This window comes from Manis javanica, chromosome 3 (assembly GCF_040802235.1).
Source record: "Manis javanica isolate MJ-LG chromosome 3, MJ_LKY, whole genome shotgun sequence".
Taxonomy (NCBI): Eukaryota; Metazoa; Chordata; class Mammalia; order Pholidota; family Manidae; genus Manis; species Manis javanica.
In genome coordinates, this window is record NC_133158.1 from 192,853,287 (window position 1) to 192,982,922 (window position 129,636).

The window sequence follows — 129,636 nt, forward strand, 5'->3', positions numbered from 1 at the left end:
CCCCCACCTCCAAGACTGCATCTCCTTGGAAATTTTAACTCTCAAATATGTCCACACTCAGCTTTCTGCAATTCCTCACTTAGAGTTCAGGATTTCTTACCCCAATACTTTTTTACCCCAATGTTTCTGCAGCATCCACGTGTCTCTTCTTGGTAAGTGGTGGTTCCCACTATTGGCCTGTCTGTCTCTTGAGTCTTATTGGCAGTGGTTTGCTCTTTGTTTTCCTCTCAAAGAGTTGATTTTTCAATCTGTTAAGCTTTTTGCTTGTCATTAGGATGAAATGGCAACTTCCAAGCTATTCACATATGGAACCAGAAACCTTGGTGTAGTTTTCTTCATGTGTCATCGCTTAGTCTTTGTTGAGCTTCTTAAATGTGTGGGTTTATGTTTTCCACCAAATTTTGTCAAGTTTTTTTCAAATACATTTTTATACATTCCTCTCCTTTACTTTTGTCACTTTAGTTACATATATGTTAAGCCAATAGAATTTATCCAACAACTCACTGATGCTTGGTTCTTTTCTTATTTTCCTTAATTCTTCTGTGTGTTTCCTTTTGAATAGTTTCTATTGCTTTGTTCATCTTTACTCATTTTCATAGGCCTAATGATACTGTAGTATATTAAAAATGAGGAACATCTAGAACACCAGATATGGGTTCCTATGAGGAATGACTTTAATAGTTGTGCTTCCAAGAAATTAACAAGATTGAATATCAACCAGAGGTATCTAAAAGCAATCCTAACGTGATGTCTGCTATAAAATTCTGATAACATTGGCAATATTAGATATATCTCCATTTTTATGCATTATAAAGAACCCAGTAGGGAGGAGGATATCCTAATGAATCCCTGCTATAAGCTAGGGACCAGACAATCACAGGATCGCTCATGTGGTTCTGGGAAAGGATTCATGCTTCCCTTCCTCTTTGAAGATGATGAACCTGCCTAGTAGAACAGGATGGAGAGGGTGGTGTTGGTAGTATTGATGACAGTATCGTGATACAGGACGGAGGCCATGAGATTTCTAATCGTTAGACAAAGCACTAATGAGAAGCATCCCCACACTTCTGACATGTTTGCCCAAAAGTAAACGGAGAGGGTGGTCTAATGGGTAACTACTCTACTGGCAGATTTGTTTCAGTGAAGAGCTGGGCCCACTGAATTACGATTTGGCCCACAATGCCACCCAATGTTTCTAAATCTCCAGGGGTATTCTTAGGGAGTTTTAGAGAATGCAATATACAGTTACAACCTGGAGGGATGTTTTTAAAAAGCATTTTTGGACTCCTTCAATTCATGCAGTGTTTGCAGATAAAGCTATAAGAAGGTCAGCTAGCACTCTATGCAACAGACAAGAGTGATTATGGAATTAGGATCCTCTAGTTGTGACCAATACCATTGTGATCACCGCTGTCACTACTCATATTTTTACCATCAATGTCTTCAGGTTTCTATGCTTCATGTTGCAGATTTAGCCATAACGTCACATTTCAATTTCAGATAATTGGAAGAAAGCACAACTCTTTTAATTGCCAGTTTACTTGGTGAGTGAGTGGTGTTCCCATACACCACCAAATTTTACTTCTCATCAAAGAGCTAGAGTACAATGAACTCAGCCCTGTGGACCCTGTTTTAAGAAGGCTTCAAGGATAGTCTATATAATGATTAACTGCTTGTATTCTCCTTCCTGTTCTACCTCTTGCAAAACATGTACTGTTGCTCGGTGAGCATATATTTTAAGTTCTCATAAATTGTTTTAAGATACACTTTTCACCCTGATTCTTAATTTTTCTAAGTCTATTTTTACCATCTGTGCATGTTGCTATAGGAAAATCTAGCTTCATACTGCTACATAGTAGTTCCTAGCGGACATTCCCCCTGTTTAATTACCCATCTGCTCCTCACGAATGGATTACTTCCAGGTCCCCACTGTCATAAATGCTGCTACGGTGAACATCTGGGAACATGTTTCTTTATGGACCTAAGTGAGAACTTTTCTTCTGGGTCTCATTTTCTGTTAATTGCCTGTTCACTTTCTGTTCTTTCATTCTCAGTGATTTGCAGAAGTCCCTTGTTTAATTTAAATATTATTTCATTTTTGTTTAGATTTTGTAAATAATTTTACCCAATTTGTCCTTTCTCTGTTGCTCTAACCATGCTGTCATGATTCAGAACCAAATGCAGGTCACAAGAAAATCTGGGAAACTTTCATACCTCTTAACCACAGATGGAAAAGGAATTTTTAGCATGTCTTAAATTGTTCCCAAGAAAGCTAGTTCCATCAAGATATTGGGTTGAATGGTTTTACTTAAACCTACAACTACAACCTGAAATGGAAAGGGGGGCCTTAACGGTGTTCACAGAGGCAAGAACATAGGGTGTTCTTAGAGGTGCCTTTACTCTAAACATACCTTGACTTCATTGCCCTTTAAAAAGCTATTCAACCATCATCCCTTGATAATACGTTTATTTAGGAACGTAACCAAGCCATGTGTTATGAGTCATTAAACAACAGAATAAGGTCAGAGTGAAGAAACAAGAATGCCTCAGAGAATGCATTCTCTAAGGCAGGTGTCCAGGGAGTCATTAAGGTGGACATCCAGAGAAAAAACATACAGCTCTTGCTTTCAAGAAATCAAAATACTGCAAAATAATAAAAAATAGTGTCAGTAAATTTCTTAATGCTAAAAAGATCCTAATTCTTTTGAATACTGATTAAAGTGCAGCTTAATGGAAGAATTTTACCTGGGAATGTTGAAACATAGATTCAGTTCCAGATATTTCTTTCATATGAAACCAAAGGAATCATTAAAATCCCTTTTCAAATGGGTTATTCCAAATGCATAAGAAGAACCACTAATTCAGCCATGACCTTGGTCTTTGCCTGTATTATCTTTGATTGAATTAAATTTTAGTGATTGGTCATTCCTCTTGTTTTGTTACACTCCTCACCAAAGAAGTACATATAGTCCTGAAAAACTTAACACTAGCTCAGACTTGTTCTTAATATAATTCTCTGCTAACATTTCCATTTACTGAAATGTACTATGTCATAGCTCACATGTTAAATGGCAGTATGCTATTAATGCTACTTATATATGGAAGATAAGTATAATAGGAAGATCTAGACATAGATACAGGGAAATGGACGTGGAGATAGGATAAAGATAGAGATGAAGATGCAGAGATTTGTTTCTAACTGCAAAGATCTAAAAGCATTTTGGAAGTCTGTATCTAATCTGTACATTGAGACTCAAATAATCAAGAGAAAACTTATTGTTCCTGGACAATAAGCATTCTATCAGTCTGTGAGAATGACTTCTATCATTGTGAGACAGAATCAGTTGAACTAGATTATCATAATAGATAGATCAGAGTTAGGCTATTTTTAGTTTAAAAAATGGGACTTAATTCAATATTAAGCAAATTACTAGAAGTTTTTTTTCTCCCTACCATGACTTCTAAAGATCCCAGTTGAGTGAATTATTAAGACTCTTTTTCCAATTTGGAATTAATTTTAAGTCTGTCTTCAGGATTAAAGTCAGAGCTATTAGCATGTATTTTTAAATGAATAATAATTTTTCAGTGGACATTATTAGTAAAGAACACTGGAAAGTAGTTTTTAAAATTAAGGACTTAGGAAAAGCAAAAAACAATTGTGAAAGAAATGGGAAAAAAAAATATGTCTATTGATACCCTACAATGTGCTGGGCTCTGTACTAAGAAGTTCCACATGCTTACATTACCACAAAGTCCTACGTGTCATATGCTGTCATTTTTACAGAGACAGATAATTTAAGATAGGTGTCACTGATTCCAAAGCCCATGCATGCTAACTAGTTTTCTCCTCAGTAATAGTTGTTGTACACATTTTGGGAAAATAGAGTGGAAATCTCTGGAAACCTCTCTCTGCCTTTTAATCTCCCTTCCACCCTTCCTCTTTCTTGTCCAAATCGACAGTAGTGTGTTACAGTCATTCTTTTTCTTATGTTCTAAATGTCTGGAAATAAAAGAACAGCTTCTACTATCCATATTTCAAAATATGTAAAGTAAAACACTAGAGATAAATACAAATTCTCCTAAATCCAGAGTTAGCCCCAAAATATATTACCTTTAAATAAAAACATAAAACAAAAAGTCACTGTAGTTAGGAAGAAATATAGCTTTAAAATGTATTTGTGACTCACAGCAACTCTTATTTGGTCAGAAAAAGAAGCAGGGAAAAATGTATTTGTTCATGTTTGAATGAGTCAGAAAGAAACTAAAGAATTGTAAATATTGTAAAATTTACCTTTCTGCTAATGTGAAAGCTGAGAGGTCTCAAAAATTCATTAGGAGCTATCAACAGAAATTGTACAGGTAATTATACCTTTTCAAGAATGTGGCTTTCTGTCTTTCTCTTTTTCTCTCAAAAAATTGATCCCATTCTTCAACCAGTAATTCCTTCTCCCTGACTAACAAATATGCCCAAGTATCCCCTCCCCAAATGAATTCTCAGTAGTCTTTTCCATGAAGATGCTTCTCCCTGTGTATCATTTGCTTCATTGCCAAACTTCTCAGAGCAGTGGTCTCATCCATATAAGAAGAGATTCTCATCCCTCTGGGAAGTGACATATTTTCCTAACTCTCCCCCCTTGTCTCCTGACATGCTTCCCCTTTTTGGTGTATTTCTTATCTCTCTGTTCCTTCCCCTACTCCTTGGATCTGTCTTCCTAATTTTCTAAACCCTAAATGTAGACTTTCAAGTTTTTGTCCTTGAAAACTTCTATGGCAGTTTGTTTACATTTCCCAAAATTTCACATACTGAAACTCTACTGTCCAATGTCAGGGTATTAGGAAGTGGGACCTTTGGGAGGTGCTTAGGTCATGAACGGGAATAGTTCCCTTATAAAAGGGACCCCACAGATCTCCCTTGTCCCTTCTACCAGGTGAGGACACAATGAGAAGTCTGTGACATGGAAGGCAGACTCACTCAATAATACTGGCAAGATGAGCTCAGACTTCCAACCTCCAGAACTGTAAGCAATACATTTCTGCTGTTTATAAGTCACTCAGTCTGTGAGTTCTGTTGTAGCAGCCTGAAAGAACTATACAGACACTTTTTCATTTTGTTTGTTCTTCCTGGTCTGAATTTCCAACTGCCTATTGACATCAGAAACATTGAACCAGTAATTTCCCTCAAAAAAACTGTCTCTTTTTTCCCCCATGTTATCTAGTGACCTTTCTTTTATATTAAATAGAATCATGCCAACTGCTTAAATAAATAACCTCTCAAAACATTAGCTTGGCACAGTAAAACTTATTTCCTGCACATATATAGTCATTTTGCACAAAGTAAGTGTTCCTGAATACTAGGCCACTCTCAGCCGTCAGAGATTCAGGCACTCAGGCACCTGCCATATTATAGACTTTGCCATTTTTAACACTTGGTTTTCAAAGTATTTGAGTATGTCTTCATTGAGCCATTAGAAGGAAAAAGAGCAAAAGTGATTTTGTGGCCATTTCTGAAAATGATGCACATCACTTCTGTTCACATTCCATTAGCTAGAACTCATCATAAGACCACGTCTAAGGGGGATGCATTAATCTGCTTTGGCTGCCATAACAAAATACCATAGGCAGGGAGGTTTAAACAGCAGAAATTTTCTTCTCACAGTTCTGAAGGCTGGGAGTCCAAGATCAAGATGTCTGGTGAGCACTGCCTTCCTAGCTTACGGATGGCTACCTTCTTACCATGTCTTCACACAGTAAAGAAAGAGAGAAAGAGGAGAAAGGAGGGAGAGATCCTTTTCGCATAAGGCCACAAAATCAGTCTTGTCAGAATAAAGCCCAATCATTATGACCTCATTTAACCTTAAGTATCTCCTAAAGACACTCTCTTCAGATATAGTCATGCTGAGGGTTAAGGTTTCAACGTATGAATTTGAGAAGGTCACAATACGATCCATAGCAGGAGGCCAGAAAATATAATCTATCTGCATTCCCAGGAAGAGGAAATCAATTTGGAAAATGGTTAGTCAGACTCTACCACAGTCTATCCTTCTGTTTATCAAATATCCTTCCCATCTTTCTACACAAAGGATACATTTACCCCTTCCTAAGGGATAGAAGCCAAATTCCCATCCAGTCACTGTAACCAGCTCAAAGTTCAGGGACTCTGGGTGAAGCATCTTCCTTTCTAAGTGAATTTACAATTACCTCAATTAAAGAAAAGAAAAAAAAAGTTACATTAAAAAAAAATGTTTCTCATTGCAAATCACTGTTGCTGGGGAGGAAAAAGTTTCCTTTAGCCCTCAAGGTTCTTTTAATTGGTCTAAGAATCAAATTTACCTGAGACAGATTAACTGGAGGGAAAATCACCAGGAGACTCAATAATCAAATTGAGACCCAAAGAAATGGCCAAGACAGGCAATTTTCATACATTTTAGGAAAAAAGACCATACATCTGTGAGGAATTGACAGGACAAAGAAAATTTCTGTTTGGTAGCTTCAATTAGTAAGGAATTCTAATCAGCATTTGGGCTGGGGTAGTCGTTTAGTAAAAAATTAACAAAATTTGTTTATAAGGCCTTCTGGGTTCTGTATTTCCTATCTCTGGTGACAAGGATGCCCACTTTTCACATGGGAAATGTATTTCCTGGCATCAGGGTGGGGCAGAGGAGGGTCAGTGTGTCCCTCGTGCTGTCTCTCCAGTTGCTTTAACTCAGAGTGATCAACATGTCGTTGTGGTTTATCTTAGGGCAGCCTGCCCAGAGCCACCACACTGTGCTAGAAGTGTTAGGGGGTGACAGCTCTCAAAGATTAATGTGATTCAGTCCTTATTTTCAAGAAATTTATAATATATTACACATGGTGAAAGGGAAAACAGCTAGATTCATTCCACATAAATAAATTCTTAGCACTGCATGCAAGGTTCTCCAAACCTGATTCCAAAACACTTTCCTATTCTCTTATTTCCTCCCTTTTCCCATGTCTCTTAAACTCCAGCCGTGTCCACTTCCTAAACATTCCAAGCATTCTCAAGACTCCATGAATTTGTTCATGTGGTTCTGTGAAGCTGAAATTAAGTACTCTTTCACATTCTCCACTGAAATGATTTTTACTGTTTAATCCCAATTCAGCTGCCACTGCTTCACTGGAAGCTCTTGTTGGCCTGCCTAATCTGATTCACTAATTCCTTATTCTACATTCTCATAGCAGTTCAGTTGGGGCAAGGGGTGAGATTCTGGGAATTCTGTCATTTACCCCACAAGTATCTCCATAAGTTATGAATTTGATACACAGAAAGTTTAAATGTTAGGTAGAAAGATAAACATGAGCAGCCAGGGACGAAGAAGATAAGGCTCAAAGAAGCCACCCAGATAGGGTTCAAGGAAATAAACTGCCCCAACTGCCCAGGGAGGCGCCCTATGTGAAGACACCAGAGGCTTTGCAGGAAGATAACTTCTTGCCTATCAGAACCAGATCAAATGGTCTTGACCAGGTCAAATGTGAGCACAATCAAACAAAACTAAGGACTGCCTAAGTCACACCTCCTCATAATCTCATTAAAATAAAATTGTGGTTTTGCTCTCCCCCACTGCATGGGCTTTCCTTTGTGCATTCTGGGAAAAGACATGCTCACCAAGAGGAATGGGTGTATAACTAGAGCTGTCAATCAAATGACCTCCCTGTCAATCAGAAGTGCCTCCCAGATTGGACATGATAAATAGACCCACCCATAAACTGTCTACTTTGACCCTGGCCTGCTCCTCTCTTGGAGTGTATTCAAATGAAACTTTCAGTCTGCTTTGCTATTGTGTCTATGCCTTTCAATTCTTTGTTGCAGTGGACACAAGAATGGAGGAGAACAAACTCAATCTGTTACATAAGTACTTTGCCCAAGGTCATAGGTACTACTGTGTGCAGGTGATCAAGCTCAAATTCCTCATCTTGTAAAGCTGCCTCTAATTAGCATACAATCATACAATAATTGATTGTCTGATATAATTTAACAAAAGCTGTTGGAATAAATTATTTCAGCTTGTTTCCCAGAAGATGAGTATTGTTGACTGCTAGTTATGTGCTAGGAACAGTGCTGGCTGCTTTTACATGTATTAGCACATGGACTAAGGGTGTCCCCATTTTATAAATGTGGAAAGTGAAACCTGGACATATTAAGTAATTTAGCCTACACGGCCCAGCTGGTAAGTATTAGGGCTATGTTTGTTTGTTCATTTTTCATTAGATCAAGCTACAAGTACAAACAACAGAATCATTTATCAAATTAGGTAAAATAAATTAAATCTCTGAAAAAGCAATTGAACCCCCAGTAACTACTTCTTGAAAAACCTGCCCTCCCTTTGTGTTTTTTAGAAATTCTATTGTACGAATCTATTTTTTGACCTGGCTCTATTTTTATAGCTCTAGGCCAGAGGAGGTTCTGAGCTCTGGGAAAGTTCACTCATTTGGATTTGGTGAGAGCAAAAAATGGCCACAGAATGTTTAGGGGAGTATAAAGGTCTTATGCCAAGCTTTATTCTTGTGATGGCAGGTTGAGCACTAAAACCACAGCCGCCTCAGGGCAAGTCTGCATGCAGCACGTCTGTCTCCTTCTCTGCCTCCACTCTAGCCTCTGCACCAAACACTGGGTGGAGTTCTTTTTATAGCAACCCAGACAATAATGGCTTATAGCCAGTATGTGTGCAAGCATGCATTTTCACAGTAGGCCAAGTATTACATCATTGCATGTGCACAGTGGTTGAACCGATTAGGATCAGGTGAGGATCCTGGCCATGGAACTTAACATTTTCTCTACACTCCATCCCTCGAGGATTCTCACCTTACAGTCTGTGGGTCCTTAATCTTTCACAATGGTCCCTGTACAAGAAAGCAGGAACACTGTAAACAGATTCTACAACAGCAATAGAGGCTACAATGAATAACAACATAAACTGTGATGATGATATACAAATAACAACAGATAATATTTTACCTCAAGCCTGAGGCAATTCATTGCCACCAAGTAGTCATTCCAGCCACATTCAAACCAGGTCTCAGATGAATTCATGACTAGCACTTTCCACAGGAGGCCAATAGCAGAACTGCTAGGGAAGCCCACATACACCCAGAAATTAGCAGTTTTTGCTGGGGTGTGTCCCCAATCCAAGAAAGAGATTAGAAGAGATTAATCTTAAGGGTGATAAGACACATTTTAATGACACCAACATAGGCAAATCTTGTCCATCACATAGGATGCATGCAAGAGAATGGTCCTGTTATAGGACTGTGGCAGGAAGGGGTTCCTGTCTGGGTCTAGTACACCATACCTTTACTCCTCATCTTGTGGAGGGTTCTGAGGGTTCTATGTATAGTGCTACTGGATTTGCATGCACTGGCCATAAAGATAAATAAAACTCCCCAGTAAGATGCTCTTATCTTCCAGCCATTGAGAGTACAGTATCATGATACATGGGGACCACTCTGCATTACTCCAGGAATACATAGGAAGCCAGCCTCCAGCTGGTCCATGTGTCAAAATGTCCAAGGCCATGCCTCCAGGGATTGGAGTCTCCAGATATTATTGCAGTCAGTGCTGGAAGCAAGATATTATTCTGGTGACCAAACTGCAACTGTAACAATTCCTTCTTGGTTTGTACCTGAAGTTGTATAGTGGAGGCAGTAATGTGTGCTAGCTATCATCCCAGACTGTTGTGGGACTCAGTATACATCCCTTTTAGAGCACATAGAGGACTTCTACTGGGCTCTGTTCATTCCTCAAAAGATGAAGACATGTCCTACCAAAGGGCAGTAGCACACAGTGTCCCTCCTGATGCCCTTTCATATCAAATGGTACAAGGGCTTCAGAATTTGTGCCAAGTGTGGGATAAACACCTTCAGTAGCCTAAAAGACCCCATGCAACAAACATTGATATAACCATTGCACTGCATCAGAGACAGGCTTTCCTTCTAGCCAAATACCTGGGCCAGTTCATCTGCTTCATCATTTCCTGCACATGACAAAAGCAAATGGCCTGTCACATGATATACAGTAACTGTTTTAGTCTGACCAGAGGCCTATAAGTTCCTACAACTCTTGCCCCCAAAAAGGTTGATGACCAATGTTGCCATGTCAGTAGCCACAGAATAAAGCCTTGATGGATGGCTGGACTCTCAGGGCAAACAAGTGGGGAGGGCTCCTGGGTGATCATGAGCCACACTGCCTGCAACTCTGTGCACTGACTGCTCTTCCCCTCTCCATCCTTCATCCATATTGTCTCAGTTTTAGGATGGAGAGCTACAGCCATCCATTTTTGGGGCTACCCATGGCTGGAGCCATCTGTATACCATGCATCTTCAGGAAGAGATGCTCTTCCCTCCCAAGAAGGGCTCTCTACTACTAATGACTTTAAAGCAAATTATTCCTGCCTTTCACTGGTATATGTCACTGGCCCAAGTATTCGAGCTCTTTAATAGGGGCTAGTGGAGAGATCACTCTGCTCCTATAGGTATGTGTCCCATTTGACCAGTGCAAACACCTGTGCCACACCACTCCACAGCTTTTGGGTCCAGTCTCATACCCACCCAATGATGGGATAGGTGATTCTAACCTGTATCGGGGCCATTCCCATGATGGACTCCATAGCCATCAATGCATGTTACATGGCAGCCAATTGTTTCTCTATTAAGGTGTACTGTACTTCTGCTCCTTTCCAGAATTGCAACCAGAATCTAACAGGTTGGTAGTTTGTTCAAGCTGCTGCCAGAGGCTATAACCATCTTTGGTCACATGGACATCCAGCTCACAGGGCCTTAACGGGTCTATCATACTCAAGGCCAACACAGCCTTGACTGCCTGATTAGGAGCTGAAAAAACTAGATGCCCATATCTCATCCCTGTCCCTCCTGATGCCCTTACATATCAAATGGTATAACAGCTTCAGAATTTGTGCCAAATGTGGGATAAACACCTTCAGTAGCTTAAAAGACCCCAAAACTCTTGCAGTAGTGTTACAGTTGTCTGTCAGGAATAAGCATAACATCATACACAGTATTAGACACCCTATTACCAACAGGATTTGGTCTTGTTTCACTCTGATAGCCTTACGTCCATATCCATCTATAACAGCAAGGGTCCCAGGAAACTGTTCAGGGTTGCCACAAATCAGTGAGCATTCAGCTTCTGTGTCTACCAAAGCCAAGACATGTTGTACATTCACTGGGACAAATGAACTGATATTTCAACACGTGGCCTCTGGTCACCACCTGGTCCCTTAAGTCAGGTTCCTTGACCTTCCCCTCATTCAAACCATATAGCCCAATCATCTTCCCTTGAGGGTTGGTGGGGTTGGCTCACTCTCCAGCAGAAAGTCCTGCAAGCACACAGGCTGGACTTGTGGCTTTGTCTCCAGCTTCAATTTCTTGGTCCTCACCTTAGCCAACAGCCTGAACTGCTGTTCCAGCTTCAGTTGTTGCCACAGCCCCAGTAATATTCTATTCAACTTCCCATCCACTTTCTCTTTGTCTGCTCCTGCCTTTATCAAATCAACCCATATCTGGGTCCTTATGACCTTCATGAGGCCTTTTAAACTCTTCCTCTGAGTAGGAGACTGCACTTCCTTCCATGCCCATATTGCTTCAGCCTTCCCCAAATCTGTCATAGTACAGGTAAACTTATTTATGGGCTGCCCTAAGTGAGGGGCAAGAATTGCCACTAAGGGCCCAAAATGGGACAGGGTTGCTGTTTGCAAGATGGTGTCCCTCATCCACACCATATACAACTCCTCATCCAGGTCCTTATTTACTGTGTTATAAATGGCCTTTTTCATGCCCAACTCCTGTAACACCTGTTGGAGTTTGTCATACATCTTCCATCTAGTACAGAAAGGTGGTAAATCACCATGACTGGGCCATAGAGTGCAAAGTATGGCCATAAACCACTAGAGAAAGGAGTGGTTTCATGGAGTCTGGTATGCATTTTTGTAATTGCTGATGCTACTATAAACAATTAGTATACATAACTAGTCTTCTAAATATTTTGTAAACCTGATCATTCATGGAAAGAAACTTCACAGCAACCCACTGAAATTAAAAACTTGAGAATATACAGAAAGAAAACTTTCTGTAAGATTATAGGGAAAATGGAAGTCCCATGGCCAGGAACCTCACCTTATCCTAATCTATTCAATTCTGCAAGCCCATTATTTATACTAATTACATACACCCCTGGCACCACTTCTGCCCCGTGTCCTTGTCTGGTGTACCCGCTGTTTCTATCGCTGATGGCACCACTACGTCTTTTGCCTCCTCCACAGTACCTCACAGCATTCTCATTCTGCCTATTTCTGTGCTACCATTACAGCCTTTACCCCTTCCACAGTATCTCACGTGACGCTATCTCAGTCATCAATAAATCTTTTACCTCCTCCTCAGCACCTTGCAGCTTGAATTCTCATGCTGCCTTTTCTAATCTTTCTCACAGGAGTATGTCTTTCTCATATATAGCCTTTTCTAACACTGAGAAATAGCCAACCCATGGTTCCCACTGCCACATGGGCACTCTGTTTATCCAGACAATTCCCTATTTCTCAGAGGGCCTCCGCTACAGCCGTAGGTATCACCTTCACCTGCCCCTAGTCCTGGGGAGGGGCCCAGTCCTTTAGGAGGATCACCACCTGTGACAATATGACCACTGGGGGATAATCAAATGTCTCCCTATCCATAGGGGCAGGCCACTGAACTACCCCTCCCATGAAGGCAGCTTGTTCCATTTTGCAGTCTGTAGTGAATACTGCCAACTATGCCAAAATGTACCTCTGAGCCAGATGGGGTTCCCAGCTCCAGGCAAGTTCATTCTTGACTCGGTGATACTGAAAAATGAAGATGGAATGTTTGGGGGGATAAAAGGTCTTATACCAAGCTTTTATTCTAGTGATGTCAGGTTGAGTGTTAGACACACATCCGTATCTGGGAAGTCTGCATGCAGCAGGTCTGTCTCTATCTCTGCCTCCACTACAAGCTCTGCACAGAGCACTGGGAAGACCTCTTTATATAGCAACATAGGCAAGAATGGCTTATTGCCAACATGTGTGCAAGCATGCGCTTGCACAGTAGGCCAAATATTACATAATTGCATGTATATAGTGAAAGAGTAGATTAGGATCAGGTGAGAATTCTGGCCATGGAACTTCCATTTTCCCTACAATCTTACAGAAAGTTTTCTTTCTGTATATTCTCAAGTTCTTAATTTCAATGAGTTGCTGTGAAGTTTCTTTCCATGAATGATCAGGTTTACAAAATGTTTAGAAGCATAATTACATATACTAAGTTGATTTCCCATGTCAGTGTATTTACTTAAAATGCTAGATGGACTTTTAAGTCAATGAACACTTGATACCAGATCCCTCCCCCCTCGTAATCCCTCCTGCCTCCTCCCAGTGGGTACCTAGCATTGTGTTAGGCATAAGGAAAATCCACAGTGCACAGCAGCTTCCTATCCTTTAAGGACTTTTTAATCCCACTGAATAAATATTATTTTAACCATTAAACAATTAAATACTTCATCACAATGATATGTGGTCTTTTCTAATGCCATTATATATATGATTTTATACAGTCTTTAGGGCAGAAAACTCTGTAAGTGCATGATGTTATGGCAAGTTAAAAATGATAAATTGGTGGATTGAAACTGGAAAAAACAGATGTAAAATATTCCTCCTAAGATATTCAACCCACATATTCAGTAACCTTTTTTTTTCTATCACTTTTAGCCTTTATATCATAATTTTGCTCCTATCAACATTCAAAATATCCAAATATAAACAAGAGAACAAAAGAACAAGGATAAACAAAGCAGATGAAAGGGCAGAGGTGTCCTAGAGCAAAAGCTCAACACAGCCTACTCATTTGCAAAGGAATGACCCCCGATTGTGACTGGCATTATCACCAACTGGGACCCACTTAATTCAGATCTTGCTCTCAATTAAGTTGTATATAAATCACATAATGAAGCTGTCAGAGAAATGCAGGTATAATAAAAAGATTTTTCATATGTGCCATACATAAGTACCTTAGGAGTCCATCTCGGTGACCAAAGTCATCAAATGAAAGAATCATTAAAGGCTTCATAAGAATGTGAAATTTTGAGCTGGCAATGAAATAAAAAGATGAAATGTTCTGTGAAACATACAGATGACAAGAACAGTATCTCAGCAGGAAACAATACTTATGAGAAGAACTTAAACAGGGGAAATGTGCCTGGAATGGGTGTAGCAACAAACTGATTCAGCCAGTGTGGCTATTAATAATTATCAAAATTTTATAATAGATTCAGTAGCCACCAATAGGTAGCAGCTATTAAATTAAGTAAGGTGCTAGGGAACCTCTCTGCATCTCACTAGCAGTGTCTAGTAAAAATAACTCTCAGAATGAATTTGTGTATGCCTGGAAACATTTATTACTAAGCAGACAAATAAATGAATAAATAGAAACCATTTTATGACATCAACTACCACCTCTCTGTCTTTTTAGGTGCTCTAAACATAACTGACACGAAAAGTTCACAAGAGATAAAACCAGTGTGAAAATAAGACAAAAACCAAGCAAGTTTCATATCCCACAATATCCAACTATGCCAGAGAACAAAATGCATTATGTCAGGCTGTGTGATCTCCAGTGCACTCACACCCTCCAGTGGGCAAGTTGTGATAGGAAAGTGCTCCAGAGGCCAAACAAAATATCTGGAGACATGTGAAACATGAAAGTTTATTGAGGCTTATGTATAGGGAGTAAAGGAGCAGCTGGCTGGGGGAGGTTATGTACCACTACTGCAGACAGGAGGGAACTGCTTATATGGAGTGAGGGGACAGAGATTACATGCTTCGCTAGAAAGGAACATTCATATGTGACCAGTGCCTCAAGTAACAAAACCTTGATCAGAAGGGCCTACCTCCCAGTAACATGTTTCCATAACTAAGGGGGCCTGGAATTGGGCAGCCTCAGGACATCAACATACCACATACCTAGAATACTGCCTGATGGTAAGTGATGTGGAGCACCTTTTCATGGGCCTGTTGGTCATCTGCATTTTTTCTTTGGAGAAATGTCTGTTCAAATCCTTTGCCTATTTTTAAGTCAGGTTATTTGTTTTATCAGTGTTGAGGCATATGAGTTCTTTATATATTTTAGATGTCAACTCCTTATCAGATAAATCATTTACAAATATCTTGTACCATACTGTAGGTTGCCTTTTTATTCTGCTGATGGTGTCCTTTGCTGTACAGAAGTTTTTGGTTTAGTGTAATCCTATTTGTTCATTTTTTATTTTGTTTCCTTTGTCCAAGGAGATGTGACCAGGAGAATGCTCATACTCATGTTCAAGAGAGTTTTGCCTATGTTTTCGGCTTTGTGTCTTACATTCAGGTCTTTGATCCATTTTGAGTATGTAGTCAGGCAGTAACCCAGTTTCATTCTCTTGAATGTAGCTGTCCAGTTTTGCCAACAGCAGTTATTGAAGAGACTGTCTTTTTCCCGTTGTATATTCATGGCTCCTTTATCTTATATTAATTGACCATATATGCATGGATTTATATCTGGGCTCTTTATTCTGATCCATTGATCTCTGGGTCTGTTCTTGTGCTAGTACCATACTGTTTTAATTACCATAGCTTTGTAGTATAGCTTGAAGTCAGGTAGTATAGTACCCCCAACTTTGTTCTTTTTTCTGAGGATTGCTTTGATTATTTGGAGTCTTTTGTGGTTCCACAGGAATTTTTGGATTATTTGCTCTAGTTCACTGAAAAATGTTGGTATTTTAATAGGGATTGCATTGACTCTGTAAATTGCTTTGGGCTGGATGGCCATTTTGACAATATCTATTCTTCTTATCCATGACCATGGGATAGATTTCCATTTATTTGTATCTTCTTTAATTTCTCTCATGAGTGTCTTATAGTTTTCAGAATATACGTAGGTCTTTTACCTCCTTGGTTAGGTTTATCCCCAGATATTTTATTCTTTTTTCTGCAATTATAAATGGAATTGTTTTCTGATTTCTCTTTCTGCTAGCTTGTTGTTAGTATATATGAACACAACTGATTTCTGTGTGATTAATTTTGTATCCTGCAACTTTGCTGAATCAAGCTATTAGTTCTAATAGTTTTTTGGTGGAGTCTTTAGGGTTTTCTATGTATAATATGGTGTTATCTGCAAATAGTGACATTTTATCTTCTTCCTTAGCAATCTGGATGCCTTTCATCTCTTTATCTTGTCTGATTGCCATGGCTAGGGCCTCCAGTACTGAATAAAAGTGGTGAGAGTGGACATCCTTTTCTTTCCTGATCTCAGAGAAAAAAGTTTTTAGCCTTTCACTATTGAGTATGATGTTGCCTGAAGATTTGTCATATACGGCCTTTATTATGTTTAGGTACACACCCTCTATACCCATTTTGTTGAGTTTTTATCTGGAATGGATGCTAGATTTTGCCAAATGCTTTTTCAGCATTTATTGAGATTATTATTGGTTTTTATCCTTCTTTTTGTTTAATGTGGTATATGATATTGATTGATTGATGAATATTATACCATCCTTGCACCTGTGGAATAAATCCCACTTGGTAATGATGGATGACCCTTTTGATGTATTTTTGAATTCAGTTTGCTAATATTTTGTTGAGTATTTTTGCATCTATGGTCATCAGGGGTCTTGGTCTGTAATTTTCCTTTTTTGTAGTATCTCTGTCTCATGTTGGTATTCAAGTCTTGCTGGCCTTATAGAATGTGTTTGGAAGTATTCCCTCCTTTTCTAATTTTGGAATACTTTAAGAAGGATGGGCATTAGCTATTCTTTAAATGTTTGGTTATTCAGCTGTGAAGCCTTCTGGTAGTGGACTTTTGTTTGTTGGGAGTTTTTGATTACCAGTTCAATTTCATTGCTAGTGATTGGTCTGTTCAGATTTTCTTTATCTTCTTGGGTCAGTTTTGGAAGATTGTATTTTTCTAGGAATTTGTCCACTTCTTCTAGGTTGCCTAGTTTATTGGCATATAATTTTTCATAGAATTCTCTAATAATTCTTCATATCTCTTTGGTGTCAGTTGTGACTATTCCTTTTTCATTTCTGATTTTATTTGTGTACTCTCTCTTTTTTGCTGGATAAGTCTGGCTAGGGGTTTGCCCATTTATCATTTTTAATCAAAGAATGTTTATTGAGCTTTTACAATATCCCTGTCCTTGTTTGTAAAGATACACTATGAAAAGCAATTCACACTGACTAAGGGAATAGAAGATTAAGAAATTCTGTAAAATCTAGGACCTTGGAAAAACTTCCAAGTATAAGGATTTGGATTTCCTCATTTTAAAATGAACTCAGGAAGTAAAGGGTTGCAGATAAATTTATCATGTGGTAAAATAACTATATTGCTTTAAATCACATTCATTGTAAGTATTTACCAATGATTATAATTTTATTATGATACCTCAAAGAAACTCCAGCATATAATAGCTTAAATAAGGTAGATTACTATGACCCTATCACATTATACTCTAGCTATTCCAGACTGGCAGGACCTCACAGATATTCTGAGATCCGTATGTTTGCCATGTTGGGCTTTGCCGTGCCCAAAGGCATTGCCCTTGTCTTCATGGACACAGGCAGGTCTCTGGCATGTCTGTTTCCCAGTTCCTGAAAGGGGTAAAGAACCAATGTCTGGAAAAAGTGATTAGTTCCTAAGTTGGAGAAGAGATTTAAGTTGAATACATCAATTCCTCTCATATCTTTGGTCCAATGCTAGTCACATGGCCATACCCACCTCAAAGAAGACTGGGAAATATAGCTTTACATGGATTAACATATATCCAGGAAGAAAGAGACTATTGCAGCCTGTTATAATCTGCCCCTCTGTCCACCCAGATATCCTACACACCATTGTACCCACAGAAGCAAGACACCACTTTTTTCCCAAAGGAAAATATACAAAGTCCCAACCAGTTATGGCAGTCAGCTCAAAATTTAGGACTCCTGAGTAATGAGCAGCTGCTCTACCTGGTTCAGAGTGGTTCCTCATGGTCTGGTAATGTATAAACTAGAAAGTAAGTTATATACATTATCTACATCCTTCCCAATATACATATAAAACACAATGGGGACTAAATTCTAGCCTGAGTGTATCTCTTCCTTATAATACTTTTCTAACAGCATCAGAACATTATGTGAATGCACATATTCAAATTAACCAGTTTTGGTGCTCTAGGCATTGGAGATCACCAGCAGGGGCTTCCTGAGATGCTGCAGGCTGATGGGGTGGTCTTGGAGGTTCCTGAGATCACAGCTACCTACAGATGAGCTCCTGAGCACTGCTGGGTAAGATCAGCAATGACAACTTCCCTGCTCTGCACTTACTCTGGCCTGTTATTGGTGGTGGGAGCCTCTAACTCCCTGTATTGCTATGTTATTCTTAGAATACACAGATTGCTTTTATTTTTCTGACCAAGCCCAAACTCTTTTACCATATTTCATCAAACCTAAGTCATCATCAAATATATGACCCAGTATTAATTTATTCAACACAAAAAATAAAAATTATTGCTAACTAAATTATGACATGTCAGTCATCCTGAGAACATTCTGATTTCAGAGCTATTTGATGATTAAAATGTGCTTCTTAGAATCAATAAAATATGGGAAGAGTTTTATCCACTTGGAATTGTTTTTTGAGTATGAGATGAAGTAGAATCAAGTTTCATATTTTTTCACATGGATACCAAATTATCTCAGCATCATTTATTATAAACTGTGTTCCTTCTCCACTCACTTGCAGTGCTGCCTCTGTTAAATATTAAGCATCTGTATGAGTATGGACATGATTCTGGGCTCTCTAGTCCATTCCACTGGCTTGTCTATCTTCATACAAATAGGATGTTGCCTTAGATACTATAATGCTGAAAAAAGTTTTAATAGCTAATAAACAAATCTTCCCAAATTATTCTTAGACTGTAGTATATTATATAAATTTTAGACTCAGCTTGCCAAATTTACACACAAAGCTCTCTGGGGATTTGTTTCAGATGGCATTGACTCTCTAAAGGAATTGGCATGTAGAAATAGCACCTTGTCTTCCAATTTATGAACATAGTACATTTTATATTTGGTACTATTTTATAATTTGGATAAAGAATTTGGTAATTCTATCAAAAAAGTCTTTTATGATTATTCATAGAAGTCTAGCACATATATTATTGGATTTATTTCAAAATGCTCCACATTTTTTATGCTTTGTAAAATTGCAAATGGCATCTTTGTAAAATTCAATTTATGTATGTTGTTTTTGCAAACTCTCACAAAACTCTGTGAATAATGACAGTTTTATTCCATCCTTCTAACGCTTATAACTTTTATTTCTTTTTCTAGCCCTATTGAACTCACTGGAACCTCAAAGTGTTGAATGGAAGTGGTGATAGCAGACATGCTTGTCCTCTTCTTGATCACAAGAGAAAGAATTCAGCATCGCACCAAGTTAGCTGGTTAGCTATAGTTACTCTGATGAGTAAGAATGTTACCTTCTCTTCTACTTCTAGTTTGCTCAAAGATTTTATGAAAAAAATAGACATTTTACCAAATATTTTATTATGTGATAAGAAGTGGTCAATGGCATTTCAGACTGCAGTATTTTTCTCTTCACCTGCCACTTGGCTGCTAATATACAACATATCACCATTTTTTGTTATGACAGTATACCATTCCCAGATACCTGTTTCTGATTTAAGACAAATGATAAACTAACCTAACAAAGATAATCCAAAACACAGGAGTTTAAGTGAGTTTTACTTCTTTCTTGCACAGCAGTCTGACCATCCACTCTTCCAGAAAGTCTGTTCGGTGTCATCATTCACTTGAGATTATGTAGTACTAATTATGTTCTAATTATTGTAAATATAGTAAATGATTCAATCTTCACACAAAAGCTCCTTGAGGTAGATATTACTAATGTCCTCATTTTATAGGTAAGAAAGCAAAGGATCAGAGGGGTTAAATAAATTTCTCAATTGATGAAGTACTAGGCTTAGATTATTAGTATATGATCCTTGTTTGTAGTCATTGTCTTAATTTTATTTGGCTTCCTTTTCAAGGTCTTATCTTCCTTTTGTCTCATTTTTTTTATCTACTTAAAATGTATTTCATGCGTTGCATGTATCAGTAAGTACTACCTTAAACTTCTACAATTACAAGTTAAACTTTTTGAAGAGTGAGCTGTTCACTGAAGCAAATTTTACAAAAAGAAACAAACCATAAAATTAATTGATTTTTGAAATTGTGCATGCACAAACATGGGTTGGCTAAAACACCCCTTTCACTGAGGCAAGCCATCTGCTTGTATTGACATAGTTATTAATTATCATTAGATAACTAAAGCTTCACTCACATCTATGAAAAATGGCTGTTGGCTTGAAATTTCAGAAAAACTATCAGGATTTCTTTTGCTTTCTTGGTGAAAAAAACTCAACTTATTAAGATATATAAAAAAACATGTTAATCAAATGTTAAATCAATGGATTTTTTACTTACCTGCCTACTGCCACCCAATAATACTGCTGAATTTTTATGCAAACTTGAGCCTCTTTAACTATCTATTATTTTGCTTAGATTGACTTTAATTTTACTTATGGAAATCAATTGAGTTTAATTCCTTCATTGCTCACCTGAATTAGATTCATAGGCTTCTGTCCCATCCGTAGTTCTAATAACCAGTCTCAGGATGACATGTTCAGAAACTTCACCAGCATAAACATGAAAGAAGAGTTCTGCAAAATTTGCTGGAACCATTGTTGCAAGTACCCAACCCATACACAGCAGTCCTCCTTTTCTGAGTGTTTCTCCAGACACATTCTGAATACTAAGAGCCTCCTGGAGCTACAACTTGGGAGAATCTAATCCCAATCATTTTCCCTTATAATGACCCATTTTCACAGTGCTCCGTATTCAATAGAAAAGTTGTGCATATTCATTATTTATTGTAACTTTTTTTTTCAAAATTTATGTGTATTCTGTCTCATTTCACAAATGGGAAGACTTTACAAAAATCAATTTACTACAATCATCTACAATAAAAATAAAATAGAAAATCAAGGCCATGAGGAAAAAGCCATCATGCAGACTACAATGACACATTAACAAGAACTCTCCCAAAGTACAGGGGCCTTGCACCTATTCCCAAGCCTACTGCTAATGACACCAGTCCTTCAGCTTGGGAGTTAAGTCATTTCCAATTAAATTAATAAATCTTGAGCACTTTCTACGTGTTAGTGGTTGTGCTCAGTAATGTAATATGCAAAACATTACGGTTGCTGTTTACAGTCTAGCAAAAAAGATAGGCATGTTCACAGCTGGCTCCATGCCAACTAGAAAGAGTTAAATAGTAAAGTCCATATGCAAACAATGAATTGAGAAGAGAAACCAATTCCAGCTTGGAATCAGGAAGGTCTCTTTTTTTTTTTAGCCAGAAGAAATTGTCACATGGAAAAAACTTGTAAAATAATCTAGTTTATAATCTAGTTTAACATCCCATTTTTAAACAGGAAAAAAATGAGAGATTAATCAAATTGTTCTCCTTCCCATAGCTAATAAGTGTCTGAGAGGGTGGAACCCTTATCTTTTTTTTTATTAAACTATCATTAATATGCAACCTTATGTTGGTTTCAGATGTACATCACAGTTGTTCAGTAGTCTCCATGATCAACTTATATTGTGACTGCAAATTATTGTGCCCTTTCCCATCCCCCACCCCCATACTTAACCCAACCCCTCCCCCTTGGTAACCACTAGTCACTTATCAGTGTCTAAGAGTCTACTGCTGTTTTGTTCCTTCTGCTTTGCTTTGTTTTTATACTCCACAAATAAGTGAAATCATATGATATTTGTCTTCACCTGGCTTATTTCACTGAGCATAATACCTTCTAGATGGATCCAAGTTGTTGCAAATGGCAGGATTTATTTTCTTCTTATGGCTGAATAATACTCCATTGTGTATATGTACCACATCTTCTTTATCCATTCATCTACTGATAGACACTTAGGTTGCTCCCATATCTTGGCTATTGCAAATAGTGCTGTGATAGACATAGGGGTGCATATATTTTTTCTAATAAGGGATTTTATTTTCTTTGGATAAATTCATAGGAGTGGCATTACTCTGTCAAATGCTATTTCTATTTCTAGTTTTTTGAGGACCCTCCATACTGCTTTCCACAGCAGCTGTGCCAATTTACATTCCCACCAAGAGTGTAGGAGGTCTTTGGAAGAGGTGATATCTGAGCTGAGCTTTAAAAGATAGATAGAATTTAGACAACAGGGTGAGAAAGGAAAAAGGCACTTCAGGCTGAGGAGACAGCTGACCCTCTCCTTGCCCGCAGTGCCGCCGTGAAACACCACGGCTGCTCTGCTACCAGCTACAAGCATGTGCTGAAGATGCTTGTTGCTCCTCCTGCCCGTTCCCAACGCCAAGAACCTTCCATGCATGGTCCTTACATCACTGTGAATCCTTCAGCTCTTCTAGTTCATCTTTTGATCTTTGTGACCTACAGGTCATTAAGCCTTTTGCCATCTTCGTTTTGTTAGCTAAAAACAGAGGCTGATGTTCAGCTTTAACAATGGCCTCACTGGAGCCACAAAGCCATCTTAACATGGAGGGAAGGGACCTGGTCTGACTTTTCAACACTCTCTACCACCAAGTCTAAACACATGCTTTCCATTAAAAAGCCATCTAATTGAGAAATGGTATGGCTTTTTATTTATAGAAATATAATTTAGTAACTATTAAGCATATACTATTTATATCATGTATTTCTAATTTTTAAATGTTTACTTATATAAATATGTATGTTGAATAAACATTAAATATTTAATTCATGTTAAATAAAATAATAAATAAAAGATATTTAATAAAATGTCCCCTTTCAAATCATTCTCCAGACCCGGTATAGTTTGATGATTTTGCAACCCACATAAAGCCCACCTTTGTGTTTCACTGCTCTTAGGTTGCGGCCCAAACTTCTTACCGGTTTACAATGTCCTGCATGATCAGTCTCTGTTTAGCTCTCCTGCAGCTCATCGTTCCTATCATCACAATCTATGCTATAGCTACAGAGTTCCTCAAACCTTATCTTTTATTTGTAGACCCTTTCTTATACTGCCGGAGATTGTTCACATTGTCTGAATCTCCTACCAAATGATCTTCCAGCCTTAAACCTTCTTCCATTCTCTTACTAAAAAATATATAAAGAGGCTAAGTTTTAGAATAATCATTTGAGGGTAAGCTGATATAGGAAAAGGAGACAATAGAATAAGATTTTTGTGACAATCTTTTGATGCTCAGATCTGAATTCCTACCAGGACATCTACTTAGAGGGACCCACAGGGAAATCAATCTTAAGAGACACCTGGCAAGCAAGCCCACAGCAGATTCATATTGATTTCTGTCCCATTCTAATAAATCAAGGATGAGCTTTCTTTAGGCTCTTAGAAGCTCAAAGGCTGTGCTTGGTGAGTGGAAGTTTGAGAAGCAGAGTCTCTTGAGGGGCACAGAAGGTCTGCAGCAATGGGTCAGCAAAGGTGTCAGCAGAGCAACAGCAGTGAGACCAGCTCCGCAGCCCAGGAGGGGCCTCCTAACACTGCCCTCTCCTGATTCCTCCCACCTCACAACCTCCCTGGGCGTGGCTGCCTGCCACTCCTTCACATTTCAGCGTGAGCATTAGTGCCCTGGCATCTAGGGGCCATCCTATAACAAGTACACACTGTCTTCTGGGATAACCACCAGGGTGTTAAATCAGTCACCCAAGAGCACTATAGACCAATACAGTCCCCATTAGTCAATTTTATGTAGTGGCCTCCTTGACCAGGCACCCTCAGCGTCTGGTCCCATTCCTACCCCACTGAATCGTGCTAGTTTGTGTTGTCTGTCTACACATTTGAGGAATATTCCCTTTCCTCCCTTATAAGGCCTAGCACAGGCAGTTGGGTTATGCTGAGACTTAATCCTGGTTGTAGGCCTCATGGCCATGAGGAGAGATAGGCGGAATCACTTAGACTCTGTGTCAGGGTCCTATTCTTTCTCAACTAGGCTGCTAACCAGGGCTTTCCTGCCTTTGTTGGCAGTTAACCCTCTCTGGAGCTGAGCTACTCTGACAATTCAGTGCTAGCAGGTCTCCAGTGCCCAGGCTTTCTCTGATTTCCCTCTTCAGCAGATGAAAGCCTCGGTAATAATCTAGGCCCTCCGGTTTTCACTGCCCATTAGATGCTTTCAGCCTTTCATTATCATTTTTTAGAACATCAATCAAATGTTCTTACCTGAGGGCATCAAATCCCACTGTTATTAAAGTTACTATTTCCTGCCTACTTTTCAGTGATACATTGTACCAGCCAGTGTATCCTTTTCTACTACCACACTGTCCCAATTTCAACACTAGCCTAAGTTTTACCAATAGGAGCATCCATGGGAGCTATCTGCACCTGACCTACCAGAGATGGGGTCTTTGGTTGCCAGCCCCTTGGTGAATGATCAAGTTCCAAACTCATCTTTATTTTTTAGACACATTTTTTTTACCCAGTTTTATTGAGAAATAATCAACATATATCACTGTGTTAGTTTAAGACATACAGCATGGTGGTTTGATTTAAATATACTGTGAAATGATCACCACAGTGGGTTCAGCTATGGTCCATGTATACTTGAGAAGAATGTGTATTCTACTGTGTTGGATAGAATTTCTGCATATGCCTGTTAGGTTCATTTGGTCTATAGTGCTGTTTAAATCTGCTGTTTTCTTATTGATTCACTGTCTGGGTGATTTATCCATTGATGAGAGTGGAGTATTAAATTCTCCAACTATTACTGAATTACTGTTTATTTCTCCTTTTAGTTCTGTTGGTTTTTGTTGTATAAATTTAGGTGTTGCAATGCTGAGCATATAAATATTTCTAATTGTTATATCTTCTTGGTGTTTTGCCTCCATTTTCATCACATAATGACCTTTTATTTATTTATTTATTTTTACCATTTTTACTTTGTGTATTTTGTCTAACAGAAGTATAGCTACCACTGCTTTTTTTGGGTAACCATTTGCTTGAAATGTCTTTTGCCAACCCTTCACTCTCAGTCTATGTTTGCTCTAAAGCTAAAGTGAGTCTCTTGTAGACAGAATATTGTTGTATCTTTTTTTTATCCATTCAGCTATTCTATATCTTTTAATTGGAAAATTTAATCTGCTTGCATTTAAAGTATTTATTGATAGGCAAAAACTATATTACTCATTGTTTTATGGTTGTTTTGTAGATTAATCGTTCCTTGTTCCATGTTTCTTATTCTGCTTTTTTGTGCATGTGTTTTGATGTTATTTGATATTGGTATGCTTAACTTCTTGATTGTGTTATGGTGCTTAACTACTACAGGATTTTCCCTTGTGGCTACCATGAAGACTACATAAAATGTCTCAAACATATAATTCCCAATTTTGAATGACTTCAATAAAATTAATAAATTTTACATTTTTTTCTCCCTCTTGCATTTTAGATTATTGCTGTTAAAACTGACATGCTTTTTATATTGTATAACTGATAATTACTGTGATATGGTTATTTTTATTACATTCTTTTTTAACTTTTAAGCTAGAGTTGTAAGTGAATAATATACCACTATTAGCATATTTCAGAATCTAACTAAGACTATATATTTACCATTACCAGTGAGATTTACCTTTTTATATCTTTTATGTTATAAATTAGTATTCTTTAACTTCCTCTTAAAAAACTCACTTAGCATTTATTGTAAGGTAAGTCTGGAGTAATGAACTCCCTTGGCATTTTGCTGTTGTTATTGGGCAGCAGTCTTTATCCCTCCCTCCTTCATTCTGAAAGTGAGTGGGTATAGAATTCTTAGTTGGCAGTTATTTTCTCTCAATATTTTTTTGTCTTGCTTTTCTTAAATTTTGTTATCATTAATATACAATTACATGAGCAACATTGTAGTTACAAGATTCCCCCCATTATCAAGTCCCCACCACATACCCCATTACAGTCATTGTCCATCAGCATAGTAAGATGCTATAGAATCACTACTTGTCTTCTCTGTGCTATACTGTCTTCCCCATGCCCCCACCCCCGCTACATTATGTGTGCTAATCATAATGTCCCTTATTCCCCTTCTCACTCCCTTCCCACCCACCCTCCCTAGTCCCTTTCCCTTTGGCAACTGTTAGTCCATTCTTGGGTTCTGTGAGTCTGCTGCTGTTTTGTTCCTTCAGTTTTTGTTTTGTTCTTATGCTCCACAGATGAGGGAAATTATTTGGTACTTGTCTTTCCCCGCCTGGCTTATTTCACTGAGCATAATACCCTCTAGCTCCATCCATGTTGTTGAAAATGGTAGGATTTGTTTTCTTCTTATGGCTGAATAATACTCCATTGTGCATATGTACCACATCTTTTTCATCCATTCATCTACTAATGGACACTTAGGTTGCTTCCATTTTTTGGGTATTGTAAATAGTGCTGCGATAAACATAGGGGTACATATGTCTTTTTGAGACTGAGAAACTGCATTCTTAAGGTAAATTCCTAGGAGTGGAATTCCCAGGTCAAATGGTTTTTCTATTTTGAGTTTTTTGAGGAACCTCCATACTGCTTTCCACAATGGTTGAACTAATTTACATTCCCACCAGCAGTGTAGGAGGGTTCCCCTTTCTCTGTATTCTCACCAGCATTTGTTTTTCCTATTCTTTTATAAATTGGCTATACTAACTGGCATGAGGTGATATCTCACTGTGGTTTTAATTTGTATTTCCCTGATAATTAGTGATGTGGAGCATCTTTTCATGTGCCCGTTGGCCATCTGAATTTCTTCTTTGGAGAAGTGTCTGTTCAGATCATCTGCTCATTTTTTTAATCAGTTTATTTGCTTTTTGGGTGTTGAGGCATGTGAGTTCTTTATATATTTTGGATGTTAACCCCTTATCAGATATGTCATTTACAAATACATTCTCCCATTCTATAGATTGCCTTTTTGTTCTACTGATGGTGTCCTTTGCTCTACAGAAGCTTTTTGGTTTGATGTATTCCCCTTTGTTCATTTTTGCTTTTGTTTTCCTTGCCTGAGGAGATGTGTTCAGGAAAAAGTTGCTCATTTTTGTATTCAAGGGATTTTTGCCTATGTTTTCTTCTAAAAGTTTTATGGTTTCATGACTTATATTCACTTCTTTGATCCATTTTGAGTTTACTTTTGTGTATGGAGTTAGACAATGATCCAGTTTCATTCTCTTACATGTAGTTGTCCAGTTTTGCCAACACCAGTTGTTGAAGAGGCTGTCATTTCCCCATTGTATATCCATGGCTCCTTTACCATATATTAATCAGCCATATATATGTGAATTTATATCTGGGCTCTTCTATTCCATTGATTGATGGATCTATTCTTGTGCCAGTACCAAATTATCATGATTATTGTGGCTTTGTAGTAGAGCTTGAAGTTGGGGAGTGTCATCCCCCCAGCTTTATTCTGCCTCCTCAGGATTGCTTTGGATATTCTGGGTATTTTGTGGTTCCATATGAATTTTAGAACTATTTGTTCTAGTTCATTGAAGAATGGTGTTGGTAATTTGATAGGGATTGCACTGAATCTGTAGATTGCTTTAGGCAGGATGGCCATTTTGACAATATTAATTCTTCCTTTCCATGTGCACAGGTTGTATTTTGATTTATTGGTGTCTTCTTTAATTTCTCCTCATAAGTGTCTTGTAGTTTTCAGGGTATATAGGTCTTTCACGTCATTGGTTAGTTTTATTGCTAGGTATTTTATTTTTTTTCATGCAATTATAAATGGAATTGTTTTCTTGATTCCTCTTTCTGCTACTTCATCATTAATACATAGGAATGCAACAGATTTCTGTGTATTAATTTTGTATCCTGAAACTTTGCTGAATTCAGATATTAGTTCTAGTAGTTTTGGAGTGGATCCTTTAGGGTTTCTTATGTACAGTATCATGTCAACTTCAAACAGTGACACTTTAACTTCTTCCTTACCAATTTGGATGCTTTTATTTCTTTGTGTAGTCTGATAGCTGTAGCTAGGACCTCTAGTACTATGTTGAATAAAAGTGGTGAGAGGGGGCATCCTTGTCTTGTCCTGATCTGAGAGGAAAGCTTTCAACTTTCTGCTGTTCAGAATTATGTTCGCTGTGGGTTTGTCATATATGGCCTTTATTACATTGAGATACTTGCTTTCTATACCTATTTTGTTGAGAGTCTTAATCATGAATGGTGTGTTGAATTTTGTCAAATGCTTTTTCAGCATCTATTGAGATGATTATATGATTTTTGTCCTTTTTGTTGATGTGGAGTATAATGTTGATGGATTTTTTTAATATTGTACCATCTTGGCACCCTGGAATAAACCCCACTTGATCATGATGGATGATATTTTTTATGTATTCTTTAATTTGGTTTGCTAATATTTTGTTGAGTATTTTTGCATCTATGTTCATCAGGAATATTCATCTGTAATTTTCTTGTTTTATGTGTCTTTGCCTGGTTTTGTTATTAGAGTGATGCTAGCTTCATAGAATGGGTTTGCAAGTATTCCCTCCTCTTCTACTTTTTGGAAAACTATAAGGAGGACGGGTATTAAGTCTACTCCACATGCTTGATAAAATTCAGAGGAGAAGCCATCTGGTCCAGGGGTTTTGTTCTTAGGTAGTTTATTGATTACCAATTAAAGTTCATTGCTGGTAATTGGTCCATTCAGATTTTCTGTTTCTTCCTGGGTCAGCCTTGGAAGGTTGTATTTTCCAAGAAAGTTGTCCATGTCTTCTAGGTTATCCAATTTTTAACATGTAATTTTTCATAGTATTCTCTAATAATTCTTTGTCTTTCTGTGGTGTCTGTAGTGATTTTTCCTTTATCATTTCTGGTTCTGGTTATGTGTGTAGACTCTCTTTTTTTCTTGATAAGATTGGCTAGGCTTTTATCTATTTGTTAATTTTCTCAAAGAACCAGCTCCTGGTTTCATTGTTTCTTTCTATTTTATTCTTCTCAATTTTATTTATTTATGATATGATCTTCATTATGTCCCTCCTTCTACTGACTTTGGGCTTCATTTGTTCTTCTTTTCCTAGTTTCATGAATTGTGAATTTAGACAGTTCATTTGGGATTGTTCTTCTTTCTTGAGGTAAGGCTGTACTGCAATGTACTTTCCTCTCAGAATTGCCTTCACTGCTTCCCACAGGTTTTGGGGTGTTGAGTTGTTGTTTTCATTTTTCTCCACACCTTGCTTGATCTCTGTTTTTATTTGGTCATTGATCCATTGATTATTTAGGAGAATGTTGTTAAGCCTCCATGTGTTTGTGGGCTTTTTTTTTCTTTGCACAATTTATTTCTAGTTTTATACCTTTGAGGTCTGAGAAGCTGGTTGCTACAATTTCAGTCCTTCTGAATTTACTGAGGCTCTTTTCATGGTCTAGTATGCGATCTAATTTGGAAAATGTTCCATTTGCACATGAGAAGATTGTGTATCCTGCTGCTTTGGGGTTGAGTGTTCTGTAGATGTCTGTTAGGTCCATCTGTTCTAATATGTTCAGCGCCTCTGCCTCCTTACTTATTTTCTGTCTGGTGGATCTGTCTTTTGGAATCAGTGGTATGTTGAAGTCTCCTAAAATGACTGCACTGCATTCTACTTCCAGTTTTAAATCTGTTCATATTTGTCTCACATGTGTGGGTGCTCCTATATTTGTGCATAGACATTTATAATGCTTGTATCCTCTTTTTGGACTGACTCCTTTATCATTAGGTAGTGTCCTTCTTTGTCTCTTGTTACTTTCTTTGTTTTGAAATATCTTTTGTCTGACACAAGAACTGCAACTCCTGCTTTTTTCTCCCTATAATTTGCATGAAATATCTTTTTCCATCCCTCCACTTTTAGTCTGTGTATGTCCTTGTGTTTGAAGTGAGTCTCTTGTAGGCCACACAGAGATGGGTCTTGTTTTTTATCCATTCTGTGACTCTATGTCTTTTGATTGGTGTATTCAGTCCATTTACATTTAGGGTAATTATCACTAGATATGTATGTATTGCCCTTGCAGGCTTTAGATTCACAGTTTCCAAAGGTTCAAGGGCATCCTCTTTACTATCTAACAGTCTAACTTAACTTTCTTATTATACTCTTTCAAACACAATTTAAAGGTTCTTTTTTTCTCTCCCCTCTTTTTCTTCCTCCTCCACTCTTTATATATTTTAGGTGTCATATTCTGTGCTCTTTGTGTATTCTTTGACTGACTTTGTGGGTAGTTGATTTAATTTTGCATTTGCTTAGGAATTAATTTGTCTACTTCCTTTAGTGTGGTTTTATTTTCTCTGGTAACACCTATTTAGCCTGAGGAGCACTTCCATCTATATCATTCCCTTTAAAATACACTGTAAAGATGGTTTGTGGGAGGTAAAATTCCCTCAACTTTTGCCTATCTGGAAATTGTTTAATCCCTCCTTCAAATTTAAATGATATTCTTGCTGGGTAGAATATTCTTGTTTGGACCTTTCTGTTTCATTGCATTAAATATATCATGCCACTCCCTTCTGTAAGGTTTCTGCTGAGAAGTCTGATGATAGGCTGATGGGCTTTCCTTGGTGTGTGATCCTTTTTCTCTTTTTGGCTGCTTTTAATAGTTTGTCCTTATCCTTGATCTTTGGCATTTTAATTATTATATGTCTGGGTGTTGTCTTCCTGTGTTGGGAGATCTGTGCACTTCCATGTCTTGAGAGACTATTTTCTTCCCCAGGTTGGCAAAATTTTCAGCAGTTATTTCCCTAAAGAAACTTTCTACTTCTTTTTCTCTCTTCTTCTTTTTCTGGTACCCCTATAATGCTAATATTGTTCTGCTTGAATTGGTTGCACTGTTCTCTTAATATTCTTTCATTTTTATAGGTCCATTTTTCTCTCTGTGCCTCAGCTTCTTTGTATTCCTGTTCTCTGATTTCTATTTCACTTACTGTCTCCTCTACCTCATCTAATCTGCTTTTAAACCCCTCCATTATATGTTTCTTTTCAGATACTGTATTTTTCAAAGATTCTATATCATTCTTGAGGTCCTCCCTGACATCTTGAATATTTTTCTATAGCTCCATGAGCATGTTTATGATTTTTATTTTGAAATATTTATCAAGAAGATTGGTGATTTCAGTTTCACTGAGCCTTCCTTCTGGTGTTTGAGAGATTTTGGTTCAGATGAGGTTCTTTTGCCTCTTCATATTCCTAATGAATAATATGGAATAATAACTTTGTGTAAGCAATGTCTTCTAGTGCCCAGGACCTCTACTATCTGGCACTGCCCAGCCTATGGAGTGATAGTGGGGGTCACAGGTGAGTGGCACCAGTGCCTGCCAAGAGGAAAGAACTCTTTCCTGCTTCCCAACCACAGTACCTGCTTCCACTGCCAGGGCCAAATGGGCTTATCATGCAGGGAGGAGCCTCTGCATTATGCCCCTGTAGCTGCTGCCATAGGTGGGGCTGCCCTCTGGCTGGCCTGGCCCAAAGGCTGGGGCAGCAGGTTTGTGAGCAGGTGCCAGCTGCGAGGAAGAAAAAACAGGCTGCATATCGCATTTTGGGGCCTTAGGACTGTGTTGCCAGCCAAGTAGATGGAGCACCTGAAGCCCCTGAAAGTTCCCAAGGTGCTGTGCTTATTGTGCCTGGGTGATTTTTTTCATCTGTCCTTTGTCCTGAGCAGCAAGCTGTGTGTAATCCTTCCCTTTTTAGCAGCCCTCTCACTGTTGGGAAGTCTTTCAAAGGGCCCACCTTTCTTTTGTCCTGGAGTGGCCAGTTGTGTGTACCTGTTCTCCACAAGCGACTGCAATCTCAGTCTCTCTGAGCATTCAGCTTGTCTTTGCTTTCCAACCCCTCTAATCTCTAGAGCATCATGTAATGTGTGTTCATGCTCCTGGAACATATCTCTAGGGGTGAGTATTTAGCAATCCTGGGCTTCTACTCCCTCCCTGCTCCATTTCTCTTCCACGTGTGAGCTGAGTTGGAAGGACAGCTTGGGTCATGCTGGATCGAGGCTTTGCTACTTTAACCTTTTCTGTGAGGTCTTCTATGTTCCCTAGGTGTAAGCCATCTGTTGCAGTCTTCTTTCTCATCACTCTTTCAGGATTAGTTGTATTTGCTGTATTTTCATGTTATATGTGGTTTTGGGAGGGTTTCTGCCTCACTTCTCACACTGCCATCTTTTTCCCTGCCATGACATTGGAAAAAATCCATCAGAGGAGCAAAGAGGGAAAAGAATAAAAAAGAGTGAAAAAAGCCTATGGGAATTATAGGACACACTGAAATAAACAATATTCACATTATAAGAATTATAGATGGAGAAGAGAAAGAGACAGGGGAAAAAAGGATATTTAAAGCAATAATGGCTGAAAACCTCCTGAACCTGGGGAGAGAAATAGATATCTAGATCCATGAGGCCCAAAGGATTCTAAGTAGGTTGAACTCAAAAAGGGCTATACCAAGACATTATATAATTAAAATGTCAAACGCCAAAAAAATAAGGAAAGAATATTAAGAGCAGCAACAGAGAGAAGTTATATACAAGGAAACTCCCATAAGACAATAGGCAAATTTCTCAACAGAAACTTTTCAGCCAGGAGAGAATGGGATGACACATCAAAATATTGAGAGACCTCTTCAACAGCTGATGTTGGCAAACCTAGGCAGCTACATGCAAGAGAATGAAACTGGATTATTGTCTCACCCCATACACAAAAGTAAACTCAAAATGGATCAAAAGCCTGAATGTAAGTCATGAAACCACAAAACTCTTAGAAAAAAATAGGCAAAAATCTCTTGGACATAAACATGAACATATCTCCCTGGGCAAGGGAAACAAAAGCAAAAATGAACAAATGGGACTACATCATGCTAAAAAGCTTCTGTACAGTAAAGGACACTATCAGCAGAACAAAAAGCATCCTACAGTATGGGAGAATATATTTGTAAATAACATATCTGATAAGGGGTTAACATCCAAAATATATAAAGAACTCACATGCCTCAACACCCAAAAAGCAAATAACCATATTAAAAAATGGGTGGAGGATATGAACAGACACTTCTCCAAAGAAGAAATTCAGATAGCCAACAGGCACATGAAAAGATGCTCCACATCGTTAATTATCATGGAAATACAAATTAAAACCACAGTGAGATATCACCTCATTAAATTGTATATAGCTATGAGTGGGGCTACAAATTAGATTCCCTGACAAGGTGCAGTGGAGAAACAGCTCTAAAGTTCGTAAAGCTTTTTGTTGTCTTAAGTCAAGCCCACCTGCACCCCAAGTTCCCTGACCAAACAGAGCCACTGGTGTTGCTGTGCAGACTGTTTGCTGTGCCCACCTCTCAGCTCCCAGGAGCTGTCTCCAGCCACTGTGATCAAATGGAGCTGGAAGAGACTCTCCACACTGGGTGGGGCTGTGTCATGGCTCTCTTGCCTGAGTGGGTAGGAGAGATGTTGCTCTAGGCTATTCTTCATTTCCTAAACAGGTTACCTGGTTGGGAGAAGTCAGAAGCTACTCTCAGCCTTGGCAATGAATTAATTCCCCCGCTTGTACATAGCATGGCAATGTTCCATGGTCTGCCCTGGTTTTCCTTTGGGTATGATCAGCTCTGCACTCACCTCTCAGCTCTAGTGCCTCTCAGTTGCACTGCTTCCCATTGTCATCGCCAGCCTTTCCAGTGATATGGGGCCAGAAGACACTCTCCTTGCTTGGGCATGGGCAAGTCAGGGTCTACAGCTGGCAAAACTCACTTGGATCCAGTTCAGGCAGATTTCCACCTGGCTGAGTTCCCTAGTCAGAGTGCATCCCTGACTTGGTTCTGGAGAAGAGCAAAGTCTCTGGTTGGGATTCCTTCTTGGGCACTACATATATAAACTCCGTCTGCCATATCCATGTGCTGGTTGTTGCAAGCCCTTCCTACTTCTTCACAGTGGTTGAACCCTGCAGACTCCCCTGAAATCCCTACGATGCAAGATCAGAGCAGGGGTCCCCACAAAATGACCCAGGGTGTGTAGGGGGAGCTGCTGGTTATCTCCTCTGGGTTCTCTTTTCCCACTGGAGGAACCAGAGGTTCAGGGAAGACCTCCATGTAGTGCTGTGCTGGCCTTGGGGAAGGGCAATGCGGTCACTGTGCAGCTACTTCTCTCACCCTTCTGATTCAGTTTGTCTTGGTCTCTGTGGTGCAGGCCTGTGCTTCAGCCTCACCCCTCTGTTCGAGGATTCTGTCATTGGTGTCTTCTTGAATAGTTGTTAGTTGTTCTTCTTGTGAGAAGCAAAGTCAGCAACAACTTATGTTGCTCTATTGGTATGTCACTTCCCAAACTCATCACTTGCTTTCTCTGCAAAGTCTTGGTACCAAACTGGATGGGTAGCAGGCTCTCTCTGTAAAGCAGACTTTGAGATAGGGTTTATGTTCAGAATATTCAGTAGGGCCTGCCCACGGGATCAATGCCAATGAAAGGAGGGGGAAGGTAGCAGGGAGAAATTGACATGTGATGCAGGCATGCTATCCTCGGCTGACCCTCTGGCAATCTGGCTAAAATGGCCCCTTGCTTTTATCCTTCACTGGGCTGAAACAGTTGTGCCTCTTATACTCCTGCCTTGATCAGTCATGGGGGTCTCAGTACTGCCTTATTCAATTTTCTTCTCGAAGTCACCCTGCCCCCTGTATTAGATAGCCCTTCAGTGGCTTTTCCTTATCCCTTTGTTCTTCATAGCACTGATCTGACAGGGTATTTTTATTGTTGCTAATCATCTCTCTCCCCAGCTAGAACCTAAGCTCATGAGGGCAAGGGCTTTCACCATTTGTGCCCATCTAGAAGAGCAGACAACAAAACATAGCACGTAGCATCAGTCTGTAGGAATTACCTGAATTCATGAATGAAAGTGAATCCACAGAGACGGTAAAGAATGAAGAAGAAACCGAAAGAACAGTACAAATGAGGGGCCACGAGAAAGAGAAAGGGTGCTTTGGCATCGGCTCGGCTTCTGCCCTACTGCTTATAATCTTCTGTGAGGCCAGATTGTACTCTGTGCGCTTGCATGCTGTAAGATGCAGGCCTCTGTATCCTTCAAAAATAAATATTTCTTTTTAATTTATGCTGGTTTGCACAAATTTAAGTGTCTTACAACCAAATGAACCCTGTTCAAAGGCACCTGGAAAAACAGGTGTAGGTCAGACAGTGACAGTGAAGTTTAGACATGGGTGGGCCAGGGAAGCTCTGGGGCAAAGGTGATATAATCAGAAATGGGCTTTGAGAAGATTATCGTAGCACCTTTCATCAATCTAATATTTATTATTATTATAGCATTTATATTAGTTATATTATTCAAATGTATTGCACACATTATATAACAGCATAATATTATAACATTATTAGTTAGTGGGAAACTTCAATACATTATTCTAAATGTTATATATACTTGGGTCCTTCACTCAAGGTATTAGACAATAAAGAAGTACTCACCAGAAATAAATCCATGAGAAGTCTAAAAAAAGGAAGTACTCATGCTAATAATATAATTCAAACTTCGTTGATGGGACAAAGTCTTCAATAAAGAGCTCAATTTGAAGGCTGCTGTAATGGTCCAGACAAGAAAAAACTTAGTTCAGGCTCTAAGAATTGTCAATGGCGAGTGAGCAGGTTAGAAATAAAGCAGGATACACTTGGACACACAAGGAGAAGACTGTGTGATCGATGGGAGTAGGAGCGTCAGGGTTTCAAACCACAATGACCTGAAGAAGGGAGATACTCCATGGTCATAAACAAGTGTGGAAAAATGATAATTAGCTTAACAAATAAGAGATGTGGTTAGTTGAATTATAGATATGTTGAGTTTTAGGTATCTGTATGGAATCTGGAAGGAGGTATGAAGAAAACCATCTAAACAGTAATAATAAAGCATTTCATAACACTCAGCTCGGGGAGGAAGAAAAGAGTCTGTTGATTCACCTAATTTCACTGTAGCTCAGCTTCATTGTACTGCTGATATTACAGGGCTTCAGTGAGGATTAAAGAAATAATATGTGTGAAGAAACTACAAATCACATAGAAGTAACGCTTTCTAACAAATGGCATCAAATGACACAGGAAACCAAAGAAGGTGAAGATCTGGCAACAGGCCTCTGAATGTTACCATTAGGTGGTTAAGGGCCTGGTAAAATATAAAGAGAATGAAAGGGACCTCTCCTCTCTACGCCTTACAATAAAGTGAGATGACAAAAATATGCCCCATTTATCTTTCTGAAAAACAAATATTTTAAATATCAGATTGGAAGAGATTAAAATGTCGTATTACCATTTTTTTTCTTTCACCTCAAAGTCAAAAAAATAATCACATATCTCACTTTTATGTCACTAGCACACAGCGCAGTATTTACACATAGAGGTAGTCAATAAATTTTGGTTGACGGAACATATGAGGAATGGTGGTTGCCTTTCCACTTCCTGAATATCTTACTTCTCCAGCCTCTCCCTGTGTCCTACTAGCTCTTTCTAGCTCTGAAGACATACAACTTACAGTACTTGGTCAGTTATGCTTTTAGATTCTGTGGGCCATCTGAAAACTGTATATTCAATAATTATACATATGGTCAACTAAAATTGACATATTTTCATTTTAAAAGCACTTACAGTCTTTACTTAACCCAGGCAGGCTGTTGATATTGAAGGGTTTTGTTTTTTTTTCTCATAAACTGGAGGATGTTGCCCCCTGCAGGAAAACTGAGGTAATTTCAGAAACTGTCATAGAAAAATAATCTGGGGCAGTCACTACTTTTGCTGGAGAGAAAACATTAGCTGAACCTGAAAAGGGCTTCTGGGAAAAGGCAACTTGGAGGAAGTGACCACTGAAGTGCATTCTTTTGCATAAATCTTGACAAATCTCAGTGAAGAGGATATACTGTTATCTCCTTACCATATGCCTTAAACAATAAGCATATATAGCATGAAAATGTCCTCTTTCTGGTCTGCGTTTATAATAGTCATGAGTTTTCTGGTCACTAAGAGATTTTTAAAGAGTTGGCTGAGATGGTGAGGTAACTTGGACTGTTCCTATAATGCTGTAATGACTGGAGGCTCATTTGATGCCCAGGACTATTCTCCCATCTCACAGGGCACACATTAAAGTATTGAACTTTTAATATTTTATTTGTTCATCCCTCTGTTTTTTGTTTTGATGAATCATGCCAGGTAAGGATATGAGTATTTCTTTCCCAAACTTAAAGCATTTTTTGCAGATCTATTTGGCATCTCATCTACATTGACCTACACAGGTTTCAATCTTAAAGCTCTTGTCTCTACAAAGATTAAAATTTCAAATATTCAGTGAGTGATGAAGGTAACCAGCTGCTGGGTAGAGATGGCTGCTCTAACCAGACAACCAGGAGCACACTTCTCTTCCCTTTCAGTACTGGAAACAAGAACCACTCTAAAATTTCAAGCAGGAAAGGGATTTAATACAGAAACTGAGTGCCTATAAAAACTGCTGGACAAAACCTAAGCAAGAAGGCCACCACTGGACAATTTAGATTTCAGAGTCACACTCCCTCCACGTGCAATTCAGAGATTGGGTAGGTGGTGGCATTACTCTTACCACAACTGCCTCACACCTGCAAAGCTGACAACTAAGTTGGCATCAGCCACTGAAAACACATCTATACAACTTTCACCAGCAAGCACAGCAACAGGGAAGTGGACGTATTATCCTCACCTCCAAATTCCAAAGCTCATCTGAGCACATCTCATTTGCAGAATCTTAAATCAAATCCAGAATCATAGATGCAAGAGAACCTGGAAAAATGTAGTTTCCATATTCCAGCCCTTACAAGACAGGAGAGAATAAAGAAGAGCACAAAAGAAGCTAATTGCCAATGTATCATCATTCTACCAAGTCTCACAAGCAAGCAAAGCAAAGTTCCCCCAGATCCTTCCCTCTTCCCCAACTTCTATACCCAATCACTTTCCATGCATCTTCTAAGTTCACCCACTTCCCTGTGGCTCAAATGCCATGTCATACATACTTCAGGCTGTTGTTATCCATCACCTGGATTCCTGGTATTGCTTCCTAGCCAGGTGCTCTTTCGCAAGGTCTCACCCATCACCAACTTGTTTTCTAAACTGCCACTAAAAGTGACTTTCTGAAATTTGAATAGTCCTTCTTTCCTGTTTCAGGCTGTTACCTGGTTTCCCATGAGCACAGAACAAAGCACAAGCTCCTTAGTTTGGTCCACAAGGCCCCACTGACCCAACCCCTACCTTCCTCTCCAGGTTTATGACAGATTCCCTCATTCCCATTCCTCCGCCAACCCTGCAGTTTATGCTCTATGCACTGCAAACTTCTAATTCTATACATGTGGTATGCTGCCTCGCAGTGCCACCTTTGCATATATTATTTTTCCTAACTGGAATACCATGACCCTTCTCTGCTTAAGAAACAATTTTCCCAAGTTCATGCAGCATATTATCCAGAATTATTTATGTAATGCTCAAGATCATTTAATCACTATGTACTACCTCAGTGACTATACTGGGAAGTTTAAAAGGCCAGAGAGGTGTGTGAGCAAATCATCCAATTAAAAAATGGGCAGAGGAGCTGAATAGAGAGTTCTCCAAAGAAGAAACTCAGATGGCCAACAGACACATGAAAAGATGCTCCACATCGCTTGTCATCAGAGAAATGCAAATTAAAACCACAATGAGATATCACCTCACACCAGTAAGGATCGCCACCATCCAAAAGACAAACAAAAATGTTGGTGAGGTTTTAGAGAAAGGGGAACCCTTGTACACTGCTGGTGGAAATGTAAATTAGTTCAACCATTGTGGACAGCAGTATGGAGGTTCCTCAAAAAGCTCAAAATAGAAATACCATTTGACCCAGGAATTCCACTTCTAGGAAATTTACCCTAAGAATGCAGCAGCCCAGTTTGAAAAAGACAGATGTACCCCTATGTTTACCGCAGCACTATTTACAATAGCCAAGAAATGGAAGCAACCCATGTGTCCATCAGTAGATGAATGGATAAAGAAGATGTGGTACATATACACAATGGAATATTATTCAGCCATAAGAAGAAAACAAATCCTACCATTTGCAACATGGATGGAGCTAGAAGTGGGTATTATGCTCAGTGAAATAAGCCAGGCAGAGAAAGACAAGTACCAAATGATTTCACTCATATGTGGAGTCTAAGAACAAAGAAAAACTGAAGGAACAAAACAGCAGCAGAATCACAGAACCCAAGAATGGACTAACAGTTACCAAAGGGAAAGGGATTGGGGAGGATGGGTGGGAAGGGAGGGATAAGGGCAGGGAAAATAAAGGGGGCATTATGATTAGCATGTATAATGTGGGGCGGGGGGGGTACAGGGCGGGCTGTGCAACACAAAGAAGACAAGTAGTGATTCTACAGCATCTTACTACGTTGATGGACAGTGACTGTAATGGGGATTGTGGGGGGGACTTGGTGATGGGGGGAGCCTAGTAAACATAATGTTCTGCATGTAATTATAGACTAATGATAACAACAAAAAATACATTTATCAAAAGCAAAAAATTAGAAAATAAAAAAAATAAAAGGCCAGGGAGTGAGTACTCAAGTAGAACTGGTGTGAGAATGACTAGGTTCCTAGTTCACAGGTCAATGATCCTTTGGTGGATGAGTTTGGTTTGCATTGCTCTCTCCAATGTTCTCTGAAGGTTACCTTTTAATCATTACCTATTATTGAAGAACGTTCTGAACAGCCCTTTTAAAATGAGTATGTAAGTTTACCTAATCAGAGCTGTGGGCATTTTACCTTCACATTTGCATCAAGAGCTCAAAAAATAATCCTTGTGGAATTTGATGTCTGTATTCACTCTTACTTACAGGGAGCTTGGAAACTGTAGTGTTCTCTTCTGTGTGGACCACGTGTAGCTTTATAAATTGCTTTTTTTATTGTTCAAGAGTTTCTAGAAGATACGTGAGATTTGTATTTTGGTGACTTCATTATTATCCTTAGGATAGTCAGTTTCAATTTTTTCCCCTTGGCCAACTGATCTTAGGAGCCCTATGTGGTACAACAGATAAAGGGATGACAGTATGCGTGTCCTCTGGTTATACACCATTTCCACTGACAGTAGTGCTGCTAGTCGTGTTCAACTTCCTGCATTTGGTGGTCAAGTAACACCCAATTCATGACCGTCAGTCTCTTATAAGGCCTGTCACTAAAAGCTGTTTCTCAGAAAGAGGCAAATTATTTACCTGAGAGAACATGGCTTTGTTCCAGATCTCAGGTGTGTGACTATATTTTTCCTGTCAGAGATCATATACCTGTGTCTTACAGACATCACCATTAGTGACAGTTCCAGTACACGGGATGGAATCACAGCCATGCAGAGCAGGGCTGCCGGCAGTGCTGCAGTTCCCACCTGGGCTTATTCTGCCCGGAATCCCTACTCCAGACCCACTGACTGCTGGTCACTCAGTAACCTGATTCCCTCATTCTCACTCCTCTGATGAGTATAGCTCTTCCTAGTATGTTTCTGTTCAGGATATAGTTCACTAAACATCTTCATTTTGTTTCTGAGAGTAGTTTTATGTAACTTTTTACTTAAAAAATTTAGATAGGTAGATAAATGATCATTGCACTGTGTCTAAAGGGAACACTAAAAGTGTGATCTTATCCACCTTCCTAATTATCATTTGGCTTTTGTGCAAATATAAGCACATACAAGTGTTTTCTCCTCTTTCCCCACAATATAGCATATATTAGTTATTTCTGAACCTTGTTCTTTTTCACTTAACATTACCTCTATTTAAGAAAAGTGTCCTTATTTTCTTTTGTACTTCTTAGTATGCACCAAAACATGTATTATTTGATCAGTCCCCTAATGATGAGTATTTGGGTTTCAATAGGTAGCCTTTTACATGTATCATTTTTCACATACATACAAGTATCTCCAAAAAATAGGGCAGCTGGCTCAAATTTAAGTATCTGTAATTTTGGATGACAGCTGCCAAATTGCTTTCTACATGAATTATACCAATTTATAATCCCAATGGCAATGTTTTTTTTTTAAGGCATACCCAAACTTCATCAAACCTGTGCATTTCTGCATATCTAAACTTTTCATTTGCATTTCTGAGGTAAAACAGCTTTTTATATGCTTCAGGACCATCAGCCTATTCTTTCATTTTACCCATTTTTCTTGAGTGGATGGTTTTTTTCTTATTCATATGTAGAAATATTAGGTGAGCCCTTGGTGAAATTATCTGCAATTACTATTCAACTTTATCATTTATCTTTTGACAAACAGTACTTCCTATCATGTAGGCTTTACTTTTTAAATTGGACTTATCAACCTTTTCTATTATGGCTTCTAGATTCTGAGTCATAATTGTTCCCACTTCTAACACTGTGAAAGAACTAGAGAGATGAGGTTAAAGTTTCTACAGAACCATCTTTCTGCTTAACAAGGGATTTTATGCAAGATGGATCATGGATACATAATAAGGCATATCCACCTTTCAGCCACGGTCCCTTGCACAAAATTGCACAGAGAATTTGATAAGGGGCTTTCTTTAGAATTGCTCCCCTGCCCAATGAGCAGTCATAGAGCTTAGACACTTGATAAAAGCTTGTGATCAACCGAGTCAGGAAGGCCTCATTTGAATCAAAGGCCTTATACAGCCTGTACTGTAAGAATTAAAGCTGCAAATAATTAGTAGCTTTGTCCACAAGCTAAATGAAATTTCATACGCAGTATGAAAAAAATTAACTGCTCATCTGTAACATCATAGAAAGTGAAAGCATTTGACATTAAATGTGCTGATTTCTCCATCTCTGGTTGAAGGGAGCAAAAGGAATTAAAAAACTGGTACAAATACTATATTCTTTATAGAATTATCCCCAATTAGTATCAGCTACCATTTGAATGCCTTCTGTTTGCCAGCTGTTTTACCTTTAACATTGTAAGGTATTTGTCACCATTGTACAGATGGGAAACGTACGGCTCCAAGAGATACAAACTGTGTCCAAGCTCAAAGAGCTGTTACTCGGCAGACAACACGTTAACTGAATCTGACCAGAACTTCTGTTTCTCCTATCATATTACTGTGAATCTACAAATACACCATGTGGTATAAGCTCTTTCAACTGTTTTGAGATATTCTTTTCCCGGTGTGAAAAAGCTATGTAGGAACTTGTAATTATTATGATTTGGGCCATTCCAAACATTTCTGTGAAAAACTATATTAATGTGTTTTTCTTCTGGTTTGTAACCTGACTCACCTTTGTATACCAAAGGTATTACCACAGTAGCTGACAAAATAAACCAAAAACTCATTATATGTTTAATGAAGACAGGAACCTGTGAGTCATGGAAATTAAACTGCAAAATCTGTACGATTCACACACAGAGAAAAAAAAATCAGTACTAGTCAAGTATAGTGTCCATGCTCATTTAAATTAGAAAAACAAATGCAGTAACCTGGAAAGTTAAGTGCTGCATATGGTTCTATGGAATGAACCTTATTTGAAGGATGAAAAAGAGAGAGGCGAATTTTCCTCCATATAACTTCTGCTAGAAACTTTAGCAGAAGTATTTGCAACCATTTCAGTCTATCTATGCAAATCCTATGTACTTTACAGTTACACGATGAGCTAATCAATGAAGTTAACATCTCATAACTGAGAGTGGACTTTTATTACTTAAATCATTAGAAATCCATTATAAATGTGCACTACTAAACAATCAAAATGACTGATTCATTAGTTATTCTTAAGTAAAAGGGGAAAAAAGTTTAACAACAAAATAGTTCTTTCACTTTTGTTACAATGTTTCATAAAACTAAGTTTTCTCTCTGCAATATCCTTTGCTTTGGTCCCATGAAGGCACGGAGCCCATGACTGTAAACCCGGTAAGGGAAGCTATTCTCAAGAAAAGGTCAAGGTAATTGTTGAGAGCTAATTTTTTTTTACATACTAATAAAAACAGAACACATGTATATTAGAAGCATCACATATTTAATGTCAAAGAATTTGAATTCAAGTATTAAAATTAAACAACACATGATTTCAACATTTAAAAAAATTAACACTTATTATCCAAACAACTATACAGTGAATATCAAAAACATAAATGAAGCATAACTATAATAAACCTGAAATACATTAACAGCAAAATTATAATTTATTTCTGTAACAAATAATTATTAACTAAAATATTTATAGTTATTTTCAAGGACCACATGTAGATTTTTTTTTCATTAGTACTGCATAAAATTTGCATTTTAATCTTTTTTGCCCTTCATTTCTTTCTGTGTAATAGATGCTTCTGGTTATATAACTGTTCTAATCTCTAATTCAGATAGTGATCCTTGGCAGTCAAATCTAGTGCAACCACTGTCTGCAAGTGCTTTAATAGTCATGAAATGCAATATTTAGCAGTTATTATGCAAAAATTTAACAAACTACTGGACTCTATTGCCCACTCAGGAATTACAAGTATTTAAAATCCCAAAAGTTTAAAAAGAATAGTTTGTTATACCTTTATCAAGAGAAACCACTGAACTTTTTTAATTTACCATTTTTATAAGTTTTACAACTGTAAGTGATCCTGAATTATGACCGATGTTTACTATGTTGAAATAAATATATATTTTTCATGTTAAAACCTAATGTGCAAACCCGATTAAAAAATAAAACAGTATTGTAATTTGCATGCTTTACAAAGAAACTTTCATACTCATGTTTACAGTGTTTTCTTCAGAAGAATGAGGCCTGATGGGAGATACATAGTTGCTGTCCAACATGGCTGCCATTAGCAAGTGATACTGTTGGTGACAAGGGGTAGCCTGGATAGGAATAGGGCCTTGATGTATAAGGAAGCATGCTGGGAGTTCCAGAAGAGAGGGTAGCACTAACAGGGGAAAAACTTTTTATTGAGCTGCGATGGAAATTGTAGTCTGCAAATAAATACATGAACAATTATGCTGCACATCTTTATGGGTATGAATTTAATTCAAAGAGAAAAGCATTAAAACTATAATCACAGTTTAACATAATATCTAACATTGAAAATCGTGATAATACTATTTTGCTGGTAAAGACTGCTTAACACTCTCTGCATGCAAATCCTGATGGTTTTTCAGTCAGTATTATTATACTTCTTTCACTAATACAATGCTTCAGAAATCTTAGTAGAATGCATTCTTGGATATACATTTCTTTCATATCTATTAATTGTTCTGTATCTTTTTTTGATCTCAGAAAAAGAGAACTTCTGATATCTCTTGCTCTGAAATGAAGCTCCTTTTAAATTTGGTTCTGATATTTAAGGGTAAGTCCATGAAGAAAAGATAAAAAGTAGCCAATTCATATTTGCTTCTTTTCTGAAACTGTACTAGGCATCAAACTAGAAGTAACACTCACCCCTGGACTGCAAAAATATTTAATGTAAATGAGCTGTCCAATATTTCATTACTTAATACTAATACTAACATTTATACAACTCAACATGCCAATCTAACATTAGAGTCCTACTGGTACCATAGAACAGCAAAATGAATCATCTTTATAAAATGAACTTCAAGAAACCATTATCAACTTAAAGAAACACCCAAAAATTTAAACCAAATTAATTTTTAAAAGACAATTATACTTGAACTATTTCTGTTCCACAATACACATTCATCTTATGCACCAGTAATTCCCTGCGTCATCAACTGCAATGTTTATATATGTGTATGAATGTTAAAGACCAAATTTGCAAATCCTGTACTTTCCAAAAACTCAACTATGTTCTTTAGGGTAGAATAAACCAAGGGTGTGTCAATGACTATAAAATGATTACTTATAAAAGTTATGGTGTTTCTAGGAATGGAAGAAAAGGAATATTTAGATCATCTAATGTACAGGTAAAGTTTTTTCTCTGTTTTCCTGGTACTATAAATGAAGCCTAAAACATTAAAGCATTAACTTAATGTTGTCATGGGACAATATTTAGCCAACAGGAATGAGATCAACTGCAGGACAGTAAGCTCAAGCAACATCAGTAAGGACCTAGTTAAGAAAAAAAAAAAAAATCAGTTAAATATAGGTTTAATTTCTAGCACTGTAAAATTCTAATTAGAATCATTTTATAACCTTTTTATTTTTATTAATGCCATGATAAGATCAATAAAAGCATGTTATTTCAAGAAGACATAAATACTTTTAAAGTATTCAGTTCAAAATAGTTTCAGTATTTTCAAATTGGGTAAGGAATTATTTTGATATCATTTGCTTTTTTAATATCCAAAGTAGGATAACTCCAGGTACCACAGAATTGTTTTTCTTCTCTTAAAAGGATCCACTTTGTCTGAAGAGTTATGTTACTGAGCATAAACAGAAACCTTAATGCTCCTATAATTCAAATAACTGCTTTAAAAAAAGTTCTGATTCTCTCCTCCTAAATATTATTACATAAATACAGTCAAATCCTTATTAGTCATGTATCTATGATACAACTAGCTCTTTCAATTGTTAACAATGTGGTCACAGATAACATGTTTTAGAAAAGTAGGTCTTTATACAGTTACACTTTAGTAGTTGAGGACAATGTACTTTTCAGAGATACCACTTTCACTCTGGGCTTACAGCTTCTCCAGAGCCAATGCAGCTCCCTGACGGACGAGGACAGGAGACGCATCACCACAGGAAGGTACGTACCACAAAGACGACAGCCAGAAAACTGGCTACTGGCATAGTGCTTAGGTTTGAAAATTTGCATTTCTGATAAGTCTCCCATTATCAACCTTTATTTTAAAAATACACTAATCTACTGTTGTCTTCTCAATTTTTAAGGAGACTAAATTAAAATACAAAATTAAAAGGTAAATCAAGAGAAAAAAATTTCCCCCAAATACTACAAAGATAAGGAAATGAAAAGCTTCAGACGTTTATATAATTTTTACAAGCATTTCAAAAATAAACTGTATTACAATCTAAGAATCTAAAAATGCACTCAGAAAACCAACTGGGTGATTAAAAAATACAATACATATCAAACTGAAGCTAATAACTAGTGGGACAAACCTAGATGAAGCATGTTTTCCTTAGATCTAACATATAATATATATCATGGAAAATAAACATAAAGTACTGCTGATTTTTATGAAATAAAAAAATCACTAAATGAGTTAAAATTTCTAGCAGCCACTTACTTGCCTGGTTTTTCTTTCAATCCCATTGTTTCTGCCTCAGACTAGGAACTATACCTCCCCTTCCCCTTCTTAAGGGAATGACACAGAACCAATTTCAGAATTTAAGTTTTACACTGAAAATTATTCAACTGGATTAATACTTTTTAAGATGAGGTACATACAATTTCTATAAACCGTAGTGTTCATTTCAATGAGTTTTGGTAACTGTATAAACCCATGTAACCAACACACAAAACAAGATATATATCTATCAATCCAGAAGTTTCCTGTGCTCCTTTCCAGTCAACAGCCCTTTGGTTCTACCTTTGTTCTGCCTTTCTTCTCTCAATATAATTTCTAAGATTCATTCACGATGTGTATGTCAGTAGTGTGTTCCTTTTTATTTATACATTGAATGAATACACCATCATTCTTTTATCCACTCCTCCGTTGATAGGTATTTGTTTCTAAACTATTCTGAGTAAAGGTGTTAATGAACACTCTTATACAAGTCTTATTGTGTATAATTTTCATTTCTTTTGGGTAAATTACTGTTGGGTCACAGGGTAGACAGAAACACCCAAACAGTTCTCCAACGTGACCATTTTACAGTCACACCAGTAAAATTTGAGAGCTCCAGTTGCTCCACATACTCACCAACATTTGGTATTGCCAGTGTTTTTAATTACAGCTATTTCAGTGATATATCTCACTTTGGTTTTAATTTGCATTTCCCTTGTGACTATAATGTATCTAGTGCCCATCTGAACATCTCCTTTAGTAAAGTATCTGTTCTAGCCTTTTGTTCATTTCTATTTATCTCTTTATTGTTGATATTAACAAAGCTTTTGACTAATCAAATTCCCTAATTCAAAATCATAGACCAGGAATAGATTGAGCCCTCAGAAATCTCTAATTCAAACCACCTTTTTCACTGAAGAATGACACAGACAAAAGATGGTGTAGATTGAGTGACTGTTCCATATTCCCACAGTTAAATGAAGAAAGAACAAGGTAAAAATTAGGCCTCCTAATTCCTAGGAAAGTATTATTTCACTTGACCAGGCTTTCCTACTCTGGCAATATTGTTCTCAAAACTGTTGAAAGAAGGTGTTTCAAGGGGTAGTTGTGGGCAGGGAGACAGAAATAAAGTAGATGGTGCTCTAAGCTACCTGTCCTATGCTTGCACCTACCCACCCACACACATCCCATTTCAACCCACACAGCTCTGCAGTCCCTTACTTTATATGCTAAACTTATATGTAATATTTTGTTTCAAGGAAAGGCCCTTTTAAAAAATAAATGAAAAATGTTAAGGATGACCTGCTCTAGTATAATGGATTATTATAGATATGATTTTGAAAAAATCCTCTACAATTTCACATTTATATCTTGAAGGAATACAAACATTTTTGTACAATAACCCTGATCTACACAAATACTAGGAAACAGTCTTAACCTTAAGTGCCAATTCTGATCAAGCAGTAATAGCTAAAAGGATGCTGGATTTCAAGATTCTGAAGCTGCATCTGGGATGAGCAGGAAAGAGTAATAACTGCTGTGTCGTATCTGACACAGGAGCATATTCACCACCTATTTATAGGTCCTGCTTCTGCAGCAATTATAATTTGGTCCACCACCAACCAGTCTCTGCCCAGCAGTAAAGACAAGTATCACCAGCATGTTTCTCAGTGAAAACCCAGGCAATGGATATACACTGATTTACTCTATTTGTGTTTCCTTTTTTCTAATTTTCTTACACATTTTCACCAAACACCACAAATTCTCTAGCTGCTTTTCTACTTCATATAAAGGGAGGGATCCTTAATAGACACTTTAAATTGAGTTCAGTGAAAATGTCTTCTCTTAATTTTGGCTAATCCTTTTCTTTTAGTCTGTTTCTGACCACTCTTTAAACTAATTTTCCATTAAAAAGTACATTCGTCATAATTGTTTTTTCTTCTCCTTGCTAATGATTTGAGTTCTTTTTCACATTCACCCCTTCTTTTGATGCACCTGTTTTAAAGTACACGATTCAGTGGCTTTTATTACATTCCTAAAGCTTGTACAACCAATGCCACTGTCCAGAACATTTTCATTAATCTACACGGAAACTGTGTAACTGTCAGTAGTTATTACCCATTCCGCGCCCCTCCAAGCCCCAGCAACCACTAATTTTTCTGTCTGTATAGATTTGCCTGTTCTTTTAATATAAATGGAATCATACACTTTATGTAGTCTTTTTTAACTGGCTGCTTAGCATCATGTTTTCATTTTCATGTTGTAGTTCATTTATCAGAACTTAATTGTTTTTTTTATATCCATTGTATGGATATACTGCATTTTGTTTATCCTTTCATCAGTTAATGGACATTTAAGTTGTTTCCATCTTTGGGCTATTGTGAATAACGTCATAAAGAATAACGTGTCAAAAAAAAAGAATAACGTGTCAAAATTTGTGTGGACGTATATTTTCAATTCTCTTGGATAAATAACTAGGAATGGAAGTACTGGGTCATATGGTAACCCTATATTTAACATTTTGAGGTACTGCCAACTATTTTCAAGGCAGCTACACCATTTACACTCCCAGTAAAAATATATGAGGGTGAAGCATCTGATATTCTGATCTATGAAATACATTTCCCAAAGCTTTACTGCATATTTTAAGCACTTTTCAGATTTCTATGTGATCTTTATTATTTGTAACATTCAAATAGCCATATCTGAAGTAACTCATTTTCTTTCACTGGACCACTGAATTTCATCTACAAAACAGTTTCTGTAACATATCCAGAACATAAATTATGGCTCTGTCAAACAGAGATTTAAAATATATATATTAGAATATAAGTAAGATTTGCCATTTACTATTTTGTACTTTGCATCCTAGTATAGGAATTCAGGATTAACTACAAAAAAGAGAAAAGAATTTTCAGAACTACTAATTTAGCAATTTATAACCTATAAAATATTTAAAAATCATTAACTAAAAATTCTGGAATGATACCTTGGGCCCTACCACATTAGTATTGTAAAATCTACTGGCATTTTACCTCATTTACTTATTCCCTATTGCAATTAAATTTTGACAGTAAAAGAGCTATTTTTCTTCTTTAATTTTTCATTCAGATGACTAGACAGCAAAGGGCAAGCAGCACACATGAAAGTGACCAATGTCTTTTTCTAAGATAAGTCTATAGAGCAGCTTAGGTCAATATTTCTGCTTAAAATGATTTACAGGAAGCTTCGAGTTTACTAATCTTAGTAATTGGATGGTTGTGTATAAAAAAAGTTTTTATCTATAACTGCTTCTTTTTAAAGTTCTAGTTGGTTACTTTTCTATTTTTATTGGAGTAATTATTTTTCAGATTTAATTTTGGGGGAGACATCTGTTTTTGTTTTTAACTAATTTTTTTATTTATAAAATATTTCCCATAGAAATTTTGAAAGCATGATTTGGTTTTTAAATTTCTTACTGTGAAATTTTGAGAGTGTATAACAATTATCATAAATATATAATCTTTCAGTTATATCTGTACTTTTTATTTTTAAGAAATTATAATTATCTCATTATAAATTGTCTAAATATAATAATCCAAACCTTCAAAAATAAGGGTTTGAAATTCTGGAAAATGCAAACCAATCTAATGACAGCAAACAGATCAGTGGTTGCCTGAGAAAGAGGGTAGGAGGAGGAATAGATTACATTAGGGGTGTTGGAAATACTTGTTTTCTTGATGGTGGTGTCATCTCACAGATGTACACATAAACCAAAACTAACCAATGTGTACACCTTAAATGTACATTTTACTGCATTTTAATTATACCTCAATAAAGCTATAAAAATAAAACCCAAATGTATCTTTAGGTTAATTTCATTGTTTCCCAAACTATACCTCATATTCAAGTACTTCAAAATAAGAATCCCTTTACTAAAAAAAAAAGAAAACACTTGGTAAACATTCAGGAAAGATAGAGTTAACAGTTAAATCAGATGCTACTACAATGATTTCATATGCTGATACGTATTAGGATTTTCCAAGAAGAAAATATAGTACACAGTTTTCCCCAAAATTGTTTGATTTTAGAAACAATTATTTCACTGAACAACTTTGCAGATCAGTTTGGGAAGAACTTTTCATGGGAAAAGTATATAATGGAAAGACATTTAAAACAAAACAGAAAAATCCTTGATATATATAAACACTGTGATTACAAACTCAAATTCCTCCTGCAAGATGCGACACACAAACATAAAAGAACTCAGAGGACCAAATGTAAACCAGTAGGTGTCTAGCTATTTGAAGGTAAGTCTAGCTGCTTTCCTTTCAAAAACTGAAAATATATCTAGAGCTTCCAGTTTGCTACCTTTGTGTTAAGAGATTAACTATGTCAAATTCTTTTTAATGCTAGTGTCTGAATCAGTAGTAAAAAAGAATCCTATGAGAGGTAAAGTCATGATCTGAGCTGCAGTAATCTAAGCTTCAGTATTGCTCAAAAATTGTACCTCATTAGAATGAATGGGCAAAAGTAAAGAGAAGATAAATGCCTTGAAAAAGACAGCAACTCTTTTCAAGTTTTATTTCTATCAGAAAATTAGCCCTCACAATTCAAAATGTGAACTATAAAAACTCATAGGAAAAGGTAGTTCTGAAAATAGCATCACTACAAAAATATTTAAAAGTCTAAAATGTAATCTATTTCTTTGTAACTGAAATGAGTTATCTTAGTAACAGCTAACATTTATTGAGCATTTACTGAAGTGCCAAAAATAACTATATATGATCAGCACTATTTAATCCTTACAATAGTCTTACAAGATAAGTACTATTATTTTCCTCTTTAACAAGGAAACTGAGGCAAAGAAAGATGAAGAATCCAGAACTACTCCAGAATACAGAACCAGTACATGGATTGCTACCGAGGAACCACAACATTCTTTTTGTCTCTACATGTAAAAAGGAGTTTAGATAGTAATAATCTTTATTCAAACTAGAAAATACCTTTAACTTCCTACCAAAATTTACCTTTCTCAGTACCATGTTGGAAAAACTAAACAGTGAATCCTAGTAAACATAACTTTTATTGTAAATTGTATCAATGATAATTTCATTTTAGTAAGTTTGAAAATAAAATTATGAGTTTTTCAGGTAAGTCTGAGAAATGTTGGCTAATTTACATATAATACCCTCACTCTAACAACATTACCTTAAAATACTGTATACTATCTTGGTTCACAATGATACTAGCATGTTAACTAAGTTTGAGAAGACCTGAAATATGGAAACCAGTTTAACTTTTTAAAACTGCTTAATGAGTCTATAATTAACAAAGCTATTAATAATCAAAATATTTCATAAAGCTTCACTGAATGATTTTAGTATCTCTTCTTATAACCATAAGAAGGATAATTTATAACCGGCTTTCTGACAGCTAAACATATCCCTTAATATTATTCCTAAGAGACTTTTTCTTACCTGATTACTTTCTCCAAATTCTTCTACACAGATCCAGGCTGAAGAAATTGTGTTCCCTGTCTGTAAACAGGTAAGACAGAAAATAAATGAGTCTTTAGATTGATGTTATTCCTATTTTAGAAGTACATGGAATCCTTGATAACTTTAGTTTTAATTTAAAACATTTTTTTCAGTAAACAGGAAAATAAATTTAGGGAAAAAGAAACAAGTGACAAATAGTTATCATTCCTGAAGTTCTGCAAAGATGAACAAAGAGAACAGTATTTTGATATTTGAATGAAAATCATGTTAATTAAGTATCAGAAAAAAATATATCTTCCTTTATAAATTAAGTGCTTATTGGTTTTTCCAAAAGGTACTACTCTACTAATAAAATAAAGATAGAATTCTAAAAACAAACAAGATTGTCCAGTATCTACCAAGCAGACTGCTGAAGAATCTGAGTTTGAAAAATATCAATATTCTTTCCTCCTGTCTTGAAAAGACATAGATGGCCAAAACAATACGAAGTTTAAAAAACATTTTGCTTATTAACAGCTAAACTTTATCTACCCGAGGCCTAGTTTAACCATACATAGTACAGCTTTGGACATCAATCCATTTTAATGGTTATCCCTTTATATGCCTTAAAGCTTTCTGGTAGGGATATGTATCCAACTCTGTGCTAAGTTAAGACATGCTGTGCATACAAGTATGAAAAAATGAAGTATGTTTGATGAGATACACAAAGCTAGATTTTTAAATGGCCATCTTAAAGATCGTAACAGTAGAAAAAAGTCAAAATATTTTCTTATTCTTACATGAAGTTAGGTGACTTTAATCAATCTTCTCAGTGAAAACTAGAAAATGTAGGTAATTATTAAAAGCAAAAATATCTATCTGAAAGCATTGAGGAAGACCAAGACAGAGAAGAATTATGGGAATGTGACCTTAGACAAAGAGGAAACCCAAGAGGTATGCACACCTTTTGGAGCTAAGGTTTCCCTAAGAAGGATTAGCCAATTTCTGAAGAGGGATCTGAGAAGCAAGGAAAAATATCAAGAAACAAGAAACTTTTCAGGATAGGAGGACAAAAATTGGAGCTGAGGAGCTACTGATGAGGCATTCTGGAACTCTGAGTAAAACTGAACTAGAAGCAGACCAACTTTAACAGAGACCAAATTCAACTTCAAATCTTCTTAATCCCTGCCTGGATTAAGACAATCTGGGATTGTCCATCTCTTCACCATCTTTCTGAAGCAGCATGCTAGTTTTCCAGTTATCTCTACATATTTTTATATATATTATCAGTCATTCAATCAAAAATAACCAGTCATAAACAGTATTACCTAAAACTGACTCACATAACAATCAATAGTAGCAGACCACCAGGATGAAGTTTTCAAAACTGCATATAACCATAACGATGCCTAATATGCTCAAGGAAATAAAAGACAAGAATGAAAAGTTTGGAAGAAAAATGGAAATCATAAAACAGTCAAATGAACTAAGACGTAAGTGGTTTTACTAGCATGTTTCGTTAAACGGTTTTATTAGCATTAATGCAAGTTGAATTGTGGCCCCATAATGTTGAAGTCCTAACCCCTAGTACTGCTGAATGTGACCTTATTTGAATATAGGGTCACTGAAAATGTAATCAGTTAAGATGAGGTCATAGTGGAGTAGGGTGGGAACTTAATCTAATAGCAATCTAATACCAATCTAATTGGTATCCTTTTACATGTAGAGAGGAAAGAGTAGAATGAGACGTGAAGACACAGAAACACACAGGGAGAAGATAACTACGTTACAACAGAGTCAGTGATCAGAGCAATGCATCTATGAAGCCAACAACTCAAGGACTGCTGGCAAACACTAGAAGCTAAGAGAGGCAAGGAAAATCTCCCCTACCGGCTTCAGTGGGAACAGCCCTGCCAATTCTTGATTTCTGACTTTTAGCTTCCCAAACATTGGGAGAATAAATTTGTGTTGCTGAAGCACCCAGACTGTGATACTTCGCTACAGCAACCTTGGCAAATTAAAAGACCACAATTAACAACTGCAAACGTTCTTTTTAGGCAGGCATGGAATGTTTAATTGGTCTTTAGAATTCAGAAAAGGACTGAAATGATACATAATATGCTTTCTGGTCATAGTAAAATAAAAATATAACTATAAAAATTTCCACATTTAGAAATTTATACTAAAGAACAGGAGATCAAAATAGAAAATTTTGAAATGATAAAAACAAAATATACCAAAATGTGTGATGCAGCTATAAACTATACTTAAGGAAATCTATAATCTAAAATGAATATATTGTAATAAAAGGTTGAAAATCCTAAACTAAGATGACTTCTTAAATGATATTTCACATATTAAAGAATATATATATATATATATATATATATATATACATATATATATAAAGTATTAGTCATATACAAACTCCCACAGAACAGTGGAAGAAACAAACCTCCCGACTCTTTTTATGAGGCAAAGTATGGGCCAGTTCACTAATGAACACAGATGTTAACAATCCTAACAGTCCTAAAGAAAATACCACAAACCAAATTTAGCAGTATATAAAAAGAGTCATGTACCCAGACCGAACTGGGTTGATTCCAGAAATACAAGGTTCATGGCATATTCAAACATCAATCAATATAATTCACCACATTAACAGAATAACAGAAAAAAATATTACTTAAATAGATGCAGAAAAGCATGTAATTAAAATTCATCACCCATTCATTATAAAAACTTGTAGCAAACCAGGAACAGAAGGGAATATCCTTAATGTGGCAAAGGGCTGCTACAATACAAGCTGCAACAAGCATCATACCTTAGCGGAGAAAGAGTGAAAGTGTACAAGGATGCCGTCTATCATTTGTGTTCAGTGCTGGGCAAGCAGTTCTAGGCAATGCAGTATGGCAAGAGAAAAAATAAAAGTATAAGAATAGAAAGGAAGAAAAAAGCTCATTATTTTTAGTTGACATGACTGTGTATGTAGAAAATTTTAAATGATGTAGAGCCAAACCAATAGAATCAAATATTTTTATTTATCACATAAAAAATAAATTATATAAATAGAAGCAATCAGAAATTCAAAATTAAAAGGCAGCTTTTACGATGGTATTAAAAACATTCAATACCTATGAATAAATTTGTGGAAAATTGTAGGAGATATTTACACAGTAAGCAACTGAATGTTTAGAGAAAGAAAGCCTAAATAAATAAAGATCTATAATGCTTACAGATCAGGAGGCCCAGTACTATAAAAATATTATTTCCTTTCAAATCGATCTAAATTCAATTCAAATCCAATAAAATTCCCAGTACCACCTTTTTCTGGCACAAAATCACAATCTGACTCTAAAATTCATATGGAGAGATAAGGAATGAGAAGTGCCAAGGTAAACCTGAGGGGAAGTGTGAAGGCACGCTCTGACCAAGCATGAAGACTTTTCATAAAGTTATATGACTAATACCATGTAGTAAAACAGATCAATGGAACAGAGGATCTAGAATAGGCATGTATGTATGTATGTATGTGTATACAGGTGTGCATGTGTGTACATACATACACATACATATATATTTTATTTATGTTAAAGATGGCACCACAGAGTCATGGGAAAAGGGTAGTCTTTTCAATAAGTAGTGCGAGGTAAATGATTTATACTTATTGGAGGTAAACAAAAACTTTGATATGTACACTGAACTGAAAGGTAAAAAGTTCATAAAATATAATATAGGTGAATATTTCATGACCTCAAGGTAAGCAAAGCTTCCTTAAGCAGGACACAAACAATACTAACTTTAAAAGACTGAAAAATTGAACCACAGAAAAATTAAGAACTTTTTATTTTCAAAGTGTATCATGAAGACAGTAGAAAGGTAAGCCACACAATGGAAGAAGGCATTTATAAAATATATACCCAACAAAGGACTTGTAAATTAAGTAATAAGGAAAAAAACAGACAACACAGTAAGGTGAACAAGAGAATTAAAACAGGACACTTTATCAAGAGAGTATCTTAATTCCCTATAATCTCATTGAAAGGTGCTATAGAAGAGATGATGATTCTCAAAAATATCCTTTTTTATGAGTCAAAAGTTAAAATATCAGCAGAATCCCAATTTAATGTCAAACACAAGATTTCTACTGGTGTTGTAGTCCACTTTAATTTGCCATTTTTAGTGTCATTCCCTTAAAAAATGCACTGATGGTTAATGAATATATTCTGAAAAATTAATTCAATAGGGATTATTCACTGATCAAGAAGAAAGAGACAGGAAAAGAAAAGGCATGTCTAAAGGTCAAGAAAGAATAAGAATGGAATACATTAAACTTCAAAGATTAGAGACAATTTATTTTCTGTAAAACTGGAATCATTAGGTGTGTCACTTTAAGCCCTATAGGAATAAGAGCCAAAAGAAAGGTAAGCTAAATAAAATTCCCACTAATTTTCATTATATTCATTAATAAATAATGTAGATATGTAGCTTGTTTTATAAAGGTGTGGTAAAAATTTTGAAAGCCATTTAAAACTAATCATCCAAGTATATTGTATATCTTTGAAGATTTTACCTGTTTTCAGTTTGAAGGAGAATTCCATAAAAATTTTGAAGTAAGTAAGTGATATGGAAGAAAAACTTTATCAGACTCACTGATATGTCATACTGCCATTTCTTTTCTTGAAAACAGAAAATAACAATGCATTCTAGCATATTAATAAAGGATTAATACAGGATTACATATTAATAAAGGATTCTAGCATATTCCAAATAAGACTATTAAGCATCCTGAATTTTCAGGACTTTTCTTACCTTTAGGAAACTAAACTGAAAGAAAGAACAGCATCATAGCAGTGTAGGATAATGAAGAAGAAATGCAATACCAGTGTAATCTATGTTTACAAATAGCATGCAATAAGCTATTGCCAATTATTTTTCACTTGTGAAGCCTTAACAAATGTTACAGATGGCATTAAATGTAACTGTAGCTTATGTAATAAACTAAAGAAGCTGTCATAATGGTCTGTAAAATTCTAAAATTGTACATAATATAATCTATTATATCCTATATATAGTATATAATATATATCCATTATAACCATAATCTATTCTTTCACTATTCAAATTTTACTTATATATATATATATATACACACACACACATATTTGATATAAAATAATCCATATGACTCAATGTGTAGTTCAAGACTTTCACTATTTTGAGACACTTGTTTCAATCAACATTTAAAAAATTATATGCCAATTTTTACTTCAGTGAAATGTAAGCATATGTTGACCCCTATTCATAATTTAATCATTCTGTGTCTGCACATAACAACGCCATAATTTCAGATATTTGTTTCCCAATCCTTTTTTCTTTATGCTCAAAGCACAGGCAAACTTTATCTTTCTTCAGAATATTTGTCTTTTAACCTTCCAGCATATAGGTCACTTTCAATTACATGAAAAGTACCTCATGCTGAGTACTAAAGGACACAGTACTGACCTCTATAATGCAGGACATAATAACAAAAAACCAAATGTGTACAAAGTCCCTTTGTTTTATATTCCTGATGGATCAAAAATTTGTAATAGTAAGAAAGTCATGAAATTACAAAATTATTGAGTAATACTATAAAAAACAAGTCATTCTCAGTTACTGTAGCCAAGAAAAGCTTAGTATAACTTAAAGTAGATGAAAGTAGAAGAAAATTTCAAGCAGAGTGAGGCGCTCTAGGGAAAGTACCAATGAACGTGGCAAATTCAGATGATCAAGCAAGAGGTATTTTTCACATGGAACGTTAAGATGGGGCCAAAGAGAGCATTCTGAACAGAATGTAGAGCTGAAGGGGCTTGAGCACACTACAACAGCGAGGCCATTTTAAGGTTCCTGAGCAAAGAAATAACTAAAAAGCACAGGCAGAAGCAGAGTGAAAAATTATATGGTGAATTATGCACTACGATGTTTTGAGTATAATCAAGAGAGTAAAGTGAGACAGCCAAGGAGCAAAGGACAATGAAATAGATGTAAACAAACTGCCTATTTAAAATTCTGTCTAGCATCTGATGGAGGAAAAAACACATATCTGCAACCTTGACACACATGCCATTGGTTGGCAATGCTTACCCTAGAGTAAACTTAAAAATTTCAAATCTTTGTAAATAAGTTAGGTTCACAAGATCTTTGTGATTTATAAGGATTCATTTAGCATTCATTCAGATGTCCTGGGCCACACAACGCTGAAGTGGTCTGGTATTAAGGGTTGACTGGCAAAGATAAAACTGTCTCTGAAAAGGAGGTAAAGCATGGAAAAAAAGCCCATTTCATATTTTAATTGTTAAAATAACTTGCCAGTAACATCTCACAAATTCATACTATTATCAAATGTTTAACATTAGACAAAGATGTTTTTCACTGTAATCATATAAAGTTACAAAGATTATCAGTTAAGAGCACAGCCTCTTAGCTAACTGGGATATCTTGGGCAAATTATTTGATCTCCTAAAGATATGAAAAATTATATGCTAACAAACTGGATAACCGAGAAGAAATGGACAATTTTCTTGAAAAATACAACCTTTCAAGACTGACCCAGGAAGAAACAGAAAATCTGAACAGACCAATTATCAGCAATGAAATTGAAAGGGTAATCAAAAAACTACCCAAGAACAAAACCCCCGGAGCAGATGGCTTCATTGCTGAATTTTATCATTTAGAGAAGACACAATGCCCATTCTCCTTCAAGTTTTCCAAAAAATAGAAGAGGCAATATTTCCAAACTCATTCTATGAAGCCAGCATCACTCTAATGCCAAAACCAGGCAAAGACAACACAAAAAAAGAAAACTACAGACCAATATCCCTGATGAACATAGAAGCAAAAATACTCAACAATATATTAGCAAACCAAATTCAAAAATACATCAAAAAGATCATCGATCATGATCAAATGGGATTCATCCCAGGGATGCACGGATGATACAACATTCGAAAATCCATCAACATCATCCACCACATCAATAAAAAAAGGAAAAAAATTACATGTAACCTCCATAAATGCTGAAAAAGCATTTCACAAAATTCAACATCCATTCATAATAAAAACTCTCAACAAAATGGGTATAGAGGGCAAGTACCTCAACATAATAAAGGCCATATATGACAAACCCACAGCCACATCATACTTAACAGCGAAAAGCTGAAAGCTTTTCCTTTAAGATCGAGAACAAGATAAGGATGCCCACTCTTCCCACTTATATTCAACATTGTACTGGAGGTCCTAGCCACAGCAGTCAGACAACACAAAGAAATAAAAGGCATCCAAATTGGTATGGAAGAAGTTAAACTGTCATGTTCACAGATTACATGATATTGTATGTAAAAAACCCTAAAGAATCCACTACAAAACTACTAGAATATCTGAATTCAGCAAAATTGCAGGATACAAAATTAATACACAAAAGTATGTTACATTCCTATACACTAACAATGAACTAGCAGAAAAAGAAATCAGGAAAACAATTCCATTCACAATTGTATCAAAAAGAATAAAATACCTAGGAATACACCTAACCAAGAACGTGAAAGACCTATACCCTGAAAACTACAAGACATTCTTAAGAGAAATTAAAGAGGACACTAATAAATGGAAATTCATCCCATGCTTCTGGATAGGAAGAATTAATATTGTCAAAATGGACATCCTGCCTAAAGCAATCTACAGATTCAAAGCAATCCCTATCAAAATACCAACAGCATTCTTCAACGAACTGGAATTCATATGGAACCACAAAAGACCCCAAAGAGCCAAAGCAATCCTGAGAAGGAAGAATATAAAGCAGGGAGGATTATACTCCCCAACTTCAAGCTCTACTACAGAGCCACAGTAATCAAAACAATTTGGTACTGGCACAGACCCATCAATCAGTGGAACATAATAGAGAGCCCAGATATAAACCAACACATATATGGCCAATTAATACATGATAAAGGAGCCATGGACATACAATTGGGAAATGACAGCCTCTTCAACAGCTTCTGTTGGCAAAACTGGATGGCTACATGTAAAAGAATGAAACTGGATTACTGTCTAACTCCATACACAAAAGTAAACTTGAAATGGATCAGAGACCTGACTTTAAGCCATAAAACTCGTAGAAGAAAATTTAGACAAATTCTCTTGAATATAAACATGAGCAACTTTTTCATGAACATTATCTCCTCAGGCAAGGGAAACAAAAGCAAAATGAACAAGTAGGACTATATCAAACTAAAAATTTTCTGTACAGCAACACACACCATCAGTAGAACAAAAAGACTTCCCACAGTATGTGAGAACATATTCATAAATGACATATCCAATAATGGGCTGACATCCAAAATTCATAAAGAGCTCATTGCCTCAACAACCAAAAAGCTAATAACCCGATTAAAAAATGGGCAAGAGATCTGAAGACACTTCTCCAAAGAAATTCAGATGGCAACAGGTACATGAGAAGATGTTCCACATTGTTAATCATCATAGAAATGCAAATTAAAACCACAATGATATATCACCTCACACCAGTTAGGATGGCCAACATCCAAAAGACAAACAACAAATGCTGGCGAGGATGTGGAGAAAGGGGAACCCTCCTACACTGCTGGTGGGAATGTAAATTAGTTCAACCATTGTGAAAGCAGTATGGAGCTCCTCAAAAAACTAAAAATAGAAATACTATTTGACCCAGGAATTCCACTTCTAGAAATTTACCCTAAGAAAACAGGATCACAGACTCAGAAAGTTATATGCCCCCCTATGTTTATCACAGCACTATTTATAATAGCCAAGAAATGGAAGCAACCTAAGTGTCCATCAGTAGATGAGTGGATAAAGAAGAGGTGGTACATATACACAATGGAGTATTATTCAGCCATAGGAAGAAACAGATCCTACCATTTGCAACAACATGGATGGAGACAGAGGGTATTATGCTCAGTGAAATAAGCCAGGTGGAGAAAGACAAGTACCAAATGATTTCACTCATCTGTGGAGTATAAGAACAAAGAAAAACAGAAGGAACAAACAGCAGCAGAATCACAGAACCCAAGAATAGAATAACAGTTACCAAAGGGAAAGGGACTGGGAAGGGTGGGTGTGAAGGGAGGGATAAGGGGATTAAGGGCTATTATGATTAGCATACATAACATAAGCAGGGCATGGGGAAAGTATGGCATAGAGAAGACCAGTGACTCTATAGCATCTTACTATGCTGATGGACAGTGACTGTAATGGGGTATGTGGTGGGGACTTGAAAATAGGGGGAATGTGTAACCACAATGTTGCTCATGTGAAACCTGCACATAAGATTGTATGGCAATGATACCTTAATAAAAAAATAAATTAAATTGTAGACATTAAAATAATGTCTACCTCAAAGAAATATCAGAATAATATATTATGTAAAGGCATTTATCACAGTACCTAACATACAATAAGTGCTCAAATAATCTTTGATATTATTACTAGCAATATTTATTATTATAAATGATTGCAAACTGATGACTTGGATTTGGTTTTTGAATAAATATTCTTTTTCAACACTTACATGACACATTTTACACAAAAAAGGCATTGTTGTGGGCCCTTTACAGCTTAACTTATTTAATATGTATAATTACTATATGAGATAAATACTGTTAACATTCTCCATTTACAGATAAGGAAGCTGGAATACAGAGATGTTACATAACTTTTCCAACTAAGTAATGAAGCTGGATGTGAACCCAGGCAACTGGCTCCAAATTCCATGCTCTTTTATTCTATGTTGTCTATATGCTATACTAAATTTTAAGTACTGAGTTTCCTTTTGTTGAATTTTAAAATGCAATATACTATTTCCTGACCCTCCTTTCTCAGATTAGGACAGGTCACCAATTATGCATTTTTATACACCCTGTACTTCAGAGTGTTTATCAGAACTGCAACTGAATAACTATCTCCCTCAACATAAGATAAACTCTATGAAGGCAGCAACTGTGTCTGATTCACTGTAGATCTAAAGACATTATACAATGCACAGTGTTCAGTAAGTATTTGCTGAATGAACATACACATTAACAAGGATTAACAATCAGCCAGCTGCCAGCTAATACTCTGAAAATGAGAAGAGAAATCCTAGAAGTGTAAATAACAGTAAACAAAAGGGTTATTCATATGAGAATAAGGATGCCCCAAACAAACCTTCTTAAAGTTTGCAAAAAGTGAATTTTTCAGAGCACTTCAAAATAGCAAGGTTAATATAATCTACCTCAAGTAGTGCTAAGGAAGATAATTCTGTTACAATAGTCTAGTAATGAATCTCTCTTTCCCCATACATTTATTTAACAATATAAACAGATTTAAAATAAATGTTAAAAAAATTAAAGGTTTTCTCTTTTAAATGAGCAATATAGAGCTCTCAGTAATAAAACTTAGATGAATTTACATGGTTCTGGTTTATTAAAATCATAATCTACCTCCCTGAAACTTTCCTCTATTATACTTAAGTCCAATCCCTAGAGTTTCATATTAAGTCGTTCTTCCATGTGGCAGCTCTTCAAACATGTGAAGACAACAATCACATTTCCCTGGAAATATTAATATTATAGACAAACAGCCCTAAGTATTTCAGTTGTTCACTGTTCTACTTCAATATTATAAAGTTTCCAAGTCCTCCCTAGATGCCAAGGTTTAATTAAACTCTGGTGTCCTACAGCAAACAATGTTCTAGATATAGTTTAGCCAGAATAAAATTATTGATCTGGATTTTATATAACTATATATATATGACATTTTGCCCTGAACTATATTAATTTGAGAATCTCTAGAGTAAAATGACTCATTCTGGTTTTGACAAAATAATACAAGTTCTTAATCTTGGCTGGTTGGATAACTTTCTTTGCCAGTTTAATCAAAAAGTTATGCTGTACAAACAGAAGAATGCACAAAATAAAGAGGTACAGCTTATACAACTTAAAAAATACATGTACTCACCACCCAGGCAGAAACATCAGTAACTTACAAGTCTCCTTTGCATCCTTTCTAATTCCTCCTTGTAGCCCTTAATGTAACCATGACCTTAATTTTTAAGTGTTAATCATTCCCTTGCTTTTCTTCATGGTTTTGCCATACATTCATACTCTCCTGAACAATATACTGTAGTTTGCTTGGCTTTATTTTCCCACTCATAATTATCCATTACCTCAAATCCCTTCAAATTAAAAATTTTTGTATTTACATATTTTTAATAAGCCACTCCTAATCTTTATGGAATGAGGCAGGGATGAAAGTGGTAGCCCATCCATTACCACTAAAAAAGACAAAGAAAAAAGAGAAGTAAAATTAATATGCTACTTAGGTCAGCACGGCTCCATCAATATGAGAAAATGCCTTCTCTCCCCAGGAAGAAACACAGCTGAGAGGAAGTTAAATATCTTTCCACCTTTTTCTAAATTGGGTTTTGAAATAGAGATTTAGAATGTATGTAAATTCCCTTACCTGATAAAACCATATATTCAAAAGAACATCCTAGGATAAATAAATAAGTCAATGATATTTGGATTATTTAGTTTCAATTTATTCATATCTCATATCTAAATATAAATATTTGGGAGTTGACTACAGAAATTTTTCGTGTCATAGAAAAAATCTCAATATAGAAAGATCAGATTGAAAGAACTGAAAATAAAAACCATTATTACCTGAGGATTCCAATAAAATCTTAAAACAATGAAATAATTCCCTTATTTACCAGTTCAAAGAAAGGAGTGCCTGACATCACCAATCTACCTTCCAAAGTCTCAGGTGATTGATGAAAAGCCTGTTAATCCCCTCCCCAAGCCATGGTCACTAATGTAGCAACTCATTACCTATAGCATAAACCACAATAAATAAAAATAATTAAACAAAAAAGCAAAGATTTTTTAAAATCAAGAGAATTTGGGGGGGCGGTTAAAAAACCTCTGGTGCGTTAATATGAAGTTGATTGCAAAAAGAGCAGATAATTCACAGATATCCTTCATGCACTTCAATACAAGAACTTAAAATCTTAGGTCTATTACTAAGTAAGTCATAAAGAAAAACTAAGAAATAAAGAAGGAAGAACAATCGTGGCCATCGCATCATACTTGTAAATCCTCCTCTGAGTCTGAGAGAATGCTTTCATAGGGTAACTAATCCTACTCTGCTTAGTATCGCCCCTTTCCCTCTAGTTCTTAAGAGAAATAACTTTTTAATGCTCCAGGTAATTTCACCGTTTCTATACTTGATTACCTCAATTTCATACCAAGGAATGACTCAAGGGATTCTTGAATCACTCAGGGAAACTTGATTCGTGACCTCCCATGTAATGTATACAGGTGAGTCTCATTTCAGTTAATAAACATTTCCTTTCTTGAATTATTATTTTGCTTTTAATAAAAATTAAAACTTTATAGTATAAAACACAATTTTAAACCTGTTTTCCAAAGATTTATGATGGCTTACTTGGAACCTCATAAATTTTGTGCCCAACGTGATCCAATATTTTACAAATCCATAATTACAGATTTGGTCACCCTTGAACCAAATATTAACACAACAGTGTGAAGGAAAAAAAGGGTCATAAACAGACACGGCACATATGCTGCATAGTTATTTGCCAGTAAATAAGCAAACTGGAACATGCCAGTAAATAAGCAGACTGGAACATGTATTGCTGAAAAAAAGGTAACAAGAAAAAAATTAAGTTACTGGGCTTACAGTCTTACAATACTCCACATACAAAACAGAATTACCAAAAAATAAAAATAAAAAATTGAAAAAGTAAAGTATCTCTAATGATAACATCTTTAGAAAACAATGGAAGAAAATCAAAATGTGCAAAAGAAAAGTGAAGTAAAGGTCAACACAGATACCCACTGATGAAAGAAGCTGGAGTTGTATATCCTCATTTACATTTTTATTTATTCAAATCTACTTATTCAAATGTGAATTACTGTATTGGCTGTGTATAATTTGAATCTGTGTATAAAATTGAGCTGTACTGTTTAAACACACAACAAAAGAGGGGTTTCAGATTATGCTCAACAAATTACCAAGTAATACACTGGACAACAGATGTTTTCTAATGATTGCATTCCTGTTTTTAGTTTCAAGTTATAGATATAATTATGGTAGAAATCATTATCAGTATGGTATATGGATTACACTTACTGAATCAAAGCAATGCAAGAAGGTACATCATTAACCAAATAAATTATTTTCTTTAAATATGAACTACTGCATATATAAAAATACATATACAAAGCCATTTTTATACTCAAATGTCACTTTGAGATAATAATGGCACACATGAAACTAATTTATCTTTAGCCAAATACTACAAATTTAAGAACCAAGAAAATCCAAGTAGTTATTAATAATCTACCAATTTAAAACTTCTTATTAGCTGGGGAGACTAAAGTTTTTTTATTTTGTTTTCTTTTAATTTGAATCCCCAGAGGGAAGTTCACTATTCTTGGAGGTAATGGACTACCAGGTGTTAGACAGAGGACATATTACTCTAGAAAGAGGATAAACTATCTAGGATAGATAATATATCCAAAACTAGCTATATTTAATCTTAACCAAAATGCCTGGAATAAACAGACACTGAGTAATTTAAAAGTGGTTAAAAGTACAGATGATCACTTGAATAAATTCATCACATAAAATCATTTTTCTAAAACATCTTCTGTCTCTATTCACTCAATTATATGGCTGCAGCATAAGCAATTATCTACAAATACTAAATAGGAAGCAGAATAAAGTCATGACAGGCAGAAGACTAAGTGCAGCTTCTCATACAGATTTTACTGATTCTAACCCTACCCAGCAAAAGACAGACATAGAAGAGAGAAAAAATCAATATATCATTGAAATTTTTCTGAAGCAACATGAAAAAAATATACTTAGGTAATACCATGTGGCAAACTTATGATTTGCTGCTGACATCTAAGAATGGCACATATATGCTTAAATTTTGATGCACTATGGCATTTGATACAAGATGGGGAAATTTATAAGCCATTTTTTAAAAAATATTAAATGACAAAATAAGATGTTAAACTTAATTTAATAAAGCAATAGCTAGTGTTAAAATGTGTATTAAAACAAGTATTTCGCTAATGTATTAACCAAAGATACTACAAAATTATAGGATAAAGGATAAAACATGATTAAATAAATGTATAAAGTAAATGAAATCACATATTAGCCATTTATTAATAACTATGAAACAACCAGTTGCATGTATTTTAATATACATCATCATTTTCCTAGACTTTCTCCGCAAAAAGAAACTAATTTCCAAGTTTTCAACTAATTAAGCTTTTTATAAAATCTTGTTTTTGATTTTAAATTGACACATTCAGGGAAGGAAACAACCAAAAAAGCAATTACTTGTCATCATGCAAACAAAACTGGTGGCTGACCAAATTCTTCCTTTTTTTAATACAGTTTTTCTGCTGTGAAGTAGATATGTTTTGAAATGTATAAAGGAAGGGACATTAAACTGATAGCTAATTCTTGTAAAAGCAGCTCTTGGTTTTGAGCTATTTGAGCTCAAATATGTATCTTAGACATAAAAAAACTTCAAGTATTATTTTTGGTCTTCATAAGGTTTTTTGACTATTTTTTTAAAACCTCTAAGTTTCAGGGATAAAAGAATCTCAAGGGGTCACGAAGTGAAACCCTGGTATTCTGGAGGTGAAAACACTGAGGCCCACAGAGTAAATGGACTGACTCATTTGGCCTCCGAGGTCAGTTTGTTGGTGGTTTAGATTCTTGTACTTTCACTCAGATACTCGTATCATTTTAAGCTGCTTTGCTCACAGTTATAACTCCACAAAAATTATGGTCCTTGTACATTACAAGTATTAGTAAGGTAAGAATTATGAGTAATATCAGATGATGGTCTTTCAGAAAAAGTAAGTTTCAAGAGGAACAGAAATACATTTTTATGAGCACTGGGCCCTCTCAGAGGTAAAGACACATAGTTGAGTTGATGGAATTTTTGTCTCACCACTTGGTCATATGATACAAATTAATATAATTAATATATACAACGTTGATGCTGATTGTACTTCTTAACTAGGTGAATCTTAAAGCAAATTCACCTAGTTATTTTTATTCTTTAAAATTTCATTTGAAATAGTATCATCAAAGATCTGTAATTAAAACTGGAAAGAATAACCTTCTGAAAGTATTATTTTCTCCTAATTATTTATAACAGAAGTGTCATTATAATATAACCATTATAATATGTTAAGCTTAACTATCTTAAATTTTTTTTAAAACTGAAGCTTTCTCTGTTTTAAACCAATTTATTGCAAACTTTTTAAATTGAAATGTTATTTTTACATTTCTGCCCTTCAATCTGGAAATAATTATAGCTCATAAGAATAAAAGCACCAATTATTTTTCAGGTAGTATACCTTCATCCTGCTGTGTCTTCTATTTCACAACTTTCAACCAAGTTGCAAGTGATAACAGAAATCAAAACCTAATTTAAGTGATAGCAAATCTAATGGTTATCATGCTTAGAATATATACTAAGTATTTTACCACTCAATGACCAGAAAATATTAAAGATTCTAAGGATGTAATTACAAAGTCACATACAAGGAGCAATATGCAAGTCAGCCACAAAATGAATACTGAAAAAAAGACATTTTAAAAAGATGAATATTTACACAAAATGGTCCACACAAATCAGGATGGATTCAGCTAGAAAAAAATGGCTCAGAGGAAAAGCAAGTCAACATGGTTGTACTAAAAAAAAATACTTGCCACATTTTAACAAGCAGTACTGATGAAATTTCAATTAACTAAAGTCCACATCTTTTCAATTTCTAATTCTTAGTCTAACCAAAATCACCAAGGTAAACACTATACAGAAAAATTTGCCATTCATTCACCACCATGCTATTCTTGTAATACGCCTTTCCTCATGTGCCCCCTCTGCACATAAACTATCCTCTCGACTGATTCACATCTCAGAGCAGGTGGGAGGTATACTCTTCCTTTGTGCTCCCAAAATAACCTATGCATAAAGTTTGTGTCTCTGCCTTCTTCAGTACACTGAGGCTCCTTAAAAGCAAAAACGTTTTATTTATCTTTAGTTCTCAATTGCGTAGGAAAGTACACTTACCATATAAGAGGCACTCAAAAAAGATTTGTTCTTTAAATTTCATCAATTATGGCTAAAGCAACAGTAGACAAATCAGATGAAATTACATCACTGGTTTGGGACAGAAGTTCTTCACCCCTGTTGTAAAGCTTTAGTCAGTCACGTAAGTAAAAAATTACCACTTACATTAGTATCACACAAACATAGAAACAAGAAATGCCTTGCCTACAATAATTTGTTAATAAATTATTTAGCAAGGTGAACTGTCAATACACACTGAGCCTACCTCCCTCGTTCCAGTAAGTTTATTCTCCATGACTTTATTCTTCAAAATTATAACTCTCTGGGACTTCCCTTAATCTCCTTGATTTTGCTTATTCCACACCTAGATGGCGAAGAATGCCTCAGGGGAAAGCAGTAGCAATATTGAAAAGCCCAGATTCAAAACAGAGGCAAAGTTTTAGGCAAAGCAGGATTATTCATACTAATAGTCTGATCCATTATTAAACAGATACAAAGTTATGAAATAGAAGAGGATTATTTAAAAAGATGAGATACTGAACGATCAAAGATGTCAGTATTTAGTATAGAACCTATCTCCTAGTTCCCAAGTCTTGCATTCTACCCTTTGCACCCATCAAGTATTACACTTATTATAAGTCCATAAATATAACCAGGTAACATAATTTGTTTTCCTGCTGGCTGGGTGATCAGTTTCCAGTAAGGTTAAGGAGGTTATTCTCTGACATTATGAAGTGAAGATGGTCTCTAAATTTGAAATAAAAAAAAATGAGGGTTCAATTGTGGCATTAACACCAGCTTTCAAATTTTCTTCTGTAAGAGTATTTTGCTTAAAACAGAGCTCACTTTAAATGAGACCAAGAAACTCAAAATATTTTTAAGGTTGATTTTAAGATACTATACACCAAGAACTTTTGGAATTCTAATAAGAGCACTAAATGGTCACCAGAAGTAAACTGATTTCTAGTACTCATTTAGGTGCCTGTTATCCCTTTAAGAAACTTCTGTATTCTTCATAACATCAATTGATAGTCATTTAACTAAGGTCAGACTGTTTTCCCTTTTATTTTTCAGACTTGAAAAACAGGCATGGTAATGCTAAAGCCATGTGGATATTAAAGTACATTCTGAGAACTCTAAAATAAGAAGGTAAATGACTTTATATTACATATGATAGTAAACATCACCCAAAGAAAGACAACTACAACATGATTTTCCTCATTTGTGGAGTATAAAAACAAAGCAAAACTGAAAGAACAAAATAGGAACAGGCTCACAGACTCCAAGAAGGGACTAGTGGTTCCCAAAGGCAAGGGTTGGGGAGGGTGGGTGCAGAGGGAGGAAGAAGGGGATTAAAGGACTATAATTCGCAATCACTATATAGGTAGGTCACAGGGAAGGTGATACAGCACGGAAACAACAAGTAATGACTCTGCAGCACCTTGCTATGCTGATGGACAGTGACTGCAATGCGGGGATGAGGACTTGATAATATAAGTGAGTGTTGAAACCACAGTGTTGTTCATGTGAAACCTTCATAAGATTGCATATCAATGATACTTTAATTAAAAAATAAAGCATCATCAAAATAAGACCAGATAATAATGCTCAAAATAACATTAAATGAAATGGTTAATAGAAGAGTATCAAAGCAATTTAAAAAAAGAATTACTATACCCAAACAAAACATCTTAAAGTAGTAGTTAAATTCACAATCTAAGAAATCAGACTCAAATATTTTAAGAAAATAAATCCAAAAGATGATTTAATACATAATGAATTCCATTTGAGGGATCGCAGGAACTAATAACTACCTCTCAAGATCTCAGAAAAATCCAATGCACAAAACAAGTAAATATTAAGCAGGTATCAACAATACATCATTCCTTGTCCTCTAAGAACACACGACTACCACCAACTGATCTCATTCTTGAACCATGCGATGAAACACTGCAACCTTTATCTGAAAAACTGCACTTAAAAAGACATCAACTCTAATAAAGCCCACAGGCTGGAGGAGCTGCGAGGAGAAAGTAGGCCAGAACAGTGCCACAACGGTACTCAATCAATGCTTGACCTGCTGTGTGGTGACTTGTAGCCTCCTAACTGTCTACACCTCCTGCCCCTACTTTAATGACCTCTGAAGGTCCGCTATTTGTTTCATGATCAAGGATTTCTAGACTTCTGAACTCTTATTCTTTCACTTCCCTGAATTCTTTCATTCTGTCGGTTGCCTGTAACTCAACCTCACTCATATTTCTAATAAATCACAATAAGGATTTTTGTGTTACTGTCTGTTGACAAGGACTCAGGCCTTATGTACTACATCCAAACAAGCCCTAGAGTTTAACTGAATTTTTTGGCTTATATTTGGATCTTAGCTTTTCTCCTTGATGGTGATTAGAAACTGAGACTATATATAAACACAAAGTGTTCAATTTTTCATTATAAGGGACATTGAATAAGGTTAATATCTGAAATAAATGACTAAAGAAACTGCCTGTGCTCTCTAAGGATTTCAATTGAAGCTCATTATTCCTAATTAACATAATCAAGTTGGGAATACTGTACCTGAACAGGGGTTTTCTTTGGGACCTATAGGTCACTTTGACTCAACTATGGCCCTGGGACTCAAGTAACAAGCATCTAATGGAATTAAAAGCTGATGAAAAACCTCTGGTTCCATTAACATCTGATCTTCTTTATGGGATAACAAGATGGGCAAATCATGCCTAAATGGAAAGTCTGACATAAAATAAATGAAGAAGACTATGTTTTGAAAATCTTGAGAATTCAATAAGTTAAATTTGTAAGGGAAATGAGTGGGGATAAAAATAAAATGTTTTAGCATTACCATGTGAGATCAGACGTACGTACCCTGGGAAAATCTTGCTCTAATACAACTAATTACATATATTCCTCTCCAAAAGAATAATTTGATCCATTTCTAAGAATCCTAATTTGATACTTGCCATCCACTTAATTTTATCTTTAACTTAGATTGTCTTTATTTAAGAAAATACAAGCCTTCTATTTTGTACATTAATGGAAGTCATACCTAAGAATTTATTACCTTAGATAACTGCAAACAAAATTCCCAAGTACTTCCAAATTAATAATTGAGGACACTATGGGAAAGTTTCTTTGAAAGGAACACTTCCTTCTTCAGCCCTAAAGTTCTGAAGAGATCTCCAAATCAGAATCTCGTAAAAATATTCATACCATGGGAATGCTATGATGGATAAATTCATACAATGCGCAGAAATTACTCTCCCTCTGACAATGGTTTTCATTTTTGACTGCCCTCACTTAAGAAATTTGAGAATATCAATTTTAAGTAGATATAAGCCTCAGGAGTATGATACTGCAACCATATAACAATTCAATTTTAAGCCAAGAGTTTGACAATTATATCAAGAAGCAACTACTATCCCTCAGAGGAGACCTCTCCTTTTTACTGTTGATTTTCAAGGAACCACTATTATTCTATTAAATATTATTCTGAGCACAAAGTAATCACCAACTGAAATCTATAGATGCATTAAAAATGAGACAAAGTGGTAGGAGGAAGTTAGTAGTAAAAACAGGAAGTAGGAAAATACCAGAGTGATATAACATTATCTTCTTTCCCAAAGCTGAGTATTTAATTAGCATATGGCCCAAAGCCTTTCTTAATTATCCTTCAAGCCCTCTGGAGAAACTTACTTTTTTTTTTTAAGTATGAAATTAAGAGAATGGTCATAAACATCTCTTAATGATGCTTTTTGTCTTTCATGAGTAATAATGACTAATTTCCAGATCAGTGAGCATAAGGCTGTCTACACATGACCCACCTGAATGCCTCTGATTTTACCAGCTCCCTACTCCTGCCTGCAGAAAAGATTACCAAAGATTCAGAGACACTCTTATAAATTTTGGTTTAAGGAATAAATCTGGCAGCTTATATAGAAATTATTTCAAATGAGGATTAGTCATTACAAAAACAATAAATTAATGACACAGGATCATGAACCCTAAAGTAAAGCAAAACCAATTTTCCCCTGCTAAGATTTAAAAAGCTAAATATAGGAACATTATACAGGAGAAAATTCTCAGCAAAATCTACCATGAATTTAAAAAATTGAGTTAAAATTTATGTTAAATTAACACTCTTGTTGAGTTCAAAATAAATGAACTTAGAAATAAGCTATAATAATATTTCCCAACTTCACATTCTACAATGTTATCTGAAGTATTTTTAAACTTACCCAAATGGAGTAATGTAAACTGGGCTGCCAGTTCCTTTGCATCTTCTAATGTAGTACAGAGTTTGTCTGGCATGAAATAACTTTGAGATCCATTTGCAATAGCAGGAATAACAATTTTATATACCAAGAATACTTTCCCATCTTGACCTGTTGTTGAATATAAGTAATATTCTGGCGGTGCCCAATTATTTTTGTTGCAGTAGTAATCCAAATGCATTACTGCAGAATTGAAATGATTGTATTTTAAAGAATACATACTAATTGGGGTAAGCTTTGTTCCAGGAAAAAATGGGTAAGTGCATCTTTCCATTTCAGGGGGGCTTGGGCTATGTTGACCATTGAGACGAACTGAAAGAGTGGGTGACTTGCCTAGAGTTTTTGGGTGGCTTTCTTCCTTGTTAGCAAACACAATCAGGTTTTCAGAACTGGGGCAAATCTGACCATTAGCATGTCTCCAAGTGGTTTCTTTAGATACTGGTTTTGCTAGTGTTACCTCAATAAATGCTCCATCAATGCATTTTCCATTCATAACAGACATAGCAGTCATTGCATCTTCTCGGTTGAAGAAGTGAACAAAAGCATAATCTCTAAGTTTCTTTACTCGTTCAACTGCACCAAGTTTGAATTTATTGAATTCTGCTTTAATTGTTTCCTCTGTAGTTGAGATCATTAAATTTCTTACATAGAGAACTTTAACTCTCTGCATGGTTTCCTCATCAACCTCTTTCTCTGGGTCAGCCCAATCTACCTGAATGGTATGGCCCCATAATTGGAAGGTTCCTGTAAAAAAGAATAAATTCACCTAAATACATATAAACAAATAAAAGTCAAAAATTATTAAGTAAAACTGTTTCTCCAAAGAAAGAGAAACTCAGGTACAAATAAATATATTTAATTAAGCATTAGTTTCCTAAGCATATGAAAATTTTTACTTACGCAAGCCTAGCCAGAACTTACGGTGGAACTCATTTTAAAAATGAATAGAACAAAGTACACTTCAAAGACAGACGTTTATTAGAAGAATCAGGTATTGTCATCTGGATTTTTATTCAACAACCATTAACAGCTCAATAAAAGTATATACATTCATTAAATTAGTAAATTATAAATAATGACTCCTTTTAGAGGAACAACACTTTGTCTTTTAGAATCATTTCATTTATTTTACTTCCTTACTCAATCCTTATTCCTCTTGAAGGGCATTATATATTTTCATATGATCTATGAGATACTATAATTTTTCCATATTTATAATAAGGTTAATTTGGAAAAAAATAAAAAGATAAGTTTACCTGGAATTAGTTTTCTCCTAGCCATAGCTGCAGCTCTGTGAGATTCATATTCAACAAATGCAAAACCACGATTTTTGGTCTTATCGATTGCACTTGGATAAACAATGACATCTATAACTCCTTCTGTAACTTTCTTCATTTCATCCAAAATTTCTTCCTTCTTCTTTTCCTTGGGAATAGCTCCAATAAATAATCTGCAATTATCCAAGCTTACACACACACCAATAAACTTTCCTGGTCGAATCTCATAATTATTAAGAATTCTGATGGCTGACTGGGCTTCTTCTTTTGTAGTGTACATCACAAATGCATAGCCTCGATTTTCCCCACTAAACTCCATCATTAGTCGAAACTCATATATTTTCCCAGCTCTTTCAAATACAGGAACTAGCTCATCTTCATACATATCACGAGGTATTTTTCCTACAAAAACTTCACAGCCTCTAGGTGGAGGAGGACCTTCCCAACCTGGAAGAGGAAAACAGACAAAGTCTAACAAGACATTTATATTCACCACTCAGTCATTTACTCATTCCACAGATTTACTGTAAGCCTTCTATGTGCCATGTACTATTCTAGGCATTCAGGATACAACATGAACAAAACAGAAGCCCCTTCCCTCAAAACAGTCATACCCTTGGCAAAGAAGATGACAGTAAGTGCTTTGAAAAAAAACAAAACTACAGAGGGGCTGATATTTTTGGTAGTCAGGTAAATCTTCTCTGAGCACATGAGCTTTAAGCAGAATCTGAATGAAATGAACGATCAAGCTTTGAGGATATATCAGGAAAAGGAAAAATCCAAATGCTTTATGTTAGAACAATGTAGAGCAGCACAGGGGTCTGTGTAGCTAGGATGTACCGGGGTGGGGGGGGGGACACAACATTAATTGGAGGGTTCTGAGCAAAGAAATTTCACTGGCTATTGTACCTATTTACTTGTTTGCATCTGGCCTGCATCTAATATAAACACCAGTCCTCTACTCACTGCTCTTTCAAATTCCTCCCCAGATGACCTCCCCTTTTAATCACTAGAGTAACCTTTTCCTGACTTCTTTCTAAACCCAGCCCAGCTTCTTTCTCAACAGCTTCTTAAACCAAGAGTCAAAAAATGTAACCGTAAAGACCTGTATAACATAAATAATATACTTTCTTTACCTCACAACAGTGAAAATGATTGCTAGAGTCCTTAAGCAGTTACAAGAAAAGAGTTGTTATTTAGGATATTTGGGGATACATACACCTGATGTAAATGACTACATTAAAGATTCAATTTTGTTTTAACATAAACAAATCCACACCTGGAGGAGGACCACCAAATTTCCTTTGCCCATTTTCTTGAACCATGTTGTAACCAGTCTTTTCCATCAAGGCAAGTAATGCTGCTTCATTCTGAGTACCAGTCCGGACTTTACTGCACCCACTTGTTCCATCTGTATTTTCTTCATTCATGGCTGCGGTTCCTAAAACAAAGTTTAAAGACAGTGTCTAAACCCATACACAAAAGTATATTCGAAATGGATCAAAGACCTGAATGTAAGTCATGAAACCATAAAACTCTTAGGAAAAAACATAAGCAAAAATCTCTTGGACATAAACATTAGTGACTTCTTCATGAACATATCTCCCAGGGCAGGGGAAACAAAAGCAAAAATGAACAAGTGGGATTATATCAAGCTGAAAAGCTTCTGTACAGCCAAGGACACCATCAACAGAACAAAAAGGTACCCTACAGTATGGGAGAATATATTCATAAATGACAGATCTGATAAAGGTTTGACATCCAAAATATATAAAGAGCTCATGCACCTCAAGAAACAAAAAGCAAATAATTCAATTAAAAAATGGGCAGAGGAGTTGAACAGACAGTTCTCCAAAGAAGAAATTCAGATGGCCAACAGACACATGAAAAGATGCTCCACATCACTAGTCATCAGAGAAATGCAAATTAAAACCACAATGAGATATCACCTCTCAGCAGTAATGATCACCACCATCCAAAAGACAAACAACAACAAATGTTGGCGAGGTTGTGGAGAAAGGGGAACCCTCCTACACTGCTGGTGGGAATGTAAATTAGTTCAACCATTGTGGAAAGCAGTATGGAGGTTCCTCAAAAAGCTCAAAATAGAAATACCATTTGACCCAGGAATTCCACTTCCAGGAATATACCCTAAGAATGCAGCAGCCCAGTTTGAAAAAGACAGATGCACCCCTATGTTTATCGCAGCACTATTTACAATAACCAAGAAATGGAAGCAACCCAAGTGTCCATCAGTAGGTGAATGGATAAAGAAGATGTGGTACATATACACAATAGACTATTATTCAGCCATAAGAAGAAAACAAATCCTACCATACCATTTGCAACAACATGAATGGAGCTAGAGGGTATTATGCTCGGTGAAATAAGCCAGGTGGAGGAAGACAAGTACCAAATGATTTCACTCATCTGTGGAGTATAAGAACAAAGAAAAGAACTGAAGAAACAAAACAGCAGCAGAATGAAAGAACCCACGAATGGACTAACAGTTACCAAAGGGAAAGGGACTGAGGATGGGTGGGAAGGGAGGGATAAGGGCAGGGAAAAAGACAGGGGGCCTTACGATTACATGTATAATGTGTCGGGGGCAGGGGGGCCACGGGGAGGGCAGTACAACACAAAGAAGACAAGCAGTGATTCTACAGCATCTTACTACGCTGATGGACAGTGACTGTAATGGGGTTTGTTGGGGGGACTTGTTGAAGGGGGGAGCCTAGTAAACATAATGTTCTTCATGTAATTGTAGATTAATGATAACAAAAAAACAAAACAAAACAAAACAGTGTTTATGACATGAAGGACCAGGAACCTATGAAGCTTTTCTTTGAGTTGCAAGAAACCAAGGATAGTGTAGTTGGTACATTTGGTGATCACTGCAGTCCGGCCTGCAAGGTTCCCTACAGTGGAAGCTGGAAATTTCTTTTAACATCACTGATCATTTAGATGGTACCTTTAGAAGGCTTAAAAGGGAGGTGAAAGTGAAAAAGTGGAAGGAACAAAAAAACAAAGAGTAGGAAAACAAAAGTAAGTGAAATGGAGTTAGAGAATAAGCAGGAGTAACAAAATACACTGCCACAAATGAATACATGATCACTGCTGATCTACACAGTCCAAGGTTTAAGTTATTTTATCATATATTTTTCTGTCTTATACTTGTAAGATAAATGTAGCCTAACACCAATAGTGCTCATGCTGCCAGCAATCCTCCAGAACTCCACCAGTTACTGCAGACTGAGCAGCGGTGTGGAATGAGTAAATGGAGCTTCAAATCAGCCTGTTACTATCTACTAGAAGCTACCAGGGAGAACAGGGATCACAACAACTTGTCCTCTAAGCAGAAACAGGAACTACTGTGATTTCCAGCCAGCAGTGGCTTAAGAAACTTACATCAATGGGTAGACAGGAACTAGAGAAGAGGAGCTGAGATCTATGTTGACCACTATATATAAAAACGTTTTTTTTAATGGACTTAATTACCATACCCTTAGGTTATCAGAAAAACCACTGATCCTAAAGATCAATACTGTGATTAATTCTGTTTTTTGATTTTATGTCTCATCCATGGTGTTGCCATGAACAAATATAAATATTAAAATCCACAGTATGAGAAATGCACTGGGAAAGCTATTTTCACTTTCAAAGGAACTTTCCTAATTACGAATGGAAACCAAGTCACTGTATCACAGCTTTTCAAAAAGAATGGAATTTTCAGCTATAGCACCTCAGTTTCAGACTTAGCTTTGCCACTTCCTAGCTGTACAACTTTGGACAACTTCCTCAGTCTCTTCACACCTAGTCTTTTCATTTGTAAAATGGGAGTCCACTAAAAGTTATCACAACTTTTGCTGTAAGGATTAAATGAGGTGACATATTGAAAAGGCTTTCTGAAATTACATAAGGCCAAATAAAGGTTAATTTTGATACTAAAGAGCAGTGCATCTCAATTTTTCATAGTTGCCACAACTGTTTTCAATTTGGCACTGTTGATGCAGGCAGCATGTTTTGTCTTTTTTTTTTCATAAACATCTTTCATTTTTTCAAAGGTAGAGAAGTGGGTGTGGTGTGATAGATATTTACCAAGGGAAGAGAGTCAGCACCTCCCTACTGGACAGAGGGTGGGCGTGAGTGGAGAGGACGTCACCGAGGGTGCTGCAGTCCGGGCACTAGGGATTCACAGACTGCTGGATTCACATCCTTCCTTTATGCTTATTTGCTATATAATTTTGCTTATTTGCTATATAATTTTGAGTAAGTTACTTAGCCCCTCAACTTCCTCATCTGTAAAACATAGATAATAATACCGTCTCACAGTTTTTCTGAATGTCATGTCAGTTAACTGTTCCAAGAAAACAAAAACCCTCTAAGACTTTTTTTTTGGCCTTGAACACGAACACTAATTTTTTTGCATATAATGGAACCTTTCAAGTCATTAAACACCTACAAATAACTATAACTTAGATCCAGATATTCAATTTCTTTTACAATAATTGACTTCAAAACAAAACTGTGACCCTAGATAGAGATAGGCTGAGAATAACAATCATAAGAAGTTTGGTTTATTTATAGTAATTTATAAATAATTCATATTATTTATGATAATAGAAATGCCAGGGAATTTCTATACATTATGTCTAATCTCTATAACTACTAGAAGGGAGACCCGACTTTGCTAAAAGAAAATTATTATTATTTCCAAAGATGAAAAAATTGAGTCTAAGAAAGAGAAATTATCCAAGATCACAAGGCTAGTAAGTAGCACAGACAGAATTCAAACCCAGGTCTGCTTGATCTCAAATTATCTCCTCCCGTCAAGAAAATCATTTTGACAAACTTTTGGCCACAACTTTAACGGTCCCTGAAAAATAACAAAGAAGCCCCCAAACTGACTTTTATACAAATGAAACCTTCAGAAATGATAAGTTGTTATAGCTAAAATTAAGTGACCTCTTAAAACCTTCCTGGTTTTAAAGTATCTGAATTTTTCTGAGTGATAATGAACAAAGATACAAACACATATCAACACCACACACAATCTTTTTAGAGTCTTTAAAGCTCCTTCCAAGCTATTATATTGCATCCAATGGAGTCATTCTGAAGAAAAGATGGCAGGAAAGGACCTCACATGCCCATATAGTTACTACCTGCCATCTACCTCATTTCCTTAAACTTAGCAGCCCAGTTTTTACTAAGCCAAGATTCACTTATCAAACTTACTAATAAATATGTATTGAGAATGAAGTGTTCTACAGGCATCTTGAATTCTCTGTATTCAAACCTGAATGGCATTTTATCTCCCAAAACCTGTTCCTTCCTGTTTTAACCTCATCTCTATAAATGCATCCATCCAATCAATAAATGACACCACAATACACATATTTCCTCCTCTCCTCCAAAACTGCCCAAACCAAAAACCTGGAAGTTAACTCAGAGTCCTTTGACTCACAGCTAGTAAAAGTCACAAGACCTGCATGTTTTACCTTCTGAATATCTCTTGAAATCAATTATTTCCTGTCCATCCTCACAGCCTGTTCTCAGGCAATTATTTCTTCCTTGAATTAGTACCAGGTTCCTAACTGTTTTCCAGGGTTTAGTCTTGTCTCCTTCAAACAAAATCTCCACAATGCTGTCAAGGTGATATAAAATACATACCTGATTATCTTAAGCTTCTGCTGCAAATCAAAACTAAGGGGAAAATGAGTAATTTTCTTTATTTTTAATACTAGAATCATGAAAGTCCTTCTAAAAAAATATTTTAATACCTTAAAGGAAAATCTTACTAAGTTGTTTTTACTACTATATTAACTATTTTGGAAGGCAAAAAAAAAACACAAGACCAATAGAGAAATTTACAAACAGGGAAAAATGAACTGCAATACACATAACAAAAGGCTAACTTCCTTAAAATAAAAAGAGCAGCATGGTGTCATAATTAAAAGAGCAAACTCAGGTACCTGAATGATCATTTAAATGTGAATCCTGATTTTCCCCTTACTGTGACTTTGGCCAAGTTTGGTCTCAGTTTACATGTCTGTAAAAAGTGGAAAATAATGGTTCCAACTCACAAGGTTGTTGTCAGGATTAAGCCTAAAGGGCTTAAAGCAGTAGTTTGCATATAAGCATTACAAAAAATGTATTTACTATGTACCTAATATATAATAAAACAATATATAATACAAATTTCTAATAAAATAATGGTATTGCCTAATAAATTGGTTAATAAATGCTAAAGAAAACACAAACTGCAGCCAGGGACTGAAAACTCAAATTCACTCATTTGTTTAACAAATATTTATTAAGCACCAACTGTGTGACCAGGCACTATGTCTAGGATACATCCTTAAATAAAGGACCAAAATTCCTCCCTTGCATAGCTTTTACACCAGTAGGAAAAACAAATGATAATAAAATTAATAAGCAAATAATATTATGTTACAATTTTAAATAGGATAACTAGTACAGACCTCACTGAAAAGGAACATTTGGGCAAAGAATTAAGGAACCGAGCCATGTAGTTATTTGGGAAGAGCATTTTACAAAAGTAGAAAAACCAGAACAAAGGCCCAAGGTAGATGTGTGCATGGCCCATACACGGTACAGCAAGGGGACCAGTATGGTAAAACCAGAGGAAGAATAAGAATAGTAGGGGACGATGTCAGTGAGGTAACAAGCTGCCAAATCTCATAGACCTTTAAGGCAGGTAATGAAGGGCCTTAACTTCTATTCTGAGTTAAGTGAGGAGTCACTGTAGATTTTGAGCACAGGAATAATATGATTTTGCATTTTTTAGAGTATCATCTGGCTATTGTATTGAAAAGTCAGTCGAAGTGCCAAGGTGGAAGCAGGAAGACCAATTAGAAGACTACAACTAAACCTCAGGTGTGGCATAATGGTGGTATGGAGCAGAAATGCTATAAGGTGGAGAGGAAAACAAGCAGGCTCTGATATGAAACAGACTTTGAAGATATATCCAATAGAATTTTCTGACAGACTGGATGTAGATTGTGAGATAAACAGAAAAATCAGGGATAACAATAAAGTTTTGGCATGAGCAATGAGAAGCAGAGAGGTGAGGAGACTGAGATAAAACAGATTTTAGGGATAAGATCTGAGTTCATATTTTGGACATGTTAAGTTTGAGTATCCACTAAATGACCAATTCAAATGCCTACAAGGCACTAGAAGGAAATATTAAATGTGTAGAAGGGCCAGGTACAAGGCTCTAAAAGTGCCATGGACTGTGCTTACCACAAAGTCTATGAACCCTCTGAAAGGGGCAGTTTGGCTACTCAATTCTAGCAAACGGTTACCGTAAGGAAATCAGGTTTGCCCAGTTATGTCAAATTTTCCAATTTTTCAAGAGCAGCCAGAAATCTGCAGATTTATATGTGAAACGTCTCAGTTTTTAAAACCTGGGAGCCAAAGAGCCCCATTTATGTAATAAAACCGCAAAACTACATAAATATCATTTCCACTTTCATGGCAGATAGACACATGACTAAATTAATCTGGTGGAAAACCAAAACTCAGTCCCAGCTGTATCTTAATGCCAAATCCCAGTTCAAAAACTTAATAGTCAAATCCTCTCAATTCAGTTAAATTCTCTAACAATTATTGAATGTTTTCTATTTCCAAGTGAAATATGTCTTGCCCATTTTTTTATATTTGTATATACTAGAAAATGATCAACACAATAATTCTAGTTAACATCCATCACCATACAGTTAAAAATATTTTTTTGATGAGAACTTGTAAGATCTCCTCTTAGCAAGTTTCAAATATTTAGAAGAGTATTACTAACTATAGTCACCATGTTGGACATGACAAGCCCAGGAATTCTTTATTGCATAACTGGAAGTTCGTACCTTTCGACACCCTTCACCCATTTTTCCCACATTCTATCTAATTGGCTACAGTGTCTTCTACTCCCTATTATTCTACTGCTCCTCTATCAGCTTTGGTTTCCCATGACATCTATGGTCTTATGACCAGTGACCTTAGGCTACTGAATTTTGGACATTAGGGCACATGGCTCTTTGTAAGATCTGAGGAAGAGATGCCCCTCAACAGTGTTGGCAGGCCCTATGATATCTATCCCCATGAATAAAGGAAACAATTTCCTGCTGTTCCCAGAAGCACTTGAGGTTGTCATATATGACCCCTCCTCAGGGTGATCTCAACCTCCTGAAACTAATAGAATCCAGGCCTCAAATGAGGACCACAAAGCCCAGAACCCTTTCCTAGGAGGCCATGGGCAGCCATGCAAACTTGACGAAACAAGCGAGCTATTTTCCACCATCAAACAGTTTATCTGAGACACAGAAAGCTTGTGGTTCACATAAAAGGTGTTCATCATTCATGCTTGTAGATCACAACTTTGTTAAAAAGTATCCCTACAACAAAAAGAATGCCCCAAATTAAATACGACATAAACAATACAGCTGTCATTACTATACAAACCAATGCAACATAGGGCTGTCAGTTCTGTTGCATGAACTAGAAGCTGAAAAAACTCATCACAAGTATCATGTGAGGAAAAAAATGTCCCTAAAAAAGATGGTCCTTCTACAATCCTTCTAAAAAATTCAGAAGTCCTTAACTTCACATACTGTTGGCAGGTATGCATTACATTGGAATTATCTTTTCAAGGGGAAATTTGCCAATATTTATCAAAATCTAAGATGCATATAAACTTAGTAACTCAATTACTAAGAAATTAACCCACATAGTATGCAATGTGGCACAGAAAGCATATGCACTGAAACATTGTATGTAAAAGCAAAAATCCAGAAAACATTCAGTTGTCTACCAATAGGGCACTGATTCAAAAATTATGGTATAACTACACAACAGAATAATGCAGTTTTTAAAGAACATCACAGATTTGTGTGTGCTGATATGGCACACTATTCAAGAAATAGCATGAGAAAAAAGTAAAATGGGGAACAATACATTTACTGTAATGCCAACTTTGTATCTCTCACACACACACACACACACACACACACACACACATACACATTCATAGATGCCTGTATAGGCATACAAAAATTTTGGAAAAATTCACAATGAATTTTAATACTAGTTCTCCTTGGTGAATACAGGAATGAGGAATCAAGGGCTCTTCTCACTTCTCTGTGCATACCAAGGGCATGTGTTACTTAAAAGCCCTTACAGAAACAGATTCCCACTGTTTCTTAAAGATAAAATTCAAACCCTAAAAAGTCATAAAGATCCTTTCATAACCTGGCCCAACCTACCTCTACAACTTCATTTCTTACCTAATATCAACAACAATACTTACCTACTTGCCATTTCTCAAATGCACCATGTTCTCATAAACCAGTCTTTGCAAAGGTTGTTCACACAGTCCTTCCTCAATTTCTGAGAAAATATTCTCAAGAAATTCTCCAGGAGCCACACCCAATCCCCCACACCCCCTGCCGGTCCTCCCTTCTCAATGTTAAATTAAGTATTCCTTTGTTTGTATTACTACCACAGAACCCGTTGCAGAGTGCTAGACTGTCAACATCCTCCACTTCCTCTTCCCCAGCCCCTGCCAGGTATCACAAAAGGTCTGCTTTGTTATTTCCAAATCTCTACCACCATGTACACTCCCTGGCATATGATAAATGTTCAGTGAATGACATGAGGGACATTTTAATTTAACTAAAAATAATGGACTTGGATGAGAGAAGACGTGAGTTCTAGTTCTTAGTCAAAGGTCTTTGACAAATCACTCTACAACTTTTACCTTTACTTTCCTTATATGAGAAATTCCATTTTATGCTTACTTCTGCATTCATTTATTGAGCAGGTTATATGTCCTGCATGATGACAGGCACTTCACACACATTATCTCATTTAGTATTTATAATAACCCTGTGAGTTAAGTAGTATTATTTTCCATCTTAAAAAGAAATAAACTGAGCCTAAAAGAGATAAAATCATAGTGCTACTAAATTGGTAGGGTAAACATTCAAATCTGAGATCTGTCTGCCTACATATTGGGCTCCTAAATCTGAGCTCTTCAAAAAGTGATGTAATATGTCTGAGATCATAAAACTTACAAATTGTAACACCAGTACCTGAATCTAGATTTTTTCAAGTTTTTTTAACAAGATTATAACCAATTATTAATGCCTTCTTTGAAAAACTGTAGCATATTTTTAAACAAACAAAACACTGTGTTAATTAAGAAAAATTCACCAACAAAACTTTTTGGAAAACCCCTAATTATATAATTTCAGATTTATTAGGAGCTTTAAAAACTCTGTAATTCAACCTGCATGATGACAGGCACTTCATATACATTATCTCATTTAGTATTTATAATAACCCTGTGAGTTAAGTAGCATTATTTTCCATCTTAAAAAGAAATAAACTGAGACTAAAAGAGATAAAATCATAATGCTACTAAATTGGTAGGGTAGATATGTTTGCACCTGATGTTTGCATCCTCTTTTTAATATTGGCACAAATCAGTCATCCATTGTATTCTTGAATTCTCACAAGAAACTCACTATCCCCCAGAGCAACTTAACTTTAACTCTCTAATCAAGTTCTTCCTTACAATGGATCATGACCTCTTTCTCTGTCACATTCACATACAGATCCTGACATCATCCTTTGGTTAAACTCAATATGGCTCTTTCCTATAACTGCATTTAAAAAATGATTCTCCAACCTAAGTATTACCAGTTCTTTTCACCCAACATTTCCTAAAACTGATGTCCCTTAAAATATTATTCCAGGACTTAACAGTCTTCAAAAATGTGTTCCTTGCCTAAATACATCTGAAAATCTCTATACCTCCCTCCTAAGAGCATCACAATGAACATCAGTATATTTAAGGCCATGAAAAGTTTCCGTTAAGACAAACCTTTCAGCTTTGTTAACTCAGTGCTTTCCAAACATTTCAGCATGATACCCTAATATTCCTTGCTATCTCTATTAACTTTCTATAGAACCATCTGGAAAATGCTTCATTAACTTCTTCTTATATGATAAACTTTCATGTTCTCTCACTATCCTGCTTTTCCTGTAAAAGCATGGTGGGCAAAACTGCAAAGTCCAACAGTACAGAGAAAGATTACATTAGTGTTTTATACAGCTGCAAGATACTGATAGCTCAACTTAAGCACACTGTCAACAGAAGAACCCAGATCTGCCCTAGCCTGTATTAAGTGACCAGATTTTAGAGTCTTACTGAATGGACTTTATCAGATTGAACCCACCAGTTATTCCCACTCTCCCCTCTGATCTTTCACTGTGTCCCATCCATGAAATGTGTCCCCCTTATGCAAGACATACCTTTCATATTTACAAGTTAATTAGAAGTTATCTTTCCAAATATAACCAGAAAATATCTTAAAACTGCCCTAGTCTGACCAGTGAATAGTAATACACTGTCTTAAATTGCCTACATTGTCTTAACTAGTCAACATTTTGTCATCACTGTAATAAGATAGAACATCTACCCATTAATACTATTGGGGCCTTATAATTTATTTTAAATATGTACTTGCATTGGAATAACAAGTATAGATGATATTCTGAACAACCTTTTTTTTCAAATAAAGCTACACTGTAAAGGCCTGTCTCCAGAGAAGGTAAAATGCTGTTCTGCTTTTCCTCAATTTCTCCTTCCAAGTTCATTTCATGATGGCAAGTATTTTCTCATTTCTCTTCATCTACATCATTTTTAGATACTTCTAATTTACTGGCCTCACACATTTATTAAATAGCAGAATCAGAAAGTAGAAAAGAAGCCTTCTCAAGGGAAAAGTCTTAAGTCTGTATTAACAGACGTGTACCTTACACTATACTTCAGAAACGTATTTTACTTATGTGACATCAAATTCATTAAATAAGTCAATGTATTATTAAGATTCTGATAAGAGACATAAGTTACTCTCTAACAATCAGAATCATTAATGAAATAAACATTAAATATCAGACTAACTTTCAGGCTTTTGTCTTCAAAAAAATGGTGCTTTTCTACTATCATTCTTTTATTAAAAGCATTTTAAAAGATGTAACTACCTTTCTCCATTTAAGATTGTATTTACTCTAGGTTTTGCCATTACACCATCACTGATGATTCTGCAGAAAGAAAATATTAGAATTGCAAGTGTAGAACTTAAATCACCTCTGATTTTATACATAGGAAAAACTAAAAGCAGATAAGGTAAACAGACCTGCTTAAGGTCACAAAACTAGAAATTAAAAAGACCTGAGCTTCCAACCCTCAGAGATTTATAAACTTTGGCTCTCTTCCATAATTCAGTTCAGAGAAACCTTAATCCCACAGGACATCATCCTGACCCACTACATGAAAGACATCGTGTTGATACCATGTACAGAATAAGTTTGAGATTTTTATTTTTAAAACATGCTGGAAAAAGAATGAGAAAAAGAAATTAAGATTCTATGTAATACTACCTTACATACAATATTTGTTCCTTATAAAAGTGTTAGGTAAGCATGACTTCTTTCATTTTCCAAGATGTAAAATTTAATTAATTAAAAGCACTCAAAAAAAAACCCTGTAATTCAGTTTGCTCTAAATGGCTGATTTCTGCAACCCAACCCACTCCACAGTTAACTCACATCCCATATATTCAAGGTCAATCCATGTCTCTAAATTTGTGTTTTTTAAATATATCATCTTAAGGTCTCATGTTGAAATAACAGGCCCTACATTAAAGCATCTTTTTACAAGAAAATGACTAGAAACATATGCTAGACTTAGCACTCCAGAAATCTCAACCAAAATATTATAAAAGCTTAAAATTACAGAGGACACACTACACAGAGTCATCAATCTCATCCTCTCTTTAGAAAGGAAGTGATATCTTAAAGCACCTAAAAGTAATAAGAATGCTTAAAAATATCTAACTTTAGCGCCATATTTAACATTATTTAAAATTTTTTAAAAGAACCAGAAGTCAAGAATATCAACCAGAGAATTATAAACCAAATGTAAAACAGGCATACAGTATCTTGATAGCCCTTCCAAAATAGCCAGAATCAATCTGAGAATTACCAAAATTCCAAGGAAGCACAGCAGTCCTACATATTTTGACGAAATCGACACACCAGCTGATGCTTCCAGAGTCAGTCCTCTGCTACTCTCAGCTGGGCATTCACAGTGCAAATGTTCTACAAACTTTTTTCCTTACCCTGCTGCCCCAAGGAATCTGAGTAAGGGAAGAAAAGTCCTGAGCAAAAGAATGACATATATGATTTATGCAAAAAAAAGGGAGAAGAGGGTAGCTTAAAAGATGTACTATATATAAACTTTAGCTTTCACAGATAAATTGTTTTTCCTAAACTTTGGACTTTCAAAGATTCTGTTTCAGCTCAGTTTCAAAAGTAAAAGAAAAAACCCCCACTAAACTATAGAGGGCCAAGACAGCATAGCCAATCGCAGGATAGATATTTTGAGTACTCTGAATCAAACCTTTAGCTTGAAACGCTAATTATATCTTAATTTTAAGTATCTTAATAAATTAACAAAATATAAATCGTCAAATCTGTACTGCCTTTCAAAGTCAAAAATATATTAAGACAAGTTTAGCAAAATAGATGTGAAAATTATGATTTATCTAATTCGTGTCAGTTGTGTTCAAACTATTCAAACTGAAACCACATCTTGATTTACTGTAAAAATTTATGAAGTGAAAATAACCATTTTATAAATTCTATGATTTTTAAAAACAATGTAAGAGTGAGAACACTAATTTTTAAATTATCAAAATACTTTTATAGAAAGCACATTAGATCTTTATGTATAAACATATATGCAGATTTGTAAGAGAAGCCAAGTCTTAAAAAAGCTCCAGTTGATATTCCCTCTATAAATGGCCAAATTATAATCACCATATATTCAAAGGCTATATATTCAAGTTATAATCACCATATATTCAATGGCATTCCAAATTACATGGCATTAAGTTCCTGTTTTGTTAAGCTCAGTTGTTATTGAGTATTGTACACTGAGACCATGGTTGCCAAGTCAATGGAAGTCTTAGTGGTAACTCATTTTAGTGACAGACTGCACTACACCAACACGGTTGGGAAATGAGAACAATTAATCAGAAGTGTGTGGATATGTAAGTGTAACATTATTTTACAATACAAGGGTATAGATGGATCATTTCAATTCTGTTTTAAATTATTTTTATTGAAGAATGAGTGCACACTTTTATTCCTGGAAGTAAAATATATAATGTATAAAAAGTTTTAGTGCTGGGTGTTTCACAACTTTTAGCTAATGTTTAATAATTGCAGCATTAATAATGTCTTTCATGGCACAACTCCACAGCTGTGGAGGGCAGATTTAAATTTAGAAACACTTAAAAACAATATAATACTACATTTTTAAAATACTACTTTCAACTCAAGTGTACTATGCTCTTTGAACTTAGGCTAAAGATATCCACAAAAGAACCAAAATTTGTAGACACTACTACAAAACAGTACACTATTCCTTACATAAGATCTTCTATAATATGTCATCTGAAGTCTGTCACAATTTGAACACAGAAATTATATTTTCTTCCCTCATTTTCTTGCTTTACCAACCAGCACTTATAAAATAAAATGGGAAACAACATCCACCATCAATATGCATATCTGGACAGATTTTACACCAATTACTTGTATTCACAAACCCTCCTTAAACCAACATGTCTAAGTTTTACAATGACAAAAATGACACCACTAATTAGAAATATGAGGCTTAATTTCAGTCCATAAACTGGCATATTCTTGTTATTAATAATTCTTCACTCATAAACAGTAATACACATGCTTCTATTCAAGTATTTGATATAAATCATAGTCTTTGGCAAAAGTGTTTTAAGTCCGGTACTCCACCTTCTTAAGGGAAAATTAACAATGAAAGCAGAAACTTAAGGAGAATCTAAGGCACTACTAGTATTTAGTGATTGCAGCACTAATTATGTCTTTAATGGCACATAGCTGCACACAAACTAATTTGAAATAGTGTTTTAAATGTGTACCCTGGAAAGGAGTCTTATCATTAAAATTAAAGCCCGTAAGGAGTTTTAATTCTTGAAAGGGCTCCAAATGGAAATTTTGTCCAACTACTCAACTATAAATTGTCATGATATTGAAATGAAAATACCTTCCCATTATTTAAAGAAGCAAAATTCTACCAACACGTGAATATATTGCTGATACTAGTCTACTTATAGATACAATATATCGTGCTTTCTGGTTCTAACACCATCCTCAAACACAAAGTGGGGCAGATTTGTAAGAGAAGTCTTTAAAAAGCTCCAGTTGATACTCCCTCTATAAATGGCCAAATTATAATCATATATTCAAAGGCTATCAATTATCTACCAAGAATGTAAAGAGAAAGCTTAAATAAACCTCAACATTAACTAAATTCACATAGGAGCAAACTGTTGCCCAAATAAAGGGACTTCATAAGGATCCCAGAAATTGATTATCAACGGCAGGATCAAGTCTCAGGTCTCCTGACTGCAAGCTCACTGGTTTCCCCAGCACCTCAAAGAAAGTATTTTTAAAATGGGTAGTTAAAATTATCTGGTGTTAGGAAACAAAGATTGTACTACTGCGTGCATTACCGTCCAGAGCTGCCTGCCGTGCGTTGCGGGTGGCCCGGGGTCAGTCAGCTTTCCCTGACACCGCAGCTTCCCATGGCTCAAAATCCAACACACAAATAAGCACTTAGGGAAGAAACAGAGAGTCAAAAGCAGAGAAAAGAGAAAAATTCGAGGCTCATCCCCACTTACAACTCAGTGAAAACGACACGATCGCCAAATCTCACCCAGCAGGCGGGACGCCGGGACGTCGCCCCAAAGCCTCCAGAGAGGACAGACGGGAGCAACATCGGCCGGGCCGCTGGGAGGGCGGGCAGCCGGCCTCGACCTGCGGCGCTCGACGGAGACACGCGTGCTAGCAGAGAAACATGGAGGGCAGCAGGAGGGAAGCGGCGGAAGGCGGCGGGCAGAGCGGAAATACGGCTGGGAGAAGGCTGGGCGCCCCGGAGCGGAAGGAGGCGCTGAGGGGCCCCGACGGGACCCGGGGCTAGAGGCCGGACGGCCGGGCCGCGGGGCGCAGGGGGCGAGGTCGGGAACTGTTTTCAAAAGATCCCGCCTGGGGCTGGGAAGCTGCGTCTATGAGCCCTGCCCTCCAGCTGCCCGACGGGGTGGGGGCTGAACGCGAACGCCGAAGAAACCGCCTCCAGCGGGGCGCAGGTCCCTACTGCGCATCCGGCGGGACAGCGAGCGGGGCAGGGCTTTCGGCGGCGGGAAGGCAGGTTTCCAGCCGTTACCGGTAGTTTGGCAGTGACCCCGCTGCCCCCGTCCCTCCTCACCCCGACGGGTCTTCAAATGTTGGTCCTAAATCTCTCTGGGACCAACGACCACAAACCGCCACATCCGTCTCTGGTACCAGTCGGTCGGAGCGGGGCGAAGGGTCGCGCTGACCTCGTGCCTGAGCTAGGTTCCCAGCGGGCTCCGCGCGCTGTGGCTTAGGCAGCCCCACGTGGAGTGGTGCTTCGAACACTCATTGGCCGATCCCTGGGAGGAGCAAAGTGGAGGTGGGCGGGACCAAGGCTTGAATCTGCAGGGGGCTCTTGGGAGAGGAGTAAAAGTGCTTGGAGTGACAGGCACTTAAGCCAATGGGAGAGAGGAGGAGGAGTTTTCCGGGCACCGGAGTGTTTATCCAAAGATGTGTGTTTTGTTAGGGCGTTTGAAAACAAGGGCTATTATTTGAATTTCCGCACTCCTCTTATAAAGAGGAAAAGTCTAGATGCGTTTGTAGTCGTCTTTTTAAATGTCTAGGTGTGTTGTAGTGGTCTTTTTAATTGACAGGGTTTTCAAGTCTTAAACTACAGATAGAACCCAGGTTTAAGTGGCAAAGGAAAAATAAAAATAAAAACAGCTTTAGGAACCAAGTCTGCAGACTCATACACCATTAGAGCTGGAAAGAACCTAGGTCATGTAACTTCTCCTTTACCAAACGAGGAAATTGATACCGAAGATAATCCCCAGAGTTATGCAGTAACAGGTCCCCTAGTTCCCAGCCTGACCCCAAACTGGGGCCACTCACAGCAACTTTGGCAAAGGTGCTAGCCCCATGCATCCCCATGTTGCGTGTGGGGAAAGAGAGAGACAGCTTAAGTAGTTACCTCAAGTTCAGACAGCAAGTGAGTGGCCCCAGTTTGGCTCTGACCCTGGGCACCTAACCACTATGCTATAAGGTCTCAAAATGTGTCCACAGATGGGTGGCATGATGCCCAGTATACAATTGAAGCTTAACAAATATTCTTTCCTAAACTTTCTGCCCTTCAGTCAATGAATATCAACCTCATTTATTTAGGCTGTATGGGTTCAAAATATAGCAACTAGAAAATCTAGAATAATGGAATGTACCTACTTGGCTTTTTTTTTTTTTCTGTTTTTCCCCCCCTACATGTCAGTTCTCTACTTCAACAACTGTGAGGGTGATAATTGTTCTTATCATATTGATTACTACTTATGGCTGCTCTTTTAATTCTTCAGAAAAAGATTCCCACATTCTTTATTTTCATGTTGGTGCCATCTCAATTCTCAGTAATTAAACCTAAATACATGTGTTTAAGGTTAAACTACCTGAAATTATGTTAGATTAATGTTAGTCTTAAATTTAAATAACCAATTTCTAGACGTTGCTGCACGATCCTTAAAACCTCGCTGCACGATCCTTAAAACATCACTAGGTGGAGATGTTATCTTGTGAGGTGCAAAAGATAGGTCTTGGAAGTAGCAAGAAGGCTTGTTTTACATTTCTAGTTTTCTTTTTTCCCCTTTTCCCCACCTTTCTTCCCCTTTCTCCGGGGCTCCCAAGCATAAAGGAAACCGAATAAACAAAGATTTCTCAATAGACACTAGAGTAAGGCCATAGAACCTTACTTTAGATAAAGAAGTATTATTTAAAGACCCTTCCAGGACTCACATTGTATGTCCTTTTGGTCAGATTCCTTCTAAAGCATTTATTATCCAAAGTCTGTTAATAGAGATACTTTCCAAATGGCATATAAAATAGATATCTGTATGTAAAATTAAAGGAATGGCCTTTAACTTTATTTCTCCAGGCTCCTAGAAAAAAAGATCTAACCCACCTTACCAACTAGAACTCTTTTTCAGAAATAAATCCCAAATTAGGGTTTGTTATAAGTTTGTTTGCAAGTTTATGGGGAAAGGTGATCCAAATGAACAGAAGAACAAAAATAAGTGATATAGAAGTATTTTTGAGTGAAAAGAAGCCGAAAGTTGGACGATACTTGTTAGTGAGGGCGAAAATAGAAGTGGAGCTTTGCAAACACAATGAGTAATCCTGACTAGGGCATGGGAAGAAAAGTTACCACTAAAATGTGGAAGCTATATGTGGAATATGATGGATAAAGTAGTCTGGATACCATGTAAATGTTTTTTCCCATATAAAATGCAAGCTTTTGGAATTAAGGCTATCTTCACATCCTTTCTGTAAAATACAAACCTCCAAAAGGAAGAAAAGCAATGAGACATCTGTGTAAGTGTTTAAAATCCTTAGTCTTAATAAAAGAAATGACAGATGGGTGGTTTTATAAAAAAGAGCGTTGTGCAATGTTCTGGGCTGGTTTCTGTGCATTGGACCTTCTTCCCTCCACATCTGGCAGTGATGGCACAGATCCACCAAAAATATGGCAATCACTTGCATGTTTATAGAATTAATGACCTACAGGACACAGCTTGGGAGCTAAGGACCGATCTGGTGACTCTCCATCTAAAGGATATCTCAAAACCCTTTCAAAGTATGGGGGCTTTTTTTTACTCTTACAGTAAATATATTTATTCCAGTTCACTGACCCTGGTTTGGTACTCTGACTAATAGATTAATTTGAACTTTTCATGATTCTGGAATGTGAGTATCAGCACCAAGATGATTATAAGGTAGAATAGGTGCTTTCTCCAGTCATGGTGATAGGTTACCCTGAGCCATCATGTACACACATCCCTCCCATGATTAACAACCTATCCTTCCAAATCAGACATAGAGATCTTTGTACATAATTTAATGACTACAGAGGGAACAAACCCATAACTAAACCTCAGTTAATAAAGCCAACCTTTGTAGGGTTGGTATTGTTAGTTAACATCAAGATCCAGACATCCAATTATTATTATTATCTTAATCATCTATGATACCAGAAATACTGTTAGGAAATGCCAGGAAAATAATATTTTCTTACCCTCCTAGAGATATAGACTCAACTCACTTGAGAAAACTAACATATATAAATAATAATTTTCTGACAGTGAAGATTAAAAATGTAAGCACTCAGTTGGGGAGAGAGTGTGACAAACTCTTTGCCATCTTATCTCATTGGAGATACTTGGCAATGTACTTCTTGGGTAACGGATCACCATGAAGCCATAGCTGACAGACACCTTCAGAATCATTAGGCTGAGAGAGCCAGTATGACTGGCCCCAAATCACAGAACCAGTCTGTGGCTATACTCAATCTCCAGCTCCTTCCTCTCTTCTTTTAGTCTTGTACACTGGCTCTCACAGAAACTTTTAAGTTGCAACTTCAACTTATGCAGTGGCTTAAAAAAACATCATAAATATATTTGACAAAGAAAAAATTATTTTAGCCGAGGACAAGGTCAGCTGTGGTTCAGGGACATCAGCACTCTGGCTATGAAGGATGTGTGAGGCAAAGCAGTTTCTTGGGCATGACATTTTCTTTGCCTTCCTGGGTGGCGCCTTCCTTAGATGACTCCATCTCTGCTCAACTCTGTCATTTGTCAGAGCTGAAGATGCAGGGGGAGACTCCCTCTCTGTGCCTAGGAGAGCATTTTACGTTTTTTCATATGCCAGGAATAAAGAGTCCATGGAACTCTTAGGGGTAAGTAGAATGCCATTATACTCCATGATGCAGGTCTGTTTTAAAGCACTGGATCTAATAAACCATTGTATCTGTTTTAATTTGAATTGATCCACTTGAATCTACAATCTCTAGAGCAACTCAGAAATGACTAGCCTTTTATGTTTCACCAGTTTTTACATACTCCATTCCAATTCTCGTTCTTAATAAACAAGATAGAATATGTGTCAACCAGTGTCTTAGCACCAATGAATTACTAAGCCCTTGTGACTTTAAGAGAAAAGGAATCTTGTTCTGTCGGAATAACGTATTTACATGTAAACTGTCTTCATCACTACTATCTGTAATTCTGGCTTTCATCAGGACTGCCCCGTATGGGACAGGCCTTCCAGACTGAATTAGCACTACTTCTTTGGTAACGTCCAGAGACATTCGCTTTGTGTAACCTAGAGGAAGGGCTTCAGTTCTGTGAATAACTAAGAGGTAAAGTAAGTCTGTAGTATGTGTGTAGAGTGCTAGGAAGTGGATGAGTAGTGCATATGTCAATTAGTTGGTGTTATAGGAAAGGAGTGGTGGTAAGATGACTATGAGATGTAAATTCAGAATGACTGTTTTAAGGAAAAATATTAATAGCATGAAACATAGTTAAAATTTTACACAGGGTAGTTTTCTCTTATTGCTCATTTATTCATTTTGACAGGTCAATATATTTTCTAGTTTATATTTATAGGAAAGCCTGTTTTTATGTACATCTTATATGCAGAATGACATTTTTAAAAAGGCACTGAAAGTTAGAAATCTACACGCAAACTCCAGTTCTTCTTTTTCCACTTCACACATGGCCTTGGTCAACTCACATAACCTCTGTCAGGCTTAGTTTCCAGGCTGTAAAATGGACATACTGCCAACTCTCTCAGAGGAGGATAGTATAATATGAGAGCAAATGAAAATACTAAGCACAGTAGTGGCCGCTTCATTTGTGGGATGTGAGATTTTTGGTCTCATCTGTTGAATTATTTGTTGTTGTTTTTATTGATTATTTAATTTGAGAAATCTAAAAATAGAGACTTAAGAAATTAAGTACAACAATTTCTCAGACATGACTACCATCAACACTGGTCATATTTGCCTTAATTCCTTTTATTAAAAAGAGCACATATACAGGCACACAGCATAAAATTAGAATCCCCTTTGGCCTCCCGTTTGTTCTTTTGCTTACTGATTGGTTCATTAATTCGATATACATTTATGGAGTACCTACTATGTGCCAGGCACAATGCTAATTGTTAGGATGGGGATTCATGATAAACAAGACAGTCAAAAACACTTGCCTTATACTTTACTCCATCTATACCAACTTCCTGACTCTTCCTGACTATGCCAGGAAAACTTCGGGGCCATTACTCTTGCTACTCCATGAATCTGAAATGTGCTTCTTACACAATAATCCAGTGACTGGCTATTTTATCATCATTAGGGTATTATTCAAAATTCATTCGCTCAGTAAGACCATCCAAAGCTACATTATGTAATTTACACTATTCTTCCACATCACACATCCAAGCTGTATATATCTCTGCTTTATTTTTCTCCCCAGTGCTTCTCACCATGTAATTTTCTCTATTTTATTTATCATGGTATTATCTACCTCCCCTACTAAAATAAAGGATCCAAGAAAGCAGAAGTTTTTGTGTGCTTTACTCCTTGCTTTATCTCCAGCGCTTAGCACAGTGCCCTTAATAATTATTTGTCAAATGAACAAGGCAATGAATAGAAGATTAAAAATTAGAGATGGCTTATTTTCCTCTCAAATCCGAATGTTTAAAGTGACCTAGTGAAAGTAAAATGTAATTCGTGTATTATTTCCCAAATTACTAATATGTAGAAAGACATTATCTCCATCTTCCTGCTTGTATAGAACAATTAGAGTAGTTTATTTCAAAATATGAGTAGAATGACTTTCATAAAGTCAGGGTTTAGGGAAGTTACAGCTAAAGTATTATGCAACTGGTGGAAATATGACTCCAAAATTAGCTTTTGGTCAATTTTTATACTCTATTTATCCCTTGATTTGAAATTATGGTGAAGCTTAAACTCCTGGAGACCCCAAAGGAAATTTTACAGCTCACCTTCTCTTTAGCCTCTAGAAGTGTGCTTAGCCAGCACGGTATCAGACTCCATCCTTTGATGAAACCCAGGCATCACTGAAAGAGTTGTTCAAGAGAGTGAGCAACATTGTTCAACAAATATGTGTCTATCACCTACTGATTTCTAAGCATTTTAGGAAGCCTAATGATTAGTGTTTCAAAACATATTTTTTAGTCAGTGATGAGGTAGAAATAGAATGGACTTTGCAATGAGACAGTTGAAATGCTGGCAATGTAAGTTTGGACACAAATTGTTTAATCTCCTAGAGTCGCTGTTTTCAGGTCAGTTATATTTATAATATTGCCTGCCTTGTATGTTGGTACTCTAGATTAAATAAGATACTGTATCAGCAGGATAGACTAAATTATGCTGCAAATCTCAGTTTAAAATAATGAAGTATAATTTCCTTCGTGAGCTACAGTAGCTATGCCTCTGCTCCCAAGCAATCTTACTTTAGTTCTTTGCTTGGGAACTCGGACTGGTGGAGCGTGGCTAGCTGTCACACTAACAGGTGCCATGGCAGAGGGAAAAGAGAACTCTGCATGATCTCCTCGGGCAACCACATGCCAGATTCTAAACTGACTCATGTCCTTTCCAATCACATTTCATTAGCTGGGACTAGTCACATGGGGCCACCAACAGAGGAGTCTAAGAGGTATAATTCTAGGTACCAGAATATGGGCACATGCATTTTTGCTGAGCGGGATCAATGACTACCACAGATACTAAAAGGAAAGTATCTATTATAGCATCTACCTTTATCCGTCCCTTTCATCTCTCCAGGCTACTTCATGTATGCCTTCTTGTTTATAGAGTAGAGATGACTGTATTTCAAAAACATTATCCTTGAATTTCCAAATTGTATTCAGTACATGCTTGAACCAGAAAATCTTCATGAAAAAATAGTTATGTGATCAAATTAATTTTAGAAGCACCACATACTATGTCCCTTCTTAGAAATCCCTCCTCAGTGCAAGTAGCTTATTAAAAGTTAAGAGATGACCTGTAGAAAAGACAACTGTTTAATTCTCTTTAACCCAAGGCTTAGCAAATTTATTCAATCACCCAACAGGCTCATATAATACATATTAATAACCTGAGAAACACCCTTGAACACTTGGAAAATGCTACTCCAATAAATATAAGACTAGCTTCACTGAATTTCCAGGTGACAACAAAAAAGGCTTTAACACTTAAAAACCAAAAGTCTTACTCTGAAATTACAGACTTCCTGATATAGTTAATTGTTATAAATAGTTCTCTATCACTATGTAAGTGAAAGAGTATTAATTACTTTATTCAACAAATATTTATTGATAATTTAATTCTACCACCAGAACTCCTAAAACTAACACTACTAATCTCATTTACTGAACACCTCCTGTGTGCCAAGTTGATATTAGACCATAGGGATATATATCGATACTGAACAAGGCAGACAAGATCCTTGCCTTTATGGTGATCATGGTCTAAAAGAAAAATATCACCAGTGTTCTAAAGACTTTGCATATATTCTTTAATTCTCATAACAGCGGTTAAAATCGCACTATTATTGACCTCACTTTACTGAAGAAAGAGGTTGCATAACTAGTAAAATGTCCAAAACTAATGGATTGATGACATTAAATTGTAAAACATTCATATGCAGGAGTACCTGACAGTCACTAAAAATTCTGTTACGGAAGACTATTCACAAGATGGAAAACACTTCTTACTACGATTTTGGTGGCAAAAGGGGATTCCCATTTTTATTAAAAGTAAAATATTCTTATATAATATTAATAGAAGGGTCACAAATTATTTTTCTTCATTTCATTTTACCACAGTGAGCATGTAACATGTCTTTTGTGTAAAGAAAAAAATATTGTAATTTTAAGAGAAAAAAAATCAAATAAGTTACTTTCCTTTTGGGCTATGATGGCAGCTGTGAGTAAGACCAAGCTTCAGAAGAGGCTTGCCACCAGCATCCTCTGCTAAGGCGAGAAGATCTGGTTGGATCCCAATAAGACCAGTGAAATAGTCAATGCCAACTCCAATTGGCAGATCCAGAAGCCAAGCAAAGATGGGTTGATCATCTTTAAGCCAGTGACTGTGAGTTCCTTGTCTTGATGACAGAAAAGGGCAGGCACATGGACATAGGTAAGCAAAAGGACACTGCCAGTGCTCAAATATCCAAGAATCTACCCTGCATGAGGGATGAGAACTCTTCGCTGCTGCTCAGAAGACACCATGAATCTAAGACTGACTCCCACCTGTATCACAGCCAGTGGTATCTGCAAGTGAAGGGGAGCATGTCCAGAAGCAGCCGGACTGCCATGGAACACATCACAAGCTGAAGTTAGACACAGCCCACAAGAAGCTCCTGGCTGAGCAGGCTGAGACCTACAGGGCTGAGCCTAAGGAAGCACATGGGTGCCCTGAGGAGCTGGGCCAAGCCAAGAAGGAGCTCATCTAGGCTATCCAAGGAGGAAGAGACCAACAAATAAAGTTTCCCCTCTTTTGTCTATACACAGTGGCCAAGGCAATTATCTAGATCAATAACTCAAAATAATAAAACTTCATCTGCCACAGAAGAGAAATAACTTAACAATAAACCAAAGAAATATATGTGTTGTATTTAGTTTTAATAAGAAATGTGTTACTTGATTATATACCATGTATCTTGTGTTAAGGTACTTTCCTGGTATATATAAGTGTAAAGTTTTTTAAAAGTCTAAATAATGCCTACTCTGAAAACTAGAATCACCATGGTTGGGTCAGCTTCTTATCTATGAGGTGTGCATTGTCCCTTAAAGTTAACATGAGGTCAAATAGAGTGTCGTGCTGCTTTTAGTAATGATTTAATGCTGGATTTCTCTTTACAACAGAAACTTCCCTCACTAATTTAGATCAAAAGTAGAAAAGGAACTTTGTCTTAATTTAAGAAAAATTCTAGTGTTTTATATGCCCAGACTGACAATAATATTTATTATTTTAAGCAGAAACTTGAACACAAAATACTGACTGAAAGAGTTCTTTTGAGAACAGATTTAATACATACATAAGAGTGATTTACCTTAGTATATTTGAAAATAAATGGGTGAGAGCAATTGGCTGCCTTAGAACTATTTGGGATCCTTAAAAGTAATTTAAATATCCTCTCTCATAATCTTGGATACACTAATTTTCTTAAATTCCTGCAGAATTAAGCCTCAACCCACTCTGTCACTAGTGTCATGGAATAGAAGGTGTTAATCTGAATTAATGAAGTTTAGGTATATTGGTATATAATTGACAGCCTTCTCTCATCTGCTTTTTATACTGACAAGGGAATAACCAAACTGAGTGTGCGGGCCGTTGTTAACTCATAAAGAGGTTGTCAACTTGTGCATGATGAAATGAAGAATAAAAAGAGAAAGGGTTTAACATGATGGAGAAGAAAAAATGGGGTTCTTTTATTCTTTCCCTTTCTCAACTTCTAGGATAGATTATTTTCTGCTGATATGAAAATTATGTATTCTATATGCCTAATTTACTAAGACCTATACTTGATCAACAACATTTGTATTTTCTGATTAAGACAAAGACTTTAGAACTCTGTCAACTCCCTCTTTTCTTTACCTGCTCTCCCAGCCCAACTACACATACATGCTTTGCTGCTGTTACTTGGAATTTTAGTTATACATTATCACACACATGAACATATACACTTTTCTTATAAATTATTCAGTAAGTTATTTATTCATCCATTATTCTCATATATCTTATTGTGACTGACTAAATTTATTTCTCTTTTTCTTAGAATATTTCCTCTGTGAGGAAAATGGAAGTTCCTATGGCCAGAATCCTCACATAACCCTAAACTACTTGAAGATGGACTACTGCTGTCCTACTGCTTCCACACCTGTAGGCAATGAGCTATTATTGACTGAGTCACTATATAAAGAGCTCTGCCCAGTGATCTGGGTGGAGGCAGAGACAAAGAGGATTACAGACCTGCAGACTATTAGATGCAGATGTAATTCTAGTGCTCCACCTGTCACCAGGAGAACGAGTCAGGCAATAAACCCTTTTACCCCAACAACACACCATTGTCATTCCTCATATGTCAGTCTTACTGAATCCATAGTAAACTTGCCCAATGCTGAAACCCATTTGGAAATACATCCTCCAATAGTCTTTTCAAAGTTAGGTTTTGAATACAAACTTCTGAACCTTGACTGTCTGCCACTATTGTTCTTGGTCCATCATATTTAAACAGTTTTGCTGGATATAAAATTCTACTTACCCATTTCTTTTATTTCAAACAGTATTTCATCATCTTTTTTCCAGTGTTACTGTGAAGTCTAATGTCAGTCTAATCTTGTTCTTTTTAAGGTTTTCTATTCTTTCTTTCTGGAAACATTTATTATTTCTTTCTCTTTGATCTTAAAGTTTATCATAATGTGTCTAGGTATAGATTTTTTCCCTCATCTATTATGCTTAGCCCTCTTTGAGTTCCTTCAGAGATATTTCATCTTTCATTGTGGGATATTCTCAGTCTTTTCTTCAAATACTTTCTTTTTTCCACTTAATTTTTTTTCTCTTCTAGGACTCCTATATGACATGTGCACTTCTCTATCTCCTATAAGTTGTTCTTTTATATATACTATCTCTTAATAATAATAACAGCTTATAATTATATAGCCTTTGCTATGTGCCAAAGACTCTTCTATGTACTTTACTTCAAACCTATAGAGTAGGTACTATTACTATATCTACTTTATATCCATGTTATACATGAGAAAAAGGTTATGAACAGTTACAGACTTGCTCATCATTCAGCTAATAAGTCATAGAGCTGAGATTTGAACACATGCATCTAGATCCCTTGTTCACACTTTAAATCACTATGCCATGTTGCTTACCTTTATTTATTGCCTTTATTCATTTAGAGTTCTTTGACCTGTTCTTTCAGCTTCTAGTTAATTTATCAGTTGTATGTGTTGTATTGTTTCTCTCTCTTGAGTTTTTATTTTAAATCATGTTTTTCATACGCATCTATTTCTTCCTGCTTTTTCTTTATGACTACTCATTCTTGCTTTGTATTACCATTAGCCTCCCTTATTTCTTAGAGAATATGTATTATGCTTATTTTAAATTTGCGATCCATTTCATCAGTTTAACTTGATCTACTATATAGTTTATTTAGTTCTATTGTACGTGTTGTGCTCCTCAGTTACCTAGTGTTCCTTGTGAGCTCATGATCACATCAACACCCTTCACTGGTAATGTGAATCAACGGCAGAAGACAAAGCCCAGTCCTTGTACTGTACTCTTCCTGGTGAAGTTAAGGAGTTGGAAGCTGGCCACAAGCTAGAGAGTCTTCTTATCTTATATTTTGTTTATACATCATCAGTGCCTATGGAATGAACAGGAAGGAGGGATAACTCCAGGACTTGCCTGTGTTGTTATCTACTCTTCACTACAACCAACACCACCTTGAGATAACCTTACTGGATGTCCTTCCTGGTGTTGCCATTTTTCTGCTTCCCAGTATCATAGTAGAAGGGATTATTCTACCTAGTAGAATTTGAATGAATGAAAAGATATCACACTAAATCTTCCCACACTTCCTCTCCCGTAGTCTCCCAGGTGCAAAGGTAATAATTAGTTGCCAGTTTGTTAATAATTTTAGAAATGTTAGAAGCAGAATCTAGAAAATGGATAAATTTGAGGAAAGTGAATCTGTTTTTCCCCTTTATTGAAAACTTCAAGAGAATATGTTTGAAAGAATGGATTTAATAAAGCTTCACAGGTGTTTTATCATCTAGTCAGAAACACACAATGAAGCTGGAACATTTAATACCAGGAAAAATTACCAATCACAACTGATATTTACTGAGCACTTATTTTGTTTAGGCAATGTACTTGAAGTGTTAAATGCCTTATCTTAGTTATTCTTCACTGCAATTTGGTTTTTTTCTCCATTTTACAGGGAGGGAAATCAAAGCTTAGAGAGATTACATTGTTTTTTTTTATTTCTTAATTTCAGTGTCCCTGACATTTACAGATAAGAATTTAGCAATCACTTTATCTTCAAGCATTGCCCTATAATATTAATTATAGAAGCTCTACCACTATTTCTCAATAACATATTCCAATACTCACAGAGCAAAAAGAAAAGACAATAACTCAGGTAATCTGACAGACTCCATATTATAGGGAGACTGGGAATATAGGCAAAGAGCTGGATTTCTTACACCCTTTCAGTAATATTGGAAATCAATGTCTTGAAGCATGAGATGAATTATTTCTAAAATTCTCAATGTTAATCCTGTACATCATTAACACCTTCTGAACACCACAGTTCTAAATGAAAAACTTTTCACGCAAATAACTGGCATTTCTTTAGCATAATTATCAGTTATTTATTGCCATACTATCAGAGGACATAAAATGCCAAAGAACTTGGAAGTTTACTTTGTTCACAAATGGTGTGTGTCTGTATTGTCTGTATAGATACAGATGTATAGATATAGATCATTAAAACAATATGGTGAGCATAATTGCTTTGTGTTTGGAACTGGGTTTACTTGCCACAAGGCCAGCAGCATTGAAGGCTTGTATAGGACTACTGGACTCATGCTATCCTGGTATCAAACTCTGGAAGGGACTTCAGAGGCAAGCAGCCACCACACTTGAGAAACTATATTGTTGCTTCAAAGTGGCTACTCATTGTGTTATGGTGTAGTAGTATACTTAGGGCTTTCAAAACAGTAGGAAATGATTTATCTTAAAAGATTAAGTATTTCTTAAGACTGTCCACAGTTAAAACATTTTCTCTGGTAGCTAATCAAGTAAAGTAAATTAAGAGTGAAACAGAAGACTTTTCCTGACCATTCATTCTGTAGGCTTTGATGAACCATTTCCTACTTTTTTTTACTAGTACTAAACCTTGGACAATACAAGCAAAGGTATAATGTACACAAACCCGGTCTCCAGTTGGTCTAAGAAAGAATTGTAAAACTATTTATGGACCTTAAATACTAGTGGTTCCTAATTTCTGTTCAAGAATTATCTCAGGGAGCTGTTAAATATGCACATTTTCAAGAACCCCCACAGAGATTTTGAACCAACAGATTTAGCACATGGGATTAGGGACACTGCATAGAACAGAACTTTATACAGTCATTCCAATTGCCTGAATAAGTAGCTTCTTTCCTCTGGAGGGAGATAGCACAAATCTGATATGGTGTCACCACAGGGACCTGAAATTCATTCTCCTGCTTCATTACCCTAGATCCCTCATTTCCATTTAAAAAGTCACCTCCTGACCCAGAATGGCTGCTGGTAATAGAGCCATTGTGTCCCCTTCCAGGCCGGAAGCAACAGAAATGGTAAAAGAAAAAGTGAATTCCTTCCCTTTCAGTGTGCCTTCCTAGAATCCCTCCACAACATTTTTTGTTTTCATTGAAACTGGTCAGAACATCGTCACATGGAAAGGAAGGCCAGGAAATGTAGTATTTTAATAGGTGTATTGCTAATCCCAAACAAATAAGGACTGTATTACTGTTTTAACAATGGGTTTCAGCCCCCAACAAGTTCACTATGGATTCAATGTGACCAAAGAAATGACAGTAGAATGTTCTTGGGGGTGAAAAGTTATACACAGCTTTATTTCCATAGTGGCAGGTCAATCACTATAATCCCATCCACGCAGAGTGAGTCTGCATGCAGCAAGCCAGTCTCAGCCTCTGGGCATCTCTGCCCACACAGCCATCTCAGTCTCCATCCTCTGCTCTGCTCTCCTGCAGCCATGCCACCGTATCACCCAGAGTACTGGGCGGAACTCTATATATAGAGTCAATAACAATGCATTGCCCACACGTGTGTAGTGAGCTAGCCAACCAGGGCCAGGGGAGAATCCTGGCCACAGGAACCTTCACTTGATCCACAATTACTCAAGAGGAAAAGAACAATGATGTTTTGATAGCCAATTTAGTCATCTGTGCTCTGTTGCATGTGGTAGGTTGTGCAGGTACCTGCAATTTTAACAAGTTACCTGAGTGATTCTGATGCAGGTGGCCCATGGGGTGCACATTAAGGGACAGTACTATAGGAAACCAGAATATGGGAAAAATTAGAATTGGCTGATTAAGGTTAAAAGTAAAAGCAGTTCATTTGATGGAAGGAATTAAGCCTAATGAAACATGTAATTTGAAAAGAAAACACCCATTTATTAAGAATGCTAAAAAATGTGGAGTGAATGTTAATAAAAATTTTTAGTTGGCTAAGTATTGCCACATTCATATATATGGATTATTATTTCAAAATATTTAGCATAAACACTGAACACACACACCACACACACCATAAATGAATCTTCCCCTCAGGTAGAATCTTGAATGCCGTGAAATCCCAGATCAGTATGATTGCTAATTGCTACTGAATAGTTATTTTAGCTTTCCTAGGTTCTGATTTTAGAAGACGAGATGTTCATTTGTGATACAATCTCTGGTTCGTATTTGTGGTCCCAGCTTGAAGGCCGTGCTTCCTTCTGTTTTCCTCCTCCTTTCCCTGGCTGTTTGCAAACAAACTTTCCTGTTTCTCAGCTTCTACATAAAAAGCTCGTCACTACTAGTAGCCTTTCCTCTTCATAAATCTTTGTTTTTAAAGAACCAGCACATCCAGTTGCAATGGACTAGGCCAATCAGGCTACTACTAGGATTTCCAAGAGGTTAGCAACTGAGTCACATCATTTAATGGGCAGAGTCTAAACAACCATCCAGGGCCTCGTGGCCCATTGAAGCCTCACTGGCCTGGAGATGCTCCACAAAGGCACAGCAGCAGAGACCCGAGCAGGTGCTTTGTTTCTGAGAAGTCAGCTGTGGTGCAGAAGCTGGAGGGCCGCAGAATCCCTTAAATCAACACTAACAGAAAGAACTGATGTGTGGGTGTCAGAAGGAACTATAAGCCTAGAAACACTACTTAGAGTATGCAAGAGGCAGTACTATCACCACTTGGTTACCATCTGTTATGCATACCTATGTGCCAAGCCTACTGGAAGGCCTGAAGTACTTTAAGTTTCACAATAATCTTGAGAGGAAAGTAATACTCCCCACTTATGCATGAGAAAATTAAAAATGAGACAGTTTGCCAAAGACTCCTGGTCAGGAGCAAGATTCAACGCTAGACAAAATTTTCCATGTTATCACAGAGGCACCCTAATGAAGACTGAATAGAATTGTGGGGGAAAAGTGAAATCATGGTGGAGAACAGCAAATAAATGTGATAATGTTTATGAAACAACAAAAACATTAGAAGACTAAACAAAAACATTTCCAACATAAATAGATTTTATTCTTATTAAATGCAGAAACAAAATTAGTTTGACAATCTTCCCTTAAACTGTGTGGTAGACAAACAGGAAGACTTGCAAGACAGACAGGTTGTTCTTCATGCAGCCAACTCAAAAGCCCACGCACAGTGCTGACAGGTGTGGCTGCCACTACAGTCAGGTGGGCACATAGCCCAAACCCTGTAAAGCGGTTGCACTCTCAGAGCAGGTCAAAAACACCTCAACCTGGTGCACGCCAAACCTCTCTTCTTTGTATGTTAGTATCTGCACAACAGAAGAAATTTAGGAAGATGGAGGAAAGAAAGACTGTTTGCACCTTAAACCTAAGCCCTAAGAACGAGGATGCTAAGTTATGAGATGGGATGGTCTGTACAGTTAAACAAAGGCTTAAACAAGAAATTTCCAGTACCCAGTATAAGTACCATGTTTATGCACATAAACCACAGCCTGAATAATATCACCATGAATACTGTCAAGGCAGGAGATGAGGAAAGACAACACGGAGCCACCCCTGCCCTTCTGGTGGTTGAAAAGACCGGGTGCCTCACCTTCCACACTCAAGGCAAATAAAGGCACAGCACTTTCTTTGCACTCAGGTGTTCAGTGTATGCCTGTTGAAGGGAGTAAGTTAAAAAGAAAAGAAAAGTAAAAGAATGACTGGTTAGATGCTTGAATATAAATCTACTGAGGAATTAGAAATGAGAGAACTTTGCTACTTTGGCTGGCTGTCTATAGAGAAAAAAATAACCCTGGGGGACACTAAAATTGTACTTACTCTTTAGACTTTATTGAGCACTTTACTGACTCTTAGACACACTTTAAAAGAGCTTGTAATTTAACTGGACAAGAGGACAAACCAGCTGTCAACAAGGCAGATGTGCTGATTGCAAACCAGCAGCCCTGGGGTGTTGCAGGGTCATCTTAGCCTCTGAGGCTCGGCCCAGGCCCAGCCACAGCCCTCTTTGTAGAATCACAAGCGCAGGGAATTGTTGCACCTGCACGCACTGGCTCACACCCCCGAGGGCACTGTGGGTGAGGTCTTTTCATTTCCTCACACTGCTGCAAACATTTGGTCTGGCACTTCCGGGTGTGCAGTGGGACCATGTGTAGCTGAGAGACCTGTGCCCATGAGACCAGGGCAACCCTACGGCCTTCCCAAAGGTGCCATCCTGAGCCAGTGCCCCGCCTGTCTCCCGCTTTGCCTTCTGACACGTCCCATCCCTTAGGCCAGTTTCCTCTGAAGAGCCTCATCCTTTAGGTCCTCTTGCTCCCTTTGTCTTGCCTTCTCGGTGATGCTGTCCACAGAGGTTCCAGTGGTAGAGTCTGAAGGATACAAATTTAGAACTATAGGATGGTATTCAGTCCTGTCTGTTCTCAGAAAAATGGCCAAGACAGGTTGCTGCTCAAACAGCAGTATTACATATATCACATATGTAAATAATGTTCTTCTGTCTATAACCCAGACCTGCCATTGTGATTCTGCCACTTACAATAGGCCTGGAAGTTTTGTTTGGGAAGGATTTATACCATTTCCCATTGGTGGAAAGCCAGGATAGTCCATTTGCCATCCCTGTGTCTTAACTTTTCACTATTCACCCAGTTGAGTTCCAGGGTTCTAATTTGGAATGTGAATTTCACTGTCCAGAAATGACTCCTTATATATGTTGAGGACAAGTCCCAAAAATCAGGAAGTCCAGCTTAGGGGACTGTGGGTACACCTTTGTATGTGCTAGCAGACAGTAGAGGGACACTCCTATTATTACTGCAGGCCTTTGTTATATCTCACTATCTGTCATAGCCCCACTTCACAAAAGAAAGCGGCTTTGTGAACAGCTCACTGTAGATTATAGAGCGCTCAGCATAGTGTCAGCTCATAAACTCCACATTGCCCTCCACAGAGAACTGCCGCGCATGAACAGTGTCTGGTGTGACCAGGTGCATTTACATACCTCAACAAAACTAAACCAGACATCGGCCGTGTCAGCTAAACACTCAGATTCCAGGGGTAGGAGCTATCTTACCTTTCCATATCACTTCTCTGAATGAGGATTTAGATCTTAAGAACCGTTACGTCATATTGGACTTTAAACTCTACAGCCAAAAAGCACAGGCAAAGGCTAGGAAGTAAATGTGTCCCCTTCTTATGCCGAGTGACCACTAGCTAGATGTGACAGTATAATCTTGGAAAGAAATTGATGACCACATTAACTTGGTTGCCCACAAATAGGGCAGTGTGATATTACACAGAATTTAGAGTAAAAATACCAAGGTTTGAGCTTGTTGTTGACTAAAGGATCTTGAACATTTAATCTGCTTCACCTCAGTTTCCTTGACTGTAAAATGAGAATAATACCTTATCGGTGGAAAACTAAATCACTTAATATTTATAGGCTCAGTTTCTTTTCTACAGGGCAATAATTATTAAATGAGAAAATGTATGTCAAAGCACCTTTAATAAATGTGAAAATGTTAGATATTTTCTAAAGCCACTTTCAACTCAGATAGTTATAATATTATGGTTGCAACACACCTTCTCCCTGAGAGTAGAAACTTCCAGCTTTCACTTCTGTGGCCCCCCCCACCCCAAGTTCAATGCCTAGTGCATAATGGACACTTGGTACATGTGAGCTGGATGAAAGGAATGAAGCAGAGTCTGAAGTGTTCGCATGAGTTGGCTGCTAGTATTCTAAGCCTGCAAGTATAAATGTGGAGTGGTTGGTAAGTGAGCCCCACAGATTGTGAGTTCCTAGGAGATAACCTCCCTGGTCCCACTATGTCTCCTTCATACAAGGCAAAATTTGTGCTCAGGGGCACATCCTCATGCTGACTTAGGAGCGTGTCAGTCAAAGTTCTTTGAACCTGGCTAGGGCAAGAGCCAAGCAGAGGGTGGACGGATGGGAGATGCAGATAAATGTTGACCTTTTTTACTTTTCTAAGAGTTTGGCCTGCCATCTATGTAGGAATATAACTTTCAGATCAAAGGCTTTGGGTCAACCATACCATCTCAAAATATTTGCAATATTTTATTTCCAATAAGCTATCAATAGTAGCACCAGAGAAGACTACAGTGACAAGTTGGCATGCTTGCAAACAGCTCATCAGTACAGGTTCCCTAGAGCAGAAGAGGGAGTAGGTGTCAGGAAAATCCACTTTTTACTCTGATTCTATCACAGAATCTCCCTGGTATCTATGCTATTTTCTGCCTCTAACTCACATATTAAGTGAGGAGACTGGATCAGCTCCTGTCAAAGCCTCTTGCAGCCCCACCATCCGGAAGCTCTGAATGGCTGTCATCTTTGATTCAGCAGCCTACGCCCCCAAAGTTGCCATGGCTGCCCACTTCTGATTGATGATGCTTTACCAGGCCTCAGAGGCATTCATGCCCTGAAGGTTCTCGCCTGCCCTCGGGCATCTTTGGATCCCCAGGAAATCTGTGCTCCCATCCTCCACCTGAACACTCACCATTAGTCACTGTAACTACAATTCAGCATTGCCACTTGGCTGTAGTTGGACTATAAATCAGCTTGGCAGGATGTGGTAATGTCCCACAGGTTCAGTACACAAATGGTCTACCTTGCATGGCACAGTCCAGATGAGCAGGTGAAGCCTTTGAGAGCAGAAACACCTGACACTAGACAGATTGGGAAGATGAATGCAGAAGATTTTTTCTGCACAGGAAAAAATAAAGATGAAACTCCAAGAATGAAAGGTGACTCATTTCTCTAAGTAAAAGAAAAAAAATACAATAACAATAAAAGATAAAAAGGAAAACAGCAAGTTTACAAACTATATTTAATTATATTGAATTTTGCTGTAAGAGGGTAAACTGCCAAACTCTCATGTGAAGCCATGATTACAGCTCTTACAATGCCCAAACCACACAGTCCTCTAAAACACTGACTTTTTTATTTCTGCCTCTTTAAAAGAAGACAAAGAGAGCACCTCATATACCCAACCCATTCTTACTTTCTAGTACAAACCAAACAATGGGCCTTCTTTTAGGGGGACCAGTTTGAGGCCTGGAAGGAAAAACAAGTAAGCGCCCATACTCAGAGAATCACAGCTTCAAAGAAAGTCTGTTTCTCCACCTATTGCTGAGGTATGGGAAGAATAAATGCGAAAAGTAAATTTTCTCAAAAGATCTCTGTAGCATTTGGTTCCAGAGTGGTCAAGAGAATGAGCTACAGGAGGAGGTGCACCAGCCCCTGCAGCAGCAAGGAGGATGGCGTAGCTGTTGATCTTCAGAGGAGCTGGTCCCTCAGACCACTGTGGTGCTCAGCATCCACTTCATTCATTCCTGTCCTTTTCAGATTTTCTCCCTTCTTGTCTCATGTTTTAGACTAGGGAATGGGTGAAATAGGCAGAGATGATAAAGAGGCACAAAATCTCAATTATAATATAAATTAGTCATGAGGATGAAAGTACAGCATAGAGAACATAGTCAATAATACTTCAATATCTTCCTGTTGACAGCAACTACACTAGTTGGCGTGAGCATTTAATAATGTAGATAACTCTCGAATCACTATGTTTTATACTTAAAACCAATATAATATTGCATGTCAATTATTGGTTGTAGCATGAAATGAAAACAATTTCTCATGGTTAAGTTTTCTGGTGGTCATTTGTCTGTGACTCTGCCAGAGATGAAGTGGAGAGAGAAGTGTGTGGAGAGGTGAAGTGTGGACAGGAGAGTTAGGAGAGTCTTGGAGAGGAAATAAATCTTGATACGGCTCAAGCATGTAGCAATTGCTATATATTTGGTTTCCACCCAGCAATGAGACACCTGGTCAGATCAGCTGTCTGGACTAATGTGGAGCATAAAGATCCGGTTCTTCTGCATGGGCAGATTCTTGGGAGCAGCTGCAGGCCAAGCCAAGCTTAGCAGACTAAGAGCTGCTTCTCTGATAAATTTTGGAATTTTCGCTCATTGTTCGACTCAGTATAAACAAGGAGATTTTTCTGAGAAATAATAACACATTCTTCTTCAAGGAGTAGGTGATTCAGTCAAGCAAGGATCATATAAAATTATACATGTATTGAAGTCAATATAGAAAAAAGGGATTATTTTGTGAAATTTTCATTGGGCATGTTAACCACTTGGATTTGTTTACTCTGCCATTATCATTTTTAATGAACATTTTAATGTAGAGAATCTGAAGTACTTAAAAGGTCATGCTGCTCCAAGAAGTTTCCAAAGCACAAGAATCTGAGTCTTGTTCTGTGTCTTGGTCTCTCTACTCCATCATTCTGTGAAAGGGAAAAAAATGGTAACGGACTTCCCTCAACAGGTTGTCTGAATGAGAGCCCAAGATTCTAGGGTCCTATGCAGTACGTTTTTTTATTTCTCCCTTCCCCCAACCCTTTTAGAATTTCCATCTGAATATGTGTTCTTTTCAAAGCGGCCCATAGAAGAGGGAATGTTTATTGACGCGACGGACTCTGGTGGTTATCACTGTTCTGAAAGAAAAGTGCTGTTCTGATTTTTGTCCCTCAGGAAAGAATTTTGAAAATTAACTGATGACTTGGCTTCTTAACTGAGGCATAAATCTGTTCAGAGTACGTCCATTCCAAGAATGCTCAAGTGAAAACAGAGATGTGGGATATCATTATACTCTTTTCTGAGGTTTTGGGCATTCTATTTTTCCCTCCTTTTCCCATAAAGCTACTTCATAAAGAAGCCCATGCTCGTTTTCCATTTACATTTCCACCTGCAATCTGCCTTCTCCCCCCAGCCTCTCCAACCCCCCACCCCCATCCCGTCTAGCTTTAATGGGGTTCTTACTAATCAAGGTCACTCACAGGCGCCTCATTTGTTGGAGCTGTGAATGAAGCCCTTATCTCTCTTCTGAATCTTGATGTTACTCATACTCTTACCTAATAAACCACACTCCTCCTTGGCTTCTTCAGTGTCTCCCTGTTTGCTCTGACCTTTTGAACCACTCTATTCCTCAGTCTCCTTCTAGAACTGTTCTTGGTCTATCTTCTTCCCTCTTGTTTGCAACCATTAAATTTTTTTTTTTTTAATTCTTCATAGATTCCCCTAGGATGGTCTAATGCATATGTTTGACTTCAATCACCATTGTTTTAACTCCCAAATACATCCCATTCCTGAGCTCTGTCTTGAGCATGAGATAACAATTTCACTTGTCTACTCTGTTTCCATTTGTGGGACTCTAGGCTACTCAGACTCTTATATCCAAAACTGCGTCCATCCTGCCTCTCCCAAGGCTGGCTCCTCTAAATTAGCCAGTATGGTGCCTCAACCAGTTACACTTATCCTGGTGCCAAGCTTGGCTGTAATGCTTCAGATACATGTCTTGCCTTTCCCGGAAGGTTATTTCCAAGGCTCTCCAGTCAGCTGGTTTCTGCTTACTTGGCCAATGTGAGACTCTCACCAGAGATTGGAGGGTGAAAGGAAAGGAGAAACCAAAACATTGCACACATACACACTCTGCCAGACAGTACTCAGAATGGTTTCTGTTTTCTTAGTTGGACCCTGTATGAAACACTCTCCCTCCTTCTCATCCCTCAAATCATCTCATTCCCTCTTCTCCCTCCCCTCTGCCATTGACTTATGTCTAGCCTTCAACATTTCCCTTCTACTTTATGGTAATAAAATTTATGTCCTTTAAGTTGCATCTCCTCAGCTAATCCATTCTCTGCCTTGTGGCAGAACAAGCTCTCTAAGGTGGTGATGAGATATTACCCTCTCATTTAGGCTAACATTGATAGACATCTTCGGAGGAAAATCACTTACACCGAGCTCATTTGGCATAGATCACCATGCCTTGGAGCATGTGTTGTGCAACTTGGCAACAACGGATTGGCCCAAGAATGTGACCTGATCTGGCCTAAAAGGCTATGAGAGGGACCAATGGCCCATAGGTAGCCTGGCTAGAAAACTTTGTTCACCAGCACCACCAATATCGCACGATGACTGGTCAGCCTCATAGACCCCTTGGTGATTTTATGTGAGATACAGAGTCCCAATAGGGTTAAGCAGAAGTAAAAGAAGCACAAAGTGAGGGTATAAAGAAGCCAGGAGGCAGCAGAAGCCATGATGCTCAGAGGGTTCGGAGCAGTAGGCGGGCAGCCAGAGAAATAGCAGGTAGAATATCAGTGGCAGGAAATACCTGGGACAGCCCCTAGAGTCAGGACGAGGAGAGCACTGGCGCTGCTGGGACAGGGGGGCGGTTGGGAGCTGAGTGAGAAGTGACCACCCACTCACTGAGGTGACTCCCAGACTCCTCGCTTCTCATTTCCTTAAATAAACCTTCATCCATAAAACTCATGGTCCTTTTCCTCACAACCGAATTCTACCCTATCCATCATGTGTTTCACAAAATTACACACTCATAAGTCTCCCCCAAGGCACTTGGAAAGTGGAAGAAAAGCTTCCTTCCCACTTCAGACATTTATAGTGGTCCTCCTCCTTGATCTTGTCTCCAGCATCACCTGAGTCAGAGCTCTTCTTACTCAAAGGAAAGGTGAGTTCTTTCAAACAGTACTGAGCACCTTCCTCACAGAGCAACAAATTAAAACACAGTTGATTGTTCATAATGACTAGCAGTAATCCAGCTGTGATGGAGGTCTCGTGACTCTGTGCCTTTGTATTTACTGCTCCAGGTGCCTGCTCTGGCCTGGACAAGGGAGGCCTCGTTTGCTTTAAATATTTGCATTCTTTATAACTCAATTAGGATAGCAATGGAAATTTCTTTGGCATCCCTCCCCTTTACTGGACCCCAGCAGACAGGTATGGCTCTTGTCCCTCTGCTTGTTTGATACCTATCAAGCTCATCATTTTTTGAAATCTATTTACTTTCTTCTTAGACTGAGGAACTACAGGACTAAGATACTAACTAGTTCATTCTGGTGTGGCACTGGTTGGAGTACACAGATCTGCAGGAAATTAACACAGCCACTAGAGGAAGGCTTGTCCAATTCAGGGAGCCAATGTGGTATAGTGGAAAGAAAGCTGAACCCGAGTTCTGGATCTGGCTCTGATTATTTGTGTAATCACAAAGTATTTCAACTTCTGTACCTGATTTTCCGCATCTGAAACATGGTTACATAGATGCATAAGGGTTCAGCCCAGAAACCTCTGTGGTTCTCTGCAACGCTGTAAATGCATTTCAAGACTGGCCCTAGAACTTGCTCCTTCTCACACTTCCTTGCCACCCCACCCACTGCCAGGGTGTAGCAGCTGGCTGCCCTGGCAGCATTATGCAACTGGTTATACAGTTCATGCCATGGCTCTAATTATTTGGTGTTGAATGATTTTGTGGAATTGAGAAGGTTTTTGTTATTTACTTACACAATCAAGGTAAGCTTCAAGATGTAGATAACAGATCTTATGAGTCTGAAGGCAGATCAACATAAAGTTTTAATTTCAAATATATAAAACTATGTTCAGTAAAGAAGGCTATGAGGAGCAAAATTCTTTGGGCCTCTATGCTCAAAGAAATGTGATTTACTTTTACATATTTTAAATTCAAAGACAGGAGAGGACAGTATGTAAGATTGATTTTATTTAATATGCATATATAACAAATATAAAATTAGTTGATCCAACAGATACAGGTTAGGTGAAACTCTCTAAATAGATCACATAAAACAGAAGATCAACAACCATCATGTTTTATATGCTTATCATCATGTATTACAAGACTTTCACCATTGGCATAACTTTGACATTGCTGGAAAACATTTTTGATATTTGACAGTAACAGTATGAATAGAAAATGTAAAAATAAGAAATTTATATTCTGAAAAAAATAACTTTTTAAAGCAATACATATTTGCTTGTCCTCAGAAAGAAACATATCTAGCAAAACAAAAATCTGGAGTATCCAAAATACACACATGGTTACCATATTGTTTTTCAGAAACCAACTTTCTAGCAGGAAAGAAGGATGCCTGACTGCCCTCTGACACCCCACCAAGAGTTACTCTTAAGTCAAATGTAAGGATTGGCTAAATGATGTTGACAATTCCTTGACATGTCTGCTAATAGAGTCCTTTGTCCTATCTTGTCCCATGCTCCCATCCTTCCTCCCTACTTTGGGAGTTACCTTTCTGAACCTCAAATCTCCATTGTTCATAAAGTCCAGACTTCTTGGTCTACACAAGACTTCACTACATGATCATCATTCACTTTTCCAACATCTCTCATCGCACTTGCTCTGAGCCACTTGCTTTTGCCTGAACGTTCCATGTGGTTTCATACTTTCAGTCAACGAATAATAGGGTACCGCATGCCTCTGTGCCAGGCATGATGTGGGCAGTCCTCGTGCATTTCCTCAGCCTGTTCCCAGTGTGCAGAACATCCTGCCCAAATTTGTCTCCTTGGAAAGCACCCCATTTTTCCAAGTCTCAGTACACCATCCTCGTAATGTTGTTGTCCTTACCAGTTAAAACCAACCACATCTTTTTCTGTGCCTTTAGTAAGCTCTACTGCATAGAATCTTCATGCTTCTATGTTTATGAGGCCATAAACTTTGAGGAAAAGACCCATGTTTCATTTATCTTTTCATCCCTATCACCTGCATAGTACCTGACACTTGCTTTATTTCATCTTAGTCCTGGCTAGTTCTGTTTGGCCTTCATCTAGGTATGGCAAAGAATAAAATAAGCAAGAAGAAACTGCACCAGACACTACTTATTTCACAAGTTAGAGGAGAAATGTAGAAATATAAGGGACTGGCAAGATCATATGGGTGGATCTTAACTAATGAAGCCTAGAAAACTTGGTTAAAGATACCAGAATGGCTCAGGGTTTCTTTCACAATCACAATCAGCAATATATGCTTCTTTTCCACCATGTTAAGCAATTCATCAAGCTGAGCACAGCAGAACAAAAACTCTCCTTTTGTCCTAAGTTCAACAAATTCTAGTCTTGTAGAACATTTAGTACATAAACCCTTACTTCCAGTTCCTCTGCCCGTAAGTGGTGGACCACATCAGTGTGATCACTGCACACTATTTCTCATCGTAATGCTAGCACTGCCTCTTTCAGGACTTGTCTCTGACCCTTCAGGAAGATTTCATTTCTCCCTCGCCTGCATTCCCATAGAACTGTATACACACCAATATAAAGAATACTACTAACTCTAGACCATGAAATTGCGAAAGGTCAGTACCTGGCATATAATAAGCACTCTAAAGAATAAGGAATTGAATCTTGCTTTAAGGATATGAAGTGAGTCAAGACTAATTATGTTAATTCCAACCTTAAGTACTTGCCTTGTCATTTAATGAAGGATCATTATCTTTGAACACAGATTTAATATCAGACAGTAGTTTCTGCTACCTGCAATACTAAAGTCTGCAAAAAGAAAAGGTGTTAATCATGAAGACACCATATTTTTTTAATGAGTTTATTTAAACAATTACTATAAAGGTGGTATATACAGTTAAGTGAAAAAACCACTAATACAATGGGGTTCTCCTAGTGGTTGCTTCTATGTATATATACCTAAAACAATTTTAGGTGGTTGAAACAGGCCCCTAGAACACCTTTATTCCAATGTTTCCATTTCATGTTTTAATTGTTTGAAACATTTAAATGATTAAGCACAAAGTTTAATTATTAAGCATGAAGTTTAATGATTATTAAAAAAGAAGAACAGTATATTCTTTTAAGTATATAAACTATGAAATGGAGAAAACTGACTAGAATAATCATTTAATGATTATTAAACTCCAACTGATTTTATTGTAAATTAACTGGCTCTAAAACATCAGTTACACTAAAATCTGCTCTTAAATTTGTTCTGATTGGATCACTGCATGACTGACCCCAACCTCCCCATACCACTCATTATGTGACTCATTATTTTGTGACTTGTGATAGTTTATAAAGCAACTTTAATACTTGAAATACAAGTCTAGCTTATGGCTTAGATTGTAGAATTTGGTAATTTTGTAAAAGTACTTGAATGCTTCCTGTAAATGGCTACATCTCAACTCTGATATCAAAGCAGCCTCAGTGTAATCAATTTATATGCCTGGTGGTGCTAAGACACTTAAGAATTACTTCTAACAGTTATTTTCTTTGGTCCTACTTGTTTGGGTTGTATATAATGCTATGGTATTCTTCTTTTAAGTATGTAAACTATGAAATGGAGAAAACTGACTAGAAAAAAAATCTGAAGGTTTTTAAAAATTATATAGTACATTAATAAGTGCTTTAAAAGGTAAACCATCCAGTGACATACATGCAAATAAAACCACAGATGAAAGAGCATAAGAAAATGGATTGAACTTGCTTTTACATTCAGCTTTACAAATGCTCTATAATAACTACAATGGTATGATAATAAAACAATGAAGAACAAATTCAATTTCATCTCTCATCGGTTTGTGTTGCATATTTAATTGACACATACACACTCCAAGGACCCAAATTACTTTAATCCTACATCCTTTCCCTCTGAGAGCAGTTTAAATAACCACAGTGACATATAAAAGAGAAAAAATAATGTATGCCAGGCTCATAGTAAGAAACTAAATAAAACTGTTTGATGCTATAGTAGCAATTTCTGCACAGATTTCTATAGTTCTGCTTAGTTACTTGAACATTAAACCTTAAATTTGTCAATGTGGTTTCAAGTAATGGAAATAGTCTTTACTTATTAGAAATTATATATAATATATGAAAAAAAAATACATTGTGGATTTTTGTAGCCAATCATCAAACATGTTTTCATCTGAAGAGGGAAGTTCTTCCATTTTAGCATGAATTTTCCAAAGAAACAAAGTTATATTCTCATTCCATAAGTCTTTATATAATATATGAAAAAAATACATTGTGGATTTTTGTAACCAATCATCAAACATGTTTTCATCTGAAGAGGGAAGTTCTTTCACTTAAACATAAATTTTTCAAAGAAACAGGATAAAATTACAATAAAGTTAGTGTTCTCATTCAATAAATCTTCCAATCTTCAAGTTCAGGCCTAACAGAGAAGAGAATTGATTACAGTATAAAAAACACAAATAGTCTCCTATGGCCATCATCTTAGGGGCTGGTTTTCTTATAATGAAGAATTCTATCACAAGTTGTTTCCGAGATTTGCAATGTTTCACAATGGAACTGCCTGAGAAGATTCAGAAGGCCTTTTTCTTGGGCTTACACAGTAAGCACTTGGCATGATTCTTAATCACATTTTAATACAGAATACAGTGTTACAACTCACATTTTTCTCAATGATGCCTAAACTGATTTGTGCCCTATATATGTGAACATATTTACACACAGAATACATACACTGACTCAGGGGTCTGAAGCTAGCCAGCCATCCAGAGGAAGAATGGAATAAAAATTGCAGGAAGAGTAGTATATGATGCCAAGCCCAGATATACTATAGATGCCAATCCCAAGACTGCTGAAGCAAGGACACTTCTCTCATCACGAATAATTATCTTCACTATTTCACAAAACTGCAAAATAAATTAAAGAATATTAGAAAAGGTGGCTAAAACTAAGAATCATGTATACAAAATAGCAAAGCACAATTTTCCCAGCTATTTTCTGCCAGGACTATTTTTCTTAAGACTCATGAAAGAATTTAAAATGTTGATAGTTCGATTTCTTGATTTCACATCCCACAGTAGCGAAACAATACTTCAGGCAACTCGATTACCCAATAATGGCACTGCCTTTGTAAACAGAGACCATTTATAGAAAACTGTGGAGAATGTAACCACATAAAAGTTATTAGGGATTAAAGTTTAAAAAAAAACGTTTGAATGCCTATCAGTAACTATATTATCAATATAGTGTTTATGAAACCTGAATCAATATAGTTGAATATACTGTGAATAGCATATTCTAAAATTAAATGAGCAAAGGGATCTTTAATTTTGAATTAAAAAAATTTAGCCCATTATTATTGCTCCTCATCTGCAACTTCAAGCTCTTCACATCGGGCTCAGAAAGTGCCCCTACAGGCTTCTTAACACCCTCTAGAAATGCAGGACATTCCTACTGTTGAGCACCACCAGACATGCCTTCTAGGCTGATGGCCAAGTGAACAAGAAAAGGACGCTAGAAACGTCCTTAGAAAAATTTTCTCCTTGAGAAAATCTGCGTTTGAGGGAAGAGTCCACAATGATTCTCTCTTGCCTTAATTAAAAATCATTGGGGAAAAGCTAACAGAAACATAACTGATCAAGACAACTTACTCTTCTACCTAAATGTATAGCTTCCCATTATTAGCCAAGCAGCTTTTCTCATTGTCCTGTAAACTTCATCCATTTTGATCCTCGCCACTTTAAGATTGTGTATTTGTTACTCAATGTCTTCTGAGCACTGAATTCCCAGAGACTAAAAGGTGTATTTGCATTCATTTTTGACAATGAAAAGCAATACAAATAAAGTTAAAAAAAATAAGAAGCATAAGGAATAGTAATAGCTACTAAAATAAAAGGGCTTTAGAGTTTATGAAACCTGAAATTGTTAACAGTAATACAAAAATCCCTAATTTTATGATTTCTAAATTTGTAAAAAAGAGTATCACTACAAAAAAGTAAAATAATCTTTTCCAGTTCATTTCCAAATTAGTTGTGGTATTTTCCATGAGGCAAAGTGCTCTTGAGAGTTTTTGTAAACTCTATGTAAGAGGCAACTTTGTAACACTCTTGTGTTTAGCTGGTAGTAGTTGAATAGATGGAGAATTCAACAATCAGACCCAGAATCAAGTAATTTCTTACAGTTCTGAAAAGTAGAAGTCAGTCCTCCTTCAGTATTAATGGCTTATTTCTTTCAGGGCATGTTCAGAAACAGTTCTTAGAATTAGAAAATTAGCGATGGGGATTTTTTTCCCCGGGGAAATCTACTCTGTGTCCAAACTGTCTGTTAGACCATTCAAAGTGAAGACAAAAACTCAGTTTCACAAGTGCTACGCAGCAATAGCAATTAAAGCAGTTTTTACTTCTGTAAAACCTTACAAAGTTTCCAAAGATGAAGAACTACTATAACTAGTTATTTATGCAGATTAAGTATATTACTGCCTTAAAAAAAGCACTTGAACTGTTTTTCTGAAGAAATATATAATACAGTGCTACATGTGTTCCATGAAAGGGCAACTCTTAATTATCCGGATATAGATACCGTTTTTCCTTGGAGAAATGATTTGCTTGGTTCCTAAGTAAATCTGACGTGTTTCCTTTTGTACACTTTTGGAGCCAGTGTTTGTAAATGTGGCGAAGGTCATTTCTAAACAGGCCTGTAGCTGTGATTCTTAAATCCTTGCACAGTGCTCTAACTGTACTTTTATTTTACTGAGAAAAAAATTCCTGGATGGAGGCTGTTGTGGCTCTATAAATAATCTACAAGGAGTTTCTTATATTGATGTATAAAAACAACGCTTTCTGCTCTGCCACAGAAGAGAGTAAGATTTTTCTCACATGGGTAAAAATATTAATCAAGATGCGGAGCAATAAAAAATTGGTTACATGATCTCAGATTCTTTTGGTCCAAGTCATATCTAAGCCTGAGAAGTAAAACTGAAGCTCATTATGTGATTATTACCCAGGTTTCCACTGTGAAGAGTAAATATTAACAACTCTTTAACAGCTACAGTGAAGGCTGAGAAAGCTTCCAATTACAAATAAAGTTGCGTTGCAGACTTAAAATGTTAGCTGTCTTTAAAAGTTAAGACGTTTCAAAAGGAAATAAAATTCATTTTTTTCCCTTTGCATTTGTGGCCGATTTAATCATTTAAAATTATAATACTGTTGTTTTTTTTTAACTACCCATAAAAATTACCTTCCAACATTGAATGAAAAACCAACTGTTTTGATTTCTGCGGAACAAGAAACATCTAACCCGCCTTTGAGGCACATGGGTAAACGATGCTTAACAATGAAGAGGTCTAAACGGGAATTAGAGCCAACACATAATTCAGAATACCAAGGAAAAGACTTCTTTGAAGCACAAAATCAGGAATAAGGGACCTACCAGGGAGGTCTTCTTCCTGGGAATTTTGATAGTTTATATTAAGCAAAGGGAATTCACTCTCTGTAGTTTACACAGAGGAGAAACGTGCATGCTTCCTCATTTTAAAGGCACATTTTGTATGTAGTGTTGCGGATTAAATTTAAGCGCTGGACATCTTCCTTCCAATCGAAATTCTTGGAGAAATTCGCAACCACGCGGTGACAGATATTCTTGTGGACATCCACCCCCAGTCACCTGCCCTTTGTCACTTCAACCCTGCAAAGCACTCTCCGACTTCGGAAGAACGGCATCTCGCAGGAATCGCCGGCAGAGATTCTGCACTGCCGCTCTCCCACCGCGCATCTCGAGATAACCTCACAGGCCACATCCCCATTTACTTACTTGGCCTCCCTTAGTAACACCAGTGCGTTCCTTAATCTAGAACTCAATCTCTCACCCAGAGAAAGCTAAGGGAGGGGAGGAGGCGTCCCCACCGAGCCCCCGGGAGAGTCACACGTCGTACCTTGTCGGCCTGGGGGCTGATTGGGGTGCCGAATCTACAGTAGGTTACGAAGTGCTCGCAGTTGTTCCACAGCAGACTGTAGGACGTCATGCCCAGCAGCTTCTCCGCCCTGCGCGCCACCTCTTCGTTGAGCAGCGCCTTCTTGTTGAGGGCCTCATCGAGGTGATTGACCAGGACGGTGGCTCCGTAGGCGAAGTCCTCCACCGTGTCCACGCGGATGCTGGCCACCCTGCCAATGACGCCCAGGACGAGACGCTTGTTGGAGACCACCTTCTGCGTGAGCCCCTTGTCGTCGGTGAGGACCAACAGGATGTCGGGCATGAGGTGGGCGACACAGTTGTCGCCCAGGTAGATGCCATAGTGGGTCAGGTGGGTCCGGGGCACCTCCAGCACGTCGCCGCGTTGGAAAGAGCTGATCTCGTAGGAACTGTTTATCGTTTTGTTTGCGCCTGGAGCGCCCGAACTGAAGAGCCTTAAGTTGCAGATGAGGAGCAGCTTCTCCAACAGTAGGGACATCGCCTCCAGCATTGGGTTCTTCATCCTGCTGGGAAAAGGGAATCTTGATGGGACCGCCACCGCAGCCGCTCCTGCACGGGCCGAGCCGAGCCGGGCCAGGCAAGGTGAGCTCGCCGGCCAAGGGACGCTGCGCGGCCGCTCACCTGCAGGACAGTGGCCCGGGGCCGCGGGCAACGGCGGCTGCCGCGGAGGAAGGGTAAAACGAAAGGATTAGAAGCCCGGAGATTGGCTTGGCCGCACCGCACTGGGGACTGAGGAGGACTAGGAATTGGCCGCGCCTGACGGCCCCGGCAGCTGGACGGGCCTGAGAGCAGCAGGCAAAGCCGCCCACCTCGCGACTGAGCGGGGACGAAGGGCCGCGCGCGGTACTCCGGAGTGTAACCTTCGCGGAGGCCTTTTTATCGCGGTCGAGGGGCGGGGCCGAATGCCGTCACAGACCCAGCGGGTGCACTGATTGGGCGCCGGCGGCGGGCGCCGCTTGCCGCGGGGCGCGGAACGCTGCTGGCTTTTTGGAAGGGGCTGTCTGCGTTCCCGCTGCGGGGTTCTGCACAGCAGTTCCTTCCAGAGGCCGCCACCCTCTCACGCTCGCAACCTACGCGCTTTTGGTCTTTAAGCGGGCGTTTGCGGGGAGTAGTGGTCGAGATGTGGCCGCACGAAAGTTGCTGCACCTGTCTGTACTGGGGCGCATTCTGGCACTTCGGAAACATTTTCGGTGGAAAGTGCTCTCGAATGAGATTTTTGAGCAACCACCGTCCACAGCGTTGGATATCCGGTGACCTCGGTTTACTAAAGTGTTAGCATTTATTCTGTGGAGCTTGCGCGCCTCCAAAGCCTACGGATTACTTCCTAAACTTTGTAGGCCGTAGTCGCTCACGCTCGGCTCATCCCTTTAAATCCCCCTAATCCTCGGTGCTTTGAGCTGGTGCGGGGCTTGGGTGGCGACTCGCACGTCCAGGACCTGCGCGCCAGCGGTCAAACCCGAGGCTCCTCCGCGCTCCAAGGCACCAGTGACCGTGGAGCCCGTGGCTCCCAACGGTCAGAGTGAAAGCTCGAGGAACACCTGACGTCCGCCTGGAAAGCCAACTTAATGTCAAGTTTATTTCTCCGGCTTCAGGGTCACATGCACCCAGGTTCTGTTCACCCACTAAAACTTGGCCGCTTTCTTTTCTCAGAGCCGGGAGCGTGACCCAGGTGCACTGGCGTGGGTGGTTCTGGCGAGCAGCCGGGTGAGGCAGCCAGGCTCGGCACTCGGGGTCTGGACCCGGAGCAGAGTTGCGTTCTAATACATTATGTAAATGCTTAAATTCCTCAGACGAGGCCACAATGGAGAGCCTCCGTTGGCTCCACAAAGCTGCCAGTTCGGAGCTAATAGGTTTCATCAACGAGCAGATTCTCCTCTCGCTTGGGGGTGGGGGCTCGTTGCAGATGATGAATGGAGGGCCATTCATCTTACCTGGAAGATGAAGGAGTCCATGGAGACTGAGTGGGAAGGAGGCCGGCTCCCCATTATCCTCAAAACCCGGCCTTTGCTCCCACCCCGGGCGTCCCGCTTGCCGGTGACTTTGTTCGTTTCACAAACTATCCCTGATCACATTCTAGTCCCTCAAAGAGAAGAAAATTCCATTGCACACAAAGGAAAGAAGGTGGAGAAGGGGAGAGAGGCAGTGGAAGTGGACATTTAAAGTCATTTATTTCCCCAGTCTCCCTCCAAAACTTGAAAAAAAACCCACTGCGCTAGTGAGTTGCTGACACTAATCAAACACGTCCGCCCGTAGGTGTTGGTTAGCTTCTAGCGGCACACCAAGTGTAACGGCTGGATTTTAAATCTGGGGAGTCTGGAAATGTCTGAGTCTGATCCAGACCTCGGAGTACAAGTTAACTGCAGAGCCGCCGCCGGACGCAGGCTTTGGACGCGCTAGTCTGGTGCGGCTCTGGGAAAAACCACCGATACCGGAGCCTCGCCGGTCCTGGGAAGATCTAAGGGGACGCCGTAATTAGCTATTTCCGTCTCCAGTGGTCCCTAATGCGGCTTATAACGCCTACGACCATCTCCGCCCGGTGAATTTGCAAGAGACAAAAGCGCGGAAACTGCTTCACACTTCCACAAGGAACTGTTTGGGAGCAAAAACTGGGGAATCATACAGATCCTCAATAGCCGCATTCCTACGACGTTTTGAGAGAGACAGGCAGTGCCAAACTGATTTGCGTTTGATTTTTCTTTCTGGCTGGGGTTAATTTTTTACTGCCGCCTCTGGAAAGGAAGTGAAAAGAGGTCAATATGAGTGAGCTAGGAATCGGTGTAGATTGTTCAAGATGTAGGCATTCTGCTGTCTTTGGGAATGAATGAGGGTGGGGAAGTGTCTATATAATTTCCTGAAGGTTATTATTTTTGCCTCTGATAACTCCCGATTTTTAAGCCAGAATGTTATGCCATTAAATTAATTTTTCTCAAATTGTCCTAACGCAGCCGTCTCTTCCTGTCCCAGCTGCCGGGAATTAGGCTCTGGGTAACCGAAGGAGGCCGTGGAACGTTTTCATTTGTCCTGTATCTGAAATCTACTCAGACCTCTTAAGCAGGGAGGAGGTAAGAAAGATGAAACAGCTTTTCAACTCAGAAAATGTCGTCAAAGAGCTCTCGCTGACTGAACTGGTTGCCCTCCCCTACTCTGTGACAATCACTGTAACCACACCTTGCAAAAGGCAACTTCGCAACCTTCTCTGAGTTACATACGTTTCTGAGGCTGAGCAGTTTTTGAATGGTCCCTAGAGGCACACTTAATAGAATTACTTTTTTATGCAAATAAGCTCACACACCCATTAATATCAGTTTTAGCTAAACCATGGGAAGACAATTGCTGTTAGAAGGAAAGGCCCAAATGAAATCTAACATTAGGAAGTTCTTTCTAAACCCGAAACCTGTTATTCAGAGAGAGAATCCCCCCCGGGTTGCCAGAACAACTGTTTCCCCAGCCCTGTGAAAGGCAGCTACAATAAACTAGTTTCGATATGCAAAACGCCTTAAATGAACCGAGTGGGTCGCCGGGTCTGGCTGGGCAATTCTGAAGGAGCCTAGGCTTTCCTGGTCATCACAGACAACAGTGAACGGTGAACTCTCATGTAGGCCACCGCTTCCCTATCCTCCCTCAGAAAGACAAAGGACAGCGACAGTATCCCCACCTGCGGGTCAGGTCCCTGGGCTCTGCCCGCTTCTTGCTACGGTTATCAGACCCGAGGCCATTCCGCCCAACAGCGCCGGCCCAGACTCCGCCGGGTCTGTGCACAAAGCGGACTGAAACGGGGCTTGCAGAGCCCCCCTGACCTGGGCTTCACTTTCAGGCCCGCAACTTCATCGAGGTCCCAGGAGAAACAGGTTCGGCATTCAGAGACAAAGAGCAGAGGCCAGCAGAAGCCTGGACGGCTAACGATTTCCTACTGCAGACTTCTTACCTCAGGAGCCTCCCTGGTCCTCAGAGCAGTTTTTGGAGTGAAGCATGTGATCACAGTTGTGTGCACCTCCATGTGCTGGCACTGAACTAAGCATTTTCTCATTCAAACCCCACAACTCTGTGAAGTATTGTCTCCATTTTACACAGGAAGAAATTGAAGCATATTATTTTGTTTCTGTCACTGTGCTAATGTTGATCAGGACTCAACCTCAGGTTTCTCTGCCCCCAGGTCCTCCTTCCATCACTTCCTCCACTTGTCATCCATGCATTTATAGCCAGCACCCACTAAAATGCCAGGTGCTGTGCTCAGCTCTGGAAATTCAACAACATACCTAACCCTAAACTTAGGTCCCATGCCTTTTTCATTTGGACCTGATTTCCGTGCTTCTGTATTGTCACAGGGTCCAATTTTTAACAGGAATTATTTTACTGCAATAGTGAGAAAAATCTGGTTAAGATTCTGGTATTCCCTTGCCAAGAAGGCCAGAGAACTTGAATGGCCACTTGTACCTACAACCTCTTTAGACATGTGTGTACAGTGTCCTGCCCAAGGTCACAGAGTGAGAAGCAGAATCTAGGACATGTTCTAGCATTTTTACCTCTTAGACCATCTTTTCCCTGGGACCTAAGCCTGATAAATTAGATTTTCCTAAACTTCATGTTTTTAAATTATTGTTCTCCTTTAGGATTATTTTGTTGTTTTTCTCAGATTTTTTTTAGATTATTAAATTATTGAGTGCCAAAATAATGATTTGTTTTTCTTCTGAGCTACCCATCACCTTCAGTTCATTTACATGTGCTCCTGTCTAGCTCCTTGGATGTAAACAAAGGCCTTTAAGTAGCCAGCTCTAAGCGGGTGGGAGAATAAAGGCTTTTGGGAACTTCTCTTTGGAAGCAGAGGAAGAAAAGAGTGTGGGGACTCCTGAGGTGGTGCGCTGCCTGGAGTGTTAGGCTAATAGGAATCAGTTGCCTCCTGGGAGGAGACTTCCTCAGCTTCCTTTCTGGTTGGTTAGAGTCTTATTATAGGATATCGATCCTGCCTATTGACTTTAGAATGATTAAAGGCTGCAGCTCCAAGCAGATATGATTTACTTGGATTTTTTTCCCAACTGTAAGATAAGAACATGGGGCAAAACAAAGAATTTACACTTGATATTATGAAGAATCATGACCAAAATTAACACAGCTTAATATCAATAACCGGCTGAGACAACTGTGATGTAGAGGAAGGGTGAAGAAATCCTGAGTTCAAGGCCTTATGGTGCCATGTACAGCTAAATGAACTCAAGCAATCATTTACCACCTCTGAGCTTCAGTTTCATCTTCCTAAAATGGGAATGGTATTTCAAAGGGCTGTATAGAGGATTAAACACAAATATGCTATCAGTGTACCAATATATGAAGATTCACATGTGATGAATCATCTCTAATTTCATTTGTATTATTCTTCCAAGAAACAAGGTAAGGTAAGGTGCTTTTCCCTTTCTGCTTCCATGGCACAGTCACCCAGGAATGCAGTGTAGACAAAGGACATGATTTTACAGAGCCCTTCTGTAGAGTGAGCGGAATGTAGGCCCCTACGTGTTTGGCGCTGAGTGCACGGACAGAGTGGCAGGCAGTAGGCAGCCAGCACAGGAAGAAGCACACTTGGGAGATGTGTAGGTGCCCACAGAGCTCTGCTCCTCCAGGCACTCACTGCCAGTGAAGTCATTTACAATTCATAAAAACAAAGGTAAGAACTGGTCTGTTGTTTGCTTGAGAATGCCTCTTGTGAGATACAAAACACTCCAAATGTCCACTTTAGAAATGATAAAACATCACACCAAGGAATGACTAAAACTTCCAAGATACCCAACACATATAAAACACATTTCACTTCAAAATACAAATAATAAATGGCAAGTCATGTTACTTCTTAGTAATTTGGAGCAGATATAGCAATGACCTTATAAATTCAACTGTTTCCTTTTGATTTTAATATCATTATGAGGCAATAGTAAATATGCATATTGGGTGACCCAGGTTTATTCACAAAAACAAATGTGATAAGAGCCTTTGGTTTAATATTCAAAAGACAATTACACCACCACTGTACTCATATAGGGAATGTACAGAGCAATCAGGTATTGCTGTCCTCCAAATAGGACAGCATTGGCAATTACCAGTAATGCTAAGTACCGGGAACAGTGATAATGCCATGTTATTATATTTCAAAATTCCTTCCTAAATGCATAGACAGCCTAAGGATATAATGACAGATAAGCGAATACAGAACTTAACATCAAGCTTAACTTTGGATACTATTATCTGATGGTGTGTGAGATCACTGAGACTAGGGAGGCCTAGCAGATCTCATTTCTAAAGTATCCGGAGATGGATTAGAATGAGATGCTCTCTAAACCCCTCCAAACTGAATGGTCCATGGACCTATGAAAACAAATTACTCAGGCCCTTCAGAGAGGCTTAACCATTATTCTTGGTGAGTCTTCACAAGGAATAATTACCAGAAAAAGAAGATAAATCACTGTCCAGTCTTTAGAAAAATCTAAATACGATTCACAATAACTGCTTTAAAAAATGCAATGCCTCATTGAATTAAAAAAAGAAAAGTAAAAGAAATCACTCATACTCAGTGAAGCAGTAATATGTAAAGAAGGAGAGAGGAGACTGGGAGTTTGGCAGCAGTTGGTGCTGGAAATCAATGGCTCTTTTCAAAACATACTCAATCGTACAGAAATCTTAAATGATATAAACATACTTTCATCAATATTTTGTAGCAATATAATTGATATGTTTTCTGAAAAGAATAACATATCATATCTCAAGTTAATTTGAAGGAAATTAAGTGTTCATTCTGGTATCTTGTAATTACATTTACTCTCATCCCAGCCCTTGCTAAAACAAAATTCAGTGTAGTTCCGTTAAAGCTTGATTCATACCTGAACAACTCAAGAAACTATAAAAAACGGAAATTTGATTTCAAATTGTCTCAGACTTCTTAACTGGGAGAACTCTAAGGGACAGCTCTTTCCTTCAGAACCAGGCTACCTGTGATCTTCTCTGTAGGCACAAAATTTAGTGAATTAAGTTGACTCATTTTTATCCTGGTTGTCCTCTACAACGACTTGCCTTTAAGTCAGATTACATAAAATTAAATTCATTTTATTTATACCCAAACTTCACATGCAGGAATGTGAGTGGAACTGAAAATGGATCACACCTAGGGAAAATAAATTCAATAACTTTCTTTAAAGATGAATTAAATATCTTTGAAATTATTTTTATCCACATTGGAGTTTAAATCAGAAATTACTGTAATTTTAATGTTCAATTAGTTTAACTTCCAAAAACAATAAACCAGGATATTTGCCCTTTGGTCACAATTACTTCATGTTCTAACACTTACATATATATATGATGCCTTCTCTTTTCCCACCTGTCATTCTTTTTTTCTTATTCTAGGGGATGGAGGGTGTAGAAGGAAGGTTTCTGATATTTTCCAGTGGTATACTCTCAGGGCACATTTCCCACGGGCTCTAACTTTGGGGGCCAGATAATGTCCAGGAAAATCAGTCCTACATGCATTTGGAACCTTAGAGCACAGGCCTATGGTCAGCATGACAGTGGCCTGCAGGGTCTTAGAGGACGTGACCTATCCACAGGGACTTGCCTCCCACAGAAAAGTAGCCAAACCAATCATGCTGTGAACTTCAGATTACCAGACCAGAGTTAGCAGCCCCTACCAACAGAGAAGTTACTGGAGGGAGACTCTAGTGCCAGGCCCAAAATTTTAGCTAGACTTAGACATTTTCAACATCATTATTTCCTACATTCAGTCCCATATCACTAGGAATACTGTCACAACCTACTTTGTGATCCTAAGCAAATTGGCTAAACACTTTATGTCCTTATCCACTCATCTACAGAAGGGTGATTATCTTGCCAATGGGTTTCAGCCCTGGGCAAGTTTACTATGGATTCAATGTGACCAAAGAAAAATGACAGTAGAACATTCTTGGGGTAAAAGGGTTATACCCAACTTTATTTCCACAGTGGCAGGTCAATCACTAAAATCCCATCCACTCAGAGTGAGTCTGCATGCAACAAGCCGGTCTCTGCCTCTGAGCCTCTCTGCCCGCACAGCTGTCCTCTGGGCCTCTGTTCTCGGCTCTGCCACCACTCCAGCCTCTGCTCTACTCTCCTGCAGCCATGCCACCATGTCTCCCAGAGCACTGGGCACAGCTCTTTATATAGAGTCAATAGCAACGTATTGACCACATGTGTGTAGTGAGCTAGTCAACCACGGCCAGGTGAGAATCCTGGCCACAGGAATCTTCATTTTATCCACAGTGGTAGTATCTCTTACCTTTCCTGCTGATGACTCTCATCTCTTCCCCTCCTCAACTTTCTGAGGTTCAACATAATGTAGCTATAGACAGTCATCTAGTACGTTTCACTGCCAAGTCAAATATAAGATGACAAAAAACCTAAAGTGTCTGTTTCTTTATGTCTCCTTTTACATTTGTTTTTATTTTGTTGAAAGGGACCAGCTTTTTCTGTATTGTAATCCCCCTTTACTGCAGTTTCCCTTTCTGCCCTTTCAGTTACTTGCTGTCAACCAGGGTCTGGAAGCAGCTGATTCTCCTTCTGACCTACAGTCAGAAGTTAAGTAGTAACCTAACGCTCCATCACAGTGCTCATGTCATTCACCTCACTTCATCTCATCACGTAAGCATTTTATCATCCCAAGAAGCATCACAAGAAGGTCAAGTACAGTACGAGGTATTTTGAGAGAAAGAGACATTAATATAAATTTTATCACACCATTGTTATAACTGTTCCATTTATTATTATTGTTAATTTCCTGAGGTGTCTAATTTATAAAGTAGACTTTGTCATAGTTATGTATGTACAGGGAAAAACATAGTATATATAAGATTCAGTGCTGTTCATGGTTTCAGGAATCCACTGAGGGCCCTGGAACGTATCCTTTGAGGATAAAGGGGGACTCCTGTATGTCTTTTATGGCTGCACCATTTGGTTTTCAAATAATAATTTCTGTTTTTGTCTTTCAAAAAAATGAAATGAGGCTTAGTTTATATATATTTTTTGGTATCATTAATCTACAATTACATGAGGAGCATTATGTTTACTAGGCTCCCCCCTTCACCAAGTCCACACACACACACCCCATTAGTCACTGTCCATCAGCATAGTAAGATGCTGTAAAATCACTACTTGTCTTCTCTGTGTTGCACAGCCCTCCCCGCGCACCCCCCCACATTATACATGCTAATCTTAAGGCCCCCTTTCTTCTCCCCTGCCCCTTCTCCCTCCCTTCCCACCCAGTCCCTTTCCC

General features: G+C 37.5%; 2 protein-coding genes across 6 annotated transcripts; both read right to left on the reverse strand.

Moving 5' to 3' along the window:
- Nucleotides 1-43,108: 43,108 nt before the first annotated feature.
- Nucleotides 43,109-89,973, reverse strand: RBM46 (RNA binding motif protein 46). Of its 3 annotated transcripts, XM_073232554.1 has the most exons (6): nucleotides 89,845-89,973; nucleotides 74,731-74,892; nucleotides 73,431-73,898; nucleotides 72,139-72,918; nucleotides 51,703-51,762; nucleotides 44,025-45,101 (listed from the first exon to the last, which is right to left on the reverse strand). In XM_073232554.1, exons 2-5 carry the CDS (start codon nucleotides 74,879-74,881, stop codon nucleotides 51,707-51,709), a joined length of 1,455 nt encoding a protein of 484 aa, XP_073088655.1. In that variant the 5' UTR covers nucleotides 74,882-74,892; nucleotides 89,845-89,973; the 3' UTR covers nucleotides 44,025-45,101; nucleotides 51,703-51,706. The 3 variants fall into 3 exon arrangements, with proteins under 3 accessions (XP_017534642.1, XP_073088655.1, XP_073088656.1); XM_017679153.3 differs by lacking the exons at nucleotides 44,025-45,101; nucleotides 51,703-51,762 and adding an exon at nucleotides 43,109-44,005; XM_073232555.1 differs by lacking the exons at nucleotides 44,025-45,101; nucleotides 51,703-51,762 and adding an exon at nucleotides 67,892-68,008.
- Nucleotides 89,974-113,371: 23,398 nt separating this feature from the next.
- Nucleotides 113,372-121,208, reverse strand: LRAT (lecithin retinol acyltransferase). Of its 3 annotated transcripts, none has more exons than XM_017679152.3 (3): nucleotides 120,975-121,208; nucleotides 120,316-120,856; nucleotides 113,372-117,292 (listed from the first exon to the last, which is right to left on the reverse strand). In XM_017679152.3, the coding sequence occupies exons 2-3, from the start codon at nucleotides 120,853-120,855 to the stop codon at nucleotides 117,140-117,142; spliced, it is 693 nt and encodes a 230-aa protein (XP_017534641.1). In that variant the 5' UTR covers nucleotide 120,856; nucleotides 120,975-121,208; the 3' UTR covers nucleotides 113,372-117,139. The 3 variants fall into 3 exon arrangements, with proteins under 3 accessions (XP_017534641.1, XP_017534640.1, XP_073088657.1); XM_017679151.3 differs by having other exon boundaries at nucleotides 120,316-120,859; XM_073232556.1 differs by having other exon boundaries at nucleotides 113,372-115,175; nucleotides 117,120-117,292; nucleotides 120,316-121,208.
- Nucleotides 121,209-129,636: the final 8,428 nt, after the last annotated feature.

Excerpts from the sequence above, each read along its gene's own strand:
- RBM46 (XM_017679153.3), bottom strand. The coding sequence starts at position 74,881 with ATGAATGAAGAAAATACAGATGGAACAAGTGGGTGCAGTAAAGTCCGG. Across the intron at positions 73,899-74,730 it reads ATTTGGTGGTCCTCCTCCAG|GTTGGGAAGGTCCTCCTCCA; the intron begins GTGTGGATTTGT and ends TTCCTCTTCCAG. Across the intron at positions 72,919-73,430 it reads TAGGAGAAAACTAATTCCAG|GAACCTTCCAATTATGGGGC; the intron begins GTAAACTTATCT and ends TCTTTTTTACAG.
- LRAT (XM_017679152.3), bottom strand. The coding sequence starts at position 120,855 with ATGAAGAACCCAATGCTGGAGGCGATGTCCCTACTGTTGGAGAAGCTG. Across the intron at positions 117,293-120,315 it reads TCAGCCCCCAGGCCGACAAG|TTTTGTGAAATAGTGAAGAT; the intron begins GTACGACGTGTG and ends TTTATTTTGCAG.